Source organism: Ixodes scapularis, unplaced genomic scaffold (assembly GCF_016920785.2).
Source record: "Ixodes scapularis isolate PalLabHiFi unplaced genomic scaffold, ASM1692078v2 PGA_scaffold4__175_contigs__length_147842914, whole genome shotgun sequence".
NCBI lineage: Eukaryota > Metazoa > Arthropoda > Arachnida > Ixodida > Ixodidae > Ixodes > Ixodes scapularis.
Window position 1 is genome coordinate 63205038 of NW_024609879.1, and position 144179 is coordinate 63349216.

General features: G+C 45.9%; 1 protein-coding gene and 4 pseudogenes across 1 annotated transcript; 1 reads left to right on the forward strand and 4 right to left on the reverse strand.

Annotated features, from left to right (window-relative positions):
- Nucleotides 1–56: 56 nt before the first annotated feature.
- LOC115320834 lies at nt 57–923 on the reverse strand (annotated as a pseudogene).
- Nucleotides 924–12062: 11139 nt separating this feature from the next.
- On the reverse strand, nt 12063–13019 carry LOC121837774 (annotated as a pseudogene).
- Nucleotides 13020–53317: 40298 nt separating this feature from the next.
- Nucleotides 53318–54778, reverse strand: LOC115320839 (annotated as a pseudogene).
- A 14544-nt stretch (nt 54779–69322) lies between these two features.
- LOC120842381 lies at nt 69323–102979 on the reverse strand (annotated as a pseudogene).
- Nucleotides 86341–89868, forward strand: LOC115317135. Its single transcript, XM_042293752.1, has 2 exons — nt 86341–86795; nt 89479–89868. The coding sequence occupies exons 1-2, from the start codon at nt 86556–86558 to the stop codon at nt 89713–89715; spliced, it is 477 nt and encodes a 158-aa protein (XP_042149686.1). The 5' UTR covers nt 86341–86555; the 3' UTR covers nt 89716–89868.
- Nucleotides 102980–144179: the final 41200 nt, after the last annotated feature.

Genomic DNA, 144179 nt, shown 5'->3' on the forward strand with positions numbered 1-144179 from the left:
AAAAAATAAAATGCCCCTTCTTGCCACAACTCACACACTTGCAGTCCGCGAAGATTTTCATCAAAAAGCATAGCTTTGCTAAAGCAACGAAATGGAAGTCAATTCTAAAACCCATATTCGGGGCTAACCACAGGGTGGCATTAATTCCCTGAGAAACAGCTTTAAAGCATTAAAATTGACGAATGAAATCATAGATCACCAGTGATGTGTTTGAATAGGCATGGTAACGAAAGAGTTAAAGCAAAGTGCCCCGTGTTTTGCCATTCACTAGAGGCATACGGAAGTTGCTCAAAAAACAACAAACCTGGAACACAGGTTCGGCAAAATCAACCATGGAGATTGGGAAGGGTCGATAAAGCAGGTGAAATTGCTTCACCCTCCTTATCACGCGCTCAATGACTACCCTAGCGCGTGCCACGTGACGTGTGTGTGCCACATCATTCTCCGACATTTGTGGCTCATTTGTCTTTCGGAAAGGCGGAATGTGGACCTGCACTCCCAGTGGCAAATCATTAAATTTGAAACCTTTGTCGACCATGATCGCATCTCCTGGTTCTAACTGCCCCATTAGCCCACTCTCCTCAACGATCACCCCACAGTTCTGAAACATGGCAAATGTAGCCCTTGGGTGTACAGCCGACAACTGCCTTATACGTGTTATAATGCTTGTACGGTGAAAAGGTCTGCCTCCGAGCAAGCAAGGACGATGGCTTCTGAGTGCCCACCTCGGTTCCGTCAAGGACGACTCTCGTGTTAGGAAACCTGTGGAACGCGTCAGGGAGATTTTCCTAATTCTCAAGAACTGTCGGAAACGGAGTCAGCACCCTTAGCTCTTGCTGAAGAAAGTTAATCCACATTGAAAATACTTTACTGACTTGCCCTTCCGAAATATTGAAATTGTGGGTGATTTTTTTACCTACCATGCCTCTCCTCAGCCACACCAGGACCATGAAAAATTCGTCTGCCAGCTCTTCCCGCGTGCGGGATCTAGTCTCACCATGCCCGCTGTTCCAATAGTTAATTTTAGCTGCCCGAGGTTCCAGAAAATTAAACAATAACTTGAAGACAGAGAACTCGGGCAGCCCAGTGTAGAACATACCATTTTTGGGGTTCTCCTGGATCATGCGTAACCCCAGCTGTCTTTCCTGAAGACGTACAACCTTCGCATGGAGGCGCTTGTTGTCCGCCTCCAGGTCAAGGATTCTTTGCTGAAGTGCCGACAGCTTCTCATTGTTGAGGTGGTTTGTGGTCAGGGTGATGGCAGTGCCCTGCTCCGTTCCTGAGCAGAAATCAGTCATATTGCCACCTGCTCGGGTGCCTTATCAAGCGCCGAAGATAACATGGCTGTCTTATCAAGCGGCGGCCCGGCTGTGGGATCTTTTATTCTTTCTTTAGTTTGTTCCTCACTTCGTCATTTAGTTTCTCGAGGGTTCTAGCCAGAGCTCGTGGCTTCGCTTTCTTTTTCATTTGTAATTTGGTTTGTTCTAGTGCTTTCTAGTTACGGGATGTTATCTGGCAACACTATAAAAGGCGCGCTCGTGACGCAGCAGTCAGTCTTTCGCCAGTGCTCCGCTTCCCTGCTGCTCCGCCGAGATTCGACGCCCGCGACATACTGTAATTTTATTTGTTTTGGGCACAAGTTCGCCCCCATTACACGGTTATTTTATTCAGTTATTTCTTGACTCTTCTGCCTGTCATTCGTGACAATATGTCAATACTATGCAGCCTGATATATAAATAAAGGACATACTTTGCACACAGGTCAATGTTTGTTCTGATGACGGAGAGCTCGCTATGGCTTAACCTCCACGAAGATGGAAGGTTGTGGATTTCTGTAAGGCCTCATTCACATAGCCGTCGTTTCTCCCATCCCGTCACCGTCGCGAGGGGCGTTCCCGTCAGGGGAGAGGATTTTCGGCCCGGTTTTTGACGGAAAGCTGTGCCGCGCCGTTCGACGTAGGGAGCTGCTCTACGGCACCGGCGTCCAGGCGGATGACGGAGTCCCGCCCCCATCGAAGACCGACCAATCACAAGATAGAAAAGTTCCGTTAAGTTTGGAAGATTTTACATTGTTCGGTTGCCAACAGTGAGCCAACGCTTGTTGTGTTGTTTTTCTTGTTTCTTTTCGGCGGGAATTGCTAATAGCAGACGCAAATCCCTAATTTACAAAAAAAGAAACGTGCACACTAATGTTCAGGCACAATTATCTTTTTATTTTGTAATTTAAGTTGAATAAATAAGCAATCCGATCCAATCCAATCCTGCCGTCCCGGCCTCCGTCGCTTTGCTTGCGCGGCCTGTTCGGACACCCTACCGTTGCGTCCCTGCCTGGCGTGCTCCCGTGACGGTGACGAGATAGGAGAGGCGCCGGCTGTTTGAATGAGGCCTTATGCCTTCGTAAATCTCAGACTCAACATACAAGCCAAACAATTAAATTAATACCTTGGAGGTGTTGCTGTGTCCAGGGATCTCGAACCGAGACCTTGTCAGGTCCCTCAGACAGTGGGCTCAGGTCTGGACTGGCCCCAGTCTGAAGAGGGTCTGCGAGCGTCGAGTCCCCCTGTGGTGGCCTGGTCGGGACTGCAGCATTTGTCGGGGCTAGTTTGTGATTCAAAGCCAACAGACAATTTTAGCGATAAAGTTATCAAGCCAATTAACATCCCATGCTAACTTGAATGAGAGTTGTGGTTGAAATCGCTAACAATATAGAATAATTGGGACCATGTGCCGCTCGGTTGCTTCTAAGATCTTGCTCCCTGTAGCAGACGAAGCGGCAGTTTAAAATGAAGCCATAGCCAGCCGAGTCCGAATTTTCCCCTGATGCGATCTAAATGGCGAGTTGTATACGGTAATATCCCGAGTCATCGCCCATCCCCGAGCCATCGCCCACCCCATTTTTTGGGCCAATATCGATTTCCGAAAAAACACAGAGTCATCGCCCACCCCTTCAAATACCCCAGCACGGACTCTGCGATCCGCGAACACTCATCCTACCCGAATGACGCGGTCGCGGACCTTACAGTTGGAGGACGTCCGTGACAAAGTAAAACGAAGGAGGGAAAGACACTTCTTTTTGTTTACGCATTTCCTCCGTGAGCGACCCCAAAGTGGTCGTGTATCCGTGCGAAAAGAAAACGATGGAGATAACAAAATAAGAGTTTGTTAACGTAACCGCGGAGTGTTAGGTCAAAGTCTGTCTCCGCCGAAGGTCACCGCGAACCCGCTCCTTCTTCCCGCCCGTCGCGACCGCGGTTGTGCAATATTTTAGGCAAAGCCAAAGCGTAAATAAAGCTTTGCTGGAACGTCCTACATAGACGTTTGCAGAGCGTCCCAACCGTGCATTGATAGCCCGCCGTGCACGGACGCACGTATGTACGCACCAAACAAGTTGCGCAAGAGCTTGCAATTGACAAGGCGCCCGACTTGGCCCGACGCCAAAGTATTTGCCAACGCGACCGCCGGCTTTCCCGCTTTCCCAGCATTGCTCTTGGTCGCTTCTTTGGTCCGCTCGCTCGTTGCGCCTGGTCGGTTTTTCTATTTTCTTGTAGACTTTTCTTTCTTTTTTTTTTTACTAACTAGGAGAACATAATGGTGACATTCTTCCACGGAGCAAACGTTCGCGCTATATGCAGATCGGCGGTGTTTCTAGCGCGTATGCAAGCAACGGACTTCGCTATAGTAAAATATTCTTTCGTGAGCATTTTTTCTATAAAACAATGAAACTAAATCGAGTTTTGAGTTTGATGTATCTCTTGTGCATCAGCGCTAGATACGCAGAGAAAAATAGGCGGTTTTTTCCGCCTTTTTTCAAGTGTTTGTGCTCACCCACCGAGATATGGCCCACCCCACTTTTTTAACGAATTTCAGGCGGTAGGGCGGTGGGCGATGACTCGGGATACTACGGTAGTCAGTTTGCACCTTGGGTATGCTCCATCGAATCCTCGTCGGGTCCCAGTGGCCACAGGTCCGGAGTGATGGCCCCAGTCCGAAGGGGGCCAGCGAGAGCTGTAGGGGGCTGACCAGCAAGCTGCGAGTCCCCCCAGCTGTGGGCTGGTCAGCACTGCAGCATTTGTCGGGGCTGGTTTGTTTTTCAAAGACAGCATACAATTTTAGTTACAAAGTTATCAAGCCAATTAACACAGCAAGCTAACTTGAATTAGAGTTGCAATTGAAATTGCCAACATTGTGCAATAACAGGAATGTATACCTCACAGGTGTTTCTAATAGCCACCTCCCTGTGGCAGATGATGTACCAGGTTCAAATGCGGGCTTAGGGCTCCAGTACGAGGGTGCATTCCCCTCTCTGTCCGAACACAAAAGGAAACATAGTCAGTTCGCAACTTGGAGGTGTCGCTGCGCATAAGTGTGCTCCATGGAGACCTTGCATAGTGTCCCAGACACCGGGCACGGGCCTGCGAGCTGGGAGGCTCCGTGTTGCAGCCTGGGGGGGACTGCAGCTTTTGTTGGGGCTGGTTATTTCAAAGAGAACATACAATTTGAGTGAAAAAGAAAACAAATCATGCACACAATCACAGCCGCTCGCCAGCATCATCTGGCACGACTTGTTTCTAGCTTTCTGTTGTGTACAAGTTACCTGAATCTGTACACAATCAGGTTCTCAGCAGTTACTTCAGCCATGAGACACTTTTGGCTTGCTTTTTTACTAGATATTTGGAAAAACTCTGCACTATAGATATATATCTATAACAAAATACTGCGACTCCCATACAATATTTTAGTGTCCCATACAGAAAAACGTCTGCTCCCGAGATACCGTGTTTAAACCTGCCTTTTTTCCAATGTTCTCCGTTGCACTTCTCGGAAAGCAGTATGCACAAGGTATAAATCTATCAGCTTGCATAACCTGTGGTCGGTTTGCCTTGCTGCATACCCGACCCGGAGGAATAACACGGAGCCAACAGTTTCAACAACAAGAAACTACATTTAATGGGACATGGGCAAGACGATTAACATTGCTACCGGCGGTGCCGGAGTCCAGGCAGCGACTCCCTGTGCGCCGCCTCTGATCTGCCTTATCAAGGCGGCGCATCCGATGTGCGCGTGGCTGGCGTGACCTCACCGCCACGCGGGAAAAGTTCGGCACCTTTGCCTCACAGTCAGGCAACTGGGCTGGGAAGCTGCCAGGGTGCCCACAAGCCTCACGCTCAGAGATTTCGTGCTTCTTACCGCATTAGGTCGGTAAGAACCGCGAATGACCCAGCGTCGAGTAAAAGTCATAAGCACGAACACGATACTAACGAAGTAAGGCATGCATACAGGGACAAGCGCTAACTTTAGCCATCGTTACCTTCGGTTTTCGTGCAATTTTTACATCTCAGTAGCGAGCAAGGGATGACGTTTTCTTGACGTGCTCGAACAGAGTCGGCACGAGGTCAGGGGGATTGTTGTCCAGCGATGGTTTCCCTGTTCAAGAAAGCGGCAATGTTACGATCACGCAGCACTCTAGCGTGGTGTCTTTACAGTGATTAGGTGCGATTAAATCGACTTACCTGTGACGAAATGAGCCCCGCATAGCCGGGACTGCTTGCTTGGCTCCCACGGCTTTGAGGTGTCTGTCCCGTTAGCTCTTTTTACAGCGCGTACCCACGCTGCTCGTTGTTCAGGGCCATATTTCGCCGTGGGGAATCTGAAAAACCTCTTCCCATCCTCCGACCGGTGCGAGTTCCGGCAGCCAACTGCCACGCAGTGTGTTGGCATCGCCTTCACTTACGCAAAATGGCGGTGAAGCATGAAGCTTTCCCAAGCTTTCCTACCAAGTCATACACTTGGATTTGGATCCGGCTAATTGACACTTTAGTCATATCCAAATCCATATCCAAACTCTCGAACCGGGAACCCGGAAAGTGGTGGATTCAAATTGACGACACTCAATTTGGTCACAATATTTGAGTAATAAATTCAACAACATAGGCTTGCCGTCCTTATTAACTACATAAATATGACTGTACGACATGATATCAAACAAAGGCGGCGGGAAAATGCAGTCGGTAGCGCAAGAAATGCAGTATAAAAAGCAATACAAATATTAAATAAAAAAATTGTACTGAGGGACACTGACATCAGGAAAGTAAAAATAACACAAACATTTTTCTTAAACCAAACGTTTTCGTCACACAAAAAAAAACAGGCAAAACAAAAGGGACAGCCCATATTTGTGACGTCACTTGTGGTGACGTCGTGTCGCGTGATCTTGCATTATTCCTTCTCCGAGTCACTCGTGAACCGATCACCCTCTTGACCGCCATCTTTGATTTCCGCAGCTACCCCTATATGCTGGAACTTGTGAAGTAAATAATTCTCTATCACCATCTCACGTAAACACTCATGCCATTGATACCCACCGACTTAGCTCGCTAGGCGGCGCATGCCACCGCCCAGCTCGAAGGCTTCACTTGCATTGTTTGCTCTACATCCGGCTGCTCACAGAGTAGACAAGACGGCATCCGTATTGCATACATAGTGGCTTGCTGATGCATTCGAATTGCATTTGTAATACTCTCAGATCGTGGTTTGTATGTGAGTTTATGTTTGTACTGTGGTGCAGCATCATCACGGTTTATTCTTGGTCCGGACCCTTTTGAAATGATGACATGAGAAAGTACGAGGTTGCACACTTTTTTCTTCTCCCGCATTGTTTCGGTTGTGCTGTACAAGTGAGCTTGGGCTACATCTGCTTCCCCACACGAATGTTGGTAACAATGGCGGTGAACGTAAGCTTGTAGGTCTGAAAGGCATTTCCGCTGTATGAGTGTTCGCTGAATTGAGCTCATGCTTCTTGTAATCTTTGTCAGATGAATTCTTTTTTTTTTTTTTTTTACAATACCGTTTTATCATTGTTGAACGAGGCACCGCGGGCCTCCTTGGTCTGGGCGACTTGCCTTTCTGTAGCGCCGCGGCTCTCTTGAGCCGGAATACATATCGCTATCACTTTCACTTTGGTTCCTAAATATTTTCAGTGAAACAATAAAGTGCATCTTTTAAACTCCGCGCACTGATGCGCTCTGATTCACGGTTCGATAAGCCATCTGGACCGCCTGCTTTAGACGCTTTTAGTCCCCGCAACAGCGATTCAACTTCATGTCCACCGATTACAATGTCATCTATGTCGCTTATCGCTTCTCGGACCACCCGTTCATCTCCGTCATCATCTGGTATTACGGTAGTGAAAACAGACCAAAAGTACTGGTTAAAAATTTCCGCTTTAGCCGTTATCGTGATCGTCCTCACTGGAGGCAAGTGGCAATGGCTATGGCATCCTTTCCATTTTCTTTTTACATACCTGCAGCATTTTTTGGATTGTCTTTTAGCTATGACCCCACGAAATTATTATAAGTATCTTTGGTGGTGCGAATGTCCTTTTTTATTTTTGAGCAACTTTTTTAATTTTCCTCATTTTGCGAGTCTCGTTGTTAGGCAGTAAGTGTGACACTCGGGCCCTTTTGCACGAGATTGTGCAGTGCTCTTGAAAACCACGGCTTGCTTCGACCCCTTCTTTCTGTGAGTATCCTCGATGGAATGAAATGCTGTCTAAGCTCACAAATTTTATCTTAAAAGTCAAACCCGCAAAAACTGATCCTTCCGGGCAGAAGATTCCCTCGTTTCCTTATTTTCCCGCTCCCTTTTCCTTTTCTTTCTTTTATGTCCTTGTCCATTTGCAAAGCGTCCCAGGTCCTACAGGCACCCCATCCCCTTTGTTCCTACTGGGCATAATTCTTTTAACCCTTCGGATTTCTACTGGATACAGCGGCAGTCTCGAACGAAGCGATTTACAGCGCGCATCGCTGGTTTCGAGAGTGTACGTCAGTGTTGCTCGACTACGCTGAGCTGTGGAGTTTCTCGTCAGTGAGCAGTGGCAGCCTGTGTAGGCGCAATTCCGGACGCTGGTGGAGGCTAAATTGCCGCGTTTTTTATTTTGTGTTCTGTGGCGAACATAATTTATAGAGGTATTTAAGAAAGCAGTGCTCTATTTTTGGGAACAAAAACAAAGAAATGAAAGCTGTTTTGGTGAGTCCGTGTGCGACAGAACAAATGCAACTGGAATGTTTGTTTCATTTTATGTTCATCGTTTTACGGCACCGTACACTCAGCCATGTGTGTTCAAAATATTTGACCACACAGGATATCCGAACTGCATGGATATTCCTCGCCGCCCACAACATGAGATTCAATGAGTCTTATCAATCGAACAACATATATTGAACGTACCCCACGGTGCCGCGTTATCCGAACAGGATTTGAGAAAGGTCTCAAATAACACAGCATATCCAATATACAGTGTCGACGATAGTCACTTCACGGCAATCGGACGGAATCCGGCGCGTTTTGGGGAACATGTAGGAGAGAGCTCGTTTTTTGCACAGCTTCAAAGCAAATGAACGAACCTGTTTATTCTGTCCTCACACCCCGGACCCGACCATATCAGCTATTTTTCGCGAAGACCCGGAAGACAGCCGGGAAGGCTTTTTGGAGATTACCTCAACGGAAATAATCCTCCAAGAACGTCGAACTGCCTGCGTTGCGGGCTGCTTGACGTTCGCTCTCTTCGTTCCTTTCCTACGAACGCCGAGTGGGCTACGGGCCCTGGTATTCCCTGGTTCTCACAGTGGAAGATAACATACAAAGGGTGAGCATCCTAAACAGGCGAATAAAGTAAAAACTTCCAAGAAAAGCCGGCGAACTCCGAATGCAAAAAGCAGGTGGGGAGTCGCGCTGACCGGGTTTCCACAGCTCAGGCGGGTGCCGGAAATTGCTGGCTGATAGAGGTCGCTCGATTCGCAAAATGGCGGTGGCCAGAGCGCTCTTTTTGCAAAGGTCTATAGTCACTGGAGCATAAAACAAACAAACAAAACAAAAAAAAAACAACAAAAAAAATTTTTTTTTGCTGTTTTTTTTTTGTTTTTTTTTTTGTGGCTCGCTTTTTAGGTGACTGTGACGAGCTCACGAGTATCTTTTGGAAAAAGATTAGGGTCAAGGGCTCTGAGCAGCTAAAATGCTAATTGCATTTTATTTTTTACCGCGCGCCAAGGCAAGTTTTAATGATGCGTGTTCTTTGGCAGGACCGCTAGCCCGGATTTTCTAAGCCACATCTTCCGATTCTTCCCGAGAGAAATCCTGGATATATCGCTCGTTGCGAGAAATCACAGCAGTAGGTGAGTATATTCGCGTCTCCACCTTGTTGCTCGCCCGCTTGCGACGGAAACGAGAAGTGCTCTAGTGAGGGTCCGCCGGTTCTCTTGCTCAGCGGGCACGGCGAAACTGCTTCAATCATGGCTCGCGAAATGTCATTTCTGAACGCAAACAGCACTCGTCACTGTCCCAACGTAGTGCTGCAGTTGGTATGGGATTGTACCTTATTAGAGGGTTTTAGTATCGCGTACAAAAGGAAACGCAAGCACCGTGCATTTGCGCTGCGTGCTCCACGCTGCGCATATTCACTTTGTCGCCATGCTCTTATCAAAGGCCGCAATCTTGAGCTCCGCTCACATGCAGTGTGGAACACACATTGCTGATGCAAACACACAGTGCTTGTGTTCGCTCGTATGCACAATACTAAAACTCGCTACTGTTTCACCGGTTCCCAACCCCAACGAAACGTGCTGCAACAAGCAAACGTGCAAGCGAGTAGGCGTTCCTACTTGAAAAGGCTGTGATTGGCAAAACGACGGCGTGTTAATATTAAGAAACTAATGTTCTGGGAAGATTGGTAATTACAGGAAAAGAAGGAACAAAACCCTTTTTTGGGGAAGGGAGGGGGGGAAGGACTGGCGGCGACTTTGGAAGTTTCGCCGATTGTCAAAAGTCGCGATTTATATAGCACCATATGCTTTACCCACAATTAATGTAATTTTACATGGATTTCTCAGATTAGCTAGAATGTTTTAATTGATTTTAGACGGTTTTTGTTTTACAACTTGTTAATTAAAAATGCTGGATTTGACACCAGTGTTGATAATTTGCACACATTTAATTTCCATACTCGTTTGCACACTTGAAATTAGATCATAAGCAACAAACTATATTAGATCTTGAAATGCTACATATTATAATATCTTAATTGCATTATTTGTAATACAAATTATGGCATAGTAGGCCTCCATTAAACGTCAGGATCACAAAAATATTCCATTTACCCATACTAGTCTTTCCAGAAAGGTCTCAATTTTTATTTTAGCATATGAAAAAAAAAATTTGACACCGTTATCAAGACAAACAGTGAAACACTGGATGTAATACAAAGTCCTATCTGTCGCGCGTTGCTGACTTGGATTCCATCTTTGGATTTTTGTCGTGATAGCAGCGCTTCTTAATTTATATGTTTTGTGAACATATCTAAACTCATCACCCATGGCACTATTTGGTAATATTTGGATTGATTCTGTTAATATTGTGCTGTGAATATTGTTAAAGCAATTAATCATCTAAATACCTCAATACCCATTAGAAGGCCTGCAGTTCATTATTTCAGGTGAATATTTCTGAGCAAGAAAAGGCAGCAAGAACACACAAATATCAGCGCTGATTTTTTCAACATACTTTCGACGATTTTGTGACACGTATGTCACAAAGTAAAGTTTCTGCTAGCAACTTTTTTGGTTCAATAATTGTGCATCTTGAGTTATGAAAGAATCCAAAATGAACACATATATCATGAAATTAAATTCAAAATAGAGGTTAGTTTTGGTTCTGTTTCAGAATTAAAACGTGCCGTCTGGTGTAAATCTTATGCTAAGCACTGTTTTTGTTTACAGAATAAAAAGGTGACCTGTGCTCATAACACCCTAGTTTCCTCGTATAATCAGGAATAATTTGTGTCGCTCAGTGAAGCCAGCACACTATACAGGCTCAGCAACTGGTATACCGGCACGCATCTCCAACCCGGGGGCGATTTTCGGGACGTTGTAAGGGGATGGGCGTGGTTTAGTAACTCTCACGTGACCAATGACGTCAAGCAGAGTGCTCAGGGGTAGAGCACGCCGGTGGACGCGCTCTACCCCTGAACACCTTAGGTTTTTGAGAGCGTCTCGCAGGTCGCTAACCCTAAAAGAAGTTTTGTACTAAGTTCAACATGTGCGCGCATAGAGATACGTAACATGCGGAGGTATATGTATGTATGAAAACATTTGGATAGCATACGCGCGCTGTCTATACGCACGGAGTACGGCTTAGACAAATACAGGAAAGAACTTCGGTGGGTCACAGTTAGAATAAAGGAGGTGTCCCAGCAAGGGACTAACATGCGGATGGTTGCAGACCACATACTAACCAGGAAGGATTGGTACAACTTCTTTTGGTGTCAACAGTTAGAGACTAAAAAGGAATCAAGTTTGCTCCTCTCAGATCGACTCTTCTATTTGTAATTTTCTCGTAGAACGCAAACCCCTCTTATGGTTCCGCCACGTGACCAGCGGCGCGACGCCACTCACGAAAACGGAAAAACTCTGAAAATATGATTTAAAAACGACGCCTGCCGGGGCCCAGTCTGGCTAAACGCGTACTTCATTGAAGATGCTCCTCGGAAGCACTTTTTCTTTAATATTAGACCTAAGGTTATGAAACTTTGGTCATTGATTGAGTTTTTAATGCTAATTCCAAATAGGTTTTGTTTTTATGTAGCTTTGTTGGTTTTTGTGTAAGAGAGTCCACAAAAACACAATATGGGGCTTTTTGTGCGCACCTTTTTGTTAAATAAATATATCTTTAGTGCATCCTGCAATAGCTCATGTTGCTGCTAGGTAAGGTGGTATGTTAAAAACTACTTGAAATTGATATTATCCTATATTTGTAAAAAAAATTCAGGAATACCAAAAGTGTACATTTTAGGTACTATGAGTCAACATTTTAAATTTTTGCAATAAGTTTAGAAGGGATATTGAAAATTCAGATTGATATCAACATTCTACACACTTTGAAGAAGCTGTGTAAAATATTTCATCCAAATCTGACAATTGTAAGTATTTAAACTTTGTTGCACAAAGCGTGAAAAATGCTGAAAACTACAAACGGAGAAAAATGCAGTTGAAAGTTTCAAACCTCTGTATTTCTCAAAAGCATGACAAAAGCACATGAAATTTCTTGCTAAAATAAAGCAATATGTCCAAAATACAGTCAATTTCATTAGAACTCTCCTGGATTGGTCCCTCAAGGTCTTCCCCAGTGGAGTCCGCGAGACGTGCTCTCTTCACCACATTACGGCGATGTGCCCGGGCTTCAGCAGTTTGGTGGGCTAACAGTTTTTTCATTCTTCTCTGGTTATGGGAGCTGCCCAGGACAACAAGCTCTTCTGGTGGCAGTACATCAAGCTCCTGAAGCACTAGCTGAAAGCTTCCATGCCCCCTGTTGTACCACAAAACAGCAATGGCAGTTGCTGTTTCCACAACAGTCCTGGAAGCAAACTTTGTCTTGGGGCATAGCAGCCAGATTTTGCTGTTCAAAGACTCTGCTGCGTTTTGAGTTTTCCCTTGTAAGCAGCAGGTGAACAGCTTTTCTTCTGTGAGATGCCTGTATATAGGCAGCAGAGCCAGAGCCTGCGCCTTTGTCAGAAGCGGAGTGTGGTCCGGTGCAGGCTCTCCCAGTGCTTCGACCCGCCGGTGCTTGCACCACGATTCCACTCCTTTGAGGCAGAACTCATGGCTCTTAGCAGCATTTGTTGAACATAAGTGAAAATAGGACGCCCAAATGGCACAATACATTTTCTGAACGTTGCCTCAGTGCATGGTGATTGCTATCCGGTAGTAGTTTTACAACTTCTGTATCAGCCCATCCTTCAACTTCTCACCACGTGGAAGAGGTAACTTCAGTTTACTAAGTGCAGTGCCTAGGCGCTTTGCCGCATGGTTCGTATAGTCTTGCTTTTCAACGGATGTTTCGTCATACACTTTTGCCTCGGAGGCGGCACTAAAAGCTTTATTGTCCCCGTCACTTAGAAGTTTGGTGAAGTGCAATGCTGTCTTCTGTTAGGGGGTCCGCATCCCTATGCACACTGCTGCCTCCATTTCCATAGCGTGAAAGGAGCACTCAGTGCTCTTCTCACAAACAGGGCCATGAAATCCCTGCCACACTTCCTCTTCTTCACTCCCGAGGTCTTGGTGCTGACTGCACGCAAGACAGAAGTTAGAAAGCACCTTTAAATTGAGGCACAAGCCAGTGTTTACAGACAGTTGTGCCAACGCCGTTATGGCTTTTGTGGCCCTCCTTTTGCCACGTGACATTGAACATAACAGCAACATCGCTGTCACCCACCATCTCTTTCGTGATAACTCTGGCTTTCTCCATGTTTTCTGCTGCCGCTTTCATGACTGCAACATGAACTTTCTTGCCGATCGCTGCAAAGTTCTTATGATGTAACGGCACCGGCAAGCCAAGAACGGCACAAAAAGGCGACAGCTGTTCATGCCCAATGCCAATCGCGTGCGCTGCCCTGCTGCCTTGATGTTCACAACGAAGCTGTTGTGGGAGCTCCCACTCAGATAGTCTCGACTTCCGCTGGCACCATCCGCAAGTTCACCAGGCACAACATGACTCGAGGTGTGCACAGCAGAGAGTATCATTGCAGGGCATTCGCTATTTGCTTAATGCAGCTCAAGAAACGACGAAAGGCCCTTTAGCTTTTTGGCCGATTTGCATACCGCAAGGGCACAGGTGCAGCATATTGGGCAAGCAGCACCGCTTACCAGCACCGTAAGCGCGCTGATGTCGCATATCGCAGAACTTGTAGAGTTTCGACCGCTTGCTGCTCTATCTTTCTCGAACAGTCCCATCTTCACCTCTGAAGCGCTGACAAAGTTTTAGCGTCGATTTTGTTCGAGTTGCCGTTGCCCTGGTTAGGCCTAACTGGAGGTGTCAAGCGACTGCTTTCCACTGTCGTCTGTTGAAGTTTGCGACGGCGTCCTCAATACTGGTTCTTCGTCTGAGACTTCCGAGCTCGGAAATGACACATTGTCAGGTCGTTCATTGCGAATTCATTCAGCAAAAACAAAAAAGCCACAGAGCTTGATCAAGATGCAGTACAACGTGAAAGCAGGAGGTAGGATTTGCCACAGTAATGAATTAGTCTCGGCCAATGACGCCCTCGCTAGAGCTTTATGTGATTATAGGTCCAGTAGCAGTGCTCGAAACAAGTGCCAAAAAAGTGGCTTTTTCATTATTTTCAGCCAAATTGCGAAACTGCGGTAGGTGCTGCAAGAAAAAGGCTTACTCAACCTCCCCGACCAAACGGCAATGGCAGGTAGAGAGTATTGTGAGGTACCGCTGGTAGTATTTAGCCACGCAGTGGTTTGAACATATAATTTCTTTTATGCTATCAAGTGCATCTTCCTGGGCTGGACCCCAGGTCCATTCGCAACCTAGCTTCTTGCAGTAGTTGCTGCGAGGAAACACTCATTTTCGACAGATGGGGGAGAAGTCGTGCGAGGTGATTAGCCATGCCAAGGAACCTATGCACATCAGCTACTGTTTGGGGCGTTTCCAGGTTTTTGATAGTAATTACCTTGTCCGGATTGGGTTTTATTCCATCCTTGCTAACGAGGAAACCCAAAAACGAAATTTCCGTGACACCGAAACAACATTTGGATTTGTTCAAAGTTATGCCTGCCCGTGCAAGTGTTTCAAGCATCTGCTGGAGGCGCTTGTCATGCTTGGCCTTCGTGGCACCATAAGCCAAGATATCATCCATGAGATTAACAATGCTTGGTCGTGCCGCCGAGATTTCTGACATTCTTTTTTGAAAATATTAGGGTCTCTAAGTGATTCCGAAAGGTAGACGTTCGAAGCAGTGGTTAAGAGCTGGCAGTCTTTTGAAAGTTTTAACTTGATAGAACCCTGAGTTGGCATCTAGTTTTGAGAAAACTGCTGCCCCACTCAAAAGACCCAGAATGTCATCAACGGCGGGCAGTACGTAACGCTCCCTGAGGACACATTGATTCAGCTGAGTTAGATAGACACAATTGCGAACATCGCTTGGGGGTTTCAAAACTGGAACTATTTCAGCGCACCACTCAGCAGGCCCTTCTACCCTTCGTATCTCCCCCTGACGTTCCATGTTTTCGAGTTTGCGCTTGACCGCGCCCCTCATTGGAATGGGAACTCGACGTGCCACGTGGACCGAGTGCGGAACAGAGTTAGGCTTAAGGCGTATAGTGTACTGTCTGGTGAAAGTTACTAGCCCCTGGAACAGCTGAGGGTAGTGAGACTCATAAGCTTTGCTAGATCCCACTCCATTCACTAGTTTTACTACTCCTAGCCACCGCTGGAAGTCCCAAGAGTACTGAGCGCACTGACGTATAGCGTCTGCCTTATTGTTGCCTGTTTCCAGTGGATGTTTGCGGTGAACTTTCCCAGAATCTTTAGGCGCTTGTCACTAGGACCGGTCAAGACAACATCTGTTCTTTCTAGTCTTGACGGAATGCCAGGAAATGTAGATGGCACCACAGATACCTCTGCACCCGTGTCTATACTTTCGCAAAAACTGGAGTCCCATTAACGAAAACCTGAATGAACCTGGCTTTCGCAGATTCATTGTCAACAGACCCGAGGAAATGCACCCCATTATCCGTTCGAAGCAATGAAAATCCTACCTTCCTGCGAGTAATGGCTTTCTTGCGGCTGACCACGCTGAAGTGTCCTTTCACGTTGCAGTGGTGACACTTCGCTGACTTGGCTGGACAGGTCGACCTTGGACGCGACGCTTGCCCGCAGAACAAGCACCACTGGCCGCTGCCTTGTCGAGGCGCCGCGACGAGTAGAGTCTTGCATCTTGTATTGACCCTGTGTCAAGGTGGGCTTCTTGGCGATGAAGTTCACTTCCGTTTCCGCTGCCGAGATGACTGCATAGTCACCGGCCCTTGGTCAAAGTTCCTGCTGTTGCCGGGGGACAGTTTTCTTGAGTTTCGCTTTGGTGAGACGCGGTCGCCATGTGAGGTCTGCATCCATCTGAAGGTTTCGGAAAGTTTCGCGTCCCGAAGTCCGGCGACAAAGTGGTCGCAATTCATCCGCTTCTTGAAGTCTTGGAAGTCGCACCTCTCTGCCAGAGTGTGCAGAGTCATGACAAATTGGTGAACGGTCTCGCCTGGCTTCTGGTTGCGGCGGTGGAAGCAAGCACTTTCATACACAATGTTGCGGGCTGCGACGAAGTGACTGTCGAATCGTCCTTTAATGACCTGGTAGTCCTTCTCGTCAACGGCTGACAAGCCAAAGGTTTGGAAAATTGCCCTTGCCTGTCTCCCAATCATGTACAGCAAAGTTCTTACTTGGGCTTCCTCGCTGCGCTCGTTCAAGCCAGATGCAAACCGGTAATTGTCGAAAGCTTGCGATCATGGGGGACATTTCGCCGTCTTGTCAAAATTGAAGGCTGGCAACTGCTGGACGGCAAACATGATCGATGAACGTGGCTTCCGCTGGTCGCCTTCCATTCCTACTGAAGTGCGGAATAACTGGCCACTTCTCACACCATGTAGCATTGGGCCCCGGCATTAGCCAACAACGCCAACGACGCTAGACAAGACTCACGCTTAAAAGACCAACCAAAACCTCCCCCCCCCCCCCCCCCCCCCCCCATTTATTCGTCTTCCTTCCATATATACACCTGGGCACCCGGCAACAGGCTGCAATCTTTTTCGAACATCACGTCATCATTAGTCGATCCGACGAGGCCTTGAATTCTGACTCAGCGGCACCTCCTGCCGTCGGCTAACACAAAACACCTTGAGACTCGAGGCAGCTGCGTCTGCTCGGTAACTCGAGGCGGTCGCGTCTGCCGCTAACACCACAATAGTACCTTGCCATTTCTTCTTTACAGCAATTTACTCGCCTATCAAGTCCTTACCTCCCTCTTCAGGAAGCTTTCCCTTCATTGCGAAGCCAGTAAGGCAGCAGTTTGTCAGGGCCTCGGTTCCAAATTCCATCACCGCAAGTTCCTGGGCGTAGATGGATAACTGCTTCGTGTCGATGTGCTTCAACCGCTCTTCAGGAACCATGTCTCCAAAGGTTATCTGAAACAAAAACAGAACGAAATATGGTGATTACATCCATTTGAATGCCTTTTAGATGAGTGCATATGCATAAATGGCTGTGACATGCTGGTGGTAAAGAAGTGCTTGATGAACAGAGCTAGCTAACAGTTAAGTGGTTAATTGGGCTAGTTGGTTCATTGTATTAGAGGTTTAAAAGCGCCGAAAACAGCAAGGACTACGACGAAGGTAGACAACACAAGGTGTACTTGCAACTGTTGTTTATTTGGAAAGAACATTTACTATATAGGCCCCATTGGCCAGCCTTGTCATTATCACTTTGGTGCAAAGCATTTTTGTTGAATAGGGCGATTGATGCCTTGCACACTCTTTCCTTTTTCCCGAATTTCATATACCTCATGCAGTTTTCTGCTTCTCTTATCATTGTATCTAGCAAGAATCTTAACATCATGCAACACCGGGGAACTGGAGCATCTACTGCAGTGAATGATGAGATGGCCAGACGGGCTAACTTGCATGGCAGCTGCATGCTCACGGGCACAGTCATTCACGCACCTGCCTGTCTGACCAATATATACGCTGCACCTCACAATAGTGGTATCTGACACACAAAGCCCGCCACAATGAGGAGATTCGTATGTAGCGAGACCGTGACCAGGGGTCTGCTGCACAGTCCGACGCCGCATGCTCCTGCTATGGTTTCGGTGTGGTACGTTGCCGTGACTGCCTCCCGCTGTACTCTTTCGCAAGGAATTTGGCTCTCGCCGCCCTCCTACCCGCATGTAGTGTCGGCTCATGTTGCGTGGGATAGGGTTGACCTGGATCTTCTCGCAAATCTCCTCCAGGATGTGCGTCGTTTCCTGCATCTCTCTCGGGATGGCGAAGCTGAGGGTCCTCAGCACGTGTATGCCTGTTGACGTGGCGAAGAGTCATATCCGCTTGTTTCTGGTTTGCGCTTCTGCGAGTTCCATGTACGTGTTGTGGACCCTTAGACTAAGCAGTTTCTTAGTCGGTGTGTATATGGAAAGTCCCAGCACCAGCTTGTAGGCTTTCTTGATGATGATATCTAGTTGCTCAATGTCTTTCTTCGTGAGCTTGAGGTACAGTGCAGCATATGTGATGCGGCTGAGGATGAGGGCCTGGGTCATGCGTATGAGGTCGACCTCCTTAACTCTATGTTTGCGACTGGTGAGCCAGTTCATCATGCGCATGATTTGATCTGCAGAGTTTCGCAGGAGTCGCACCGTGTGGGTCGATTGGCCATCCTGTTGGAGGTGGAGGCTGAGGATTCAAACCTTTTTTACAACGGGAACTTTGTTGCTGTCCTTGAATTTGAGCTGCATTTCCGTCGAAGATTTTCGTTTTCTGCGTGAATTGATGGAGAGAAGCTCGAATTCCTCCGGTGTGCACTGGAGTCCTCCTTCCTTGAGGTACTTTTCGTCACTCTTATGGCTTCTGGTAGGGCGTCCTGCTTTCCTTCTGATCCGAAGGTCGTCTGCATAGAGTGAATGCTTGATGGGCGGGACGGCGTCGAGTTTCTCAACAAGTTTCCTCATTGCCAAGTTGAAGAGAGTGGGGGACAGTACCAATCCTTGTGGTGTGCCCTTGTCCGGGACTTGAATGATGTTGGAGCAGATCGATTCAATCCCAAAGGTGGCCGTGCAGTTGCAGAAGAAATCTTTGACGTAGTTGTACGTTTTCTCTCCGCAATTGGTGGATTCTAGCTTCTTGAGGACCAGTTTGTCGCTCAGATTGTCGAAGGCTCCTTTGATGTCGAGGGCCAGTACAGCGTGAGGGGTGGTTTGCGAGACTCGGTTGACAATGTCTGCGTGTAACTGGAGGAAGACGTCTTGAGTCGAGAGGTATGGCCTGAAGCCGAACATGGTGTTAGATTACGCTCCAGTGAATCTCGGTAATTTGAACCTGAGGGGGACAAAAACTTGGTTTGAATAATGCAGTTCCCATTACCTGGAGTTTCCTTCCTGGAAACACATAGGACTAGACCTGCATGTTAGTTTGAATTATCTGGGAGTTTGAATTAACAAGATTCCACTGTATTACAAAAATTTATAGTGCAATTTATTTCCAACAGGCACAATTATAAGAAAAACATCTGAAAAAATGTACATAAAAAGCAAACCTATTCTTAGCTGTAAGGTATATTTATTTGTGCACAACAGTTAGACCAGGCTGCCAGCAATCCATATCTGGAATCCCCCAAAAAATGAAATGTAAAAAAAAAAATTTATATAAAATGCAAACTTGTTCTTAGCTACACGGCGATTATGCATATTCGAACAAAGCATGACATGATTGAATGAGCACATATTTCTCTTGAGTCACGTTCAATTTCATTAGGTAGGGTGCCAACATAGCTAGCAGTTGGGTTTGAAAACATCATAAAAAGGCATGCTGCCTTTAAGCTGTAAGGCTCCAGGACATGCAGAGTAAAAACCATAGAGACAAAGCATTCCTTAATATACTGTGGAAATTCGCCGCTCTCCATCAGAAGTACTTTTTTGCAAAGCAAGAATGCTCTTCCACCGACAGAAATAATGTTGGCAATGACAAAATAGTCATTGTCCTCGATCTGGACGGCAGAAGAATCGGACTTGGTTGCACGCTTTTACGACTGGCTGTGGGATATCTGTCGTTCATAAGCAAGCCTCGAGTATTCCAAGCAGGACACCGGACAAGGCTCTCCCGCAAAAGCAGCCTTAGCCTCCTGAGGAGTTTCTAGTTGTTGAGGATGGCCCAACAAACAGACATCACCAGCATAGAGAAAGTTTTCCAGCTTTGCATAACCAAGCATCTCTCATCAAAGGCTTACAATCTGTTGAAAGGGCAGTGATGAGGAAAGAAAGTACTCCAGTTGTTGAGCAATCACTGCCCTCTGAACAATTTGCAGCGGTACCCCACTAGCACCAGTCACCTGCTTCACAAGCCACCCATTTCCACTTTCAAAAACAAATGCAGAATGAGCCCAAAGAGGTCCCAACTGGTGCGCAACCTCTGCCAGGTGCAAGGTAAAAGTCATGGCTGTCTCTCCCTACAGTTGCGTTTAAGTCACGAATAGTTTCAGCAGAGCCTCTGTAAACACAAATATCTAAAATGATTGATTTAGAAAGCACTGAAAACACTAAGGGTTTATAAAATACAGTCAACTGAAGTCATCACAGAACCATACAAACATAGTATCAACAGATGAAACATTTCACGCAGTCTTTTCTTATAAAAGGCAAGTCTGGGTGTTTACATGCCGAACCAATGAAAGGCATCTGGTACGCCCTGGCGAGGGGTTCGGGATTCCTTTTGATCACATGGTGATTTTTTGACGTGCACCCAAAACCTTGGTTATACACCCCGACCAGGATTAAAATCCGCCTAATAGGGATCCATAAGCCTAAGCTTTGCCTCAGAGCCACCAAGGCAGCCACTTCTTCAGGTGACCATAGATGCTTGTATTGGCAGCACACTATAAAATGACAAACAGGCTTTACTCAGTGGTCATAATAAATTTACTAGGCGTATAGTATGAAGCAAGCATCAAAACTGTTCACTCTGCAGCGCAAGTCAAAGGGATGGTTGGCTGTTTCAAGGGGCCGCATAAATAGATTTCTTAATGTATTGTGCTAGGATTTACCACAGCGGTGCATGAGGCATCTGCACCTTGGTTATAAAACTTTCACTGAACGAACTTGCCTGAGTAAAAAGTTAAGAATCATCAACTTGACATCAGTACCTACGGCTCCAGTTTACAGACGAGAGGCGTCTGAATGGGGCAACAGCCGACACATCAACAAACAACACATCTGTCGTCTTTTTTTCTGATTTTGTGTTTATTTTTTTTGTTTTCTTGTAAAAGTTGAAGTATAATGTATTGAAAATTGGGAGAGAAAAAGAGTGCATCACATTTGGGTCGGAGATGTCGCCTACCATTCTTGAGAGAATTTAGCGGGAGAGTGCGTGGACGAACAAATGGAAAACAAATTTCTGAGATTGGGGGGTTCTGTTGAAAAGCATTTCATGCTTTATAGATAATCATGGGATACTCACCCGCACAGTCGAGGAGAGCTGAGTGAGCTTAGTGCCGGGGAGAATGTTGACAGCTTCCACGAGCTGCTCGAGATGGTACTGCTATGGCAGCAGGTCCAGGGTGCAAGGCAGGCAGTAAAACAATAGCCAGTGACGCCATTAACTGGCTTTCCAGTCCCCCTGAGTGCCGAGTGGCCTTGGCAGCCTTGCAAATGAGTGGCCAGGTTTCATGGCTTTAAGGCGCCGATTGATCTCTTCAACTCGAGCAAGGCTTCCTCTAAGTGAAATCAAAGCACTGCATAAAAATTAATGCTTCTGGAAAGGGAGACAGGTGACTAAGTCTCTTGTGGACAGCAGCTCAAGGCATATGGAAGAAAAGCTCATGCTACAGAGCATCCTCGGCTCAATCTCCACCCTTGTTCGTTTTGACCTGGACGAGTCTCCTAACAGCATGCAATTGTGTACACTACTGTGTGATTCATGTTGGAAGACTCCAGGTTAGCTGCCATATTGAACTGGCTAAATTGCTAATCTGCAGCAGAGACAGACCCCAGATGCCCATGACCGCCTGTGGCAGACTCTTAGCCCCGAGAAGTTTGCGTGGCCCCCCCCTTACGGTGCACCGGGGTGACGTCACGGCGAGGACAGCATTTTTTTCCCGACTCGTCCCGTTCGCCCTGTGGAGGCTGTGACGACGTTAGCTGTCGGCGCGCTCGTTTCTATTCAATTTCTTTTTTTTTTGTGCGCATTTTTTGTAGGAAGTGTAAATTTTCATATGTGGCTTTATTGAGGCACGGCCTGTAGCTGCAGGCGAAACTTCAACCAACATTTCAAGCATGTTTGACAGAGCAGGCAACGCATGAATTGCTGCTGGTATATGAAAATGAAGAAATATGGCCGCAATTGCAGGAGCATCACTATAGATTTACATCTCACACAATCAATACTGCTGATGGTCTGAATGAATTGGCAGGTTATGTATACTATTTTGTTTCTTTATTATTTTTGTTTCTCAACAAAAACGCCGAAGCAGAAAAGCTGCATGCTGCTCGAGCAACATGTTAAATATAACAAGTGGGACAGCCGAAGTACAGGGGAAAAGTAAAGAAAGAAGGAATGTTTATTTATATACATGGCTCGCATTTTACCTTTGCTGGATTTGGATAGTATTTCAATGGAGTCCACCGGTGGTGTCTGTGGACTTGTCTATAACATCCCTCATGTAATGTACAACAAACGTAAGCGAAGGTGTCTAGCCGGTAATTAGTCCCTTATGCTTTAATAAAATTTAGATTTTATTTAAATAAAATTGTCTTGAACCTAAATTACCAGAAGCTTTTCTCACGCAAACTGTCACCCTTCACAGCTTCCACATTTTCTGGTACTAGTGCAGCATCTATCACTGGACAGCTGTTCGAATGCTTGCTGTTCCTCCTGTTTTCCTCTGTTGTTGGAGAGTCGAGCTGTAGGGAGTTTGGAGGCTGAGGAAGCTTTTAGGGACCTGCAGCAGTGTCTCTTTTACTTATAAAGACAATTGAAACTAAACAGTGTATTTTTCAAATGCACGAGGCTGGAATAAAGAATGTCAAGAAAAAGTATAAACATTCCAAAGTGCGGTAGTACTGCTGCGCATATTTTTGGTATTTCAATACATCTCATGCAAGCAACTGGGGGCAATTCGTCCGTTTTTCCTGCTGCCATACAAACTAATTTCCAGTAATTGTGCATCGTGTAATAAATAAAACATGTCCGTATACATGTACAAACTATATTATTAATTCACGAAGAAGCTATATTCATGTAAAACAACCCTGTTCCACGAGCACTTCAAAGGCCTTCAGGCCCAGGGCCTTTAAAGGGGCCATGAAACAAATTTGGGCTTGGATAAATGATTTTAAATTAGGACTTTACTAATCGCAAATCCTTTAGTTGGCCAAAAGAAAGAGGGTAGAAAGTCAATAGCCAGCTTTTCGGTACAAACATTTGAAAATATAGCTGACTATTTTGTACCTTCTTTCCTTCGAAAGCTCTCCGCCTTTTCACTATGATACATCCGCGGTTCCCAAAGCGTGTCAGCGGTGCCAACCTGACATCAGCCGAGCCCAGCTCACGCATTGGACACGAGAACTGCGTCACTCGGACGTATGCGCTTGTCAGCAATAAATCCGTCGATGAATATTCGGATTCGCGTTTGTGGCCAATGAGTGCCCTGACGGAACTTACCGTCACTGGGGGATGACAAGTTGTATGGTGTGCATAAAAAGTATGGTGGAAGCTAGGAGTCATCGCACCGGTGCCGAAGAATGTCACGACGACATGATTTCTCAATTCGCATTTGAGTTGAGGATTAAAGCTAAGAAGGAGGAAGAAGGCAAATCGTTTCATGACCCCTTTAAAGTATCTGCGAACCAGCGGATGCAGAGTAACACGCGCAGAGTCGGGGTCGCGAGCTAATTTGCCGACTGCCCAAAGGCCTTTGATATAAATGCCATTTCAAATGCCTGCAAAGCGGGATGTAATATTCTCCTAAATCATGAACATGCAAGGGACAGAACTCCAGCGTCTGAACCACTTACGCCGTCGCTTCACCGACCCCTCGCATGATTGCTTTGTGCCGTGTGGACCGACAGGGAGGTTCATAGGCAGAATTGCCTCCGCCGATAGCTTTCAGGATTTGTATCCCAATTATAAAGGTAAAAGTGACAAGCATGCTTATAAAAGGTACGGAAACACGTCGGTATCGGCGTAACCCAGCTTCTTGTACGCCGGGTATATCAGGTCCTGCTCCTCAAAGTGCTTGCAGCACACAACGGCCAAACCAAAAGACCGTGGCAGGGAAGCGAGCCGGATGCGAGATTGCGGAGTGGAGTCCTTCCCCCGACGTCACAGTACACCTCACCCAATCAGGGCGCGGCAACCGCAGCGACGCTTGTGTTCGCTCTCGGGGCTAATAACTTCCTGCTGTCTAAATGTTCATGCTACAAATATTACTTCTATTCGAAAAGCTATTAAAGGGCAAGAGTCCACACACTCTGAAGTGCATCGTGGCTGGTCCTGTTCCATAGCTCTCTAAGCACCCTTCCTTGCCATTGTCACCAGCTCTGGAGGGCTCAGTTTTGGCTCAAGGCTGAACTTTGGGCCAACTTCTAGAATCTTGGCATATTCGGCAGGGACGTTAGCATCGCCGAGATATGTAAAACGACCTACTGAGGGGGTCACTCTTTCCTTCTCACGAGTGAGCGTAGGCCACACCCGCCGCCACAGAAATTCCGCCACTTCCTTCAATGGGTTTGCAAAACTCCAAGTATGACCGTCACTGACGCTCCGCACTTCCACCCTGGTTAGTCACTGGAGTGCAGAAATGAGTGTCTAGCATGAGTCAAAGTAAGATTTCTGGAAATGCCAGACCTAAGTCACATAAACCTGAAATACCGCACATGAACCATATATGCCAAAATAAGATTTTTGGAATATCCCAGCCAAAGTTGGCGAAAGCGGCATTTCTGAAAATGACAGACTTTTGAAATGCCAAATCTATGTCAATTTAACAATTCTGTCTGCATCAACTGAATTGTTATTACATATATACCCTGTTTCACCTCAATAACTTAAAGTTGAGGGCTGCAAGCCATGGACTTCAACGCCATGTCATGCAATTCACAACCTTCTGGAGGGTTCAGCGACATGAGTTACGCATAATCATGCAATAACTTAACCATGCTGGTTTGCCTGGGATAGCTCACAGCATCTGCTGCAGTTCATTGTCAAGTTAAAAGGAGTACAGTGCAGTCCACTTATAACGATATTGAGAAAACCGCAAAATCCAATCGTTATAGCCGATTATCGTTATATCTGGACCGACAAAAAAAAAACACAAAGAGAAGTTACTTACGGGCGATGAGTGAATCAGGTCGTACAACGCGAGCCGAGGCAAAGAAAACCGAAGGCTTTATTAAAAGGTACGAAAATGACTATAAAATAATTTAAGCATGCTTAAAAAAAGTCGGAAATTTGCGCTTGCTTGAGCTGAAGTTTGACAATTGCCGTGTGCATTGCTTCCAGTTGTTGCGCGTACGCTGGCGGCAGTCCTTTTGCGTGCACAAAACCGACCAGCGACTGGATGGAGAGCAGGGCATTTTGTGAAGACATTGGAGGCGGGGTGTTCTCGTCGCCGCCGTCGTCGTCACTACTTTCGCAGTCGCTCGATGTGATTTTTCGTCGCGATTGCTGTTCCTCGGCAATGGCCTCATCAGTAGACTCCTCGCATGAAGCGGCAGCGTTGTCCGCGTTCAAAAAGTCTCCCAAGAGAGCTCCGCCGATGTTCTCCTCGGAAGCTGCTATGTGGTCCCAAAGTTCACCCACATCGGCAGGTTCGATGAGCAAGTCATTTGTCTCTTCCAAGACCGTGGCGTTGTGGCGCACGAAGCCGGCCAAGCAAGCTCTTTCTCTCCTCCCTTCAGCGATTGCGATGACGATAGCACTTAGTTCCGAAGGATGAGGCTGAACTTTTTAAATCGGGCGGCGCCTCGCGTCACCTAGCGGATCTTTCCACGCCGACCGGTTTTTGATATTTTTACTAGTTTTCATGTCGTTCGCTTCAAGTATTTTAATTTTTCTCAAATTTCCAGGCAAATTTTTCGTGATAAGCACCTTCCGGGCGGCCAGAATTCTATCGTTGTATCCGATATGTCGCCGATAATTCTATCGTTATATATGGTTTATTTTTACATAGGGGCGATGGGAGAATTGACAAATCTAAAAAATTTGATCGCTATAAGCGATATATCGTTATATCTGGTATCGTTATAAGTGGATTACACTGTATAGCTTTTATTCCCACATGAAATGATACGTCACCAATAGTCGAAACCCCTCGAAATAAAAGCTGATGCCGGTGGTGCCTAAAAAGGGCAAAAACAAAAGACTGTGGTCACGGGTTTAATTCTTGAAAATCCTCCTCACTCCAGCTGCCGGTTACGGCAACCTCGAACAGGTCCATAACATTGAGCGAGGCTGCAGCATCGTCCTAGGCTACAGTGTTCCAAGCAAAAGCGTCGTTCGAACCTCCAGCATTGTATGAAGCTGGAGCTCCGTCCAAAGCTGCAGGCTCTCCCAATGCTGCAATCCTTCTCGAAGCTGTAGCATCCACAGCCTCCAAAAAGCGAGAATGCCGCCCGCCTTCCCCGTCCTTCACGCCGTAGACATAGGTCCAGATGGCTGCCTCCACCTCCGTGTCAGCCACCTTAGTTTTTTTTTTGGACTGCAGCTAGAACACCAAATACAAAACACAGTAATGACACTAGTGAGACTAAAAGTGCTGTCTCCACAGTTAAGGGGGGACACTACCTTGAATTGCACCTTTTTTAAAAAAAAAATGCATATTCAGAACTGCAAAGTTTTGGCATGTATGGATAACAAAGAACACTCTCACAAAGTCTTGTCAATGTGCACTGACAAACAATGTCAAAAATAATTATTCTTTATATGTTGGTGAGGAGTGCTGCACTGCGTAGCACTTGTCATCCACAAGTGAAAACAGCTGAAAGCAATGTCAGTATATCAGAAGTTTGAAGAAGACATCACCTACGCTGGTGGAAAGAATTTTTGACATTTGAGACACAAAAATAAATTTTTACAACTTCATCATGAAACTTCAAGTGCATTTATCTCAGCTTCACTTTTTAGTGTCAAATATCAGTTCAGGGAAGCTATCATTTCATAATCAAATTATGCGTGCAGATATATTTTGGTTTCTCTATATTTAAATTTTCTGGAGAACACGACTGTGAACTTCCTTTCTGCATTTTTATGCTCTTTTGTTATGAAAAGTTTATATTTCTTTTAAATCAAATGTAAAAAAAAAAAAAAAATCTTTTTTCCATTTTTTTTTTGTGAATAAATTTTTATAATTTTTTAAATTTCTTTTCATAGTCGTCTGAAGCAAGTATTCTGGTTATGTTCCAGCAAAAAAACTGGCCATTTTCATTACACTTTCTAAACAATAGCTTTCCTCAGCAGATAACTTTTTTATTATGAACTTTTATGTAACTCATCGTGGGATGAATTTATAGGGTTGAAAATTTCCACAGCATCCTTTTCCAGTGCTATGAGTACACCCTGCAAATTTCATGCAAATAAGACAGACGGTTCAAAAGTTAGCCTTCCAGAGTAGTGTTCCCCCTTAAGTCATCCCATTAACAAAATACGCTCTATGTTATCTGATGAAATTGTGTAATAACGTGCTTGAAAATCTGAAAGATGGTTTAGTACAAAATATTTTTGTGCTCTTATTTTCTGTCTTAGCAATATTCACACAATTATGGACGCACTTAGTCTAAGGGTGTGCAATCACAAGGATTAAAGTAACAAAACAGAAGATGCTTATACACACTCTACTGCAGTGCTTTTGCTTGCTCCCTCACAAATGTTTGTGCTAGTAAAACAAAAAATTGCAGATTTTACCATAGCAAAATAAACACAAATTTATTAGCCATCTAATATACATGAACAAAAACATTATGGAATAAAAGCATAGAACAACATGCTTTCCTACCTTTACCAACCCACTTCTGCCCTTTTACCAATTTCAATCGATTAATGGGAAGTATAAAAAGTAACATTGTTGATACTGTAGCTTTTTTATTTGTTATGCCACTCAATTAAGATGTTAACTTACCATTTTACTCTACTAATTGCATATACAGCCGCTGACTGATTTTTCGGATGCTGATCATTCGGGCTTGTTCGGTATTTCGGAGCTAAATGAGGAACCGTGGCCTACCTTATAGAAATAGTGCATATTCACGACTGATGTCTTGGACAGCTTGAAGTTCGAAATTTCTATTTTTCAGGCACCATCGTTGCAAGTAGTGAGTGGGAAACACCACCAAGAGGTGGTGTTTCCCACTGATCTCCTAGAATACTCTTGTTTTTGGAGAAGTCTCATCTGGAGCAGAGACGAGTACTTCTTGATTGAGCTTTGGTAAGGTATTTCATTACCAATGAATATTAAGAGCTTGCCGATTTCTTCCTGGAGAGGGACTCCTTCAGTCAACTCATTGCTATACATATTTTGTCGTCTGAATTTGGTTGAGCCTCTGCATGCCTACCTCTATACTCTGCCGAATGTCGTCCAACAGAGACTGTGGCTCATCATTCAACATAAAGCCTGTTTCATCATGTGTTGTTGATGGCATTTCTTCATCTGGCTCAGTGTCGGCTTCCTCCACGGTCGTCGCGTGAAGCCCCAGGTAAGCTACTCCGTGAATGTGCTTGCACATTGAAGCTGAAATCAGGCTGTCATTGCAAGTGCACTTGTAACTGTCGGTACAGGTGTCACAGTCCTTGCAGCGAAGCACACTACTCTGGCAGGGGTCGCCCTTCTCAACATTGTAGCTTCTCGCCTGAGATTAAGACTTTACAAGCGAGCCATTGCCCTATTGCAGCTATTCTACATCTGATGCGGGGATTTTTATCTCCTCCTGGTGCCTCCAAAAAAGGCCTGCATCATGCTGATTTGTTTTTCCTCTTATGAGTGACTTGAGGCGCTTGTAGAGGCGGTCACGGGTAAGTTCGAAGAGGATCATCAACAGCTTGTCGAGCCTCTGATTGTGAATTCCATGCATGTAGTGTTACTTCGGGTCCTTGTGCATTGCCTCTAAGTGGTTGTTTGTATTAAAGAGAATGCCCTTTCTGAAGCACAGCGCCCACTGTTCAGCCCTGCCTCCATAGTAGAGCTCGAAGTACTGAAGAAACTCTTTAACTTGTTGAATTACTTTCGGATCATCCCCTTCACATAGTTTCTGACGGAGAAAGCCTCTGAGAGCTCGTTGAAATTGACCCTCATCTTTGCAATTTCTCAGTGCTCACAACTCGTAAAGCCTGTCACGGGTTTGCTTATCTTGGACTGACTGCAGTTTGAGAGTTCACTTGCGGTTTACATGCCAGGAGCAGAGCATCTGATGTTGGGCACAGTGCATCACTTCCCTCCATGCGTTACCATATGTGGCAACATCATCAGACATGACCGCCTCTCATTTGAGGTTGCCAATTTTTTCTTTATGGCCTAAAGAAGCGTTTCATAGTCTCGGTGTCTAGTTTCTTTGAGATCAAATATGCACATGGCATGCCTGATATCTTCTGCAATTGTCATTAGTCGTCAGTTGCAGATTGTGGCCATTTGTTCTAGGAGTGTTGGGCACAGTGCATCATTTCCTTCCATGCATTACCATATGCGGCGGCATCATCAGGCATGACCGCCTCTCATTTGAGGTTGCCAATTTTTTCTTTATGGCCTAAAGAAGCGTTTCATAGTCTCGGTGTCTAGTTTCTTTGAGATCAAATATGCACATGGCATGCCTGATATCTTCTGCAACTGTCATGAGTCGTCAGTTGCAGATTGTGGCCATTTGTTCTAGGGGTGTTGGGCACAGTGCATCACTTCCTTCCATGCATTACCATATGCGGCGGCATCATCAGACATGACCGCCTCTCATTTGAGGTTGCCAATTTTTTCTTTATGGCCTAAAGAAGCGTTTCATAGTCTCGGTGTCTAGTTTCTTTGAGATCAAATATGCACATGGCATGCCTGATATCTTCTGCAACTGTCATGAGTCGTCAGTTGCAGATTGTGGCCATTTGTTCTAGGAGTGTTGGGCACAGTGCATCATTTCCTTCCATGCATTACCATATGCGGCGGCATCATCAGGCATGACCGCCTCTCATTTGAGGTTGCCAATTTTTTCGTTATGGCCTAAAGAAGCGTTTCATAGTCTCGGTGTCTAGTTTCTTTGAGATCAAATATGCACATGGCATGCCTGATATCTTCTGCAACTGTCATGAGTCGTCAGTTGCAGATTGTGGCCATTTGTTCTAGGAGTGTTGGGCACAGTGCATCACTTCCTTCCATGCATTACCATATGCGGCGGCATCATCAGACATGACCGCCTCTCATTTGAGGTTGCCAATTTTTTCTTTATGGCCTAAAGAAGCGTTTCATGGTCTCGGTGTCTAGTTTCTTTGAGATCAAATATGCACATGGCATGCCTGATATCTTCTGCAACTGTCATGAGTCGTCAGTTGCAGATTGTGGCCATTTGTTTAGGGGTGTTGGGCACAGTGCATCACTTCCTTCCATGCATTACCATATGTGGCGGCATCATCAGACATGACCGCCTCTCATTTGAGGTTGCCAATTTTTTCTTTATGGCCTAAAGAAGCGTTTTATAGTCTCGGTGTCTAGTTTCTTTGAGATCAAATATGCACATGGCATGCCTGATATCTTCTGCAACTGTCATGAGTCGTCAGTTGCAGATTGTGGCCATTTGTTCTAGGAGTATTGGGCACAGTGCATCATTTCCTTCCATGCATTACCATATCCGGCGGCATCATCAGGCATGACCGCCTCTCATTTGAGGTTGCCAATTTTTTCTTTATGGCCTAAAGAAGCGTTTCATAGTCTCAGTGTCTAGTTTCTTTGAGATCAAATATGCACATGGCATGCCTGATATCTTCTGCAACTGTCATGAGTCGTCAGTTGCAGATTGTGGCCATTTGTTCTAGGAGTGTTGGGCACAGTGCATCATTTCCTTCCATGCATTACCATATGCGGCGGCATCATCAGACATGACCGCCTCTCATTTGAGGTTGCCAATTTTTTCTTTATGGCCTAAAGAAGCATTTCATAGTCTCGGTGTCTAGTTTCTTTGAGATCAAATATGCACATGGCATGCCTGATATCTTCTGCAACTGTCATGAGTCGTCAGTTGCAGATTGTGGCCATTTGTTCTAGGAGTGTTGGGCACAGTGCATCATTTCCTTCTATGCATTACCATATGCGGCGGCATCATCAGGCATGACCGCCTCTCATTTGAGGTTGCCAATTTTTTCTTTATGGCCTAAAGAAGCGTTTCATAGTCTCGGTGTCTAGTTTCTTTGAGATCAAATATGCACATGGCATGCCTGATATCTTCTGCAACTGTCATGAGTCGTCAGTTGCAGATTGTGGCCATTTGTTCTAGGAGTGTTGGGCACAGTGCATCACTTCCTTCCATGCATTACCATATGCGGCGGCATCATCAGACATGACCGCCTCTCGTTTGAGGTTGCCAATTTTTTCTTTATGGCCTAAAGAAGCGTTTCATAGTCTCGGTGTCTAGTTTCTTTGAGATCAAATATGCACATGGCATGCCTGATATCTTCTGCAACTGTCATGAGTCGTCAGTTGCAGATTGTGGCCATTTGTTTAGGGGTGTTGGGCACAGTGCATCACTTCCTTCCATGCATTACCATATGCGGCGGCATCATCAGACATGACCGCCTCTCGTTTGAGGTTGCCAATTTTTTCTTTATGGCCTAAAGAAGCGTTTCATAGTCCCGGTGTCTAGTTTCTTTGAGATCAAATATGCACATGGCATGCCTGATATCTTCTGCAACTGTCATGAGTCGTCAGTTGCAGAATGTGGCCATTTGTTTAGGGGTGTCGGGCACAGTGCATCACTTCCTTCCATGCATTACCATATGCGGCGGCATCATCAGACATGACCGCCTCTCATTTGAGGGTGCCAATTTTTTCTTTATGGCCTAATGAAGCGTCTCATAGTCTCGGTGTCTAGTTTCTTTGAGATCAAATATCCACATGGCATGCCTGATATCTTCTGCAACTGTCATGAGTCGTCAGTTGCAGATTGTGGCCATTTGTTTTAGGAGTGGAGTCAGTGCACAGGAATTTGGGGCCCGGTCTTGTGAGGGGTTCTATTTGAGGTGCAGTCATCAGGGCAAGCTCTGAGGTCTCTTTCTCTTTTCCTTCCTTCATGTCAAAGTACAGCACTGAGGAATCTGACTGTTTGTTCAGTTCCTCCACCCACATTGCGACGCTTTTAAACTGATTCTTATGCCGTCAATTTTTCATCAGAATTTCATGCTTGATGGAGATGTTGCCAATGTCTTTCATTGAGAGCAAATGAAGCCTGTACATCTCATTGCCAGCAGAAGAATGTGCATCTAGCAGAACTTTTCAGGCAGAAATGCCTTCTTTTAGTATCAGCTAAAGCCTCCTTCTCAGTCGTGGAGAGGCGCTCTTGCTTCAGTTCTTTCGGGTGGCCATAGTGTTCTGCCTGGTACTTTACCGTCACATTGCCATCTTTCTCTGTTGCTTGAATTGTGCTAAGTACTCCACATTAGTCTTACAAGTGCCCTGGGTTTTCAATTGTCGTTTACCTTGGCTCTCGCTCTGAAATGACCCAGAGCGGTGGTAGTAGTAATACCTTTTCAGGACATCCTTCTGCGATCTTTTGGGTCCGCTGTCGAGAACGAAGTGAACATGCTCTCTGCCTTCCTCAGCCTTTCTCCAGTCACTGAATTCTGGTAGGCAGAGAAGAAAGCTTAAAATGAAATGGCCTGAATGAACAGTGGTACATCATTCACATCATATACTTACCTGCTTCAAGACACGCTTCGTGTTTGTTTCACTAAATGTATGCCCTAATCAGACTTATCTATAACATATGTGGTCCATGGTTTTTTCATGCTCCCAATGCCCACATAGTAGGTGCATTCCAAAACACCACTCAGTATTTAAGAACAAGTCCCCTGCACCCCACATGTGTGGTGTTTGCAAGTGCACCTGCTATGTGGGTGATGGGAGGACAGAAAACCCACCAACCAAAATGTGTTCTCCATATTCATAAGTTCAATGCAAGTGCGCACTAGAATAGAGCGAGAGCACAGGTATCTTTGGCTCTGTAATGACTGCGCATCTTTCACAGAACATAATGAAGCTTCGGTTAACCTAACTAGAGGTTGCTGCAATTTTGCACGATGCCGAGACGGTGTTTTCTTTAAACATTTGACGTCCCGATACGTGCTAAGCCTATAGTTTTTCCACTACGGGTGGGGTTGTCTTTCGCATGGCAGGTCATTTCTGGAGGGTCTTCCCTCTCACCCGGGGCTGGAGCATCCAAGCACACAAATCTATGCGGGCACTCCAGGTCCCGGAGTCCAGCTGTCAACAGCTGGTGCACCATTTCATAATGTGGGCCTCGTCTCGAGCTCGAACGACTTCATCGAAAACCTCGGGTCAGGTTCCTGTGGTTCATGACGTTGGCTGGAGAGGCATTGAACGCAACTGCTGTATGCGTGCTGGCGTGGACCCAGCATTGTGGGATTCTCCACGAAACAGCTTCCCAGGACGTCCAAATGTGTCTTGCGTGCCTTTTGTTTATTTGAGGCCCCTGCCCGCGCTCTGTGGTGAGGGAACGTTTGCCGGTGAGGCATATTTTGACTATTCTCGCCGAAATCGAATATGAGTATATCTTCCCTAAAACATAAATATATCAAGAGCTTCTCAACCGTAAGGCATAATGTTAAAGGGCCCCTGAAAAGAAAAAAAGGTATTTTTCAACAGTCTGGTTGGGACACGCATATAAAAAAACTTAATTTACGCAAAAAAAGAAAAAAAAGTTTAGAGCAATATTGACGGCGCGAGACGCAATTTAGTTCGTAGCCACCTCCTTTCCAATTGCCTTCTCTCGGCATTTTGGGCACGTGGAGGAGAGGTGGATTGGCTTTGCCTTCACATTGACTTGGAAAGAGCGAATGGCCATCTTGTTGAGTGAATGACCATTCTGTGACGTCACTTTGTGCGCAGAATTTGAAATATATCTCGCCATCCATAATGCCCCCTTAGCAATGGCAATGACCTCTCGTTCGATTGGTTGAGAGTGTGTCGGGGCCTGTACCCAATGCAATTCTAACTAGGCCCTGATTGGATGGGACAGGTTTCGGCGCACTATCATAACCCCCGCCCAGACAGAAAATCGAGTTTGAACGGGCCCAAGCAGCCGACTAGTTCTCTCCTTCTGTTCGCTGCGCTACCTCTGTCGTGTGCGACAGCCCCTGCTCTGCGGATTAGCCGCCTTCCTCACCGTGTGCAGGAGGATACATGATGCTGAGGTGTCCGTTTTGGTAACTGCTTAACTATGTAAGCCTTGTGCAGCAGCCAGTTGCAGTGTGTCATTTTCTTTTGTGTAACAGTTTGTTTTGGTTGAAGGAAAGTTTATTTTTATCAGTTGTATTTATTACAACTTCTCCAAACCTATTGGCTCTGTTGTCGGCCACAACAAGAAGCAAGAAGTCTTTAACTCCAACCAGCATCTGGACCACATCTTCCACAATCTCCGCCTGGTTCTTGACGGTAGCTGCTCCATCGAGTTCCAGGACCAAAAACAACCTAATCTCTACTCTAACACTAAGAATTTTTTTCACAAATCGAATTATCTGAGAGCTTACTCTTTAACATCTCATTTATGGAAATTATTAGAACACATAATCTACAGACAGATCAGGGTGTTCCTTGAAGCTAACAACATTTTATATGATCTTCAACATGGGTTTTGACATGGTTACATCACAATTTCACAACTAACTGAATTTACTCACGACATTGGCAACCAAGTGGATGCAATATTCATAGACCTATGTAAAGTCTTCGATACCGTTCCTCACTCTAAACTTTTGCACGAACTTATTGTGATACTAAATAACCCTTCCCTCGTTAACTAGATATCAAGTTTTCTTTCCAATCGCTCACTGTCACAGTCGCCCCCGCCTGGAGGATAGAGGCGCGATTCCCCCTTGACGGTTCGCCCGCCGGCCGTCTACAACGACTGAGAACAATATTTATTTTTGCTGAGGCCGGTCAGCCCGCGCGGTTGGCGCGTGTGCTCAAGTTGGGGAAGAACGGAATGAGCTCAGGCGGACACATGGAGTTTGAACAATAAACAATATATTTGCTTGAAAAAAAAAATAGAAATATAAAATTCAAGGTTTGGCACATAGGCAAACAATGCACAACAAACAAAAAAAGAAAACCCCGAAGTTCCGCACGGAACTTCAATCAACATTAAAGCCAAAAGAAACAATAAAGTAAACGGTTGGCGAGCTACAGCAATACACAGGGCCGGAGCACAGACGACAATTAAACAAAGCAACCAAGCCACGGACGGAGAGCAAGTAAAAATAAAACGTCCGGAAGAGTAAAGTCCGAAGTGTACGGACGGGTCTCACTCAAATTTGGTGACGGAGGGGATCGTCGGGCTCTCGGCGGTGGTGAGCTGGCAGGAAGACGGCATTGGTGACGATGAAGAAGACTGAGAAGATATTGCGTTGTCGGGCTGCCATTCCCGCCGACTTCACCTTGCAACCACGAACGTCTTACCCCCTTGAAGACCCAAAAAGCTCTGCCCCGTAACTATCCGCTCCCCACGAAAGCCGTCTCAACCGTCCGCCTCCACGACGACGCCTTTGTCGGCGCCGAAGGCACCGCCGAGTACCGAGTTTCGTCTTGCCGTTTTCCGGTCGCCGCAACCCGAGCCGGCGCACCGGAAAGGCAAATCGGCCAAGAGGCACGGCGAGCAGCACGAAAACACAAAGAAAAAAACATCGCGGGAGAGTCGGCCGGCGCCAGAGTTTGTGACACTCACAATATGTATGTTTTAACTCGTCCAAGTCTTCTATTGCCAATGTGTCATCAGATGTTCCACAAGGCTCTGTTCTGGGTCCGCTTCTTTTCTTGCTCTACATTAATGATTACCACGTAACCTCACTAAAATATGTCTTTACGCTGGCAACTGCGTCCTGTACCACACGATTAACTCCTCTGAAGACCATAACTTCCTTAACAGTTTATTTGCAAGCTTCTGCACCTGGTGTAACACCTGGCAAATGACCATAAACTTTGCAAAACTATCTTAATGTCTTTTTCTAAGCATACTCTCACATCCATGTTCACATATTCATTGAATGGCTACACACTGGAAAGAGCTTCTGAATGCAAGTACCTTGGTCTTCTTTTTTCGCAAGACATGTCTTGGTCAATGCACATCGATTCGACTTGAAACAAAGCACTTAAAAATACTTGGCTATCTTCAACATACCCTACTTGTTGCCGCGCAAGAAACCAAACTTGTAACTTATAAAACACTAATATGTTCTGTCCTCAAGTACGGTTTAATAATTTTGAACCCCTGGAAACCATCTGATATTAACAAAATCGATTTAGTCCAAAAGAAAGCAGTATGCTTTATTTTCCGTTGCTATGACAGAGCTTTTTCCCGTCCTCTAACCTTCCTGCTCTAAGCTTAACTCTTCTCGCCGTGTCTCACCTCATTAGATACACATATAAGGTTTCACATAGCGTCATCAACAAGGAGCCACCATGACCGAAACATTTCACCGTTTTATAAACGTACTGACATGTTTAAATACAGTACCCGGTAGCATCCGTTTATTACCTCCAGACGAATTGCTGTGTGCGGTTGTCATGGGTTGATCTTATTTTACAATGTTTTATGTATGTTTTTTCTGTCTTATCCAATATTGAATTGTGATTTTCCCCCCCACTCCTGCGATAGCCTCGACGGGGCTGCAGTATGTAAGGATAAATCAAATAAAATTTGTATTCAGATAATTAAGTTGAAGTAACCAGAGGTCTCTTCAATTTATTTACAGCGGAGACTATTTACAATATGAAATACCTACATCCAATATACATCGCAGACCTGTCCCGTCGGTGTGTTCTGTCTCGAGCCGCCTGGCCCGCGTGTCGCTTCTTCTTTCTCTACCACCCCAGTTTGGTTGTCCGCTACAAAGTATTCATTCACCCCTAAAAAGAGTCAAGTACCATTATAGTGGCAGTCACAAGAGCAGCCGAAAAACCCCAGTGTGTTGGTGCCATGTAAACTGTAGACATGAGCTATATGGTTAACACTATAACTCCTCCGCTCCCCTTCCCAAATAGCCGTACTTCCACCATGCATACCTGTAGCAACGGCGAAAGCCGCTACAATCGGGTGTGCCAGGTTTGTGTTTAAGCTTGTGCACTGACCGCGAGCTTTAGCGTCTGTGCACGAGAACAAGCGTTAGGTCGAGGAATAAAAATTGCCATTCAATTTTGTTTTGGAAAAGGCTCAGACGTTCATTCAAATTTTTCTCGATTTACCATACCATAACGTAATGAGGAAGTATGTTGCCACACAAATGAGTTAGTGCTAAATCATTTGCATGTGGTAAAATCCTTCTCCAGGATGTTATAAGGTATGTATGGTGGAAGTATGTCTTTTTCCGTGCACAGTTGTGCATTAGGAGGCGATCCTGTTGACGTCGTGATGTGAAAGTTGCGTTCGTAAAGTAACATGACTAAAGCTGAAGCGGTTCCTAAAAAAATTGAGTTGGTGATTTCTCACGTGGTTTTACCCCATGAATCCAAAGATGATAATTATTTTGTGCGAAATTATTGGCAAACGGAAGAAATTCGTTTCCCATTCAATGCTTATGATGTCAAATATGGGCTTCCCGCTATGCAGCGCGTGCCACTCCAGAAGAACGCTGAGCATGCATAGCTTTGATCAGTGCAGTTGGTGCACGAGTTTATAGTGGACCGTGCACCTGAAGAACGAGAGAGCTCTATATACGACGTCATGAGCTACCACTTTGAAAGCACTTCTCAGAGGACAACTAAAGAATAAACTCGTACTGCACGGCAAGTTTTAAGCATCTCAAAAACAATTCGCACAAAAGGAGAGAGAGAGACAGGACAACCTCTACACCAAATCATGTTTACAAACAAACCGGAGCGCCCCTAGCGGACGCCACCGGCGCCGCGCACGCGTGTTGGGGTTGTGGGCAAGAAGCTCGCCGTCGCCCATTAACAAACCTTTGAAATGCGATGTCGTCGGCGTCGGTGTGAGTCCCCCTGCTCTTTCTCGCGTCGGCGTCGGTGTGAGTCCCCCTGCTCTTTTTCGCGTTCGAATTGTTGATTCTACGTCTTCCTGGCCGATGTCTGACTACTTGAGTGGCGTCAGCAAAATTACCGAGGCTCGTTACACCGCGAAACTTCGCGTGAATAATCTGACATGTGGCGATTCATTCCGCGTGGACGCCGCAGTATGTACGCTAAAACCTGATTCGCATGATGAGATTTCGCTTGCAATTTTCAGTCGCGACGCCGCTCGGCCTACAAACGTTTGAACCGTAGCTGAGATTGTCGACGGCGATACTGAAAATCGCAAGCAGAATCGGATCAAGTCAATTAGGCATAGCAAGTCAGCGATGGTCACTCGTAACAATGATCGACATCTTTTTGTATTTACTGTTTACATCGAGCCTGCTTACCAACCTTCAAACTTATGTCTTTTGAGGCCCACACTTACTTCGTATAGCAAGTACCGTGCCAACATTTAATCTGCGGGCCGGTGTCGTCTAAGAGAGCAGATGACAAGCAGAAACGTTTGAAAGAGCAGACGACAGTTCGAACGATCAGGCGGCCGTGTGAACTTGAAGACGCACTGAACGTAGTTCGCAGGTGGTCCGCACAACATGATGGTTTTCTGGCGTTCATGTTGGACTAAAACAAAAAAATCTGATGAACACAAGTATCTGTGAATTCAACTTCCTGCCCAAGCCATCGTTGTCCGACGGCATCTGCTTTTCCCTTTTCATGGCACATATCCAGATTCTCGGACGAACCGAGCACGTGAAAACTGACCTTCAAACCATTCTCGACTCTTTCGTACGGCCCCAGTCCCAACGTTTTGACGAGAAGGCAAGTTTTTGTCTGGTTCCCTTCAAAACAACGCAGGAATACGCGTCTGGCGTGGGGACTTCTGCCCACAGCCCCAGACCGGAAGTGCGACCGACGTGCCACCACCGCGCCGTGACGTCACAGAGATGAGTTGGTGTATACTATCGAAAAGAATGTGGAATTTTTGCGATTCAAAGAAAAAAAATGTTGTATTTCGACGCTCCAAAAAATGAACCAACCCTCTAAAAAAAAAAAAAAAGGAGTAAAAAGAAATTAACAAATCGACTTTCATCTTGTACTTGTCTAAACACGCATTAAACAGTCAGTCGATACTAAATAGTAATGCTTGTCGCGTCTCTGTTCTTGTCCTTTTCTTTTGCAATGTTTTCGAGATGTTCAAGCTGGCCCACCAATACACTTTTGATGAGTTTCCAATATGACAACATGTCGAGAAAAGCGAGCGCATTTACCTTCCATTGAATCGAACTGCAACTTCTCAAACCTTGCGACAAACCTGTGTTGCACTTTAAAGTTGCAAAGCAAGGCCCCAGAGAATGCAAGAGAAGCCATTGGACACAGATTGTATGCAAGGCTGCAACGGTCAGTGGGCATTGTGACTGACATCGGATTAGCGTCCCCGTGGACCCGCTCTAAGTGCCTCTTTAAGTTGTAGATTTTCTTGATGCACCTGTCACAAATCATGCTCTTGTACTTATCTGGGTCGGTTTTAGACGAAACACCATTGCTTCCTCCGGCTTCCGCAGGTTCGGCCATAGCGAGGGAAGACAAAAACGAAAATACCTAACTTTTTAAGATTTAAGTTATCACCCTCACGGCAGCGCACTGCAGCTGAATAAAGCCTTGTGCTGTGGTTATGCGGGCACAAGAAAAAATGAGGACGGCGGATGTACGAAGTGACAAGGCGTTATGCTGGTTATGCCACTAGCCAGACACAGCAGGGTGGTGCCAGTGGGGCGTCATACTATCATCATCATCACCATACATGGGTAAATTACTTTCAAGATGTAATTTAATTACAATTACAATTACTTAGCTCCCAAAGTAGTTTAACTACAATTACAATTACTACTACGCGAAAGTAGTTCATTGCAATTACAAATTACTTTTCAAAAGTAATGCAATTACTTTACAATCACTTATTTCTGAGAGTTACCCACCTTGGGCCATATAACTGTAGACGAGTTATATGGACGTATTGTATAAATAATGTATAAGTGTCACGCATTGCACTTTACTTTTATGAAATTTGTTAAAAGGATTATAGAACTTAATAGTTTGGAGTAATGAACTCTTGCGTTCTTATATTCTCAAAAAATAAAAATAAATGGCGACAGAATTCACTGGTGCGAGGTGAATCGCCTTAGAGCTTACTCAAATGGTATCCAAGTCTAACCAACAAAAAAATAAACTTAAAAATAATACAAGGAAACAAATATGCGACAGTACTGGTACCATAAAACTCGCGTAAAAATGACTAACAAGAGAAACTTGTAGACGACGTCAAACATTTAAGGAATACGACAACTTACGAAAACATTTCAGCCACGATGATTCGCTGCCTCTCCCTGTCTGTGGACTTGTAACAGGGTAACCGTAGCACGCGATTTGTGGTCGCTTCCACAAAACTAGTGTCACAATAGCAGCAACTCTATTGCCAGGGATTCTGGGTTAATTCAGTGCACGGTAACACCCAAAAAGCTCCTGATATAGATAATAAATTTATAATCGTCATGTAGCTAATCATTAGGATAGCAATGATTGTATCGATGTTATGCGTCTCATAAAGAAGACCGATTTGAATTTAGCATGGCAAGAACAACCTGGAAAAATTCATGATACACTGTAAACGACTATTTTTGATTTCGCGAATCGCCTACGATTCGTGAAAAATAAGCCCCGCGACTAATTCCGGTAAAATGTAAACACATTGGAATCTATATTGCGACCCCACCGCGTCGCGAAAATTAGAATCCGCGAATTATTGCAAAACTGCGGCCTCTTGGACGCCTCGATTTCATGATTTACTTGAGCGTGTTTCAGCTGGAAAATATAGACGAGCCATTATTATTTTTTTTTTTTATAACTGTAAGTAATGTTTTTGCAAATTGGAGGTCGCGTTTCGGTTTGTTGAATTTGTTTTCAGAGACGGTGCGGAGAGTTTGCACCTCACGATTATATTTTTACATTGCTGCTAATCTGTTTAAAGAATTTTTCGGAACAAGGCCCCGGCAGCCTTTCCTTTTCCATTGTAGATAAGACTGTTGCAGGTTCTCAATGCAAGACAGCACTGCGCGCCTCGGGACGGTTCCACAGGCCAGGACGAGAAGAGAACGCGTGGAGGGTCACGATAGAGGTGTAAAAACAAAGTGCAAGCCAAGCCCTCTATAAAAAAAAAGAAAAAAAAAAAGAAGCCTTTACCAAACAACAAATGTAAAAACAAGCTCCCTACAGTCTAAAGCCGTGGTTTGTAAGTTTTGGAATCTCGTCCAATCGGGCTGACAAACGGTTGAAAGGGTTAGGTAGAGCGAACACTAAATAATGAAGACTTGTACAAAAAGGTAGACGAGGATTGGGAGAAGGAAGAGCAGTGTAGCAACAACAGTTGGAAGTAAGGCAGGGTGAGTCGTGTTAATGAGACCTGCTGCTTCTTTGCTTCTTCGCCTCGATATTAGAGTAGCACGACTTACTGTTAGTGGTACCAACATACGAGATAGAGGAGAAGGACGTGAAACATTTATAAAGAAAAGAGAATAATTTCATGAACAAAAAAGTCCCCAAAGTTGACTGAAATATGTAAGCGAATATGCTAGCGGCGAAGACGTGTAAGGAGAACCTCGAACCTCCCCGCCTCGACCGGATGATATGATCGGAGCCAACCAGCTCGACTTTGACCCATGATGCCCCCGTGTGGGAATGAGAAATAAGAAAGACCCCTAGAAACAGGAGCAACAGGAAGCGAACGAGACGAAGAGTCAGATTCAACTACGACAGAAACGAAAACGGACGCGAATGTAGCCCTCATTTATCAAATTATTTCTCAAATTCTTCATTAAATCGTTTTACAGTCTACAAAATCCTTCATTCCGTTCTATCCCAGCCTCCCTTTCCCATCCCTCTTTTTTTCTTTTTTGAGCAGGGAGACACTCTCTCCCCTGTCGCTTTGGCTGTGCTGTCGTCTCCGTAGCCAGGGGGAAGAGCGCCGCCGCCACAAAATCTTGCAAAAGTAATTGTAATTGTGCCTGAAATTTAGCAATTACTGACACTAGAAAGTAATTAAATTACAATTACAATTCCTTTTAGCCAAAAGTAATTATTGCAATTACAAATTACCACGAAAAGTAATTAAATTACAGTAATTCAATTACTGTAATTGAATTACTACCCAAGTATGATCATCACCACCATGCGAACGGATTTTTTACAAGCGGTCTTCCCGACGCTGGCGTTGTCCCTAGAGCACTTTGGAGCAGAGTAGTGCAATCTAGAACGCCATCTCTCGGCGACTAGCGGCGAACACCCGGGGGTCCAACTTTGGTCACAAATGCATGGGGAACGTGAGAAAATCGCCGTTTCTTTGTTATTTTGGGGATGTACAGAACGACAATAGTTTTTGACATAATAAAGGAACAGTTTACAATAATTTGCGCTAAGTTGTGTGCCATTTAATAACGTAATTTGTTTTGAAAATTGCCTGAGGGGCGTTATGCTGCAGACGACGCGGCGACGTCACACCGTTCATGTGACCCACTCCGGCCAATCCATAAAGTCCACCTCCGCTGCACAAAACAATCGTCTGCTTCAAACGCCATTGCCTTGGAAATTACCTTCTCAAAATTTTCATACGGATCCAATATTATTAAAACTTTGATAAAGTGTTTAGTGCTTTACCAACTTCACGACAGACTGGTTTCGATAAGTGTGAACTTGGCGTTTATTTTTTAATCAGCCGTGTTGAGTCGATCTCCATGTATTCTCCCATAGGGCGGGCCGCCTCCTGGAACCATGAGTACCACGTGACTCGCGCCGAGCTGCTCTGTCCGCCATGTTATCGGCGAAACATGCGAAAGGATCGCGCTACTCTGCTCCGTAGGAGCTATATAGTGCTCTAGTTGTCCCCAGATCTAGCTAGGAGCTGCTTTTCTACTAGGCGCTCATGCAGAGTGCCGCTTCCGATGCCGATGTGCCGACGCGGGCAGGGAGCAGCAACAACCTTCCGACGCAGCGGACGCTGCCCGACTCCTGTCGGAATGGTGTGAAGGGAGCGATAGAGTCCGGAGGAGATCATTCGTTCGGGAGCCCCCGACGCGCTCGCCTGCGCCATACTACATGCACACATGGGTCATATGAAAGATTGGGAGTGTTTACCGTAAGTCGCTCGAGGTTGAGAAAAGTGGCAGACCCAAGTCCAAAACCACGAAAGAATTCAACATTCCGGCATTGGCTGTTTGACACTGTCCACCATTTTGCAGAACAAGCAAGGCAGATTGGACGGGTTCGAGAATTTTCTCACGGAGAAGAAAGTGCGCCCTTGACCCGAAGATGAAAGATTGGCAACTGCTTCGCTCACGTCAGATGTTCTCTCGCGAGCATGCTTGCCGAGCTGGAGCACGATTACCATAGTGGCAGCAACCTCTACAGGAGTGTGTGAAAACATGTTGGCAAAGCTACCGGAAAGAACTGATTTATTTGCGCTTGTCGATGCGGACGTTCCCGTTGTTGCTTCTGCCACGGATGCTGCGATCGTAGACCTTACGTGCGGCTAGGGTAAACACGAAACAATGTTGTAGAGGCACCTTGGTAAGGGTCAACGACTGCGGAGACGCGAAACATTTTATGGCTGCTTCGAAACAAAGTGAAGTGCAGTGGCGGTGACAGTGTTCTTCCGATGCCTGGAGCAATTCGTAGAGAACTGATGCCCGTATGAAATTATCGGCAAACTCCACTTCATTATATTTTTACTTGATAAAGCTGCCGCAGGATGTTCATAATCAAGGCTTGTTTGATTAAATATGCGATAAGAGTGCTCCCCAATGTTCCTGTTCATCTTCAAGGCTGCTGGAACTGTCTTTTTGGCTTTATCGCTTTTATCGAATTGCCGATTGCGTCAAAAGTTTTTGCCGTCCCGTTGACTTTGTGATAACGAGAGATTACTGTACTTGAAAATGTTCACCCATTGGTGTGCAAGAGGGCACACCAATAAGTGAACATTTTCAAGTACAGTAATCCCTCAAGCTTTGCGAGCTTGAATGAACTCAAATCATTGATGCATGTTCTTGGCACTCTCTTAATTTTCCTCTCTCTGCACACGGTTTGGGTTAATGCATCCGCTCTCTTCAACTATGACTGTATCTGTTCTTCGTCGAGCCTTGAGGCGTGTTGGACATTGTTGGCGTTTGGCATGTTTCTGTGGGGAATTTTCTTCCTCTGCCGGACTTATTTGATCCTGTGCAGTGATGTTTGCTATTTTGCGATGTGCAGAAATTGATGAGACTATGAAATGTATACCAATACAACTGTGGCTATGGTTTGCTGAAAGAACACGTCCAATAGCAGTGGGTTGCCTAATCACCCCGAATAGCAGCAGTCAGAGTGGTCAGGATGAGTGCGACGACAATCTCCAACTGCCACTTCCCCCAAACCCTTCTCAGTGGCTCTTTTTATACCCTCTTTCCAGTTCAGCTGCAAAGACACCTAAGTTATTCTGCTAGTAACTGTGACAACAGTCACATCTAAGCAGTCGCTTGGGCCGGCATGTCTGATACAGTGCTATGATCGAAGTTGTCAACCAAGTCGGAAACTGATTGTCATATCACTGATGGTCATTATGCTCAATCTTTGGCCACAGCAGAATAGTGTGGTCAAAAACAGCCACCCTTGTTAAGGGGGTATTCTGCTGTGGTCTGGATGGCAACACAATTTAAGGCTGCTCAGGTATTAGCAGCACATCACCCTATTGGGGTCTTGATTTCAGTTTGCATGTTTATAAGCATAGCACTAGATATTGCCGATTTCCAGACACAAGCTGTTGCATTTGTGATCCACTGTCCCTTTAATGCTCAAATTAAAAGATAATAACCAGAAAAATATGTTACTTAAACTTGTTTATTATGCAATTAGTTGAGCCTATATTTTAAAAACTAAAATCGGAAATTAATTTAAATGCCTGTAGTTTTGAAATTGGTGTGTCGCAAATTCAAGACATTGGGCGTTTTGTCTATTTTAGACCACGAGTTCAAGTTCTGAAAATTACTCTGGGCAATGAAAAAAATTATTGTTTTACTTGGACAACTTTTTGTTTTTGTGAAACTGAGCAGTTTCAACTCTGAGGGCCTTACTCCTGGTGGACTTGCTGCTCACGCTGCACTTGGAGCACATGACACTTTGTTCTTCGCAGTGTGGGCGCTTGCATCTTTCCGAGTTTCTTTTAAAAGTGGCCAGTGCCCTGTGCTGTTAGTCCTTGTGCTTGCAGTTGGAACTGGCTTCATTGGCTCCCTCTTTCTCTTTGCCACTAGGCTGCTTTCCATAGATGATGATGGCCTTCCCTTCCGCCTTGCAATGGTATCCTTCCCTTGCTTCAAAAGGCATGCTGCTGTGTCGATCCTAAATTTTAGGACATCAACCTGTGCTTTCGCAGGGACATCAAGGGACTTGCAGTCGTGTCAGTACTAGAGCAAGCAAACAAAAATCACAAAATTGATGAAGTAAAAAAAAAAAGCTGTATGTAGTTCAAACTTTTATTACTTGATCTAACTCTTGTAGTGTGCGATGATGCAATCATTCAGAAGCAAAAGAGTGAGCGATTCAGGCCCGGCTGAGTTACCTGTGAAAGCTTCAGAACTATGTTGCCGCTTGCCGCTATGTCTCCCAGTTAAAAATACCCATTGGGTCCAATTGGTTTTTCCAATTGGTACCAGTTAGCGTAACCATCTGTGTTTTCGGACTCCCAACTGGAAAAATACCAATTGGTATTTGTCCAATTGGAAATAAACCCATTGGCATTTTACCAACTGGAACCATTACCAGTTGGTACTATTCCAGTTGGAACCGTAACCATCTGTGTTTTCGGACTCCCAACTGGAAAATACCCATTGGCATTTTTTTCCATTGGAACCGTAACCAATTGGTACCATTCCAATTGGAGCCATAACCATCTGTTTTCGGACTCCCAATTATAAAAATACCAATTAGTATTTTCCCCATTGGAAGTGTAACAAGTTGTGTTTTGGGACTTTCAAACTCGATACTACAAAAAGAGCCCACTTGCTTGTTTCTTTAGCTACCATTCATTGCACAAATCTTGAAGCAAGAACAAGCAATTAGCTTAACTGGACGTTCATTATATGCACAGGATGCACAACAGTGAAGAGTATATGTCAAATGAAAGCTTTATTTTGACCAGCAGGATATCTAAATATTACAGATTGAACGTTGAGACCAATGTTTCGCGGAACTTGGATGCAGTTGATGACAGGATCGCCATCTCATTCATGCTCAGCTCTGCCTCCTGCATGTCGAACATGTGTACCAGTTAAGTTGCATATCTAAGAAGCATTATGAAAGAATGTAGCAAAGTCTAGACCTACAACAAATGGGTAAACACTTGGCTCACATGAGGTCAAAGTTGTATGATGCTCGACGCATCATTAAAGGGGCAGTACAACAAGCCTTGTAATTTCAGTAAATAGAGCTTTTGATTATTCATTGACATTCACAACCTATAAAACACAGATTTTCTATCCACGCATGGCAGTTGCAGAAGAAAAAAAAAACTACCAGCGTTTGCCTCCTAAACTCGCAGACAGAGCAAGTGACCACATGATCTGAAGCTGATTACATGCCACCAATGTTTATCATATCCACACGCTGTGATTGGCAAAGCACAGCACACACAATGAATTCCACAGATAGCTAAGGTTCGGCTACTCCTGTCGTCACAGTAACTGAGCACGAGCCACTACTTGATTGCATGTCGAGGTATTGTCGTAAGCTCAAATAGAATGCTCACGCTGTGCTCATGTCCATGTCCACTGTATGAGCCACACCTAAATACTGCCGCCGTGGGTATCACAAAGCTTTATGGCAAACTCCTGAGGATTGGTGTTGTTGACAATGACGACAACACTATCCCCACAACTAAAGGAGAGAATGAAAAGAGGTATTCGCTTTTATTCTTTAAATTATGGGGCAAAAAGGAAGCTCCTTGGTCAGTGGCATTGCGTGAGAGTATTTCGTGTCCCACTGGTGCCATTAAGCTTGTGTAGAGTGAGAAACATTCAACATAATACTGTTACATGGCCCCTTTAAGTACAGCGTTCCCCCCAGATGTAGTGCCAGCGGTCCGAAACCAGATGCCACAGTTTCAGAACTAATTTATCTCAATTAAAAGTTATAACTGATTTTCAAAAAATATTATGAGAATGGGGCCCATTTTTGGTATCTGGCACCATTCAGCTCCATGTATTCGAGAGCTGTTAGCCACCATTTTCCCACTCAAAGTTGACACCTGTACTTCATCTTCCCACTGAAATTGACACCTACTCCATCTTCCACTGAAAACTGAAACCTGTAATTCATTAACAATGCACTCAAGATTATAACTAGTAACTGCTCACACCACAATTACAACTTCTGAAAGCATGACACTTAATCTGTTCACTCTGTCTAATAATACAAAAAGTAAATTAAGACATAATCTCAAAAGTAAATTATGGCAATTATGGTAAACTGTGGCAAGTCAGTGCTTTCAGGAGGAATTCATAGTTCCTTTCTTAGATGCGCCTAAAACACTTTTTTTTTCACTGACATTTCATTACACTGGGTAACAGACTTTCAAGCTGACAGCTCAAAAGATTCTGTTTTGTAGAGCTTCATTCATTCGGGCTCCTACCCTGCACTGACCATATAGCTAGGAGTGTCTCAGGATATTTATTAATCAGAAATCGCCTATTTGCAATGCAGCAAGCATCAAGAAAAGAAACAAAGAAGTTTCCTTACCTTGCACCCTTAAACTGTTTGTTATCCATCCTTCGCGCTCCAACGAGGTGGCAGGCCAAATGAAGTAATTATAACCACACTACTCAGCACTCGCAGCAATAAAATATGACTTGTTGAATCTCTACTGTAACCATTGAACAGATGTTGTGTGTGCCATCGTTACGATTGGAGCCATGTGCGCATAACGATCATACGCGGACGCCATCTTTGTTTGCCCAGTGTGTACAGATGCTTCCAACGATTCCCGCCGATTTTAGCGGAACAAAAAAGTTTACACGCGATATTTAACAAATCGATTCAAAACAAAGAAAAAAATCCTTCCGCTTTCAATTTGCATGTACAAATTGTCCTCATTTTGAGATTTAAGAGTATGGGCAAGTGATCCGATCAGATCGGATAGCAATACCCGATATAATGCACGTGCAAAGGAGGTGTCAGAGTATCGGGTATCGTTATCGGAGGCATCTATATGATCAACTAAAACTCTTTAATAGAAATTTTAGAAGATTGTTTCAATGCCTCCGAATAAAAAAAAAAATATTTTAAAAAAGGCCATTTTTACATTCACCAACATCTCGAGAATATTCCCAGAAAGTTTCATTTCTTTTGACTGCATAGTTATTTTGTTATAAATTATTTTGGGTCCACCAATGCTAAAGAAAATGTAGAGGTTCAAGCATTTTGTACACATTTTCCTCCAGTCCACTTCTTGGCATAAACTTCACTTTCGGGAAACTATTGTTTTGCAATGGCACAAAAAGAAAGGCTCACTCACTGTTTTTGCTAATTGGAATTTAATGGGCAATGCAACGGTGACATTGTCTCTTTTGTTTTTTTACAAATACAAAAAAAAAAATCTATTTGATTTGTCAATGCGATGTTAGTATAAAATAAATTACTTCTAAAAATTTTTGTTTTTTCAATTGCACTGAAAAAAAGTTGCATATTACATTAGTTTAATTCCCAGTAATAGTTTTCCTAAACAATGTCAGTGCATTCCTGATAAATACGACTAATCTTTTGTACAATTTATGTATACACAGATAAAAATTTGCAAAGTTGACCCTTTTGAATAGTGTCCTCTCTTAATTGGAATGTCCAATGATTGGTTTAAATCCCAATAAGACTATTTACCATTTGGAAGTTTTTTATTTCAATTAATATTGGAATAATTTTAAATACTCAATTAAATGGCCAATTGGTGCATCACATACTAATTGGGCACTGCCAATCCAATTGGGATCTCGAAACAGATTCTAAAGGGAAACATTCCATTTGGGATAACCAATTAGAAAAATGTAACCCAATTGGTATCACTGGATACCAATTGGGAACAACTATCCCAACTGGGATGACCAGTTGGAAAAATGCATCCCAGTTGGAACGGCCAGTTGGTGGCTTAGGTTCCAATTGGAAATCTCAGTTCCAATTGAAGTCACCAATTGGAAAAATGTAACCCAATTGGTATCACTGGATACCAATTGGAAAGAACTATCCCAACTGGGATGACCAGTTGGAAAATGCATCCCAATTGGAATGGCCAGTTGGTGGATTAGGTTCCAGTTGGAAATCTCAATTCCAATTGGAGTCACCAATTGGTAATGCCAAAACCAATTGGATTTTGTGATTCCAACTGGGATCTCTCAGATTCCAATTGGTACCAATAGACTTTCCAATTGGAACCAATGGGTATTTTTAACTGGGCTGGCTCACCGGGTACTGGGTCGAGCTTTCCTGTGTAGATTCCAAATGAGTGCACGACGCCTTGTGAGTCGCACTGTCCAAAGATTTTCTATCCCCATTTATGGGGCTTGCTGTGGACATGCTGCTTTAGACTCGACCAACCTTTGAAGGGCACTATTTATTCATCTACACACAAAGCTTTATCTTAAGGTAGGTGTTCAAAGTTTGGTAACAAGAGATCGGTGAGAGGCCACACCTTGAAGAACCAATCTTTGTGATGGTTATTCGGGCGAGGCATGCCGTCATTGTTGTTGAGGTGGAGGTTGGCTTTGATCTCCCAGAGAATTCGCAACATAATGTCAGCGATGGCTGGTACTTTGCACTCTGCCGACCAGTATGGTGCATTGTTGCGCCCTACTGGTCGGCAGGGCGCATTGTTGCTTGGCTGTGTTCCTCCTACCCTGCAATGTAGCTCTAGACGCTGTCACATGTGATGCTGCAGGGCGAGACGTCGAACATCCATCTTGTAGTCCAAAACGGAAACGGTACACTATCCTCTTCGTTCATTTTCCAGCACCCGGAATGGGCAAAGAGGCTACATGGACAGCACTGCATAAACGCTTGGAGCATGCTGCATGCACGGGCTTTACGCCATACATGTATCAAGCCAAACCATGGATGGCAAAGCCTAGTTGTTTTTCAACCGCTTTCCAGCCTAGCACCCAAAGTGTCGGAAGTTTCCGGCGTTGCGCAATAGGCGGCGCGCACTATTTTACAAGTCGTGGATTGCCTTTGGCGCAAAATGGTGCAGGACTGGAATTGTTGAGAATGATTCATCCAATGGGTACTTGAATTCCGCATGCTTTCATCAATAAAGACCTGAACGGTCCAGTTTGAACAGATTTTGTGTGACAATTTTTCTTACTTAAAAGAGGTTTAGAATTTTTTTTCCCGTATTCTCAACACAACCCTCCTTCGACATGCACACGCAGATGGATAGAAAAGGTAGGATCCCATTCTCTGGCTGCTTTATGGTGAACCTTATACCCGTGCCACACGGGCGACTCGAATGCCATTTACAATGAATGACATTTAAGCGGACGGCCAATCAGCGTGCGACACTCCGGGCATGGCGCATTCTACGCGCGACAGATTGCGAGCTGATTCGCCGATCTCACAAATGGCATTCGTTGTAAATGGCATTCGAGTTGCCCATGTTGCACGGGTATTAGTTCTGGCACTGCTGTTCTCACCTATCTTCCCTAGGTCTGTGATTTGCTATTTCAAAATGAACAACTAAAATTATGCATACACTTATCATCTTACTAAGAAATCATTTGAGGTACTTTCATCTGGGCTGTCAGTTATTGTACTGCCTAATTCTTTACGATAAATTTCCCCTAGTATCGTAGCCACGGACCTTTCTGTACAAACTCCATCTTTCTGTATGTATTTCTGGCCGCTGTATTCTACTACTGTTGCTTGGAGGTATGTTTAAACTAGAAAGGGTCCCGTGCGAATCCCGTCTTAGAAGGAAAGTTAACCAAATCTAACTTGAATGCACGTCTAACTCTTTGCACTAAGTGATCCTTTTCCTACGAGTAGTAAATATATTTTATGTCCAGTGACATAACTAACACCATTTTCTGAAAAAGTCTCCCAGAACCTCGATTAGCTCTTCTGAATTTCGGAGCATGAGACTTTTTTCGAGATGCACTCCATTCAACCCACGTTGTAGAAACCTAGGCACTATGCATTGCCAGGTTCCGTTTTCATTAATTGGTTTCCACAGAGGCATTTTTGGCTTCAGATCCCACAGGAAGAATCTATTCGAAATGGAAGCCATGTCCTTTTCGAAGCCTGCAGTCTGTGCAGGAACGGGCTTGCATTACTATGGGATGATAGGAATCGGGCAAGGCCTTGGAAACTTCATTGTAGTGTTCCCAGAGTCGGTGGTTTGTGCACCTGCCAGTCTGGCCTATCTATTGCCTCCCGCAGCTGACCGGAATGGTGTAAACCTTCTCTTTACGTGGCACAAACTTCTTTTTTGTGTGTGATGGTGCAGCACCACGGAACGCGGTTATTGTGAGCTTGTTGGCAGAGTTGCTAGAGCCTCGTATGGCAAGACACCATGTTAGAATAGTGCCAGTTAATGAAAACAGGCCCCATCTTCCCAATCTAAAGGTACGAAAAAATCACTTATAACTGGAATCTGGTTCGGACCACAAGCACTCCTTTTGGGTGGAGAATGAGCGTTCGGCAATGCATAGCTTATTTTTGCATAGAAAGAACCTGCACCTTTCTTTTAGGGACACCTCGTGGATAAGGCTTTGACTCTTCTGATGAATAAATGCATTATCATTACAGCTAATATCTCTCGAACCACACATAATAAACACGCTAGAACATGGGAATACAAATTCGCAAAAGAAGGTTTTAAGAATTCTTACTTCCCGCAAACACTAAGGGATTGAAATGTTTTGCCAGAGAGCACTGTTTTAGAAGACACTGTATCAGAGCTTGAAAGGAGTCTTCAAATGTAAGAAACCGATTGATGTTATTCCTCTTATCACTGTTATATTCCCGAGCGGTATTTTGTGCCGCCTAGCTCTGGCATACATTGGAATGATCAGGGTGACTGTACATTTTTGTGGTATGTGAAGAACAATTTTTTTTTTGTGTTTTGCATCTGCATTTTAGTAATGAATGGTGATGTTGCTTTCTGTATTTTAGAAGTGCTCACTCCTATCATAGTTCCCACTGTGGGGCTAATAGTATTATCAAATAAATAAATACAAAAAGAACACAATAGAATCACTTTCCACTGTAGGCAATGTAAATTCAATGTTTCACTCTAGCGCCACCGAGTGGATGCGCCACGAAAAGGTGCCAGTCATCCTAAGAAGCTTGTCAACTGGCTTTGACCTATTAACGCTGGTGGAAGCTGCCCCAGCCTCAACTACGCAGTACAAATTAGTTGATGCTGAGATGGGCAAGAGGCTGCCGTAGGGCCTTGCGTAATGTAAGCAGAATGGACTGCATTTCTGTTCTTTAGGAGCGGCATGTATGGTTATTTCTGGGGAACGTCGTATTAGGCGAGAATTAACGAAAACAGGCAAGACTTGCGGCTTCTGAGCAGGTTCGGCTGGAATGCTAGGTACTTCCTGCCCGCCGAGCCGGTCATATGACCAGAAAGTCCCTCTTGCAGCTATTTTAGCCACCGGGAAAGACAGCCTCATTGATCGGCAAACTGCCCCTAGGGTATTTCAGAGTCATTCACAGGCTGTCACTATCCTGGGATTCCTCGTCGTCCTCCCCGGCAAACTTTCACTTCACGGGGGAGGTGGGCTTCTCGTTGTGGTGGCACATGGAGCAGATCCGGAGCCCCCCAGGATTTTTAAGAATCTCCTGCAGGGGCCCACGATGCAGGTTGGGAAAACTTCAAAGGGAGACTTCAGCCTAACATTTGCACAGCGCAGTATTGGTCACCCCAAACCATGCCTGATAAGCTAACCTTGATTGACGAGTAGGCTGATAGGAAGCTGAATAAACACATTTAGTAATGCATCACACTATGCCTCTTGTAGGGTCCTTTGGAGTACCGTAATATTTGGAATCGTTGCCCAACCTCGTTCTGCGAAAGGACACCTCAAAGCCACCACTGTCGACTTTGCACCCGAGGACATCAGGAACCCAAGGTGCCTGGAATGTGTCTCTAACTTGTGTGTTTACTGCATCCTAAAAAGTGGTCCCACGATATCCGCCCGATGACGATATACAACTGTTATGCCGTCACGGCCACAATGGTGGATATGACAGATGCCTGTCTTCCATCTTGAGACCAGAAAAGTTTCGGCAGCCAAGAGTTGAGAACATATAGACCAGGCATATTCTAACTTGGACTTTATAAGAGTATAGTATATGCTAACAAAAGGTTGGGATGCAAACGAGCTGGTTGTGGTTAAACATTTGACTCAAAACCCCGAGAGTGGGACGAGAAGGGACGGACAAACGCAAAGTCTCAAACACAGCTGAAATTTCTTCGACAACAAAAAGGCTTACATAAGCATCAAATCCTATACAAAATAGTGGAGACCAAAGAGAGATAGGAATGGGGAATCCCATGCCACAAGCAGTACAACGAAGCAACCTTTACAAGAGAACTGAAAAGCAGTGACCTCCTTTATACAATTAAAACAAAAGACAATTTTTTTCCCAACAATGTTCACACGGGCAGTGCCCTAAAAAAACACAAAAGAAAGACATTTCAAGGATCACTCAAAACACACTTTTCTGGCGAAAGCCGGAACACCAGAAACGAAAGGACGCAATGAACCAAACGGCCAGGAATCCAACACAAAGCAAACCGATTTTGATAAAACTTGAAATCGGACAAAGGCAACCAAAACCCACAACGAAACACTTGACCCAACACACCGTGTGCATTAAAAACGCTTGTTTCTGGATATATAATGAAACATATTTCGAGTGAACATATTTTGATTCTTGCCAACCTTAGCAGCAATCTGTAGAACAGAGTGAAACCAAGTTTCACTCTGTTCTGCAAAAAATAAACTATTTATTTTCGCATGTATTGATCTAACCAATCTGAAATGAACATGCTTGCTACCAAATGCCGGGGAAGTCGCATACACTTCGGCGACCGCGAACACTCTCGTGGTCCCATTGTAATCCTTAAAGGACACAATGTTTTTAACTTTTGCAGTGATGTTCCCAAGCCTCATGTCCGTGCAATCGATTCCCTCTGGCTTCTCTTACTGTTCACTGTGGAAGACTAGTCCAGAGATCCAGACTCTGTCGTGCTCCACAACAGTGCCAAGGGTTTGATTTCTGTTGTGACTTTTTACCAGGCCCAGGAGTGATTCATGCACTATGCGTGGCTTTCCCAGTAGGACTACTGGCTCCACATTAGTTGCGGTGCACTGCAATAACTTTCCCACTTGGGGACTACGAGCTGTCTTGCGTGCATTTACCTTGTGCCCAACCATCACTCGCGTCATCACTTGATGAGGCACACCATTTGCTGAGGTTACAAAGTTCTTCAGTCTACCCATACTCGCCTCAAAGCAAAAGCATGAGTGCACCCACAAAGGCCCTTGTAGCACCGTGCTCCTTGAGAGGTAAACCAGTTGGTGCACATTCAACGTCATTTCCCTTTCCGAGTACAAAAATTTAACGCCAACAGCCAACAACAAATCGGACCAGACAGTCTGTGCTAACAGCTACATAGGAAGGTGTAATCTTGTACTGCAGGAAGACAACCCTCACAAGCAAAGTGAAGTGATCCAAGAATCGCTGTGGCAGAATTCTCTTTAGACACAACGAGGCTAAAATACAGAAGCCATTGCTCCGACTCAACAGCCTGCCAGTATTTCCTCAACTGAACCGATCTTGGCAGACAAAAAAGGCACTGTGGTGGCTCGAGCTTTAACAGCCGCTCATCAATCTCTCTGAGGAGTAATAGCTTTCAACAACACTTGAAAGCCACAACTCCAACAGCTGCCGTGAGCAGCTGTTGGAGTTGTGTTGGAGTTGTGGCAAGCAGCACACAGTACATATAGTTTGGAGTAAGCTCCAGACTATATCAAATCCCGGAAAGTTGATGAGTGCCTAGGGTCCCTTCACATCACAAACGTGTTGGCCTGTCCGGGGCGCCTCCGCCATGTCGCCTTCAGTGTCCTCCTTTCTTCTGTCGGACGTGGTAGCTTCTCCAGCAAGGTACTTGACTGTCCCTGTTTCATATTTAAAGTGAAACATAAGCATTGACATAAACATCAGTGGTACTAAATATTGAAATATTTTACACAATGAAGCCTTCACCACCTTAGTAGTCAAAAATCTTGCAGTGTTCACCAAATCTGAATTTGGAGGTTCAAGTAGCATATAACTATGATCAGATCTGAAATGCTGTCTGGCAACTATGAATCTACAGGGCTAGATGGTATCTGTACTCGTGCATGAATCGGCAGAAATGCCATCCCGTGACTTCATTGGTGTCTTTGTTTCACATGACACAAGTGAACCTAATGACTTTTTGGTGCAAGACACTGAAGCCGGCACCCGAATATTTCCGTGTAGAACTTCCTGGTCTAGGACGTTTCGATGTGGACTTTGTTGCACGGATCTTTCAGTGCACAGATATTTTAGTGCTCTCACTTTTCGGTACAAGCATTTAAGGGTCCAAACTCTTGTGTCTTTGGTGAAGCAAATCTGTATCTGGGCATTACAGTATTTGGAGACATCAGGCTCAGTTATGAGATATTTTGCAAGATATATTTGTCATCGAGTGGTTGATACCTTTAGCAGATACTGACATTCTTAAAGATCCCAGGCAACATTATTTTGTTGGGATGTTTTTAACTTTGTACAGGCACACGGCACGAGTATGACCCGATTGTATGCTTGCAAGCAATGCCACTTGACCAGTATCTTTTTTGTCACAGTAAAATTGGAAGCATAAAAGCGGTCAGTTTCTCGTTTGCAAAGCTTGATGACGTCGCCTGGGTAAACGCTGTGTTCATATGGTCAGGGGGTTGTCCCCTAGGGACGACATTTGAATGGGTTCATCTTTGTAAATACAGTTGTGAGTAGCGCTCTTTTCTGTCCCTTCTCTCTTCCTCATATGTGTGCGCTAATGCCGTTAATATGTCTAACTACCAACTAGCCCAGTTGTCAACCCTTTTACTGGGAGAACTCCCACCTCAGTAATAATACAGCCAGTAAACTGTAAGTTGGAAAGTTTGCTGCCGATTTTCCTCCAGCAAAAGCACTCCCGGATTGAAGTCGAAGCACCGAGTTGAATATGCGTGCATATTCAACTCGTAGTACAAACTTCGCGCAGTGCTTGACGTTCGCGCGAGCGATGCTTCAGCCACGAGAAGGGAGCGACGGCTCGGCGACGTCTTCGTGCAAATCGGCTTGGAGGTTGGGCGTGTCGCACGGGATGAGTACCAATTCTTTTGATCAGGCCCCAATTTCTCTTTTAAGGGCAGACAGAATTCACCAGTACCGTGAACGACAGTTCAGAAGTAGAGGTCCCACGCCTGTCGTCTGCTGCCATCGCCGTCTCCGCGAGTCTCACGATACGCGAAACGACGCACGCACAGAATGCTTCCAATTCTCTGTGCAACTTTAAAAAAAAAAAAACGTATTTGCAGCTTTTTAGAAGCCACAAAAAATTGTTTTCATTTTTTTTTTTACTACTTTTAATATTAAGTGTGTGCCTTCAGTAACCAACGACTTTGATTAAATTTGGTGGTCGCATCAAAACTTTGGAAAACGGCCCATGACCACGGAAAAGAGAGTGAGCGAGATTGAACCGGGCAGTTCTTGATCGGCGGTTTTTAGGCGGAAAGGAACCAAATTTCGAGCCGCAAATTGTGTTCTGGGTAGTTGGGCTCTCATATGTCATGTACGATTAAAACCCTCGGCGAGTATAAATACCCTGTCAGTGCTCCTTTAAGGCAAGCAAGCCAGCAGATAAGAAAGCGCGTGCACTGCACAGTTCTGACATCACTTCCGTGATCAAGTTTTCGTGACGTTGACCTCCGGACTGGGCGGGCAGAGTTATGCATAGAAACCATGGTGTAATATGCCGCGTCCTGTCCAGTTCTCTCTTCTTTTTTGTCCGTGTTGTTTTGGCGTATTACACCATGATGCAAAACCAACTAGCCGAACTAGCCATCCTTATACAGAGAAAGAGTTTGGCCATTCATTGGAAAGTATAGGAAGCAAATGAGGAGGTGCCATTCGCCGAAAGCGGGCTGGGCGTGTCCCAGGGCGTCTTCACAGATTCTAACGTGGCCAGCCAGAAGCCGCAAATGTTACCCTGGCGGTGGTCGCGAGAAACAAAATTAATAAGTGCGTCGGAGTAACTCTCGGCGACTGAAAATAGGATGCATGTGATTACACAATCACGGTCATACAAAACCAATATCTAGGAGAACAATCGACACAATTTATACACCAGGCGCCGAGAATATGCTATCTGAGCCATATCCAAACGGTCAGACTTCGTCCGAACAAAACAGAGTTCGAGCAGCACATTCGATTCTTAGATCTCTTTGCACGATCATACTTGAAGCATCATGTGGACTATATTTTCAGCCATAAACAGTTACTCCATTTAACTCTTAGGCACTGATTAAAATGTTTCTCACTACCACCACTAGGAGTTTCTTTTCGGCTTCTGGTTGGCCAAGAGAGCGTGTCAAGCCTTCAATCTGCGCCTCGTACACGCCCTGGCTCTGCCCGCTCCTCCCATTGGGCGCGTTCAGTAGTGGCCCCGGAGTCAAGGAGTCACTGACTCCTTCCACTGGACGGCCAAAAGTCACTTCCGGTGCACGTAACTCCGGGGCTTCGGAGTCAAGCTCCGAAGCACCGAGTCCGGAGACGGTGCACGTAGAGTCAAAGGAGCTAAAATGACGTCATTTCCTGACTGGTGACAATTTCTGGCGCTAAAAGAGAAAAAAAAAAAAAAAAAAGGCGGGATAAGCTGCTTCAGTTCTGTCGCGGGCGTGCGGTTTGCTCGCTTTTGTTAATGAAAAGTGCTCAAGGTAAGACGAATAACGCGTTCGAATTTCTTTTTGAGGTAAGGTTCTTTCGGAAAATGCATTGGACCTCATTTTGTTTGGTTTGAATATGCTAATAAACAACGCAAACGTTCATTTGACGCCGTGTCTTGATCGCCGTTGCACGGAAACTCGGTAATATTGACGATAGTCCTGTCCGCGCTCAACAGAGCAAGGCAGGGTATGACCGCGACTTTGGAAGCCGGTTGGACAGTCACGCAGAGCATGATACCGAATAATGTTTTGTTCGCGTAGCTAAATCGGGGTGCACGTTGGCTGAGGCTCGCTTCGGCCGACAAAACCTTGATCGCTGAGCGCGGCCGAACTTCCCGTGTGTATACGAGTTCGTTACGAAGGGCAGAACAAACGTATGGCAGTATAAAAGTATCGCAACCGGCGGCGTAGATTCGCCGAGCTCTATATTTTGTGTGTGCTGACGACGTTTTTTGTTGGCTTTTATGACAGTAGCTGCCTTTGCACCGCCAAGCGAAGGGCTCAATCGCGTTGCATCGCTTCGAACAGCAGCGCTGATGTGTACAATCACCCGCTTTTTCTTCAACGACCCTGTAAAGACTTCAATACCAGCGTCAAATAAAAGCGATCGTGCTCGCCATCGTCTGCTTCCAGTTTATTCGGAGACCGTCTGGCACAGGGGAGGAAGCGGAAATTGCGTAGAAGCAAGTTTGGAGCCGCGGGTTTTTTTGCCGTTCAGTAGGCGCTCCGATGACTCCGACTCGAACCACTCCGTTCGGAGGCAAGGGAGGCGCTACTGAACGCGCCCATTGACCAAACTCTCGACGACAGCTTTACCACGCTCGCACGAACGGAGGAGGCCGACTCTCCCAAGCGCGGCTGCTCGTGGCTCGTGCGAAGGATAAGTTTGGCGTATCCTTCGCACGAAACCGTGTGCGAATGAAACGCAAGACGAAGCCACATTCTTCTCGCGGGAAGTGCGTGGTTCCAGTGCTGTGGAAGTCACGCTAACATTGATTGTTCGGCAGATCAGCGACATTTCACGGCGTGAAACAGCGGGTCAGCAAGCTAGCGTGTGCCTTCTGCCACACGCGAGTAGATCCACTGACCTGCTGTTTCACGCCGCGATAAAGCGCTGAGCTACGGGACGATCGACGTTCGCGCGATATTGTTGGGAAATCTGGAGGCTGTAGCACAAAACAACTGACGCCGAGTTTAAAACCCATGATAAGGGAGCACTAAAGTGGACGTCGCCCTTGTGCAAGATGAAACGAAATACAGCGGTTAGTTACGGCATACAGCACACACTGTCAGGATGTCACGACAAAGAATTTCGGGCGAGTGGTTGGGGGAGCCGGTTTTTCGGTGCAGCAACAAGAGCAAACCGAGCGCGGGTGGGCCTACCTTGTGATGTGAAAGCGTCGCCCTTCGGCCCTTGACTCGGAGTCGGGGCGTGTCGTAAAGCTGGTGTCTACTACGTGGAACTCGTCGCACGACTACGCAGGAACAATACAAAATAACTGCGACCGCGAAGTGCAAATTGTGCGATGCGTCGATTGCCGCGGGCACGGCGAAAGAGGAAAGACAGCTACGACACTGGATTGGATTGAAAGCCGAAAGTCTGATGGCTCAAAACAAACCATTGCTAGGGGTGTTGCTAAGGGCGAATACTTGGAACTGTATTTAATTCCAATAAAAAACATCGTTTGAAAATTCACGGTGAAATTTAAATATCTAAAAACAATAGACTACTTTCATAAAATTTCAGCATGCAGCGCTCCACGTTTTGCACTCATGAAACTAGTTGGCCAGGAACTATGATCTCTATGGCCAGGGAGGATTGTGGCATGGTTTCGGTTTCGGTCGAGACGTCGACAAGAGATCATACACAGAGCAGGCCGTCTACATCAGCATGACTCTTGTGGCTTGGCAGCGGGTCAGGTGCACCAACCGAGGGGCTGGCTGGCATCCGGACAGGAGCTGCGAGAGTTTCACAGAACAGCGTTTCTGCAATTATTGAAAGAAACAAATGTTACTTGCTGGCTTGATTCAAGATATGAGAAACCTAGGACAGCTGCGAGTCTTCAAATTTCTATCCCCTAATGCCATGCACAAAGGTCTTGCATGAACCATGTGCAAAACTTTCATTTGGTTTCTTGATTTCTTAATGGTTAAAATAAAATAGCAAATTGTGATGTTGAGCTACCCACAGCTAACTGAGCAGGCACAGGTCAACATATTGGCATGACACTGCAACTGTTCTTGCCCGCTATGTTGAATAAAACTAGAGCGCTATATATAGCTATAAGGAGCTATATAGTGCTCGAAATAGAACCTGGGACGGAGCTTGATGGTACTTATATCTCAACTAGGAAAGGGAAATATTAATTAGAAATGAGAAATTGAGAAAGACGCGAACAGCACAAAAGCGAAAGCAAGCACCGAGGTGGCGCCATTCTATCTGAAGTGGTCAGTTTCACATCATATCATTTACGAAGTTTGGAACATACGTTTGGTTTCGAAAACATAGAAGTGCCAGTAGTAAAGGCGGAGATTGAAATGTTTCAACAAGCCTAGCTTAGATATATCGTGTAAAGGAATTCATAATTAAAGAAAAATATCCTGCTCGCTTATTGACGTGCTCGGCGGGCCGTCGCTTGGAGGTGTTTTCCCGAAGAGTGCTCTATTATCTCACGGAAAACGTTTCAAACATCTACATGTTTGTTAATCTCAGATGACAACGTTAAGACAGTTTCCATTGCTGTAGAGTAAGCCGAATGAACTTGCCAAAGAACCCGGCCCTTGCCATAATATACTATGAATATACTATCTATGTATAAGTTTACCGAACTGTGTGTGGACTCGAAAATTAAAAAGAAATATGACCATGTTACAAAAATAACAAATATTTAAGTAAAAAATTTAATGACAAAAAGATGTGTCGTAGAATGGAGGTATGAATATGTATTATATTCAAACGCACTACTTAGTACGACGAAACCATATGCATCAAAGAAATTTTGTTGCATATGTAAGAACACATTGAAAGCTCTTCCTATCAACAAATTAAAACAAAAATAAAAAAAAAACTTTTTTTAAATTACGTTGAATTTTGTATTTTTTGCCTTTCTTCCCAAGTTTACAGTGTTGTCTCTTTTACATAAACTATACATAAATTAACACTATTATAATATTTAGGCTTAGATATAAGTTTTCATTTGATATGTTTTGTATGCCTTCAATAATTGTACATAGAAAGAGCTTGATTCAAACTTGGTCTATTATTGTCAAACGTGTTAGACTCAATCATTTTTATTTCATAAAATAAAATGTAAAAAATACTTCGAGAATCACCGTAAAAAAGTATAATTGTTGTGAAAAAAAATCTAAAAGTTGCAAAGTTTAAAAAATGTGTCACTCGTGAAATGCGAAAATCGCAAGACCTACCGTCTATCCTTTCGAAGCGCAAAGCTCAAATATGAAAATATTTCCGCAGTTTTACTTTGCAGTTTTGTTCTAGTCACAGATTTTTCATCAACATATATGTATTTTCACGATTTAGTCAGGACCCCACATTTTTTTCTTGCACGATGTGAGATGAAATCACTAAATAATAATAAGAATAATAATAGTATTATTATTATTACGTGTGATGATTTTCGCCACACCATAAAAAAACATCAAAGTAAAAAAAAAAAAATGCTCCACTCAAAACTTGAAAGGAATATTACGGGACGTTCACTTCTTCCAAAACCGACGCGCCCCATCGCGGCGAAATACCACGCAGTCTACTCTGGGAACTAGTTGGCCACGCAGTTTCGGTTTCGATTGAGCAGCTTATTCATCTCGTGCTATCACGCCGCAACCGAACGCGCTGCTTGCGTTTTCGATTATCTGACTTTTTACGAATGTACAGTACACTCATTCTAGAGCGATACAAAACGAAGACCGGGGCACTTTACTTGGTTCCCGAAACACCGGATATTGTGCGTGCGTATGCAAACGTAGTAAGACGTCGCCCAGTCACCTCACCCCACGAGTGCATCTTTGAGCTCGGCTTTCAATAATCCCGTCTAGTACCAGTGAACTACAACTGAAATTTGGTCACCTTGAGCCTTACACGTATTTTGTTTGCCACACGTCCGCATCTTGTTACTTCATTGGGCGAAAACCAAGCCGCATCCTCACAGGAGTATCGAAGCTGAGTCCAGCATTGACGCATAAACTTTTAATAAAACACAATAAATTCGACCTTACTACTGCACAAAAGTTACTATGATGTCTTCCTCGAGTCATCATATATCTCCGACTCCAATTTTATGCTGATACAAGATTAAGTGTTCGCAAACGCTGAGATCGGCTAGCTACGACGGATGCCATAGCAAGCGTCCCCTACTCCTCGCTAAGCCTTTTTGGACGAGCTTTTACTGACGCTCAAGATCTGTGCCTGAACGGTGTGTGTGAAATTATCTCGGCATACTCAGTCAGGAAGAAAGCAAACACATAACAAATAGTATGGCCATTAGCAACCGTCAAATGCGCTTTGAATAATTTCGTTCGTTTGGCGCACCGCATAGGGAGGGGTTCATGCCCGTCCGGCGCACTTCCAGCGAACGGTGCGAATTCTTCAAACAAGTGCTCGACTTTTTCTTTCTTAAAACGGTTTGTATGTGCGAATGGTGCCTATATGAGTGCAGGATAACTTTATGCGGATACACGATGTTGAATATTAGTGTAATGCAAGCGAGTGGGGACTTCACTTCGTGCAGTGCTGCGGGTCAGTACAGATAAGAGATAAGAAGTGTTAAAATTGAGGCGTATCAAGAAAAGCAGTAATTGCAAAAAGTTATATTTCGTCTATGAAGGCACGAAACAAACAAACTTCCTGATATACAGCACTAATGTAAAGGCGCGAGCTTATTGCATACTTATTGGTTGCTACAGCTTGTTGACTCATACACAAGCAAGATCCCCGAGCTTCGCAGCGTCGAGATTCCCAGCACTCGTTCACATACCTCGAGACGCCAACACAAAGGTTCAAGTACAAAAATACAACAAGCATATGTTAAGACAAGCTATAAGTCTCGGGCTTGTGCTAAAGTTTCGAGATCTGGCCATTTAGGTTAGTTTAGAGACAAGAAATGACGCTCTCGGGACCAGAAAACATGAGATAACGGCTGTTAAAAGTCCACGCTCTGTGTATAATCTCTTGTCGACGTGTCGATCGAAACCGAAACCATGTCACTCTCCTCCCTGGCCAACTAGTTCCCAGAGTGCAACGCGCGCCGTGTTGCATGCAGGGCTTTATGGAAGTAGTCTATTCTTTGGGAATGCATTAGCATGAGCCTTGGAAAACGCCACACACGCCCCCCCCCCCCCCCCCCCCCCCCTCATTTCATTTATTTGGCTTAGGAGAGTCGGGAGAAGAGCATGAATTGCTGTGGTGACGAAAATAGCCGAACTCTATCAATACGTGGAGCCCAGCACGTGCCCTGTGCTTTGCCAACCCCAGCACATGGCTGTGATGAACATCGGATGCATATTTCCGGTACTGGATCACATGGGCGCCACCGAGTTGAAGGGATGAACACTGCTCGTTTTTCGCTATTTTTTTCCTGTGATTGCTGTTGTGTGGAGATAAAAATAAATCCGGGCTTCATAGGTTATTAACGTCAAGGATTCAATAAAAGTAGTATTTAGTGAAGGTAAGAAAATCGTTGTACTGGTCACTAGAATTCCAGCTTAAGGACGTGAGTGCACTAATTCATGTTGAGTGTTTTTTCATTGCATTATGCTTCACTAGAATCTAAAAAAAATGCCTCAATGAGATTTTATCTAGAAAATCTGCATTCAAACTTATATATTAGTAGTTGAAAGGTCATTCTGCTCTGAAATAACAGCAAATGGGCTTTGCTAGTATTACAAAAATCGCTGGTCTGCAGAATATATGCCAGGAAAGTAAACCAACGAATGCTTGGTATAGTTATCTAAATGTTTGCACACTTCAACATCCTTACACCGAACAGCCCAGCACAAGAATGTCCCTGCACTGAAAAGTGCACTCCTATTGCTATGCCACTGGCAAACACCAGTGCTCATTTTAATTTCGCCCTTTCCATGAACGACCCAGGTAGCTCTCCATGTCGGCCGATACTGGAATTGCATCTGCCAGTACCGGGAGCTGTATGGCGGAGACTGGCCCTGGTTAATATCGGGGGCTTGTCTAAACTGGCCAGTACTAGCCAGAAAGTTCCCGATACCGGTCGACATTGTCTTCTTGCTGTAGTCACTGGCCAGTCTAGCCATGGTGTTTCCAGTGACTGGCCAACATTGTTTTCTTGTTGTAGTCACTGGCCAGTGCAGCCATGGAATTTCCATTGTCTAGCTGATATCGTTTTCTTGCTGTAGTCACCGGCCAGTCCAGCCAGGGAGTTTCCGGTGACTGGTCGACATTGTTTCCTTGCTGTAATTGCAGACAGTTTAGCCACATAATTCATGAACACTGGCCAGCTTGGTTTCCTTGCTGCTTTCACTGACCATTCCAGCCATGCAAGTTTTAATAAATAACCTACATGTCTTCTTTGCTCATATATAAACTATATGATGGTTACAAATGTCCATTATGTTGCAATTGTCTTCGATAACATGCTTTGGCAACATGCCACATATCGAACTGATGTGTGACGTCAGGGTGGTTCCCCCTCAGGGCAGCCTTGCCCTCGGAGTGCCGGTCAGTTACCAGTGTGTCGACCGACATGTCTTAGGCACGCAGGTAGTTTAGAGAATGCTCCATCCTCTCCGTCTCCATCCGGTTGCTTGAAGAAACCTTGGTGGACTGCAAAATATTTTCAACATGCAAAAGATCAACTTCGATCTCACTGCCACAAAATGGGCAGATGTAAGAGAGAATCTGACAGTGGTTGTGCACCTTATTTTGCACTGATATGTCTCTGTGTCCTGAAGGGCTCTCAAGTTTTCCAAATTAATTCCCAGTTCTTTGCCGGGTAAATCACCGTTGTCAGCTGTAGTTCCTCTGCGACTTCAACGCTAAAACTTTCCAGTTAGTTTTCTGACTTCGTCACAAGATGCCAAGTCCAGAAAACAATGTGGCAGTACTTATAACGTAATGCCTTACTTTCACAAGCTCAGTGTGCAGGACACGGTTGGTGGACGTCTCCAACAACGTGTATGTCCCAAAGTCCACGGAGTGGCCTGGCGTATCCGCCCTCCCGTCTCCAGCAAGACATAACCGTTTGCCTCGAAGATTATCGAGGAGTGTTGCCTGCTCGGAGTGCCAGACCTACGATAAATGAGAATGTACAGGTCAAGCACTATCTACTATCGCAAAAATTTAAAATTGCCAGACGTCAGTCATTACAGGCAACAGGTAGCAGTGCTGGTACTCGAAGTACTGCATCTTCTGTAACGACTGCATGGCCATAAAATAAAGCAATCACAACACCTTGGTCGGGCTGCTTCTTGAAAACAGAATTGCAGAGCACACTGGAATGTTGCCCATTGGTTTCCTGTTTAGTACAGGCCGGCTGCGCCAGGTCCGGGAGTGTGACAGGGGACATGTCACTTTGGCTCGAACCGTTGTGCCCACGAATTGCGGCTTCACTTAGCGTTCTGGTGCACCACAGACCCGGCACCTGTCCTGCAGCCCCATCGGGCACGAATCAAAGACAAGGAATTTCACCTTGTAGATCTGCTCTGGCTTCGGCGGCTGCCGCGGTGCATTGGTCCTAGAATAAGACGGAAACAAAACCCGATAAAGATATATACTATATCTAAGGGGCTTCTTAGTTGCATGTGGAGATTAGATGCATGCTTCGACTATTTTGGGTCAGAAATCGATTAAATAAAGCAGATATGATGTATTAGCTGTGAGTATTGCACACATTGAAGATCTTATAACTAAAAAGACAGCGTCTTTTGCTGTTCTTCTACCTCATTACTTCCATTTTTAATTACTAAATTGCCAAGTATTTTTACTCAGAAAGAATACAGAAGATTAAGGTGACAATTCTGTATCTAATCAGCAAGGTAAGCAAACTTGTTTAAAATTTAATGACTTTATTACCAACATTTAAATTCTTAAATACCACATTGAGAATGCTGTGAAGCTTACATCCTACTTTGTGTCATGCCAGATGCTTCCAGTTATTAATGCGAAAGTTTATATTGATAAAACAAAAAACCTAAAAGAAAGTGATTTTGTTTTAATGAATTAGGCCAAATTTATTAAAACTGCAAAGTGAAAAACATGACTGCCAGCCCAAAGAAGTAAACCAAAATCAGTGTCATGATTTCAGCACTAAGTTCTAGACAACAATAATGTGCAGGTTTTAGCACTTGAGCTCTAAAGTTTCTGAAAGAACCTCGGAAAAATGAAGGGTGTCACAAATCCACAAATTAGTGCACAAAGGAGTCAGCAGCCCAGTATTCGGGCACACCTGGGGACAGAACATGAAGAGACAAGATAACCCGCAATCTCGGATTCTCAGAGGTTAGCAGCCACTGGGAAGTCCACAGTCAAAGTGCATAAACGTGCACTTTGACTGTGAAAGTGCACGGTCAAAGTGCATAAACATATTTGTTTGATCAAGCTGAGCTCTCCTTCCTGTGCCCAAAAAGGTTTCGGCATCTCTGGGGACGTCATGGCCCAGCTTTCATAGTGAGACAGCAAAGGCGTAGTGAGACAGCAAAGGCGTAGTGAGACAGCAAAGGCGTAGTGAGACAGCAAAGGTTGAATCTTTACGCAAGGGTGGCCAGTTCCTCCGTGGCCGAAGGCGCTTCTTGCACGTAAGAGGCTTCATTGGTGTCCGAACAGGAGCTCTCTGTGTCCGGCATCATGTGCTCACCTTGCTGCTCGTCTCTGTACGTGGCCTGATAACTCTCGTCACTTTCAGTCGCACTGGTGTAGGGGGAACTTGGGCACCAGTCATTACCAGATACAAACACAGGATCACTTGGGGAGGAAGCAGCAATGATGTCCACGGATGGTGTGGCCACCGCGGCAGTACTGGCTGCGATGTCACGCTTAATGCTCCGGTACTGCTCTCGAGCAATCCGAGGCTTCTTCCATCATGAACTCATTGCCAGAGGCCGGGTAAACTGAGACGGCGCACGCAATTTAACAACAAGTGACAAAGAACATCTGGGATGCTTTGCGCCATACCAGCCAGACTCCCGTCACCATGCCTGTCACTGCTGTCTACCAAGACAGGTGAAGTCACAAGTGCACTTCGCTCGCGAGCGGCGACGCTCGTTTTCATCCTGCACTTTCAACAATATATCGATCGATTGATGGTCACAAAAGCTCGCGATCCTGATACCTTACTTTTGAGCATCAGCGTCTTTTACTAATGCAAATAAGAAATACTTAAGCATACAGCATGATTTATTTGCAGGCAGAGAAATGTGGAGATTTGTTTTCAAAATGAGCCAGCACAAACCATTTATGGCTAGACAAACTGTTGTACTAGACTTAAAGCTAATCACGCTTATCTTGGTTTTGCTTTCAAATATGAGTTGCAGGTTTCTAGAAAAAAAATTGAATGACATAACAGGACCAGAATGCATCGACAAATTAACGCCTCTTCTGTATCTTCAATTGTCCCTTTAAATACGTCAATGTCAATGTCTCGCACGAATTTTATGATCAGTGGAGAATTCTGTAGTGCATAAGTCAGGAACGACGGTATTGTAGAATAAAGTTTTCAACAATTTTCACTTACATTAAGGATCATTGCTCAGCACCATTTGATCTGTTTCAATGCATCACAATCAGATTCAAGTTTTATTTTTGTTTCGCCTCTCTTTTTGAGGCTATTTTTCTAAACTCTGCCAACACTTGAAATCATTTATGCTCGAATGAAGTATATTGCACAGCCTTACGCCCTGTTCCCATTCATTGGAACATGTTCTCTCATTTGCAGTGGTTGCAGGGCCACTGTGGTGCTCTTTTTGTGCCAGCACACTTCCAGTGAAACCACTTATGCTCACACTGGGGGTTGTCACAGAGCGCCATCTTGCTATGTTATGGTCCATCGCTATAGCAATATGTAGTCCTGTTTTCTTTGTGTTCTTCCTGAGGCTTTGAAAACACCTTGTAAAGCAGTTCTGGCAGAAGCACACACTTGAAGAAGTTTGTGCACTTTGAAAGCAAAGCCTTGGCAAACTCAACATCAAAGGGGATCCTCTCGATGTAGGTTTCTTTGGTGGTCCACACAACATAGTAGCATTACCTAAAATTACAAACATACATTTGCATCTGGACCTGGTAGAAACGTGCATGCTTCCTTTCAGCCGCAGGCTCTCTCCGTCGAGGAAGCCAGGCTACTATTCTCTAGGCCAGTGGTTCTCAGCCATCGATGCTTCGCGGACCCCTTGTGGATCGGCGGAGATGATGGAGGACCTTGTTCGTGGTGAGGTGAAAGGAAATGTATACGTTAAATGTAACAATTATGGAATAAATGGATATAACTAAGGGATGGTGTGAAGTAGATCTCTCTTATTGACATTCACATGAGAAAACTCGCAGGGCTTCGCGGACCCCTAGAATGCCTTCGCAGACCCAAAAGGGTCCGTGGACCCCCTTTTGGGAACCCCTGCTCTAGACAAATGTACTCTATGATATGGCACAGTCCCAACCACTGTAGGGGCATTTAACTTCAAGTATGCCTTCTCCACAGCACTCGCACCTAACAGCACCATCTTTTGACGCTCCAAGCCATGGATGCGTAAGACTTAAATGGAGTCTGGACTTGACACTGAAAGTTTACATGGCGACTGGATTGTGCATCCATGTACATATTCCTTACACCTTCTTTTTTCTCAATGCCCCGAGCCATGGCTTTTGTAGTAAATCTGTGATTGTCTGGGTAACGGACCCATTGAGTCAGACTTTCTGGCGGACTTTCTACCGATGTGGCACACACAACTTTGGCATTGGAAGCCATCACCCTGTTCGCACGAAAAATTAACCATTTCCTGCATGAAGTTTGTGGTCTCATCTCTTCGATCAGTTTCAGCACCTGCAATAAAAATAAGTAACTCAAGAAACAACATGCATAAACAAACAAGAAGGATGGGAAACATTGATACGACCATGACATAAATTAACCTGTCATAATAGACCTTCACCTAGCTGGATCAGTGGCTTCGAATCAGCAGGTTCAAATCCTGGCCAAGATGGCCACAGTATGATGGAAGTTTATTGCAGAGAAGGTGCATTGGGGGGGGGGGAGGGGGTACAAAAGATTTTGGTTGCACATCAAAAGATTCCCACATGGTCAAGATCAATCCTCAGTCGCTCACTTGGGCATGCTGGATGCCGTTCGTTGGTCTGGCATGTAAGCTCCTAAATTAGAATTTCTCCATCTTGCCTGCACCATTTTTTCATTATTAGACGCTAAACTCAAATGCTTACCTCGGGTTCAGTTGAATGCCACTGGCATTCACATGATGTCCCATGACAGCACCACTCCTTTCTTGTACATGTTGCACAGCACGGCAGTCTTGTAGTTCGATGCTGTGGGCTTGTACTGCTCGGCGTAGTCGTCCACGACGGATAGAAATGCTGGCTTTGTGCCGGCACCGCTGACATCGGCAAGAAACTGGACCCACTGTTGATCATCTGGCCGTGAGGCTGCTGGTTTGGGTGACCGCAGGGCTTGCAAGTGAGACAGCTGTGTTTCGTCAATTCGCTGCTTCTTGGCAGTGGCTGATGAAAAGTTCACTTTCGAAATGGACACACACTACAGGTTGTTACAGTAGGCTGGCAGCCACATGTCTTTTTTTATGCAGACCCTTGCGTCCCTGTGTTTGACAAGGACCTCTAGCTAGAACAGCGCTGCTCTAATATACGAACAGGCTTCACCAAGTCCAGCCATGCAATCGCAATGTGCTAGAATGACCTTGCCATCTGGTTTCACCAGCAACCAGGGCTGCTTGTCTACTTAGCAAAGGCTTTAACCCATACGAAGTTCAAAGGAGAAAGAGAATCAGTAGAAGTGATTAAAGGGAATGCAGAATTCGAAAAGTAGCTATGAAGCATTTACGATAATTTATTTAAACACAATGCAACAACACAGCAAGTATTGCAAGCAGGAAGCAAACTGACAAAAATATGAACATATCAAAAGTAAAAAAAGGCAACATAGTCTCACACAATTTCATGCATAACAGTTCCGACAAATCCACGGCTTATTTCGTGGCACGCTTGTAAGACGTGCACATTTAAAGTGCAGCCACTCTCGGCATGCGTCACATCCAATGGAATCATCATGGAGTTGTTTCTTGCACACACTAAAAGTCCATGAGCCAAAATTACACTTCTGGGTTATAGTCGCAGTGAGTGCAACCCAGCCATCATCAGTGAAAAATCTTCAGATTTCGTTGAGGTCGATTTTTTCATTGAGTGCTGGTGAAAGAATTTTCTCCAGGGTGACCTCAATCCCCGTTTCCTCAATCTTCAGTCCGGTGATGGCTTTCTGTGCAACATGCTCTTCCACAAACCACCGTAGCATCACTATGGCACGCTCCAGGGGTGCCTTCATTAAGAATGGTGTTGGTCGAAGGCACCTTCTTTTCTTTGGAAGGCAAACAACTGCCAACCCTCTCCCTTTTGATCAGCCACGGTGTTTTATTCTCGCTGGGAGAACACTTTCAAGCACACCTGAAGAAAAACTAATGCATGTACAAGGGCATGCAACTACTAATGAGGAAGCAAGGGTATGTGCAAATGGCATACCAACATTCAAATCTTAAGTCTCCACCCTGCAGAGGGGCTGTCATTTTTTTAATCTTTTAAGTACTACAGGGCACTTACAACTCTTGATCACCACTACCTGTGGTTAATTACAAGAAAAGTAAACGGGGTGGGAGCAACACCAGTGACCCAAATTATTTAAGTTAACTTAATGGCTCTGATTGCCCTAACTACTACTGTTATCAGTTTTCTTCTTGCGAAAACCAGCTAGCTACCGTAACATCCCAAGAGATGCCCCACCCCCGAAAGATAACCCGCCCCTATTTTTTGTATGATTTGTTATTTTTCCAAAAACACAGATAGCCCACTTCTAGTAATTGCAGGGCCCTGGCCAGTGGTGACCTTGGCAGAAATTGTGTTACTTAACCACGGCAAGAGATAGGCGAACGTTGCTGACTGAGGACAGTTGTCTTTGGTTTATCGACCCGCCCTGTGATTACAAGTTTCGCAGGTCACAAAATCTAAAACTAGCATGTTTTAAAACTTTTTTTGATTGTTTTACTTTCAATTTTAGGTTGACTATCTCTCGGGATATTACGGTACTGTCTTTTCAAAGAATCAAAAGAAAAAAAAAAAAAACTCCCCCCCAAAAAAAGAAAAACACCTGGTCTAAAAAAAAAAAAAAGAAATATAAGCCTTTAAACACCTGATTTTTATTAGGAGACCCCAAGGGCACAGGAGGTGTCAGGGGCACCTGTGGGCACTTTTCGGCCTTTTAAGGTCGATTCTTTTCACTTAAGAAGTTCGAAAGATGACAGTGGGCCTTGCCGATCCGGTCGTCATCGGGCACAGTGGTCTTGCGCTTCTTCACATAGTGAGATAAGCCAACTGCAAAAATAGAAGAGACAATCTCATCTAATATAGGAAATTTTAAATCTTTTTGGAATTATATTTTTGAACAACTGTCTCAAAAGGACAGAACGTTTTTTTCACTGAATAAAATAAGGGGAACAAAAAGAATGTCTAAAGATAGCAGAATATCTATGAGGGCTTGTCAAAATGATAGAGAGCTTCATTATTAGCCTAGTGATTATTTTCTGGATACAGGATTGTAGATTCTAGGCGACATGAAAATCTGCATTATATTGAATGCATTATGGGCAGGCTTTCACGTCCAGATAAGCCCCGATATTTCCCGATTTTCGAAACCCGCATGGGTTTTATTGAACTCAGGTTAATCCCAACTTTCTTCTGAAAGCTGCCTTAGCTGGGAGGTGAAAACCAGTTAAAGGAATTAAATTTATGATACATTGCGGATCCATTTCAGAAGTACCTTATGGTCCCCCCCAAAGAAAGAAAAAAAAAAAAGTGAAAGCCGTTTACAACTCCCTGTAACGCCGAATTAGAGCGCAGCTCTTGAGGAGGTGGAGGGAAGGGTACTGGGGGGTCACGTGACCCCCCAATGCCGATGATGTCATCACATACGTCACTGATGACGTCATCAATGACGATGACGATGCGGATACCGATGACGTCATTAGTGACATCACTGATGACTTCACCAGTGATGATGACGATGACGATGCGAATGTCGGTGACGTCATCAGTGATGATGACGATGCGGATGCCGGTGACGACATCAGTGGCGTCACTGATGACGTCATCAGTGATGATGACGATGACGATGCGGATGTCGGTAACGTCATCAGTGACGTCACTGATGATGTCATCAGTGATGATGACGATGTGGATGCCGGTGACGTCATCAGTGACGATGACGTCATCGGGGGGTCACGCGACATCGGCGGGGGTCACGTGACTTCGGGGGTCATGTGACTTCGGGGGGTCACGTGACCTCGGGGGGGGGGGGGGGGGGGGTCACGTGCCCCCCCCCCACGAGGTCACGTGACCCCGGTGGGGGGCTCGCGCGGTGCATTATGGGACATTTCCCATAATGCACCGCGCGGTTACGCCGTCGGCGACGCCGCTCAAGCCGGAAACGGGCGCCTAAGAGCTGCGCTCTAAAACAAGGAACCTAATTATGGTCATATTGGACTATTTTTTGAGCATCTGCTTTTCTTGCGTCAAGATTTGAGAGCGATAAAGTAAACAAATGGAGTTTGAAAAGTGGAAACAGCAAGATCAGCACCTAGTTGACGCGCCCCCCAAGGAGTGGCACAACCGTCCCACCGTTGGAGGGGGCCGTATTACGTAAGAAAAAATACTTATTTTTGCTTGAATTTGTCATTTTGTTTTTCTCATAACTTCCCAAGCAATGTGAATTTTGCGTGGAAAAAATGGTTTCTTCGTGTTACCATTTTGTCCGAGGTAAGCCTCGTCGCAAGTTTCAAACCAGGGATGGGCAAAATACATGCAAATATGTATCGAAATACAAATACAAAATACTTCGTCAAAAATGTATTTAATTACAAATCTAATTACATTTCCAGAAAAGCATTTAAATACAAGATACAAATACAACAAAATGTATTTGGTCTCCTACAAATTCTTTTCCAAATACATTCCTCAAATTTTGCGTCAGTGACTTCAAGGCACCTGCAACGGGTTTCTGGGTATCTCATTTTAATTTTGCGTCGCACAGTGGGGAGTTAGTGTGCGAGGCTCTAGTAACGTAATATAAATATAATCACAAAAATTGTACTCCGCTTGGACGTAATAGGTGAAAAAAGTAAAGAGCTTCAAGCAGCTTTTTTTGCCGATTACATTTTGGTATAGACCAACGAAGAACTGAGACGACCAAGACGCGCAGCACTAGTAGAGAATTTTTTATTGTTGCAACTCGCATCAGTTATAAAAATCTGGACGGCCCGCGCATTTAGAATGTTCCAGGCAAAAATATAGATGCAAGTCAGGCTGGAAAGCATTACAAGTTGTCACAGGTACTTATTTAGCCAGTCTGCCTGTGAACGTCGATTTCGTCACTTATTGCCCTGGACTTGCACCGTAATCACAAAGTGATCACACTAGCACCGTAATCACTAAACGCTTGTGCTTGATTGAGAGACACTGTATTCGGTGCAGAGCGCAGTTTTCTTACTACTCTGGACAGTGACAATAAATTTGAGGGATGTGTTTTTGTGCACAAAATTGTATTTAATTACAATTGTATTTGAAATACCCCCGTTTTAGTATTTAAATACACACGTTAAATACATTACCAAATTTGTAATTAAATACAAATACAAAATACACAAAGTATTATAAATACATATCTCAAATACCTGTATTTGAAATACTGCCCATCCCTGTTTCAAACTAATCAAAAAATCGTTGGAGAGGCCCTGTAAAGGGACGGGATATTGAACTAAAATGTTTATTTCGCCTAAAGGCCGTAGGACCGTTCACTGGGAAGCTGCAAACCGCACATCACTTTTACAAGAATATCCTGAACGAATGGCTGTATTTTTGGAAAAGAAAGATGCAATTGAGCGAGGCTGGCAGGCTGTCTGACGTCACGTCAGAGAGCTCCTTCGAAGCTTGCCTGAGCATGGAGGACAAAGCTGAGGAGCCTGGTAACATGATGTCAGCTTCACTTAATTGCGTTTTTCTTTTGCCAAGACTACAGCCATTCGTTCGACATATCAATCTATATTGTTATAAAAGTGGTGTCTTAGGGTTTGTAGCTTCTAATTAAGCGCTCCCACTGTCTTCTTAGCTGAAATTCAGATTTCGGTTCAGTATTCCTTTCAGCACACTACATAATGGGCTCTTTCATTATTGGGTACACTGTAGTATTTCAATTTTTTCATTTAGTTCTTTCTCGCCACACTAACCAGATGGCGCCACTAACTGCCACACCAATACCCGTGGCCAGACGGCGCTAGTGGACACCCATTGGGCCATGCCCCCGGGTTGTTTCCCCTAAACATAGTAGGGTGATTTCAGATAAGATCGACCAAAGGATGGCTAGTCGACATTTTCAAATCAACTGATGTTTTTATATGTTATTGTCTAGTGTCTGGTATGAACGAATCCAAACTTAGTTTTGACTAGAAAAAATACTTGGGGACAGGAAAAATCGTAAGGCATGAGGTGGTGGACAGTTGCATTAACGCGCACTGATGGAGGGGGCCCGTTTGAGAGTGAATAACTAAAGCGATAACATTAGGAGAACTCTAATACGTTTTAGGCGCAAACTATGGGTATAGCTTGCTTGTAATATAAATTAATCATATTTATTTAAAATTTATTTATTTTTCTAAAAATTGACAAACATGCCTGCTCGAACGACAAATGGCAAACTTTGGAGGTCTGTATCTCATGAAATAATTTAATCATTATGATATAATTTGCAGATATTATTCTACTGATATATAGCTAATATTTAAAAAATAACTAAGGTATCTGTGTGATACAATAGTTAGGATATATTTAGTCAAACATGGAAAAAAATCAAAGAAAAATTCCGATGCGAATAAAAAAAAAACACCACCCTCGATTTTTTTTAAATTTAGGTAACCTGTTATACTCTATTTCGGCATTCATTTCCATTAAAAACATGTTGCATCATTTTATTGAGAAAGAAGATACAACTCCCCAAAGTAGGGTCCTTTTTCAAAGCCTACACTTAGCAGTGTTTTATGCAAGAACTGGCTCTGAGTTCCAGTTTCATGAAACCAACACACATCTTTTATATATTTTTATTCAGATGAGGCCAATGATAACTAAAGAAATCGTTCACACACTTAAATTAAGGAGAAACTACTGTGTACAAAGAGGTATCATATTACGGACTAGTGATCCGAGAAAAGATCATGCAGCCTTCGGCCACTAGGAACTTTGTTTACTTTATTCTCCTGCGACACTATATGCTATTCCCTCTTCCGCTCTACCTTCATCTCTCTCTCTCTCTCTCTCATATATATCCCTGATATATATCCAGAACAAAAACATGTTCAAGCATTCCCTTTCTGCGTGGTAGTGTTCTGTGGCTAGCAAAAATCATTTCCTCGCTAAGCTCACGATTTTGGCAAAATAGTTGCCGGAAACCGCAGACGACACTCGTCGCTAGTTCTGGCAAAACGGCCGATACAATCTTTTTTCCCCGCTCGCTGTCAAGGACAAGGGGGTTCGCTTCAACCAGCAAAACATGGCCGCCGACGCCTGTTTACTGAGCAGTCATGCCTGTCGCCATCTCACTCGCTGGCGTCACGGGCGATAATATCGGGCACAAAGGGGCACACCAACCGGCAGCATTATCCCCAAATACTTGAGCCTCGCGTAAATACATAGAGTGTAAACGCTGTCGCCATGTTATCGTAGTAAGACCGCCCCCCCCCCTCCCCCAACGGGGGACTGCAGTACGCGACGGCGTACTAACACAACGGCGACGATATCGACATCGCGGGCTCCGAATTTTCCCATAGTTCTACTCCACGGGCATTTCTCGAAACGCTTGATATTGTGTACGCCCGCCTGGAAGGATTGCAGGCGCGTAGTTAAGATAAGGCGGTTCTCCGCGGCAAAAGAAAGCAATTTCACAAAAGCTTAAAAGTGGCGGCGACGCGTGTGCGGTGAACGCTTGTAGTTTTGGTGTAGACAGGGTGTGTGTGTTCTCGTTGTTGACACCAGCCGGCGATAAGGCACTGCAGGCGGTAGCTCAGTACAGCAAGGGCTAATCCGAGTGACCATCAACGTAACCCCACCGCCAACCTCTCGCGAACCGGTCGCCGACATGGCTCAGGCTGTGTCATGAACCACGTGGTAGAAGCTCGGGTGCTTTCATATCAGCGCGTGGAGGGACGACAGTGCGATTCCGGAAAGTCTTTTTCGAAGGCCGCTGACCACAATTTTTTGTCTGGAGACTTTCCCTCTTTCTTCCTTTGACGTGGATCAAGCTTTGCCGACAGCCTCAGTTGTGACCTCTCTTTTCAAATGTACGTTTGCAGTGAGTGAGCTCCTCAGCCTCGGACTTGTCACTTGTGCACCCAGTAGTTCTTTCACTTGGCAATTATATGCCATCAGTTGGGGTTTAATTTCTATTATTTATGTATACATTATGAAGACGTCCTGGAGCTCCGAACGAGTGTTTTGTGCAGATTACTTTTGCAAACACAAAAAGACTATACCAAAGCAGCGGAATTTTCGAAGTGTTGGCGAGTTGGACCGAAACTCGTTGAAGCAAATTCTTCCGCCTGACTGTTCCACCAAAGTGAGTGCGACGGACTAGCTGTGCTACCATTGCTTCATGCACATCACTAAGGAGATCTCGATGCGAAGCTCAGAGCAGTGCCCTGACATATTTGTGCCAGCTGAAGAAGCAATTGAAGATCTAAATCGCAGCATACTACCTACAGATGTGTCGCCGCTGAGACAACCAAGCGTCGTAAGAAGTCGGGACAGGCCTGCCTATGTCAAGAGAAAGCAGACAGAACTGGAGCAGGTTGCTGTCAAGAATATACGCTCAAGGCTACGTATTGCGTACGACAGGGACGCACCATCGGGGTCGTCCGAACCAACATGCTCCACATGCACTGAGTGGGTGGACAACTTTCGGCAGGCCTTTGAAACCGCCACCTCTCTCCGGGAACGTTGTCAACTGCTTACACTCCTGCCGTCAACACTGACGAAGAATGAGGTTCAAAAGATGATTCCACTGGCCTCAATGTACCTCATCAGTAAATCCCGAAAACTCAAGGAAAAGCATGGCGTGTGGTATGAGCCGGATCCTTACACGAGGTGCAAGGTGAGCCCTGAAAACCTGTCTGCTGCCCTAGAGTACTTCACGAAAGACGAGCTACAATGTTCGCGCCAAAGTCCCAACCAGAAGGACGTCATCTCTGTCATGCTCAACGGAGAGAAAACGTTCGTGCCAAAGTGCTTCATGACACGCTCAATACGAGAGGCCTTCCGTATATACAAAGACAAGCATCCCGATTCCGGCGTTGGGCTAACGAAATTTTATTCGTTGCGCCCTAGATGGGTCCAATGTATTCCACACCAGGAAGTGTGCGTTTGTGTGCGCTGCGCCAATTATTATCTTTGTACTGCCGCTCTAGAGAACGTTACAGGCTCAACATTCAACACTGGTGAAATGAACTCGGCATTTCTGTGCGACCCAGCAACAGAACTGTGCCTTCAAGGAGACTGTGATCACTGCCCAAAAGGCCAGTTTCTTACACTCCAGGAACTTGATATCCCGGAGGATGAAGAGATTGTGCTTGCAACATGGGAGTCCGGCGACCTTGTAAAAAAAACTTTGGAACCTGAGACTTTCCTAAAAGTCATCCAAGTGACGGTTGGAAGTTGGGTACTTCACAACCATATCCGGCAAACGCAAGGTAAAGCGATCTACGATGAAAAACAGTGCATGCAACGCGGGAGCATTGTCTTTCATTTTGACTTTGCTGAAAACTGGACCATCGTGCTTCCTGACGAAGTGCAAGCATATCACTGGAAAAAAAAACAAGTTTCGATATTTACATGTGTAGTGACGGCAAGAAAATCTACAAACAGCTTTGCCATCATCAGTGAGGACCTGGTCACGATGCCGCTCACGCTTGCTTGGCTCTAGAAAAAGTGAAGGAGTGGGTTGAAGACAACGTTGCGGTATACTCGTACGTGACGTACGTAAGTGACGGCGCCGCCAGTCATTTCAAGAATCGCTACCAGCTTCACCAATTTGCAAAGGACGATTGCCCACAAGCCCAGTGGTTATTTTCTGCATCTGGACATGGGAAAAATGCATGTGACGGAGTTGGCGGACTCGTGAAGCACCAGGCCACGCTGAACAACCTGAGAGAACGTTCAGTAAGCGCAATTCAGACGGCCAGGACAATGGTGAGCGTTCTATCAAAGAAACTGAAAGGCGTGCATCTTGTATATCTGGACGAAAATGAGGTTGTTCGGTATCGTGAACAAAAAAAAGAAGAGTGGCTGACGGTGCGCGCCTTCCCTGGCATTCAGTCTTGGCACGCGTGGCGGCTCAGCATGTCATCAACAGAAGGGACCTGTGACGTATATGTAGCACGGACAGTCGGATCTGCTTGGAAGCAACTTTATTAAATGGGTACAGCGAGGAAAACCTTAGCGTAAAGTGCCGAATTTGATTTCCCAAGGACTGCTCATTTTGAATGCAGGGACATCTTATTTATCACATTTTTCTTCACGGGGTATTTAACCTACTGTTTTTGTTGGTGGTTACTAATAATTTTTATCTGATCACTATAAAAAAAATCCCAAAATGTTATCCTCGAGCAGGATAAAATATATCGGCTTGCCACGATTCATTCATACACCGAGAACATCGAAGCTGCTCCAGTTAGGCACTATGGCATCCGTCACCTGAAATTGTTTGTAATCGTAAATACACAGCCAACCTAAATATCTTACTATCATATCTTTGTTTTTGTGTGTGGAAGTAAAGTTATTTATTTTACTCTAGATGTAAAATATACCGGAAGGTACAACTTCACACTGCATCATCTTTTCTCAAATCATTAGTCTCTAATATGATACGACTTTGTACGCTTATGTAAAATGCTGTATATAGTTTCTCCTCCCTTTTACTGTGTGACTGATCACTCTTTTTATCAATGACCTCATCTGAATAAATGTATATAAAAGATTTGTGCAAGTTTCATGAAACTGGAACTCAGAGTCACTTCTTGTATAGGACAGAGCTAAGTGTAGGCTTTGAAAAAGGACCCTACTTTGGGGAGTTGTTTCTTCTTTCACAGTGCAATGATGCAACATGTTTTTAATAGAAATGAATGCCGAAATAGAGTATAACAGGGTACCCAAATTTAAAAAAAATCGAAGGTGGTGTTTTTTTTTTATTCGCATTGGAATTTTTCTTTGTTTGATTTTTTTCCCATGTTTGCCTAAATATATTGTAACTATTGTGTCACTCAGATACCTTATTTATTTTTTCAATAATAGCCATATATTAGTAAAATAATTTCTGCAAGTTATGTAATAATGATTAAATTATTTCATGAGATACAGATTTCCAAAGTTTGCCATTTGTCGTTCGAGCAGGCATGTTTGGCAATTTTAAAAAACTAAATAAATTTTTAATAAATATTATTACTTTATATCACAAGCAAGTTGTACCCATAGTTTGTTTGTAAAAAGTTTTAAAATTCTCCTAATTTTATTGTTTTAATTATTCACTTTCAAACTTGCCCCCTCCATCAGTGCGCGTTATTGCAACTGTCCACCTCTCCCTGCCTTACGATTTTTCTTGTCTCCAAATTTTTTTTTCTGGTCAAAACTAAGTGTGGATTCGTTTATACCAGACACTAGACAATGTCATATAAAAACATCAGTTGATTTAAAAATGTCGACCAGCCACCCTTTGGTCGATCTTTTCTGAAATCACCCAGTACGTGTTTGGACCCAGAAGCTAGTGGACGTCTCCTTCCTCCGGGCGTTCCCGCCCTTGGGCCCCGCCGGCGCCCGCCGTATCGCCTCGCTTCAGCATGTGAGACTGCATCCCTTTTTAGCAGGCCGCCTCGGCCCTGCGTTTCCTTTGTATTTTCACGGGTGTCCGCATTTTCTTCTTTTATGGCGACGAGGATTTTCTTTAATACAACATTTTGGCGACGAGTTTTAATTACTACATTTTGGCGAACGAGCATGGGATTATTTTTTTTTGAATTTCGTAACCCACCGCGTCACAGCCGGTGCTGTTTTTTTCCCTTGGCGGGAGCTCTAGTATAACGGCGGCCCACCGCAGTGTTTTTTTTTTTCTCCGAAGCGTACTCTGCGTCTAGACGGGACGTGTATTTTTTTTTTTAACAAGGAACGGCGCCTTTGTCCGCTGTTTCCAATATGGCGGCTGCGCAGGGTCGCGTTCCCGCCGAATTTCTCCCCACGCCTGGCGAACCGTCAATGCCGTGGCAGACGTGAAAGCGAGGTTTCTTGAATCACCTCAAGGCGATCGACGCCGAGGATTTTCCGCCGAAGTGGAAAAGGGCGATTTTGTTGTCTTTTTTAGGAGAGGAAGGAAATCGCGTCGTTGATGCGTTTAACCTAGCGGGTCCAGCCGTTAACGCAGCACAAGTTGAGTTCCAGGTTTTGTTGTCCGCTTTGGACACCCACTTCGCTTCCGCTCAAAACGTCGTAGTTGAGCGTAGAAAGTTTGTCACGAGGGTCCAGGGTCCAGGAGAGACCGTCCTCGAGTATCTTGGGGCGCTCAGACGCCTAGCATCGTTTTGCGACTACGGAGAGTCCTTGGAGAGCCGCGTCGCGGATATGTTTATTTCGGGGATCCGTAACACGGAATGGGAAGTCCAAGATCGTTTAATCAGAGAGTCCGGCGGAGCTAACGCACCTAGCCTCGAGCGTGCTGTTCAGTTAGCGCAGCAGTTTGAGCGGACGTCTCATGATTGCGATCTCTTCCGACGCTTGTCGTTAGACTCGGAGTCTGAACACGCCGCACGTGGTCGATCGGATTCAAGATGGGCACGGTCGCGTCCATCTTCGCCGAGGCGTGAGCGTCTTCCTCCTCCCCCTTCTTTGTCGACATGCGAGCCATCTTGCTCCTCTCGTCCGAGGCGCAAGCCTCCCCCTCCTTCGTCGGGACGCGAGCGCCCCCTTCCTCCTTTTCCGCCGCGTCGAGAGCAAGACTGCCGGCAATCGCGAGCTCCCTCCCGACCGTTCTTCGGTGCGCGCCCACGCGATCCTCCACCCGGCGTGTGTTTCCTCGTTCGCGAGGACGGATGCTTTTTCTGTGGAAGGTGAAGCCACCCCCGAGATGAGTGCCCAGCATCCGGAGCCACATGTTTCTCGTGTGGCCGTGTGGAACACTTTTGCAAATGTGTGTCGAAGCCGTCCGAGGAGCGACCGGGATCAACGTCAACTGGCCCTTCCTTCTGGGCGGCAGGCTTCTGCCCGCGGCTACTACGACTGTCGCCAGCCTGGTCCGACAGGCACCTCCGTGCGAGGCGTCACCACCTTCTTGGATAACGACGACAACGACGAGCTGCGGCCAAGCGGCTACACGGTGGGGTCGCCCGGTGGTCGTCAGGAGCAACGACCCGGACTTCAGCGCCGGAGCTTCACAGCCGATGTGGAGGTGAACGGCTTTCCTCTCTCTATTCTCATTGACACCGGTGCTGAGGTTTCCCTTCTGTCGGACGCCACTTTTAACCGCATTAATCGAAGCGGCCGCATCAAGTTATCGAAGCCGCCGCGCACTTTGGTGCACTATCTAAAGGGTTCCATTCCCGTCTTGGGATGCTTCCACGCAAACGTCATGTTCAAAGATCGCTTCGCGACCATCCTTTTCTACGTTGTACGCAACGGTCGTTCCCTACTTGGAGTGTACGCGGTGCATGACCTCAAGATGATCTTGTCCGGCGTACCGTTAAAGTGTTTTCACATCGACGCCGCTGCTTCCGGTTTAGACGTCCCGGGACATTTAACCGAGGCTGAGGTCCCGCAGCCATTGTCCGCGACGGACTCCAGGCCGTCCACTCACTTTTCTGGTGCCTTTGGAACTTCGTCGTCAGCTGTTCCCACAGCCCAAGGTCCGTCGACCTCTTCAAGTGACCGCTCCCCGTCATCGATGACCGATTGTTCTAAGCTTCCTCCCGGTTTTGAGGAGTTCGAAGAACTTTTTTCGTCAGAGTTGGGTCTGGTCGTAAACCAGACACATACCATCACAGTCTGTCGTCATGTTCTGCCCGTTCAGGCAAAACTCCGTCGTTTACCGTTCACGCTGCGCGAGTCCGTAACGGTTGAGATCCAGAAGCTCGAACGTCAGGGCGTGATCGAGCGCATCAGCGCCTCCAAGTGGGTTTCGCCGATCGTCGTTGTAAAGAAGAAAGACGGCGGTATCCGCATGTGCGTTGATCTACGAGCTCCTAACCGCGCGGTCGTGATCGACTTTTTTCCACTACCGCATATCGATGAACTCCTAAACTCGCTCAAAGGAGCATCTTGCTTTTCCAAACTCGACCTCGCGTCGGCCAAGTGCGACTCGACCCCAAGAGTCGAGACCTCACATCATTTATTACGCATGAGGGTTCATTTCGCTTCAAGAGAGTGCTTCGGCCTGGCCTCCACGCCAGCCGCGTTCCAACAAGTAATGTGAAAGATCTTCAAGGACTGCCCCGGCGTACAGTTCTACTTAGACGACGTGATCGTCTACGGATCGACACCTGAAAAGCATGACGCGCACCTGCGCGAAGTTCTCCGACGGATCAAGTCCGCTGGCATGAAGCTGAACCGAAAGGCGGTTTTCCGCGTTCCGACCTTGTCTTTTCTCGGCCATAGTCTATCCGCGGAAGGCGTCGCGCCCCTTCCGAAGCCGTTCTAAACTTCCCTACACCGTCTGATCCGACGCAACTCAAGGCATTCCTCGGTCTAGTGGAGTATTATAGCAAATTTATTCCACACTGCGCGACAGTGGTCGAACCGATGCGTCGTTTGTTGCGCAAAGGCAACTCTTTTTCTTGGACTCCTGATGTCGAGAGCGCCTTCCAAGAAGTCAAGACAGCTCTCCAGAAAGCACCCATCTTAACGATGTTCGACCCGACGTTACCGGTCATCGTGTCAACCGATGCCTCGAACTACGGCCTTGGAGCAGTTCTGCAACAGCAGCACGGGCAGAAGCTCAAGACCGTGGCCTTTGCAAGCCGTTCCTTGACGGACACCGAGCGAAGGTACTCCGTGGGAGAAAAGGAGGCCCTGGCGATCTTGTGGTCGTGCGAGAGGTGGCATACCTACCTATGGAGAAGACAATTCACCATCCGCACCGACCATCGCGCACTCGTCACCCTCATGTCTACGCAGGGCACCGGAGTCCGACCGTTACGCATCAGCCGTTGGACAGCTCGTCTGTTCAACTACAACTTCATCATGGAGTACCGCAAGGGAGCCGACTACACTATCGCAGACACACTTTCCCGTCTGCCCGTCAAGGACATCGAAAACGGCACAGAGTTTCCTGAAGAAGTGGTTTCTATTGTCTGCGCCTCACTAAACCAGCGTGACTTCCAAGATGCGACAGCTCGTGACCCCATTCTACCGAAGGTCATGGAGTGCATCTCTTGAACGTGACCAGCTGAAGACAAGCTGCCTCCAGGGTTCAAGCCCTACTTCGCAGTCCGAGAACAGCTGTCCCAGGTGGATGGACTGCTGTTTAATGCCGAAAAGACAGTCGTGCCGACCAGTCTACGTGACCAGGTCATCGAGATAGTGCACGAGACGCATCAAGGGATCACGAGGACCACAGGCCTCATCAAAGAACTGTACTGGTGGCCTCAAGTATCTCTACACATCAAACAATATGTACAACATTGCACCATCTGTCAGTGTACGGACAAACCTGCAAAGACCTTCCAAGCACCTTTACAGCCAGTTGGTTTTCCATCTCGTCCTTGGACGAAGTTAGGTATGGACATCGTTGGTCCGTTCGAACGCGCTCCACGCAACAAACGTTTCTTTGTAACGCTTGTGGACTACCACAGCAAGTGGCCAGAGGTCATGAGTGTCCACAACGTCACGACTGCGTCTGTGATAGACTTTCTAAAGACTGTTTTCGCATGAGAGGGGCTGCCAGAAGAAATAGTCACTGACAACGGCCCCCAGTTCATATCCAGGGAATTTACAGAATTTTTCAAGAATCAGGGTATTCGTCATCTCAGGTCATCCCTGTACCATCCTCAAGCGAATGGACAAGTGGAACGCTTCAACCGCGTCTTGAAGTCTACCATTCAGTTGGCTGTCGTACAGCAACGCAACCTCCGAGACGCCGTCACGGAATACTTGGGAGTGTACCGTGCCACTCGTCATGCTGCGACAGGAGAGACTCCTGCGTTCTTGCTTCACAGCAGGAACCATCGCAACCGTCTTCATCTTTCGGGGTGTCCAGTCCCCGACCCACAAGTCCCAAGGTCCAAAGGCTTCCACAGACAATCAAGAAATATCAAGAACGAATGAAGATATACTCAGACAGAAGACGTGCTGTCAAGCGACCTACATTCATTCCTGGACAGACCGTTAAGGTCAACAAACCTTGTCACAGAGGAAAGTTACAGATGAAGCATGCTTCTCCCCAGAAGATCCAAGACCAAGTGGGTCCAGCTACACCTGGCATGCTTCGAAGTTAACGCACACAACTCTCCAACCTTCGTCAACAAGAACGTCTTGGTTCTGGGAAGATTTGTTCCCCCCGGACCCCCCCTTTTTTCCCTGCAGTTGTTCCGCCTGCAGTCCGGCCGGCTCCCCCAGAGCCGCCTGTTCCTGTTCTTGGTCCGGCCAGCCCGGACACCACCAATCCAGACCCTGAGGGTCAACGTCCTGACTCTGGCCTGAGCCCCGAGGTTCCTCCTCCTTTTCCTGAGGATCCTGTTCCAGCTGGGAGTCCCCTCCCCGAGGGTCTTGCAGAGGTGCAACCTGTGCCCGAGGAGAATGCTCAGTCCCCTGAGCAGAGCCTGACTCCTGGGACGTCGCCAGACAACAGTTGGTCAGAGGCCAGCTGGTCCTCCAGCCGCACAGAGACGGCCACTGAGGGTGCAGCTTCTGGCACCTCCTTCGAAGGTGCACCAGAACCGGTAGTAGCGCCGTCCCCAGTGAGAGTGCCATTGGCATCAGGCAGTGAGCCAACACCCCCGTTGGATCCTCCAGAAACCCAAGGCCAGGGTCTCGACACATCCACTACCCTACAAGAGAGTCACCCACGTCGAACTCGGCGACTGCCAGGACGCTTTAAAGCCTATGTGATGACTCTAAAGGACCTTTTAAGTTAATTTCAACAAGTGTATATGGGAATCAATGGACACTAACCAGAACCAACCTCAGTGAATTTTTTTGTTTTTTTTTTTGTGTGTGGTGACAGACATTTCAGAAGACAACTACTTCGAATGCTACTACATGTCCATGAACATTTTTTTTATGTGAAGTTTTCGCTTTTATTTCCTGCAGCATGTAGGAAGAATTGTATAACTGGCTACTCGCCCAGTGTCTTGCCTTAATTTTTGTTTCATTGCCAAATGTCTTTTGCCCAATTTTCATTTTGCCCTAAGATTCAGCCTTACTAGATGTCATGTGTTTTACACTGCATTTTGTCGCGTCACTTAAGGCTCGTTCACACTATTGCAACCGAGTACGACCGAAAGAGACCAGACCGGTTTTTTTAGGACCGGATGCGCTGCAGCGGGGCTGGTCCTAAGAGATCGCAAAAGGCTTAAAAACCGATCTTGTCTCTCTCGGTCGTACTCGGTTGCAAGAGTGTGAACGGGTCTTTAGGCGCCATTGTCGTAATTGTCAAACTATGCTTTGCATTTTTCATTTTTGTCTCCATTGAACACTTTAACTGATACTCTCAGTTCAGTCTTTTCTTTCCCCTGTGGTGTTTGCTTTGGAAGTGCTTCCTCCGACGGGCGTCGGAGGAGTGGGACCTGTGTGCAAATCGTTCCTCCGACGCCGGAAGTGACGTAGTCGCGTCGGAGGAGAGACGGCTGTGTGGAAATCACTCCTTCGACGCCGGAAGTAACGTATCATCCCCGGCCCCGGATGTTGCCTTTGTTATGACATCTGCTCGACCATGTGCGTCTGCCGCTGTAGTGCTGTAGTCTTCTGTGGTCGGGTCCTGCCCGCGCTGCTGTCGGCTCCGGTCACGCAAGCTATTTTGACTGATTTTTCGCACTCCTTGAAGCGTTTTGTTCAGCATTGTCTTGTTCTTTTTAGCAATACATTTTTCTGTATCTAGTGCTACTCTTTGTATTTTAGCTTTGATCGCACCCCCAACGTGCCTCGAGTTTTGGTAGCCGGCGATTCGATGGTGAAGTAACTTGCCCCAGTACTTGCCATTGAATAGTCGGTTGGCTGTTGAGGTTGCGCCGTTTAGTGGTATTAGAATCGAGCACTTGTTTTCCCAGGTGTCTGAGAGGCTACCCGATTTTGATGTTGTCATCCTGCACGTTGGCACTAATAATTCCCATATTAGTGCCAGCGTGAACATCGACAAGTATCGTCGTCTAGCTGCCCAGATCTGTGAACGCAATCCAATGATGCAGATCGCCTTTTCTGCCGTTCTTCCGAGACGGGAGAATAGGTTCTGCTCATTGGAATGGCAGCGTAGTCACGCTGCAGAGATCGAGGCTTTGAATGACCGTTACCGAGTGGTGAACTCGCTGCTGCGAGAGTTGTGTCGCAGGGAAGGGTTCACGTTCCTTGACGGGCTGGCTGACGAGTGGCACCAGGGGGTCGGCCGCGACGGCGTCCACCCAAGCCGGATCGGCAACAAGGTATGCACACGTGCGTTATGTCGCTGCACTAAAGAGCGCGAATATAGGGCGGCAACGATTGCAAGGCTCGCCGTAAAGAGGGGAACTGAAAATTGACCCGCTCATGTGGCGAGCTAAATTACTGGTTGGATTCAACTGGTTGACAGAACGGTGCCAACTCCAGCAACGAAACACGGCACAACTTGGAAGGTTGACCAGTCTTTATTGTCAAAAACCGAGAATGAAAATAAATAGGTTCGGTGACGTCCACGTTTCCGGGTTGAAGGAAGCACAGCGTAGCTCTAAGGACCGCTTCAGTTGCCTCGTTAGCTAATTGCGACGATTGAATCGCCCTTTCAGAGCTAGTATTTGTGCGAGGTGAAAGATTAGCCGCTGGCGTCTGTCAGCATCCGTGACGACGTCCCTAGCTTCTCTCCATCGCGTGGAGAAAGGTGCTCACCCGTATTTCCGCGTTGCGCAGGTGAAGTCCTGATAGGATGCGGTTGCGCTCCCACCTTACAATCAAACAATTCCAATTGCTTGTGTCACAACAGCTGCCAGTTCGGGTAGACTTTCCGCCATTTTTACCATTGTGCCCTCCGCGGCTGTTTTCTCTTCTGTCTGGTTTCTCCCTGGGTGCCCTCCGGTCGTTGAACTGCATCTTTCTGCCCTCGAAGTTCACCGTTGGGTCGCAAGAAGCGCAGATATGGTTTTGACATTTTCATAACGACACGTTTATCAATACACCAACTTCGGCGATGGTTTTTCTTCTCTACCGACCACTGGATGGACAGATGGATGAATCCGGCTGAGCCCTTTGGATCGGGCGGTAGCTTACGCCACCTAGCCATTCTGTTTTACCATTTAAGCTTAGAATATTTAAATGTGAAAGCTATATTCACTCCGCACTGCAAAGAAAGTGAGGCTATAAAACACCCTTGCCATCAGTTAATAAGAAAATACCTAGTTTTCTCTCGCTTTCTGCCACCATTCATTTAATATTTGCTTGGTAATCTCTACTGTCTTGAAATCCACTGTTCCTTCGCTGTTTCTAAAACCCAATGACTTTATTAAATCTATGTTCTCTTCGGTCGGCATAGGGTGAAGCCCTTTACAGCAGAGTATCAAGTGCTCAGCCGTCTCGTCTCTCCTCTCCACAAGCAGTGCACACTGTATCCATTTCCTGGTACTTCGCTCTGTGTGTTCTGGTTTGCAGTACACCCGTCCTCGCCTCAAACAACAATGAGCTTCCCCTAGAATGGTCATAAATGCTTTCTTTGGCAATAACTGTTTTCTTTAATTTATAGTTTTCCAGAGCCGTCTTTGTCTGCATTCTCTCTAGCCACCAATCTCTTTCTGTGGCCTTAACTGACACCTGCTCTTCCTAAGTCCACTATAGCCTTAAAAACTGTCCTCCTAACTCCCTAGTGCACTGTCTCCACTTTGTGTCTACACTCCTCATGTATAAATAGCTGAAAACCTTTTGTGCCCATTGCCACCCATCCATTTGCCTCAACCAATCCTCAAATTCTATCTTGCTCACCGCTTCCCTGCTCTCAAATGACGCCCATCCCATGTCTCCTTGTACTAGCTCCCTGGTTTGGTGTTTTGCAATGTGTCCCCAAAGCCAGCCTACCTACTCTGCACTGTTTTATTTCTAGTCTCGCGTGCACTTCGGATTTCACGCATAGCACTGCATTTCCAAAATTCAAGCCAGGCACCATGACCCCTTTCCAAATCTCTCTCACCACCTCATACCTGTTGTAATTTCAAAGTGCTCTATTTTTCATTACAGCTGCATTTCTGTTGCCCTTACCTATTATATACTTTTCATGCTCACTGAGATATTCTGCACCATCACATATGCATACTCCTAGATACTTGTATTTACTAGCTTTCTCAACTGTAATATTCTGTACCTTCAGCCTCTCAACTTCATCATCGTTAAAAATCATGATTGGTGATTTTTCACTACGTCACATGTGCCATCTGTCGACAATGCGTAAAACTAATCCACATGCGTGTCACAATGGCCTGCTGGGTCCGATTAAAAAAAAAAGAGTAGGTCTTTGCTTCAATGCTTAATACATTTTTATACATGTACATAAATGTTGATTTAAGTAAATATTTTTTATGCCACTAATTATATTGCAATTTATAAAAGGATATGTACATTGAAATTCGACATATTTTTTTAAATCCATAAATGTATACCTCGTAATTAAAGGTTTATTCATTTCTGTAAATCTATCTATTTAAGTTTTTTTTTCCTTCACTAGCAAAGATCAATACACCCCCATCTTGTCAAAATGGACACGGCATGTGAACCCCAACAGGGAATGGGAAAACAATTAAAACTTCCCCTGGGAATCCCTCCAACCAGTTAACTCCTTAACTGGTCCCAGTTACCCCTACCCGTTCCCCATCTGGGCATAGTCAAGCCAGTTGACCCCTCAGCTAGTCCCAGTTGCACTCCTATTGGTAACAGCCAATTCCAACTTGGGACCAGTTAGTTCCAGTTGTAACCAGTCGAGATGCCAACCGGTCCCAGTTAGACGTTTTGGCATAGGTGCCTTGTATGTAAAGCTAAAGGCGCAGCACCTTTTCTGTGAAATCTTCAAGGCAACATCTTTAATAATTTGAACGAGTGAGGTGACTGCAGCTGACAATCAGCTTTGGTGCTAATGTCAAGTACTGTGTGCAGGTCCTCGCTGGGTTCATGGGCCAGCAAGTACGGAGCATCCTGGAGAAGATGGCCAGGGCCAAGATCCAGCAGGACCACAAGGAGGCAATGCCAGGGACCCGCTCGTGGGACGGCTGGACCATCAAGGGTGCCCTATTGACCGTGCCATGTTGTCTCTTCAGAATTCTCCGACTTTTCCAGCAAAGTTTTGTTAATCTGACGACATATAGTCTTTCTAAGAGGCTGGGGATATTATAGCAAAAAGTTCGTGGGCCTCACATCTGGTAACAAGAAGGCTCCAAAAACAAGGCCCCTTGAAAACTGAGCAAGTTGCTACTTGTGTAAATTGGCTCTGAAGAAACCAACAACTAGGCGCTACAGTCCGATGATTCTTTCCGAGTCTGAAGTGCTTCGAGGAAATCAGAATTTTGTGTTATAATGTGAATAAACTGTTCTGCATTACAAATCGAGTTTGATGTTGTTTACTTACATTTGGTGGGGTGCCAATTTGTCTTATACCTTAGTAGTTACATCAACACACTGCGTTTGATATCAATCCTGCCCCAACAATAGCTAGCGCACATGGGCCCCTTTTTTCCTTTCTGATCACTCCACAAATAATGCCCGGTGTTTCTCTGCGTGCACCAGAGCAACGTAAGAAAGCTAACTGCGAGAGCACTGGCATTTCTCCGCAGCGTGGAGAAGGTTACCAAAAAAGAGCTGGTGCTTTTCACATGCACCAGTGCGATGTGGGAAAACTTACAGCGAGAGCATGAGTGCTTCTCCGCGTGTACTGGTGCAACAAGGAAAAGCTTAACACGAGAGCATTGTCGCAAAGTATTAAGCTTGATACTAGCATTGTATGAGAACACCACAGTTTGCAGAGACGTGGTTCATTACTCCGACAAGCTGGAAGTGCGCTTTGGAGGCATTTGTTTACAGCATTTTCAAAAAAATTTGTTTTACTGTTAAAGGATGTGTGGCCATATCAGTAGATTGTACAAAAACTTTCCAACACAAAGAATGTAAAGAAACTACAGTGGACTGCTTCCTTCAACCAGCAATGACAGTGATGAATTTTGTTGCTGGTTGAAATAAGTAGTTGTCGTCTGGAGTTAGTATTCTATTCCTTTTATGTCCAAAAGTTTGAAACCAACACTTTATTCTTATTTTCCTGCTAATCCTTAAATGAATGCTTTTCAGAGGCTGCTGGCCCAGATAGCTAACAATTTCTTTGTTTGCATTGTTCGGCCAAGCATCACAGCTACCAGACAACTGGGTTCTAGTTGCCTGGTAGAAAAGCTGTTTTTCTACCAGGCAACTGCACGTGCCGTCTCAATTTTCTTTCTTGAATGGCATGGGATTGGGCCTGGGTGCCATACTGCAGGAAACAAATGATCCGGAGCCCAGGTAGCACTTCCACAAGATGCAAGGAAATTCCTTTTATTGGGAGTGACAATAATAAGACATTAATATTTGGCTCACAAATTCATTGCCTTGGTCGACACCGGAGCCACAAATTCGTGCACATCACATGTAGAGTAATTACTACGGGCAACAAACACCTATTGCACATCGGTAATAGCAAATAGTTACAGCCTATGCGATGTGGAATGATGTTACTGCTTCTTGCAGGCATGTCCACCCTATTTAAAGAAGGAGTCTGTGAAGATGTCCCCCAATGCCTTTGTAAACAGCTACAGGCAAATTAGAGCAGAACTGTTTCATGTTCCTTCATGTGTAACCAGACATTTCGTATGCTTTTATGTGTGCTCACTGTGCAATACCTCGCGTCTCTCGGATTCAGTCATATGATGCCATCGCTCCATCTCACCGTTATATATCTGCATCTGTTGCAATGTACCGTCGCCATTTGGATAATCTTACATTTATTTGTTTGTTAACTTTATAAGTGTGTTTAGGATTTTTTTGTTTGTTGGTTTTATTGTTTGTTTTGGTGCACCACGGGGCATCCAAGATAAAGACTGATGGCACCCAAAATAAAGATGATTATTATTATAAACCTGTTGCTGACCCTCCTAATTCGAGGGCCACAAATGACAGCCCTTTTTTGCCAGCACTATCTACTATCGCTGTAGCGCTGCCGAATCGTTATTTGCAAAGAAAAGTGGTGTAACATAATTCCTCGTGTCTCTGCGGTACAAGACAGCGTTTGCCTTTGCCTGATTGACACCTACACAGAGTCGCAAATACTTTTCCAGAAGCTCGTCTCCACTATAATCAACTATATAAAGAACATGACACTGCCACTCTTTCTGAGCATTTGTGCTACCCACTTATCTATACACTTGAAGCATAAAAGCAGCAATATTACAATATTAGTAAGTTAGCTATAAAAAAATTAAACCGTTTGGTTCCTGCATGGGACATCCTGATTCAATCGACTTATAGATTCAGTGTCCATCCGATCGATTCCAGAAAAGCAGACCGTACCGAATTTCACCTGCAGAGTGCAAAGTTATCTAATAGTATATCAACAAAATGTTGGAAAAACATTGTTCAGCCCATCTTCATCCCTTGGCCATCCCCCTTTGCCCTCGTATAAAGAATTGAGGGCTCAATGTCGCATGCTGCAAATGAAATGGTTGGCAGTGGTCATGCACTGACGCACATATCGACAGGGTGGAGGATAAAAATCAAGTTGATTTAAATCGAAATCATGATTTAGACCACAACTTTAATCATACAGGTAAATTACTTCTAAAATGTAATTTAATTACAATTACTTTGCTCCAAAAGTAGTTTAACTACAGTTACAATTAGTACTACCTGAGAAATAATTCATTGCAATTACAAATTACTTTGCTGATGACATCATCAGTGATGATGACGATGCTGATGTCGGTGACGTCATCAGTAACGTCACTGATGTCGTCATCAGTGATGATGATGCAAGGATTTCCGGTTGGCACCGGAAATCCTTGCAAAAGTAATTGTAATTATGCCTCAAAGTTTGTAATTACTGATGCTAAAAAGCAAATAAAGTACAATTGCAGCTCCCTTTAGCAGGAAGTAATGAATTACAAATTACCAGAAAAGTAATTAAATTACAGTAATTTAATTAAATGACTACCCAAGTATGATTTGAATACCGATGTTTCAAATCAAACATTTTAAGATATTTAAAAAAAAACATTAATTTTACCTCTGGAACCTCAACTATTTTATTGTTTTCAGGTGTATTTATCTTTTCATTCCATGTAAAATAATTATCAAGTAATATTGATATGGGGATAACGAGCAAATATAAGACTTCTTCGAGGCACAAGTAAATTGTAGAATTGAACGCTCTCTCTACTTTTCAGCTCGTTCTTCAGGTATAGCAAAACAAGGGAAAGGGTAGAATCAACAAAAGAACTGCGTGCGTGAACAAGCATACAAACTCAAATACCAGCAGAGAGAGGTATAGAATCAGGCAGACAGACTGAAGTATATGCCTCTGGTTGATCTTGCATATTCTAGTGTATTTATTATTTCCAGAGAAGTTATATTTCTTTTAAAAAAATATTTTGAGAAAACAGTTTAAAGCTAATCAATGATTTTTTCTTTTTCTAATTTCGCCAGTGAGAAATCTGTAATTTGGTTAGTTATAAAGTCATGTTCAGTCAATCAATGTGGCCTATTGCCATAAGTGCTCTTCGGAGGATGAGATTCGCGCATGGATTTCTTGCAGTAAATGTAGATAATGAAGAATTATTTCTAGGTCGCTTTTACGCAGTACACAACTTCGTAAGGTGAAGTGCACTTGCGGGTTTTTTGCTTTCCTGCAAAACTCGGTGTTTCAGGGAGAAGCACGCTTATGGAACGTTAGGTCTACTGCTTTCCCATCTTACTGCAACTGACAAGTACATATGCTGGTTCTGCGCTTTCCCACAAGGAAAATATGTGCAAGGGGAATTGCACTTGCGAGTTACTTGGTCCGCCGCTTTCTCGCCGTACAGCAAATAGAAGGGGGAAACCCTCTTTCCAGGGTACAAACTCTTCTGAGTTTCAAACTGTTCTACAAGGCACATTCTCGTAGGAAGAACCGCTTTTGCGAGTTGCGCTATTCTGGATAGCGTGTGTTTTTAATTAGAAGCACGCTTGTGGGCTTTTTACTGCACAGATGTCATAGAAAAATGTCCTTCCAGGGGCAAGCAGACTTCCAAGTTAATTGTATTTGTTCCTTGAAACCTCTACTTCAGCAATGTTGCTATTGTGATGAAGCACATGTTTCCTCCCAATTATAAGGTTAGTACAAATAAATGGTGTACAAAACACGTCTTAGCTTCAGCCAAAACTCTGTACTCAGCATGCAATGTGTACGTAAAAGAAAACACATGGTGGTATAGATTTGAATGATTAAATCAATATAAAACAGTAATAATAATAAAACTTTGTGGTGGAGGAACACTTCAAATGTTAAAATGTAAAGTTGCATAAGTAACGATGTACTAGAATAATGTTTTCTTTTTATTTCTTGCCTGTTTAATAGTTCCTACACTTGGAGAGTTCATTTAATAATTAATAATCGCCACAATTCAGTACCATCTAACCTCTGAAACAATAATTACATTCAGGAAGTCATCTCCAGCTATCCCATACTCACCAGTTCAATCGATCATTCCCTTGCACAGACACATAAGCTACCCTAGCCTCGCATAGGACTCCAGCTCGACTGACGCAGGCTTTGCCCTTTCATACATAATTTTTTCTGAATAATTATACAAAATTTAAGGTTTCATCAGCAAATTTTAATGAGAAGGAGATGGTGGTCTTTGTGTGAAATATGATTAATAAATGAAAGATTGTGGAGGGAAAGTAAAAAGAAAGGATCAACCAATCTATGGGGGGATAGAGGTAAAAGAGATGGAAGAATAAGCAGAGAAGGTGCTTGGCCCCACAGCTTCATGAATTCTTTCAGAGGGGTCAAATGATGGTGTTCCCTTCGGTCATAATCTCAGACATAATCTCCTACACCCGCTGTAAATGGTTTGGCTCTTCGCCTATCATTTGTGTATTGCTTGCTGTGCTTCTGGTAATCAGCAATGCGTTGGCGGAGTTGCTGCATCTTGATGGGAACGGGCTTGTCAAAACTTGGGAAGCCCACGATGTCCATACGGGTACGCATTTTACGTCCGTGGATGAGCTCAGCGGGGGAGAGCTTCGTCGCTGCATGTGGTGTGCTTCAGTAGACACCCAGAAACTCCTCAAGGCCTGTACGAACGTTGGTTTGTTCCTGCAGGATAGTTTGGACGTACTGCTTAAGCACTCGGTTGAAGCACTCAACCTGACTATTGGCTTGTGGATGGTATGTCGGAGACCGATGGTGGTAAATCCCTCTGGACTTCAGGAACTCCTGGAATATGCGGGATTCAAACTATGGGCCATGATCAGAAACAATCACCTTCGGATATATTCCCGGTGGAAGATTCTAATGAGGAATTCATATACAGTTGAACCTCGATGTAACGAAGTCGGTAAAATTCGCAATTTACTTCGTTACATTGAAATTTCGCTAAATCGAAATTTAGCTTTAGCATGCGAAAAAAAAAAAAAAATTCCGAAACATTTTACGGGTATGAAAACTCACCGAAAATGACATTTATTTAGGGGCAAAGTAGTCTGCGAGTTTTGCTTGCGCCTTGTCCGACAGTAGCAGCGGCGTCGGCGGCGTCATACAGCGTTCGAGCGCCCAGAGCGCTTGCACGGCATCTTGCTGCCCATGCGACGCCGTGTACCTCCTCAGTACGTCCATTGCGTCGAGCACTTCCCGAGTGCTCGTGATCTCGGCAGTTTCTTCAGGATGGCGTCCAAAACGTTTGCTTTCTCGTCCAAAGAAAGAACTTTACCTTTCCTTATGGCAGCAAGCACGTCAGTGAACCGCCCGCCCGGTTGAAAAATAAAGCTGTTTAGTTTAGGCGGTGCCAATGTTTCCAACCTACACAGCACTCTTGACCGCACAGTTTACTTGCCCTCTTGCGCCCACAGTGTGCTTGCGCCTTTGCTTTACATCACGCTCGCAAGACGATAATTACTTTCGTCATTCTTGTCCAGCTCGCTTGCACCTTTGCATTTGATTGCATAATAATTATAACGATAATCGGTCTTTTCGGTCTTCGCCTAGATGGCACTGGTCGCGCGGTCGCGCCATCACGTCGCTCCCCCGCTGAAGTTGGCTCCCGCGCTACCCGCGGTACCCGCGGTACAGTGGACTATGATGATCAGTGAATGTCAGTGGTGATGCTGTTATGCTGTGTTAACTTTTTGCTCGGCATTTTCTGGCCAGCCTCGCGGAATCCGCTTTGCCGCATGCCTCGCCGGCGCTACCGGCGCCGCATCCTCGGGCAGCCTAGGAACGTTGGAAGGCCTGTCCCCGTGAAGTAACCTATCAAGCGCTCGCGTTTGCGCATAATTTTTTTTTTAAGCACAATTTTTTTGCGAAGTTGTTTTTTAGAGTCTATTTATTTATTGCCTTCTATGGCAATGGCGCTTCGTTATATTGAAATAGCAGCAAAATAGACTTCGTTATATAGGGACTAAAAATACATGGGGTCTATGGGCAAGTAATTATGAAAAATAAAATACTTCGTTAAATCGAGGATTTCGTTACATTGAAGTTCGTTATATCGAGGTTCGACTGTACAGCTTCAGCCGTAACTTCGTTACAAAGAGCCACCTCTGGCCACTTACTGAAGTAGTCGACTAGGGCGACTGCAAATCTGAATTGCGATGGAAGTTCGTAAAAAGGTCCGACAATGTCTATTCCTAGTTGTTTCCATGCACCCGATGGGAATGTAACTGGTTGTAGGGGTACCGCTGCCGTCACAGCTGTCTTGTCATTCGTCTGACAGGTGTTGCAGTCTCTAATGTAGGTGTCGACCTCGATGTCCACTCTGGGCCAACAGAAGTGCTGGTGTAGACGCTGCTTCGTCCGCACAATTCCAGGGCGCGACTCATGAGCTAGATAATGAGTCGATGCCGTAGCCAAATAGGTGGAACCAACACTTCACCACGTAGTAGTAAGCCATCCACGGAGGAAAGCTCTTCTCGCAACTTGTGGTATATAGATAGTACTTTATCACATTGTTCCTCGTGACCCCATCCAGTGCAGATACACTGGATTACTCGAGGCAAATTAGGGTCCTGCCTGGTTTCTTTCTTGATTTCTTCTTGATCGATTGTGCATAGATTGCATACCGGCAAGTGAATTCTTCCTCGTTGTCACTAAACTTGCTGCAATCCGAAGGATTCGGAGTAGGCAGGCGTGACAGTGCGTCTGCTACGACACTCTTGTTTCCTTTCTGGTAATGTACCTCATAGTCATACCTGAGGAGTCTCATAGCCCACCTGGTTATCCTCATTGGATGTCGACCGGATCCTCGTGTAGAAAGCTAAGTATTGAGAGCCTGATGATCTGTCTTGAGCGTGAAATGGCGCCCGAAGAGAAAAAAGCGCCATTTCTCGCAGGCCCAAAGGCACGCCAATGCCTCTTTCTCCCCTGCAGAGTAGTTGCATTCGACGCTTGAAAGTTTTCACAATGCGAACGACACCGTTCGAATTCCTTCCGGTTGTACTTGCTGCAGAACCGCGCTTAATCCGTAATTAGATGCATCCGTTGTGACGACGGTGGGCAGCACCATGTCAAAGTCAGTGGATTGCTGTTTCGTATCAGATCCTTCACAGCAGTGAATGCCTCTTTTTGTGCCTTTTTCCATTAAAAGGGAACATACTTCTGCAGGAGCACGTGCAGAGGCTCCACGATGGTCGCAAAGTTTGGTACAAACTTGAGGTAATATGTGAGCAGGCCGAGTAATGATCGTAGTGATGTTATGTTTGTGGAGGGTGAAGCCTGCATGATAGCCTCAATATTACCTTCGCATTGCTTGATTCCCTGCGGTGTCAGCTCGTGTCCTAGGAATTGAAGCTGCTGGACTGCAAAAAAAAACATTTGTGCTGGTTTAGTTTCAAGCCTGCATCTTGAAGGCGTGAAAGAACTTGCCTCAGGCGGGCATCATGCTCTTCTCTTGTGCGCCCGAAAATAAGTACATCATGCAGGTAGACGATGGTACCTGGAGTACCTCAGAGTATGTAGTCCATCATTTTTGAAAGGCAGGGGCGGCGGATGCCAGCCCGAAACATACTCTGGTGAACCTGAAGAGACATTCATGCGTCACAAACGCCGTTAGGTCTCTGCTTTCCTCTGCCAGGTCCAACTGGTGATATGCCAATGAGAGGTCTAGCTTGCTGAAGACGTGGGCACCGGAAAGCTGATGAAAAAGTTTGTCGGGGCACGGTAGAGGGTGGGAATCCAAAACTATTGCAGTGTTTGGCTTGCATAGGCCTTCACAGAGCCGGATCTGCCCATTCTTTTTGCGGGCCACTACGATGGGAGACACCCACTCCGAAGCATCGATGCGCTCGATAACCCCGGAGTGTTCCAGCTTCACCAGTTCCTCAGAAACTTTCTCCCGCACTGCGAAAAGTAGTCTTGGTAGCTTTTGTTGGAAAGGAGCGACGGAATCTTTTGTCTTTACCTTATGTACAAATCCTTTCGCATGACCTAATCCCTCAGAGAACAGATGGGGGAAGTCTTGTGTGATCTCTGGAAGGTTTCTCGCGGAGACCGTTGCCACCTGTCTTCCGGTGGGAGGAGCAAAGTTTAGTTGGATGTCCAATGCACGAAAGGCATATAGGCCCATGACAGCCGCGCCTGTTCATATGACGTGAAATGTGCAGGTGCCGCGTGTCTGAGCGAACTGCACCGGTGCGTCGAATTTCCCCAGAACGGGAATGTCTTTTCCAAAGTAGTCCAGAAGTGTTGTACTCGAACATTCCAACTTGTAAGAGTGGAAGTGTCTTCGGTAGACGTCTTTTGGCAGGATTGAAACGGATGAACCCGTGTCGACTAAACGTTTGGTGGGAACATGTGCCAGATGTATCTCACACGTAACCGATTGTTTGGTAAAGCTGGTAGTTAGCACCTGGACTTGGTCGTGCGCTTGTTCCACTCTTCGTACATGGGATTTTGCTTGTGAAACTCCCTGCTTGCAAACGGAGGCGAAGTGTCCCTTCTTGTTGCATTTTCTGCAAGCTTCATTCTTTGCCAGCACTTAGGATGGTCCGCCATGTGGTGCGGTGACCCACATCTGTAACAAGTGCCGGACGACTTGCTGGGACTTGCCCTCGAATTTTTGGCTTTTATTTTTGCAACTTGTGAACTGGATCCCTCTTCTGTCAAGAGCTTGGCCTCCTTCATCGCTTGCTCAACCTGAGAGGCGATGGCAAGAGCAGATTCTAGGGAAAGTTCAGACTCTAGGAGGAGTCCTAGAGTACTGTCGACTGCACCAATTGTGTTTTTAATACGAACGCCTATGTCAGACAGTACAGAAAAACCAGCTGCTCCACCTCGTGCTCCATTCGTATCCCCCTTCCTCTTCGTCCTCGTCTACCAGCAGCCAGGATCAGCTTGTAGACACAACAGAGAGTATACGCTGCTATTTAATAGAGTTGCAGGACGGTGAGGGCGACGCGCTCACTGAATGAGTCGAGTATCACATTCGTACATTCGTCCGCTTCTGTGTCCCTGAGTCTCGGGTTTTATTACCACGTATCACATTCTACTCTGATAACACTCTACGCATTCTACTGCAGTGACAGGGCCAGGCAACATATGTGACCGAGTGGTCCGGTCAGCTTCAACCGTGAGTGTGTCATATGGTGGGCACACCTTTTCAGTACTGCTCGGTTTGATCGAAGGCGGAAGTGTCAACACCTACACAAAAATCAGCCTCAGAAGAAAAAACAAAATCCGGTTCTATATAAAAACAAACACAAAGAACAAATGCATAATATATGTAAAATTAATATATGCATGATTACAAATTGAGTTAAATCCCAGTTACAATTCTTCGCTTCAAGTTGATTCCCAGTTAGGTCCCCATTGGTTCCCAACTGGAACCGGCATATCTCAGTAGTAGTGCCTCCAAGTGGACCCAGTTTCAAATCTAACTGGCGTACCCGCAACGACCCTCCCGGGGTTCCGCGGGGGGTCCCGGGGGTCGCTCCTATCCGTTCAACCTTCTTGCAGCTGGGTTACGCACACTTACCACCTGTAACTGAGAACCTTGACGTAACTCAGCTGTTGGCTCGTTGAAAACTACTAATTAGGTGCGATAATCAATGATTCTGGTCACGTTTAAGGTCTTTGCAACAGCGAACGCCCATCTAAGCGCGCGGGCGCACTCGGCCGGCCGTCACTACCGCCGGTCACGCTGGTGCAAGAAAGCATTGAGCGTCGTGCTATGTTCCGCTCGCTGGCAGTGTAACGAAGGCTACGGGCACGAGATCAGCTGCGAGACGTTTTTTTTTCACAGGACGAGCGCCCGGGCTGGAGGAGCGTGCAAGGGACAGCCGATTCGGAGCACACTACGACACGCGACGCACGCGCTAGGGCCGGCCACGGCAGCCACGCCCACAATAATAACGTCACGTGACACAAAGACAATAAAAATGTATTTATATACATTAATATTATTTTTTATAACTCACAACTTTTGTCAGGCTGCGTTTAAAAAGTTGTAAATAAACAAATGTTGTGACAAAAATGTTTGATGACGTGACCTTTTACTGTAAAGCTACATTAAAATCAAACGGGTTTATTTTTATTTGTACTTATTTTTAAAGGCACGTTATATTTTGTATGTAGTAATAATTTATATTAGCTATTAATAATTAACAGAGTGACGTCACTTCCGTTACGTCACTTCCGGCGCCGGAGGAGTGATTTGCACACAGATGTCACTCCTTCGACGGGCGTCGGAGGAAGTGCGGCCGTTTGCTTTTGTCTCAGACTATAGCTGCTTTTGTACAGACAGCCTTCCCATTTTTTGTCCTAAGAGAGGGAAGGATAGGTGTTTATTTTTTTTTTAAGGAAAGGAAAGTGTAGTATTTCAGTTTATTCATTTAGTTCTTTCTCGCCACACTAACCAGGTGGCGCCACTAACTGCCACACCAATACCCGTGGCCAGACGGCGCTAGTGGACACCCATCGGGCCATGCCCCCGGGTTGTTTCCCCCTAAATAAAGTAGTATGTGTTTGGACCCAGAAGCTAGTGGACGTCTCCTTCCTCCGGGCGTTCCCGCCCTTGGGCCCTGCCGGCGCCCGCCGCATCACCTCGCTTCGGCATGTGAGACTGCATCCCTTTTTAGCAGGCCGCCTCGGCCCTGCGTTTCCTTTTTATTTTCACGGGTGTGAAAATAAAAAGGAAACGCGGGGCGGAGGATTCTTCTTTTCTTCAATAAACTTTTCTTTTATGGCGACGAGGATTTTCTTTAATACAACATTTTGGCGACGAGTTTTAATTACTACATACACAGCATTACGCTTTTTCCCTGAATCACTCTCTGGGCGGCTTCAAGAAAGGAAAGAGTTCAAAATCAGCTGAGGTTGTCAGAATTCAAAAAAGAGTAATTTCTTTGGCAGCCCTGCTGCAAAGACTGAGGTATATACTGTAAACGACTTAATTTTTGCGAGGACCTATTTTCGCGAATTACCTAAAATTCGCGAAAATTAGGTCTCGCGAACAATTCCGGTAAAATGTAAACACATTTGAATCTATGTTAAGATCCCACCGCGTCGTGAAAATGAAAACTCGCGAATTATTCCAAAACTTCAACTTTGACCTAAATCCCGAAATATTGAGCCCGCGAAAAATAAGTCGTTTACAGTATACCCTCAGAGATGATTTCTGAAAATAATATTTGAATATTTATTGGCATTTTAATCACTGAAACAAAACTTCTTAAATGAAGAAAATAGAGAATGGAAAGTGTTTCTTTTTTAATGCGAAAGCATTAACAGGTCCCATGGAGTGGAGCCGGCATCGCTTGCAGCTGCGAAAAACGCCAAAGAAATTCCGAAGACGAATTTGCATTTGCAAATTTGCAAGCTTCACCCTTGTTGGTGTTAGACTGGTGGCAGCTGATAAAACCCGTTTGCTCTACTGACGTCTAACCCCTGCTTAGCTCAGTTGGTAGAGCGCTCCACCTGTAATGGAGAGGTCGCGGGTTCGATGCCCGGACCAAGCGGATTTTTTCAGACGCTCACCAGTCGCCTAGCTGTGTTTGGAGATTTATGTTTGTCCTTTGTCCCTCTTGTTCCCCTTCTCCAGGGATTATTTTCGTCATTCTTGTCCAGCTCGCTTGCACCTTTGCATTTAATTGCATTATAAAAATAAATAAAAAAAAATAAATTCCCTTTACTGAACGGCTCTTAGAATGGCTGCGACACGCGCAGCACACCGGAGAATTCTAAAGCCCCACTGAGCGGAGCTGCCGCCGCAGCAGCGCACAGCTACCGGTCCCCCGGCCAGCTGGTGTCTGCAGAGGCTGCGGCCTGTGCAGAGGGCCAGCCGAGCAGCCTCTGCGGATGGAACAAAAAGCCCTAACAATGGCACGTGATACCTCGGTGCTAGTGGAAACTGGGACGAAGCCCCAAGCAGGTTATGCTGTCCTATCTACATGAAAAAGAAAGCTGCGATGCCACCATTGCAACATTGTTATTCACTCGCATTCTTCACCTTTCATTGCAGTCAGGCACGTAGCCAGGATTTTGTTTTGGGGGGGGGGGGGGGGGCGCCCATGACAAAATGCTGTATGACGGGGAGGGGGGAGAAGAGGCCCCAGCAAAATAAGAGATTTTTTTTTTGGGGGGGGGGGGGGGGAGGGGGGCCGGGCCCCATGGGCCTCCCCCCTGGCTACGTGCCTGCTTGCATTCATCTTTTGTCTCTTCATAACATGAAAACAATGAGCCAACTGACATATAAAGCAATCCATTCCCCCAATACCGCTAAAAAAGGACAAATGCAGACTACAGTTTGTGTCACCTTAGCCTGGACTATTGTTGGCCGTGCCTGCTAAAAAGCGCGAGCTAAATGCTTTGGATCTCGTATCGTCAGCTCTACAAGTGCTCGTGCAGCGGCTGCTGCAGTCAAAGCTACCCGCTCACGCTTACACAACCTTTGCAGTTAGTTCATGCTGAGGCAAGACAAGGTATAGTGCCATTTACACATCCAAGATAGCAAAACCCTCAACATGTCAGCTCCGAATGGTCTATAAAACCTATATAATGATCGATGTCAAACCTGCCAATTGCTGCATAGTTTGGAGCTGGGAAGGGACATGCAGCAAGGCACGCACCTTTGATTGCATCCACTTTGGCTGGTGTGATGGGCTTTCTTTTCACGGTGCCATACTTAAGGTTGCGCCTGAAGGGCTGGCTTGTCATGCTGCTGTTGACCAGGTCCTGGTCTTTGTAGAGGCACCGGGCCAACACGATGCAGCAGCGAGAGTCCGACTTCGCTTTATCCATGACCCAGTCAAACTTTTCTTCAGGTAGAGAAACCCCACCTCCGAGGTAATGCTGCAAGTGTAAACATAATCTTACATAAACAGGTGCTCAAGCAAGTTTTAGTACAGGTCTAGTGCCTGGATGTATTCCCTACTCATGTGATTACCATCCTCTTCGTCCCATGCATTAAGAGTGGTCCCACGGTGGCAACAAAGGCTGTTGCAGAACCGTAGGTGTCATGCTGTCGGATGTTGAGATCCTGGCAGTTGGTCTTCAAACTTCTGGTGAATAAGGCAAGCAGGTACAAGTGCCGCTGTCGTCATGGCATCCTAACTTCTGACTGTGAAGCGACTGTGCACCAAAAGAATGATGCGGTAAGCAGTCCAGATGGAGACACATCCAGGCACCGTAATACAAGGCACTTTCAGAGGTCCTGCCAACCTAAAATGATTTGTTGGCCTGTAGACCAACAAATCAAAGCATGGCTCCTCATAACAGCTTTAAAGGGAATCTGCACTTCATTTTTATTTTTGAAAAACAATGCAGACCTTTTTCGTATCACCTAGGAAGACCACACATCAAATATTGCGACATAGTTCCGTCTAAATGCCTCTTAAACGGTCGGGCAAACTTTGCAACTCGCCAAGTTGTCGAAATTGGCTGACTCGAGCGGGCGAATTCCCTTTGTATATGATTCCACACTCTAGATCAGGTGAGCTGAGTCCGCGTTCCGCTCTAAGCATAATTTATTGCCCATTTTTTGCCCCTAAGTTCTTAAGTCTTTGCTCAGAGCACTCTATGGCATTTCCAGCTCATTTTCCCTGATTGGGCTCGCTTTTTGACAATATCCCTGACAATTCCCTGATTATTCCCGGCAATTAAAGTTTCCCTGAAAATTCACGGTTTTCCCGGTCGCTAGACACCCTGGATTTACTCCAAAATTAGGTGTGCACGTTATATGGCAGAAATAATACATGGGGTAAAAATTTGATTTTTTAAAGGCTGAGATACCTTCAAAAGATCACAAACAAGCTTCTGAAATTCTGAATTGAGTCGCATATTCAGAGCTTGCTGCGCTTGCGATGACCTTTGACAGGGGAGACCTACGTGCAAAGCAAGCTCGACACTGAAACCATGCGGTTGTCCCTCCAAATCCGTGTGCATAAATGGCAATGTTAACCATACCATTAGCCATTGGATGTGGAGATAAGTGCCGTCCGGATCTGCAAGGGTTTGAGAGAAATTATTATGGTCATGTTTTATATATATTTTACTGGTATTTGGGTGCCCTATCTTACCCACCATAGATAGCCAAGGATATGTGCAGCAGCACAACTTTGGAAACAAAAAAGAGTTGGCTTATTCGGCTATTATTAACGCTTAGAAGTTCCAGCTCACCAGGGCGGCCAGCATCTTCCTCAGGGCAGCCAGCAACTTCATCAGGGTGGCCAGGACCTTCATCAGAATGGCCAGCATCCTCATCGGGACGGCCAGCATCCTCGTCAGGATGGCCACCGTTTCCATCTGGACTGCCAGCATCCTGAGCAGGGCAGCCAGCATCCTCGGCAGCGTCTGTATAGTATGTAATACATAACTTTAAAGAGGCATGTGGGTTTAAAAGCATGCATGCAGGAGCAACAAAGCAAAGTGACCAAATAATGGGATTTATCATTTGGCAACGTGAAGAAGACATATATTATAAAAATTTTAATTAGCTTGCTTTCATGACAACGGCAACTTCTCCATTTCTTTTTTGACATGGCACTATTGCCGAATTTTAGAGGTAGCGATGCGATACAGAAACCTAGATTCTTACAACTTATTTTTCCTCTTACCCAATTACTTTTACTATGATTCCCTTCACTATGACCTCTGAATATCTTCAATAAATTTTAGTGGATTACTAAATAATACGAGGACAGGCCATACTTTTCCACTTTCTCTATCGTTATCTCAAGGTATGTTTCTCTGCCGCCCGGTTTTGTTGCGCAAACATATTAAACTACGAAATGGTTGTGGAATTTTCTGCGATTTGTTTCTAACCCAGGTGAGGAACAGGTAAGTTAAATCCTGAACACTGGTTGAACTATACATACCAGCTACCGCGCCAACTACTGCAGCAGCATCCCCAACCATGACCCTGGGCACAGCAGCCGCTTCCTCCCAGCTGCTTGCTTTGACGAGACCTGAATTTGAGATAAATGGTGATTTGTTAGCACTCGGGGAACACCTGCACCCCCAGTCCAGACGCAAAAGAGCCATGCGCTATATCTTAAAGGACCCATGAAACGAATTTTGGGCTGGGGTAAATCAATTTATATTGGGATTTTACTAATAGCACATCGTTCAGTGGGCCAAAGGAACAAAGGTAGGAAGTCAGAAGCCTGACTTTTGCTACGAAAATTTGCAAAACATAGCGGACTACTTCATACTTCCTTCCCTTCGTAAACTCTCCGCCTTTTCACTGTGATACATCCGCGGACCCCGCAGCGCGTCACCGGGCTACTAGCCACCATAACCGGGCCCCCGAAGCGCGTCACCAGGGCCCAAGCGCACGTCACACAACACCGGACCTCACTTAATCCCTTTACCCCTAAGCTGACATTGCGGTGGAAGCTACGCGCTTGCCGGACCAATCAGCCGTCTCCCTTTCATCACCTGACCTCATTCTCTGCGGGTCGCGGTATGCGCGAGAGAGCATGATCACGTGGAAAATGTGTGGCTGGCCCAACGAGCACGTAGCTTCCACAAGACTGTCAGCTTCGGGGTGAACGGGGTGGGGAAAACAACTATCGTTTCACCTTCCGTCCGAGCGCAGCCAAAGGCCGAGGGACGGTTCGCAACTTCGAGAAGGGCATTCCTACGCACCACAAAGTAGTCCGCAAGAGTAATCTTTCTAAAATAACTGTTTTGTGCGTAAACATTGCACAATATTGCAGATGTGTACTGCTGAGAATGATTTGCAACTAAAGGAATTAATATTTGAAGTTTATGTTTTTATTAATGTACGTGAATGCATGCGGTTTGGTGAAAACACGTACCTCCGCTGGCAACACGGCTGCTGCGCTCCTTTTTTTCAACGAGCTTGAGTAAACTTAGAGCGGTAAACCAGCGGTCAAAAATGGCACCCCCCCGGTTGCCGCCATCTTGCCTGTTTGCCACATTAGTGATCACGTGACGTTAAGATGGTTGCGCCCAGAGGTGGGCCAGATCAGATTGGCCAGATCGCGGTCAGCAGATGGGCACTTTGGGGCTGCGCTCGAATCTTACTCGAATGGCGCCGAGTTATTCCGGCGGAACAAGTCACGTGACAAGACAGATTTCAGCAACGCTGGACGCGGGTAGGTTTTCGAACGCAACGGGTATGAGAACCTCACCCAAGAGTGAGATAAAAGCTGCGTTCGATTTACTTGCACGTCCTGCGCCGGTGCAGAAAAGTGTAGGGCAGTCTACTTCCGGTATATGTATCGAGATACGACCGGAAGTACACCGCCCCACACTTTTCTGCACCGGTGCAGGAGGTGCAAGTAAATCGAACGCAGCTTCTATCCCACTCCTGGGTGAGCTTGTCGTATCCGTTGCGTCCGAAAACCTACCCGCGTCCAGCGTTGCTGCATCTGTCTTGTCACGTGACTTGATCCGCCGTAATAACTCGGCGCCATTCGAGTAAGATTCGAACGCAGCCCTAGAGTGCCCATCTGCCAAGGTGCTGACCGCGATCTGGCCAATCTGATCTGGCCACTGATCTCTATGACAATTGCTGGATCGCGTTTGCCCCACTGATCTCTATGACAATTGCTGGATCGCGCTTCCCCGCTTGCTCGCTGCAGCGCAAGTGAAGCCACCGGGCTTCACTCGCTTGGGATACGATTTGCCGTTTTTGCTAGCCTTTGCTGCGGTTTTCCAGCGTGCTGACAACACGTTTTCTACTCGTTCGTCGTCATTCGCCGAAGAAGTTTTTTGAAGACTCTGTGTATTGTTGAGACTTGCCGTTGTGAACACGTGGAAAATTTTACGAAAGTGCAGTGTCGCAGGAAAAAGGCACAACGCGTCGAAAGGAAGGGCTGGCGGCGTGTTCAAAGCTTCCTTGACACGCCGAAGTGCCATGTCTCTGTGCCTTCGCACGCTTGGATACCGACCAAGAACCGACGCCGTGTGTATGTGTTCAGCGAGTGCAATGTGCGTGAAGCTGTTCGTGCCTCTGGATCAGCGTCTTTTCCCCTCGCGGTTTAGGAACGAGCTTAATCCAGCGTCCACTAGCGACGGAAGATGGGGAGAAGGTACGTCTTTTTTTCGTCCTTAGACGATTTACACAATTCCGTGCACAACAGCTCCTCATCACTGATCAGTGCTGGCTTATTATCAACCTACTTAATTGCACTTGACGTTTGAGCGCGGCTCGCCTAATTGTAATTGGTCAACAGATTGCACACGACCATATCGGCCGCGCTTCAAAGATTTTCATTCTCGCCGTCTTGTACTTTTGCTTCCGAAAACCCTCCTGGCTCCACAACGTTGCCCTATTCGTGCTCCCACGGAATCTATTAGAGTAGATTTGGGACATAGCCATGGTTAATATAGTACATAAGAACACGTACAAATCTCCCCCTTTTATTGATAGCAACTCACCGGAACAGCTGGACGATCCAGAACTCCGTGGCCGATATATATATAAATGATCTAAAGGCATCTACGCGCGACACACGTTCAGAACTTTGGCGCGGCGTCAATTCTTGACCGGTATCCAAGCGTGCGAAGGCACAAAGATGCATCACTCGGCGTGCCAAGGAAGCTTTGATCACGCCGCGACACCGACGACACGTTTTCGACGAGTTGTACCTTTTGATACGGCTTCATGCACATTGCACTCGCTAAACACATTCACACGGCGTCGGTTCTTGGTCGGTATCCAAGCGCGCGAAGGCACAGAGACACGGCACTTCGGCGTGCCAAGGATGCTTTGAACACGCCGCTAGCCCTTCCTTTCGACGCGTTGTGCCTTTTTCCTGCGACACTGCACTTTCGTAAACTTTTCCACGTGTTCACAACGGCAAGTCTCAACAATACACAGAGTCTTCAAAAAACTTCTTCGGCGAATGACGACGAACGAGTAGAAAACGTGTCGTCAGTACGCTGGAAAACCGCAGCAAAGGCTAGCAAAAACGGCAAATCGTATCCCAAGCGAGTGAGGCCCGGTGGCTTCACTTGCGGGAGCGGCAAGCGCGATCCAGCAATTGTCATTGAGATCAGTGGTTTGCCCGCTCCGCGAATGCGGTCACTGGCGGCCATCTTTAGGTAGAGTTATATCACCTCTAGCCAATGTAAGCTGCTGCAGCCGCTATCATCCATCCATGGCAGATAGCGTTTTGGCAGGTGGGTTGGCAGGCTGCGGTCAAAATAGCGTGGGTGATATTGCGTGCTTGATTAAAATTATTTGACGAAACATATTTTTGAAACCCGTTGTGAACAGTAGTCCGGTTTTCGAGGACCTGGTAAAAGTTTCACGAAATCGCAGCACCGGGAGAAAAGCAGCACAGCACGTATCGAAAGTCGCATCGAAAGAAGCATTGAAAGAAGCATCGAAAGCAGACGACGGTACGGAGTCTGCTTTTGATGCGAGCTGCGCTGCTTTCCCCCGGTGCTGCGCTTTCGTAGAACTTTTGTCGGGTCCTGAAAGATGAGGCTACCGTTCGCGCCGGGTTTCAAGAATCTGCTTCGTCGAACAACTTCAATCAAGCACGAAATGTCACCCACGGTACAGTGTACTAGATCTACGGCTATTTTTATGGCAGCCTGCCGCCATTGCGCTGTCCGCCATATTACTATGATGGCTAGAGATGATATAACTCTACCTAAAGATGGCCGCCAGTGACCGCATTCCGCTCCATAGGAGGAGCTGGTCAAACGCGATCCAGCAAATAGACATAGAGATCAGTGGATCTGGCCCACCTTTGGGCGCAGCCATCTTAACGTCACGTGATCACTAATGTCGCAAACAGGCAACATGGCGGCAACCAAGGGGGTGCCATTTCCGCTGCAGGCAGTGGGTTCCGGTTTACCGCTCTAAGGTAAGACTCAAGCTCGTTGCTTTTTTTTCTGTGTGATTTCGTTCCCGTAATGGCCGAATCACGTGCTTCGCTGGTTTCCTCACCGAATCGCTTCAAAACGTCCTTTCGCAAAGGCACGTTTGGGCGTTAGAGGTCGTGATGAATGTCTACTTTCAAATTCGGCAGGAGACTCCGGTTGCGTCGTACTACAAATACGTTGTAAACACGAAAAGTGTCCGGTCCACTACAATTCACTGATACGCGGCGAAATCAGGGCACCCCTTTACCTGCCGATCACATTGAACGCCGAGAAGCTGGTTGAAAGGACTGCGCCTCGAGCCCTGGTATATCCAGACAACACAAGAAAACATTGCACCTGTGCATTAATTGCATCTTAATCACGGACGGGTCTTCGGGCACCTTGCAATGTGTACATCTCTAAACTATGCCGAACAGGTGGGAAGCTCGGGCACAGACGCCAGCGGCCAGCCTACGTACTGACATCCCCTGTGACTTCAGAGAGTGAAAGGGCACTTTTTAAACCTGTAGCAGGCGATACAGTTGATACACCCGTAGCAGACGAAATACTCGGCGAGCGCGGGAGGCGCGGACTACCAGCGGCGCAGCGGAGGGATACAAAAGTGCAGGCGAGATCGCGTGACCTATTGCCGGCGTGTGATTGGCTCCGGCCACACGTAGCTTTGGCTGCGCTCGGACGGAAGCTGAAACGATGTATAGTCGGAATTTTGAGCGACGGGCTAATCTTCTAGGGGGACAATGGCTGTGTCCGGCTACACAAGCGAGATTCCGAGCAAGAGGGGACTCCCCCCTTTCCGACTTCTTGAACTGTTTGGTACAATGCGCGATTTATGAGTTGAGGAGGAAAGCTAAACAGAAAAAAGTTGAAAAAGCGTTTCATGACTCCTTTAACAAATCCAGGTGATTCTTGAAACTGTGCCTAGAGCAATCACCCAGGCAGAGTCACGTTTACGACGTCCAGTCCAACCTTCGGTATATACCGTATATTCGCGTGTAACGGCCACACTGGTGTAATAGCCGTACCCCTAACTTTAAACAAAGAAAGCAAAAAAAAAATTTAAAATTACCTGTGCACGTACAATTTTCAAATCGTAGGTGCGGCCATTTTTTTTAAAGTACTGCCGGCAGATGGCGCCCACCCGGCTACGGCAGCCAACAACATTGAGGCACTCTATCCTGTCTGTTTGCACCTCTCACTTTATCTCGAACGATCTTGAACCAGATGCAGTGCATCTCTTTGTGTTTGCAAGTACCCCCGGTTTCCCGCTGTCACCCACTTGAGGCTTCTGGATGGGGAAGTACACGAGTTACACGGCCGGCTTTAAACTCAAAGTTATTGCCTTTGCTCAAGACAACAGCAAAAAGAGCAGCCGGGCGAAAGTTCGGTGTCGACGACGCCGGACGCCGAGACAAGTTCCGAAGATGAGCGATCTACTATGGACGACTGAAAAGAACTTTGCACGCCTGTCTATGCGGTACACATAAATGTTTTCTTGTTCTTCCAAGGCGTGTGAGTACTTCCATTTAATGCTATAAATTCCCAACCATCAAGGAGCGTGATCGACTAGTTACACGTACTGCCCGCGTTCGCCTTGTCAGTAGGAGATTCAAAATAAAATTTAAAATGTTTGTTCCAAAAATGTACTATCGCAGATGGAAGCAGGCGCATGGCGTGCTGGCCGCGCGTGCTGGCGTCTGCGGAGGTTATCCCTCCAACGAACATCCCTATAGGTCCTGTCCTATGATCTCCATCTCCCCAGAGCCGTATATGTAGAGAGTTTGTCAATGGGAGGCGCGGGCAGAGCCAGGGCGTGCACCAGACTCGGAAAGAGGGCTTGGCATGCTCTTTTGACCAACCAGAAGCCGAAAAGAATCCCCTAGCGGTGGTAGCGAGAAACAGTTCTGATCAAAGGTCTATGTTCGTAAATGGTTTTGATAAGCGTGTAAGAGTGAAGTGTAGTAACTCTTCATGGTTGAAAATAGGGTGCACGTGTTGTTTTGATCATGATCATGCAGAGAGATGTAAGAAACGAATGCGCCGCTCAAGTCTGTTTTGCTCGGACAGAGTGTGACTAGGGGTGTCGCGAACTTTTGTCGAACCAGATTTTTTGGTCGAACTTCCGGGGTTCGACTGAGTCGAACCGGTTCGACGAACCTTCGAACTTTTCACCAGATTCGACCGGTTCGACTTTATGGACAGTGTGGCCAGACCTTAATACAAGCACGTCTAAGTTTGGAGAATTTTTTTTTATGCAAGGGGTTATTTTATTTTTTGAACAGCTGCAATTAAAAGAAACTAATTCTAATCACTGAATAAGTTAATAACTTAATGTTTAGTACTGTATTGACTAAAATAGACAATCAGCGCTGCACTTAATTCATCTTTTAGCCATTACCATCCAATCCGAAGCCAACTGGCCAGCCTGTCGCGCATGCGCTCACGAGTCGAACCTCAATACAAGGTTCGTCGAACTTTCCACTAAAAGTTCGAAAAAGTCGAACCTGGTCGAACTCGAACCGCGGCCGGTTCGCGACACCCCTAAGTGTGACCGCTCGGACGGCAGATTCCCGGCCCTCGGCGCTTGGCGTACGGATTATGTCGATCGTTCTGCTACAGTGTTAGCGAAAATGTAATATTACGCCCGTTTACACCCCATTTTCACTCGCTAGCATATTTTTACACGCTCTGCTAGTGATAAATCGTCAAAAAATTACTTGGGGTAGTAAAAATTGGTGTTTCGATTTCGGTTTACACGACTAGGCGTGTAAGCAACACTGAAAACACCCCAGCCCAACACCCCAAAACGTCGAGCGCCATGTTGCTTCTGCCTCGAAGCGGTACGGCCGGTACGGCGGACGTAGCAGTCGAAGGTGAGTGTTTGATTTTTTTTATCAAGTTTGTATAGAATGCAGCACGTCTCAGATTTTTATTACGTGCCGTTCAAGAACGTTAGATTTGCTTTGAGCAAGCCGGCTCAGCCGTTAAGCCCGATTCACACAACCGGCGTTTAGCCACCCCGTCGATTGGAAACAACTCGACTGCTCGCCGGTTCTTTTGCGCGAGCTTTCGCTCGGGCGCTGTGAACCCTATGAACTGTCGTGCTTAAAGCTAGCACAATTAGGCACGGCTAGCGTCCCGGTGGAAGCTGCAGAGAGCGGAAACCGAAGACACCGTCGCATAAGAGTGGCGAAGCCGCGATCTTGCGCTGATCGTTGTCCCGCCGCTCTCTTCGGCAATATCGACACTTCGCTGCTGGGTGTCTCGTATTTCGACGTTGTAGAGAAAATTGGCAAGCGCGAGGAGTCTCTATATCGTTTTCTCCGTCGCCTGCGTGGAGGAAACACGGTGGCGATAGAAACATATGCTCATGCAGTCAGTCAGTCAACTTGGACAATCCCCCTGTTGTCCCTCAATCCTATCGCATTCTTTGACCGCGTTTGTGACAGCAACAACGTTTCCCCAGTGTGAAAGCTTTCAGACACAACGGGCTACAAACTGTGTTGTGCATTCCATGTAGCCCTGAGGGAATTCTTCGCCGGAGACACTAGCACATTAGTTTCATTGGTAAGGTGACCGGTCATTAACGTGTTTGGCAAATGAAGCGATCACGGGTAAGTAGAAATGCAAACAATGTTGAATGAATATTAAGGTGGTTGTAGCCAGAGCCTGCCAGTTGAAATTTATAAACAGCAACCTTTAACAGTATAGTCTGCGGTAACTTCTTTCACTTGGGATTGCAATTTTGAACACAAAGCCACTCCACATAGCTGTCGAAAATCGTGTAAACAACAGCAGTCATCGTGCCCAGTTCGCATCAGCGAAGCCTTAGCTTGATGAAAAGAATGGCGGTCTATACTTCTTGGTTGTTTCAATCACAACCTCGCACAGCTGAACACACAAACAAGTCAAGGAAATATATCCCGCGCTGGCTTGCAAATCACAGCACACAAGCAGGGTACATAGCAGAGCAGAAAACACTGGCAATGAGCACACGGAGGCATGCAGCTTCCTTTCTTTTTCCCTCGGCGAATGATTGGTTTGCTGCAGCATTCCGTAAGCACGTCGACATTCAAAAGTTGAGCCTGATCTGTCTTGCAGTGCCTTGCGGAACGGCAAGTATCACCCACCATTCCACAAGGCACTGCAGGGCTCGCAAATGTGTGAACAGTGCTTTGCAATAAAGGCCATGATCGGGCAGCAGGTGCCCATCTAAAGACATTTAATATTGATTGGCATTGAACTAAGCTTTGGGCTTCATCACGTAGCAAGCATGGGTGAGGTGTAATTCAAGAACATTTAATGTTCGACGAGTTTAATACTTTGTGGTGCTTCCCCATCTGTTTCGGTGTAAGGAGTGGGGTTCAAATTAATAAAAATAATTCAATGATCCGCTCTGAGGATAAACGAGAAATTACGGGAAAAGAACAAAAGAGCTAAGTTCGACCAGTGACTAGCGCGTGGTGTATAATCAGTAGAGAAAGACGATGACACAGGGATGATAAGCGAACAAAAGATTAGATTTAATAAAGTGAACAACTAAGCTGTACACGGCAATAGAGCACTCAACACAAACCATGCTCCGGCTCAAAGCTATGGAGCCCCGCGAGCCAGAAACTAATACTAAAAAGACTCGACGCTCATAAAACCGGAATAAGCCAACAAAACAGTGACGAAAACCCGACACTAACAACGAGAGCAAACCGAGATGGAACTCGAACGTTGCCGTTACACACATGGGATAATCCCCCAAAACAGTCGTGACAGAAAGTAGCACTGGGTAAAAATCTTCCCTATGTTGAACAGTTCATACTTAAGAGCCAGAGGATGAAGTAGACAAGTCGTAGAAAACCAGGCTTAGCTTTCCGGTAGGTGCTGAGTCCAGAGTAGTCCGTAGTCTGGAGTTGTCGGCCGAAGAACGACGTCTCGGAGTCCGGCGGTCCGGTTAGAAGCTTGATGAGGTCGACACCGCGCACCACACAGCCACGCGAGCTTCAGCACAACAAATTCGAACACTTGCCCGACAGACAGGGCAAAAGCCAAAAATTACACATTCCAAGACTCATCTGCAGGGAGTAACCGCGTCGAGCAGCGACCCGGCCAGCTCCGGGGTTCGACTACCTCCTTTGTTCCCGAACCCCCTTTTATAGGCTCGTCTACCGACCAACCTCCCGTTTCCCCGCCTTTCGGGTCAGTCAACTTCCCAGAAAAACAAAGCTGCCCGGCATCGACCCAAATGGCAAAACCTATTACATTTTTCCAACAACCAAACATACGTGCCCATCCATTCCCCCGTATGAGTCCAAAAACATCAATTATCGCCGATACGTAGAACACGACAACCACGACAGGTGACAGACCGGGCAAAGCCGCTGCCTTCAAAAAGCACGCTAGCCAGCGTAAACATCTTTGTATCCCAGCGGCACCCCCGCATGTCAAATCGGCACCATATGCGCGCCAGCATACACACCCCTCCGTTTGTGATGTCAAAGCCACAAACTATGCGCCGGGATGATCCGCATTGCCCGTCTACAAAAACCCATCCCACAAACGAGCAAACCTGTTAGGGACTTAGAAAGGAACTATGACGTGACGAACTGAGATTAAAAGTGGCAGCTGACCGTACCGACACTTAGAGTGGTCCAAAAAAAAAAGATCATAAAAGTATTTAAAAAAAAATAAAGAGAAGCCTGAATTTGTGACACCCGGTTTCTCCATCCTGTGTTTTTTTTGTGCTTTTTCTATTACGAAGCAAGACATTATTCCAGCCGTAGGCACCAGATGTAATTCCCGTCTGCGATCATAAGATTATAGGATCCTAACTGCCGGCAGCTAAGTGTCAATTACATCCGGCTTGTGCATACAGTGCAACATCTTTTGCTATTCAACCGATCATCACTTTACAGCCTAGGTATCTTTTCTTGTAAACGACAGTAGTGCTACATGTTAAACGGCTCTAAAGCGATAGAGTAAACTCACATCTCATTATCTTTTAGCTGAATAAACTGTTTGTTTGGTTATGCTTGTTATCCAATCTTTGTTTTAAATTTAATTTTCTCATATAAACACCTTACATTATAGAAAAAAAAAATTTGATAGTATGGAGGTGTCCATATTAAGAAGACGGGACTGTATCATCTTTGAAACTAGTTTGCCACAGCCAGTGTTATAATATGTATCGATTTTTTATGCAGTGCCTGCCTTTCCTTGCCCCTTGTGAAGACGACTGAGAAAGCGACTTTGCGCCACAACGAGGGATGGCAAGTATCCCAAGTGTCGTCACCTATAGTGGTCATGTGCTATGTGTTTGCAGCATTGTAGGCCGACCGTGGAGCACTTTCAAAAGGGAACTTTCGCCGTGTGCACAGTATGACCGTGTACAATACGGGGCACGTATAGTCAGAAGAATTATGAGAGGGAACATGCGGGCACGTGTCACTTGGTACAGGCAGAGCAGCCTAGCAAGTGTCATGCTTGTGCACTGAGGGGCCCCGGTTTGAAGAGCCGAGGCAGAAGTGTCAGCGGCGGTGTCACCGCCCTGGCGGCTTGTCGCCGAAGCAGAAACGGGGTTAGCTAGCTTTGCTCGTGGCTGGCTTGGTGTAGTGTGTGTAGACCGGGAACGAAGGCTTATGAACTTCGGCAACAAGAATACTATGCGGCTTTGGTGTTTTGGTTCGAGCAACAAACGTGACACTATCTGCTAGGACTAGCTACGACCACCCACCGCAGCGGTGAAGGCATCGAAGAAGCAGAACCTGTGTATTACGCCGTTGCCGTAACCCAACAGTGCTCATTTGTCATGGAGGGCTTTCCGCCCAGAGACTTTGCTCGTCACAGAGTGTTATTTCCCGTGTTTCTCTTTGTGTGCTCAGTGGCTGGACGGGCCTCATACAGCAGTTCTTCAGGCTCAAAGGTGACTAAAAGTTGAGGGTGGATGGACTTGCAGCAATCCCCTCGGTTGCTGCGTGTGACAGAACCTTTGTACGGCATCATCGGGAGGACACTGTTGTAAGTTAGCAAGTTGTCCAATTGTATGTTCATTATGCTAATATTTGAAGAAGCTTGTTTAAAAGGATGCTGGACCAAAATTTGGATTTCATAAAATAAGGCCGCGGAAGCTTTGAATGGGAGCTCTACAAACTCCGAAACATCACTCATACATTAATATCTCAAACGGATGGCCGTATTCTTGGAAAGGAAAGGGCACAATCAAACAAGAAATGTGACGTCATACTTCTCCTGGTACACTTTAGAATGAGGGGAAGCGGCCTCGCTTCTCTCATTCCCGCTTCAATTCACCTGCTTAAGGGGATGAAGCCTAGAAGAGAGGGAATGAGAATCGCGACATCACATGTCTCGTCGGCCTTGTTGAATCCCACATATTTCCAAAAAATACGGCCATCCGTTAGAAATAATGCTCTATGTGTGATGTTTTGGGAATTTTGCAGCGTCCCGCCTACCGCCCCAGTGTTGTTTTGCAAGCTTCGAATTTCGGTTAAGCATACCTTTTAATATGTATAATTGTGTCATCAGAATGTTAGAACATGTCAGTTCTACACAGCTACTCTCAAACATTTTCGAGTGGCCTTGCCTGCCAGATTCAAAGGGGGGGGGGGGGGGGGGGGGCAACATGTACATGTTTTTATGTCTACAGCACAAATAGTTCCTATCATGCACTGTAAATAGCTGTCAATTGACAGACTGGGTAAAAGAGTGAGCACAAACAAGTCCAACTACCAACAATGCCGTCCATGGCGAATCTTGGACACCATGTCTTACGTTATGTGGCCTCAGCGGTCTTTGTATAGTTCTTTTCATTGTTGCCGGTAGAGCAGCTACCGATAGGGGGGGTTGCGAGGACGTCAACTTTGAAATGCAGTTTCTTCACATAATGTTTGCATTTTGGGAAGTTTCTACACATATACCTTGAAGTCGCTATTGTACAGATGAAACAACTTTGTAAAAGTGTCTATGAAAACTTTGGCAGGGTTCTCTTTAACGTGCCTGACTTACAACAAGGCTGTCCAACTTGAGAAATTTCACTGGTGGGAAGCCTATTTTCATATAAGAATGGTGTGCTTCTTCACAGCGCTGTATGCATGCAACAGAAACTCCAAATGTGTTCAATAAAAGTAGCATTTGCTAATATTGTGTTTTCTGTGTATCTGATGCACTAGGTTGTATTTGTTTTGAACGCTTGCTACGTTTAGGCTATAAAAAATAGTCTAAATGTTATGAGCATTCAAAACCAGTTCAATTTAAATCCGACAAGCTTATTGAAAAAGAAGTGTTCGGTCTGAATAAAAGATTCCAGAAATTACTCTAAAATAAATTGCTATTTGGGGTAGCAAAAATGGTGTTTTACAGTCGACTCTCATTATTTCAAACTCCAGGGCCCGTTTGCTCGAAGTGCTAACCGCGGCTGAAGTTAGCCGCAGTACCTAAGAGAGGGATTTTCAAATCACGTGACTGGCTCGGTAGGGATGCGGGGAAGCGTGGTGGTGCCCCGGTGAGTGAGCGCCGCGCGCTTTGAAACTAATATGTCGTTTTAGCTGCAATATCGGGCGCGTTAGTCAGCAACGAATGGTGCAGGAGGCTTTCGCTTTTCCTTACCTCACTTCATCACAAAGCATGAGCAAGGCTCTCGCCGCATTTTTTAGTCTTTCGACTCTGGCCATTCCTAAGCCTAAATGAATGCGGTAATTGTCGGCTTGGCAACATCTTTGGAAAGCGGATTGTCTTGACTCAATCGGTAGGGTATTGATTGCACACAAAAGCAGACAGCATCCCTATAGACCTTTTTCTAAATTACCCAAGCATCGAGAAGAACGCTGGAAGTATAATTCTGCGGTCCGCGCGCACTGACCTTCCTCTTATAAAAGATTCGAAGTAAATAATCATAATAAAAATTTGACCAACGCACGTGCAAGACAAAATTTGTTTTAGACTTTTTGCTTTAAAACAGTTATTACTTCAAACGCCAGCACGTGCAACGCGTGTAACTAAACTTGTAGCATGCACCTCGGTGCTTGGGAAATTTAGAGAAAGGTCTATTATGGTCTATTGGGACGCTGTCTGCTTTTGTGTGCTATTAATACCCGGCCGATTGAGTCAAGGCAATCCACTTTCCAAATATGTTGCCATGCTAACATTTATCGCGTTCATTTAGGCTTAGGAATGGCCAGAATCGAAAGACTATCTAAAAAATGCGGCGAGGTCATATGCTCATGCTTTGCGATTTAAATAAGGTAAGGCAAAGCGAAAGCCTCTGGCACCATTCATTGCTGACTAACGCGCCCAATATTGCAGCTACAACGACATATTATTTTCAAAGCGAGCGGCGCTCACTCACTGGGGCACCGCCATGTTTCCCTGCATCCCTGCCGAACCAGTCACGTGATTTCAAAATCCCTCTCCTAGGTACTGCGGCTAACTTTAGCCGCGGTTAGCGCTTGAGCAAACGGGCCCTGGAAGCCACACACTTTAGTTTGAAATATCAGAAGATTGAATTATCAAAATTCATCTAAATATTGTCACGAATCAAAACATACTTATTTATTAAACTTAAAATCAGTGTGTAATGCGCCAAACTTTTGCTGAGAAACATAAATTAACAAAGACCTTTGATGGTGTCGGAAGGACAACTGCCTCAAGCAGCCATGCGAAGGTACTTTTGTAAGTGCGTGAGTATCTAGAAGTTTCTGAGCTCGAACAAAAAAAAATTTAGAGTCATCTCATCATTCCAGTCACGCAAACAAAAGAAAGAAGGACATGCGCTGGTGGGGTCAGCGGCATGACAGTCGATCACGCTGCTGACTCGGCTATTTGCACGTGGCATTACTCCCCTCTTGTGAAAGACTCATTGTCTCTATGCAACACAAAATTAAATTAACAGCTTAAACAAGACTAGGTCAAAATACAGAGTCACGTAAATAGCAGATTTTCACAGTCCTACCGAGCATACCTAGTTCAGTTGAGTCGGAAGACGTGAATCGCCTTCGGGTCGCAGAGGGCAGCGTGACAATGTTGATGTGCCATTGGCCAACGACTTACAACTAGAGCTCCGTGTTTTCGGATAAATCCGAAAAACTCCGAAAAACACCCGCCGGTAAATATTTCGTCAATTCGGATTTATCCGATAAACTCCGAATGTTTTTGTGCCAATGCCACCCCTCCCCCCCCCCCGATTCCACGTCAAAATGTCCAACGAGACGAAATGTCCAACGGGTCAGAATGTCCAATATTGGACATTTCGTCTCGGTGGACATTTCGTCTCGTTGGACATTTTGACCTGCTTGGACATTTCGTCTCGTTGGACATTTTGACTCTTTGGACATTTCGACCCGATTGGACATTTCGTCTCGTTGGACATTTTAACTCTTTGGACATTTTGACCCAATTGGACATTTCGAATCGGTGGACGTTTTTACCCGCTTATGGCCTGAATGTCCAACGAGACTGAATGTCCAACGAGCCTGAATGTCCAATCGGTCACGTGACAGGCGAGACGAAATGTACAACGAGACGAAAGATCCAATCGAGACGGAATGTCCATCGAGTCTGAATGTCCAACGAGACGAAAGGTCCAATCGAGACGGAATGTACAACGTGCCTGAATACCCAACGAGACGAAAGATCCAACCGAGACGGAATGTCCAACGAGCCTGAATGTCCAACGAGTCTGAATATCCAACGGATATAGAATGAACCTTGCAAAGAATTTAGAAGACATTTCTTTTTTTTAAGTGTAGGATTACTGATAGTTACGGCGGTAAAAATGCGTTCGATGAAATGGGGAACCGGACATTTTGGTGCGGAGGTATCGGTACGCGATCATTTCGGTATGTGGTCGCTTCGGCACCGGGCTTTTCAGTACCGGGATTTTTGATGCACGGCTATTTTGGTATGCCGCTGAGCTTGTCCTACTGACGTTGCCTCTGTGCAGTCCCCAAAATGAAATTAAAATTATGCTCGTATATTTTGTAGACTTCATAAAATCCCAAAAACAATTCATTTATTGTTCGTTTTATATATCTAGATATAAAGATGATATCTGTAATTAAAAAAATGATGATTAAAAGGTCACACATGCTACAAGATCAAAGACCGAGCTCGTTGACCATTGACAACCTGTCACGCGTTTGATGTTAGGAAGTCGTTCCTCTGGAGCGGAAACAAATGTGGGACCCACGGGAGTCCTTAGAATCGTTAATCTTGCTTATCCTCAGCCACAGTTTTTCCTTATTGTACGAGTTGCTGTATTTTTCTTATTCGCGTCCCTAGTCCCGCAAAGATGATGTCCCTCGCAGGGGAGAAAAGCGCCTGATGGAATTTTTAGTATTATAATTATTATTAGGTGAATTCGGTGTAGTATGTGTAATTACTCTAAATTTCGGTTTTTGTTTTCTTCTTTTTCACAGAACGAACGTGAAAAATTTAGACATTTCTGATTGAACTTCTCGGTCCCCAGAAACCAAAATTCGATCCTCATATCAAAATCAGTAATAGAAAACAACGTTCCTTCCATTAAGCCTTTGTGCAGCTAATTCTGTCCGGTGATTGTGCGTTGACGCTTATCGCGACGATTAGTTTCGCATGCTTCGGCCACCAAAGTGATATTGCTGTCGCAGTGAACCATGTATTAAGCAACAAGTAGGTAATATTAATAATTATTACAATAACTTTTTAGGGTTGGCTTCCGTCGTTTCTGCCTTTCCTGGTCACGTGGCATGCAGCAATCGCACCGATACGCGCCCAGGTAGCGTACCAGGCTCCGATCGGATTTCAACTGGTTCTAACTCCGTCACAGAGCCGCTGCGACAGCGAGACCGTTATTTATTCATATGCGTACGTTACAAGTGCAGATATGACCACGGAATCAGGAGGTAAGCCCCTCGCTCGGTCTTCCCAAATTCCATAATGCTAGAGTTGCGAGTGAACATACTCACGAAGAACCCGACTTTTATCATTTTGAATAACCTGGGTACGATTCACTATCGGACCCTTGCCAATTCTGAGAGCTGCATTTGTCATCCTCTCTTTTTTTAAAAGGTCTCACTGTTGACCCCCACTGTCACCGGCAATCTACAAACCCGACCCTAATCAACTCTTTTCGACAGTTCGACAAACGGGGACTTTTGCCCCATTCTTCATTTTGCGAATAGGGACGAATTTTCCTTCTTCCAGTTGTCCAGAGACCAATGGAATTTCGACGAAGTGACCGGATTCGTAGTGCAACACGCTTACCCTACAAGAATAGAAAGCCACGTGGAACGATCTATTGTTATATTCACACATGATGCAGGCTATTAGTACATCCGGGTGTGAACCTTCTGCTGCACGCTGAGATTGATGCGTTCGCTTCCTTTATCAGCAGTCAAGCTCCCACCTACCAAGACGTCGTGAACTACCTCGACAGAATGGCGATCTTTGGAGTGATTCCAGAAGCCAGTTAAATTACATGGGCTTCTGAAAACCACTATGCATGTGACATGCAAAAAAAGAAAAAAAGATGCGTACTCTGTGATACTAGTATTATCGCTTCACTGACATACAAACCTATTGGTAGGGAATGGATGCATATGTAAACTACTGACGACTGAAGTGTACAGTGAGTAGTTGTATGTTTCAAAGATAAACAAACATGTTCCGCATTTACTCAGGAATTGTCGGGTCACACCAGCCACCACCCCCATGCATTAACAGGCGCGTTAGATGTAGATTTTATTTAAAAAAAAAGATATCTATATTTTTTTTTAGTGGGAAATTACGCTTGTAGAAACTCTTGATGCCTCGCACCCACAGCTCCCAAAGCTCCTTTTAAAAAAAATAAGTATTGACTCTGCGCATAGTCAGTGGCGCTGGCGGGCGGTCATGTGTTTGCAATGCGGATGTCCGTATGTAGCTCATCTATAGATCGAAACGGTCAGGGATGAGGACTGAACTAGAAATTCCCGGGTTCTGAAGCGCGGCTTTTAGAGACGTTCCCCAATTGCGATCCACTAGAACACCCGTACATTGCATCCCTATTATATATTTCAAATCCGCTGACCTATGTCATCGGAATATTCCAAAACTTTGAACTGTTAATATCAAAGGAGCGTTTGGCTTCGTACAGTCGACACCTTTAACCGATTGGTACATAGCTGCGCATCGGCACTCAGCTAACTAACCATCAAGCATAGATGAAATTATAATATTTGCGTCTGCTCTGTTTCTTTGTCGGTCCGTCAACGTCGGCTTTTGTGGCACGACATTTTAGTATGATGTAATTACGGCAATGCCTGCAGGGACGCGGACTAAATATACACACAAGTCTGTACATTTAAGAGGGCAAATTATTCTAGCACGTGACAGGCGAGACGGAATGTCCAACGTTCCTGAATGTCCAACGAGACGAAAGATCCAACCGAGACGGAATGTACAACGAGCCTGAATGTCCATCGAGACGAAAGATCCAACCGAGACGGAATGTCCAACGAGCCTGAATGTCCAACGAGACGGAAGATCCAACCGAGACGGAATGTCCAACGAGCCTGAATGTCCAACGTGCCTGAATATCCATTATTGGATCTTTCGTCTCGTTGGACATTCAGGCTCGTTGGACATTCCGTCTCGTAATCGTTTTTACCCGATAGACATTTTGACCTCTTTGTATCGTTGGCCCAGACTCTGGCACTGCATAATGCTGAGACGGACGTGTTTAGAATTCCGAATACTTACAGGCGCCCCAGGTTTTCGCTAAAGCGGTAGTAGGGTGATGACTTGAAGAAATCTGACAAACTTTTTTTGGGGAAAACAAAATATTTCTAATCGCAAAAAAAAAAAAAAAAAAAAAAAAAAACTAATTTACGTTGCGGACGCTGGTAGTCCGCTAAAATGTAACCCTAGCGGTTGGAAGAAAATGTCAAATTTCAGATTTGTGCTCTGGTTAAAAGCTGTGGGGGGGGGGGGGGGGGGGGGGGGGGGGGTGAATTTTTTTTTTAATTAACAAATGGGGCACGTTCCCGGTGACGGACACTGTTCATCTTCATGTATTCCCGGCTATGTTGACCACCATTTAAGCACTGAAAATTTCTAAGCATTGCCTAAAATGAATCAGACTACGCTATGTTCCGAAAAATTGGCTTAAGTTGCTCCAGCTTATTTTTTCGATGCTTAAAAGAGGGTTTCCTTCCTTAACCTGCAAATTAGGAGACACCTAAGGCAATATAATTAAACATGATGAATAACGGCAGCAAATGCAATAATATATTTTGTAATTAGGATACGGTGATGGATTAGGTGATTGAAGCAAAGTTAAAATAGCGCTAACTAAAACTTTGGATTAGGTATTTGGTTCATGACTATAAGGAAAGAAAAACGCAAAAAGACACCAACAGAAAAAAAGAAAGGTTGTGTTTTATGTCTTCTTTTTCGTCTGTATCTTTTTGCCTCTACAATGTTATCTTATATTGCGCCAATTTTAATGTATAAAAACCAAGGAGGGTGCTTCGTGCCCAGGTCCACGAGGTTCACATACGGACGTTTGCAGCAGAAGCGTTTAAAACGAGACACAAGAGGAAATTACTCATTGCACGTGCATTCGTCATTACGTTATTTAAGTCGTCCACCCCAAATCTTTCCCCCGGATAGGGCCAGCACATGAATACGCAGTGTGTACGAAGAAACCCAGCATGTTTCAGATTCGGCATCGCATGCTTTGTTCGTTGCCATCCTAGCTTCCTTCCCTCAATAAAGGGGACAGATGACTGCACCCTTGTTATAATTAAAGTCACTGATAGTCGCATTAGTCAGAAAGCCTTGGACAGGGGTCGGCGCATTCTGTGCCTCCCGCAGTTTTTCGCGCGTTTCTATTCCATATCTGACTCGAGCATACTTGATATAAGCAACATTGAACAGGGTTGCAAGAACTTTCATAATAAGCATTCTTAACGCAAGCCACACAGCGTGTATACAGCATGGAACGGATAAAAAATGACGCGTGGACATTTCGTCTCGGACATTTCGACTCGATGGACATTTTGACCTGATTGGACATTTCGTCTCGATGGACATTTCGTCTCGATGGACATTCTGACCCGATTGGACATTTTGTCTCGATGGGCATTTCGTCTCGATGGACATTCTGACCCGATTGGACATTTCGTCTCGAAGGACATTTTGACACGGGTGTCACGTGGCCTATTGGACATTTTGACTCGATGGACATTTCGTCTCGTTGGACATTTTGACCAGAAGCCCCCCCCCCCCCCCCCCCCCCCCCCACCCCCCACCCCCCCAAACAAAAAAAAACTTTTTTTTTTCTTTTTTTAACAATTTGTTTAGCACAGAGTCAATGGTCCTGTGAAAATGGCACCATAATTATCTTCCAAATCTCGGACCGTTGTCAAAAGGGGTCTTGCCGCTTGTCTCGTCGAGGTTGATTCAGGGCAACAGGTCATTCATTGTACAATCGGGTCACGTCAAAAGCCACTCTTTTGGTTTCCAGTTGGAGCCATCCGATTTGTGATTTGAAGAAAGGAGAAGTTATGTTTTTGTAACAGTGAAAGCTAGGGACCATAGAGATTGTATAAAATAGGAAAGAGGGGCAGTTGAAACTTCTCTGTTACATCCTTAACCACTCCACCTCGCGCGGCTGCGGGATAGATTGGTGGGATGACTACGAGCTTCCTTGCGGCTACCTCCGGCAGTTTATTGATTTTAAGTTATCGAAGTTTATCGAAGCCACACTTGTGTGCGACTTTTGTCGTGGCACAAATTAATAGTGACACGAACGTCAAATTCAACTGAAGAAATTTTAATCGATACAAGCGCATGTTATTTTTTATTTGGCATACGTTTACATCCGGTTATTATTTACATATTTATTTTCAATAGGAAACACTGTGAAATTAAACTCCGAATTTCGGAGAATTGGCAATCAAACAAATGTAAACTCCGGTAAACTCCGAATCTTCGGCAAAAAATAAACTCCGAAAAACACCTTCCGATTTTGACGAAAAATAAACTCCGAAAACACGGAGCCCTACTTACAACTTAGGTCTCATGTAGCGAATAACCTTGAGGTCGAAGCACCACTTTAACAGTTTCTTGCTGCGACGATGAATTTGTGTTTAGAATCAAAGTGGGTAGCCAGGCTGAAACTGGGCGTCGTGGCGACAAAGATTGTAGCAGTCATCGTCGGGAAGTTGTGGCTTGCATCAAAATGCGACCAAGCTGGCAAACTTCCTCCGTTCGTTGAGTGACATACCAGGCGTCGTCGTCCTGTTCGTCTTCATGGCAGATACCACACTTGCCGTAGATATCGTCATCGGGTTCATCATCAAGGTCGCCGTCAAGTTTGTAGTCGTGGTTCTCGTTAAAGGGCAACTCCGGACCATACTTTCAATTTTGGGATTATGACTGTTTTTAGTGCTGTCAGCGTCCCTGAATTGCAAGCTGTAATTTTTTCCTCGTTATTGTGCGTAGTTTTAAAGATGTGGACGCCTCAAAGTTTTGTTTGGGGCACGGCCAACAAAACCGAAACTAGCCGCTCGAGGCCCTGGCAGCACTAGAAATCAGCCGCTATGTGAACGTGACGTCAGGATCGTTCTCGTTCAACAAGTACGCAGGCCGAGCAGCAGCTACTTCTGTTGCGCTAGCCGTCTAAATGTAGGAGGTAAGCTGATTTTATTTTAAATCTGTATACGTTGTAGTTATCCAGCATATGTAGGAAGAGTTAGTGCGTATACCCAAAAGCTAGCGACTGGAAAAGCCGTAAACTCATACAGTGCCGTACTCGGCGGCCGCTGCCTCCGTGCATGCGCCATGCCGTACTTGTCGCTAGTATACCCAAAAGGTAGCGACTGGAAAACGAGTGAACTCGTTCAGTACCGTACTCAGCGGCTGTCGTCGTGTGCGCGGTCTTCCGTACTCTGTCACTGGGCCTAAATTGTCATCGGGGCTCCGTGGATGGAGCGGCGTTGCTCTACGACGCGCTGCCAGTGAAGTACAGTACTGGGGGCCCTCTCGCTTTCGCGCTGCGGGTCACTAACAGACACAAAGCTTTGAGGCTTTCCGGCACGGGCTGCTGCGTTAGGGCTGTACATGTCTGTTTTTGCGTTCTTTTTTCCTTGGGCGCGTAAAAGCCAAAGTCCACTCGTCGAACAGCGTTTACCTCACCTTCTTCAATTCTGGTACGTTGGAAACTTGTGAAAAAGTACCTCCGGGTTGTGCAGCAGGTTGTTTGAGCAGCCCACAGCACTACAAGTTGTACTCGGCATCCTTCGAGGAACAGCTGGGCAGTCTTGGGCGCTACGAGTTGCTCGCTAAAACCAGTCTTTGAGTCCTCACAAGCAAATAAACAAAAGACTATGCCGAAGCTACACGGGCTACAGATAAAAGCAACGGCTAAACATGACAATCACAAGTCCAAGTAGTGGTGGTAGCGGCTCAAAGAAGCGCACTCTGCATAACGCTCGGACTGGAGGAAAAAAAGAGAACGATACTGACGTCACGGCCCAATGTTGCTTTAGTGATCGGCAACCCGCTAGCCGCCCGCTAAGGTGCAGCGGCTCGCGGCGGGTCACATTTTTATTATTGGCATTAGTTGAGAATGCGGCATCCCACGGACGTAATATTTTGGCTGGGGTCGTATTTTGTGTCACTACAGCGATACCAGTAATTTCTTTAATTTCGAGTTTTGGCCGGAGTTGCCCTTTAAAGTCATCGTCCGGATTATCCTTGGGTAACTGTCAAAGCCGTAGTCGAGATCGTCTTCCATGAAATTGTTTGAGTCTTCGCCTGGGTCATCATTAGTGTCGTCATCAGTCTCGTCATCACGGTTGAAGACTGTTTGTCATCGAGGCCGTTGTCAGGTTGGTTGTTGACATTGTAGCTGGGTTTGGTCTTTGGAGTTGTCGTCCGTTTCATGATCAGCGTAGAAGTCGTCATGATGTTTTCGTCTAAGTGTGGTAGCCAGGGGCTTTGTCAAGTTCATTGTCCGGGTCGCTTCCGAGGCCATAGTTGAAGTCGTCGTTGATGTCACAGTTGGAGTCGTCCTCGGATGATTTCAAGGACGTCGCCTTCACGATCGTCGTCTTCAGAGTTATCGTGTTCACAGATGGTACGCTTTATGGGCATAGACTGCGTTACCCTGCACATCCACCAACATGTCATGAACAAAAACAAACTTGATTAATAAAACTTCAGATCAATGTTAAATGCAGCGAACTTGTGCCGAGAAACATAAAGTAACAAAAACCGTACATACTTTGACAGCGACAAAAGGACGACTGACTCGAGCAGCCATGCGAAGCTCTTTTTGTAAACCCGTAGGCATCTAGAAAGTTCCGAGCTCGAACAAACAAGATTCTCGAGTCATCTCAAACATTCTAGGCATGCAAACAAACGAAAGATTCCCCATTCCACCCAACTCCATTCCAGAGAATTAGAATTTTCTAATACTAATTCCATTCCTTTGAACTCTTGGAAAGGAAAAACTGGGCCCATCCCCACTCCTGGAATGGCTGAACTGCTGCATTCCATTCCTCTCAATCCCTCCCCATTGTGAAAATGGCACTTGATAGCTAGTACTAAGTTACCGGAAAATAACGTCAGCGTAAAGCTGGCGTTGTGAAATGCGTAGACAACTGCAAAATTCAAAATCCTACCCGCAATCATTGATTTTACTAAGTTGAGCGTTGGTCGCACATAGCACTAGTGGCAATTGGTATGGGGGCACTGCAGATATCAATCACACTACCAGGCGTAAAAGCCTCATAACAGAGAGGAAAACTAAGTCACCCATCTTTTCCACAAAAGAACCGCATATGTCCTCCACTTTTACGAGATACATAATAAGTGAGGAGTCACGTGTATTAACGAAATGCGGGCGGTGTGACATTGTCCCTGCCTGGTGGCCTGCAACTGGTGCTGTAATCACACATGGTCCCAAAAGCCTTATGGTTGCATCTCGCAGCGCCAGGAACGACACTTTGGCTGTGTTCCAAATCTTACCCAAATGGATCCGAGTTACTCCGGTGGGTCGTGTCACGTGACAACACAGATTGAAAAGTGCTGGGCATGGGTAGGTTTTGGAACGCCGAGGTACAAAACCCTTACCCTGGAGTAAGATCGAGTAAATTGCCCTTGTCCCGCCTACAACTCTACAGTTTGGGTTGCTTCACTGTGATTGCCACTTTCATCCTCGAAGGAACATAAGCAGTCAGATAACCAAACCGTCAGTTACCTAAGTGCAATAATGCCGTTTCGAAAGCCCCTTTGTTGGCATCGACGCAGCTCGCATTAGAACAAAGCCTATTCCATTCCTACTCTATTCTGGGCAAAATGTAACTACTAATTTCATTCCCATTCCATTCCAGTGCTGCCACCATTTTATTTCCATTCGATTCCAGGGTTGTGGAAGTGCGGAATCGTTCCAACTCTGGTGTGGCAACTCCTCAACACTGGTGATAGTCACCAAGGCACCCAGTTCAGTGCGAATGCTGTCCTCACAGCCCATCCAAAGCTGTTATTACTGTAACAGACTCCAGTACGACGAAGTAGTTGAATTCGGAAGCCTGTTGTGCAGATTTGTACCTTGCATTGTTTCCGGTATTTTTTATTTCTTTTGTATTTTATAATGGACAACTCTTCTTTGTTAAGAGGGTAACAAGCGTTGTAATCTCGGTATTGTTGCCAAACCTGAAGGTTTTATCATCGGTGCACTTTTAAATAAATATATGCCACAGCCGCAGCACAGCGATGAGCTCTTACCCTGTGACTTAGGTGTTTCGTAAGTATTCATTTTGATTGCGCGATAATGATGTTTGTCTTCTGTTAGAATTAAAAAAAACCAAAACAATATTCAACATGATGGATAATTTTGGACACCCACAGCATGTGTGATCTGAGCATTTGTTCTTTTCATCTGAAGTGTGTCTCTTACTACCTATAGAGTATACGATGTTGTGGATAGAAAAGATGCTGCGACCGACTCCGAGCAATAAAAACATTCTGTTTATTCTCATGTCGTTGAGCTCGTGGCAACGAGTATGAGTAGCATTGCCATCTTTGGCGATGCCAAGGCTGAACCGATAGACTGCCGCAGAGCTATCGCCATCAGCTCTGCACTGTGAGGAATGGCACGATTTTGTTGAAGTGATTGCGGCTCCAGAGAGGTGTCGTTGCTGTTGACATGTACCGCAAGCAAGATGACATACTAGAGAGCAGGAAAGAGAGCGTTCGGAAGCCGTGCATGGTAGTCGACGCCGAGGTCAGGAAATGAGGCAGCAGACGGGGGAAATCGACCCTGTCGTGCTTTCAGTCCGGCTCGATCAGTTTGGAGTGTACAGCCTCGGGCTGAAAGGGGGATGCTGGCGGACTGCGGGGCCGATGCAACATCCCCTAAGATGAGGAACCGAACTGAGAGCGAATGCCTGACGTGGCAACGATGAGGAGACCCTGGTCGGCTAGCAACATACCTTGTGAACAGTGTGAAAATGTCGATGAATATTCACTTGCCGAGCCGGTGGGGCAAGCAAGGTGGTCGCAGCCCATTGCTGGGAGATGCCGGCGCTAGATGTGACTGAGCAGAGGCGGTTGCGGAGGCGCTGCAGATGTGGAGGCTGAGAAAGTTGAATATGTGCCTACTGCATTTTCGTCCGAAAAGGCAGAGCCGTTGCCGTGCCCTTGGCCACGAAGAACATTCCCCTGGATAGCAGGTGCTCGGAGTCAATCATCATGTGCAGGTCACCAATTTGTAGCACTTTCGATCTTGAGGATGGAAGAGACGGTGCAACAGACTCTGAGTTTAACTGTGAAAACATTCTCTTTATTCTCGTACCGTCAAGCTCGTTCCGACGAGTAGCTTGCTTTTATAGACTGCAGTCATTAGCATTATAGTTGATCCAAGTATTTTGCAACACTCTTAATACGGCAGATTGGGCGAGTTGGTACAGCATAATTACGAACCAGCGCACAGGTAGACAGTTACTCAAAATCCAAATACACAAAAATATACACTCGCACAATGCTGACGTGAGTTTTTTGTGTTTGGATTTTGGGTAACTGTCTACCTGTGCACTGGTTCGTAATATTGCAACACTGCCGTCTTTAGGCGGTGTGGAGGCTGAACCGATGGACCATTAGAGGCCCATATCTGTATCTGTTTCATGTACTGAATGCCTTTTGCACGGCTCTGTGTTTACCTTTGTCTTCCAGATTTTTACTGCTCACTTGTTTTTGTAATTTTATTTAGAGGATACTACAGGCCATTGAAGGCCCAAGTAGGAGTGGGGTACAACATATGCATTCAGACACCTACAACAACAAACAAATAACACGACATTAAGAGGTTTACAACAACTAACCAGCAAATATACAGGATATATATATTTAAAGGGGGGGGGGGGGCAGCACAGCACGCATCAAGCAATCATTTGTAATAATAGATGTGAAATTTAAAACTCATATTTAGGATTGAACATTATCAAACAAATGTGAATTTAATTAAGCTATAAATTTTATATAGACTGTTACTTTTTATACAATTTTGTCTAGATTTGTCAGGATACAATCTGCAAGTACACATAAAGTAACTGGAAAGTTGAAAGAAGCAAATTAGAGATTGCAAATCCTACTTCTCAATAGATATTTTTTCCCAAAGTATTTACGTGATAGTGCAGCTGAATTAAGGCTCCTTTTTCAGTTTTTTTATTTGAAACACCTTAAAAATACATTGTTTTCTAAGATTTTTTTTTATTATGTTTGGAAAATTAAGTTACCGATTGTGTTCAGTTTATTCTAAACTATTTATATGAAATGCCAGAGTGCTTTTGTGCATAACAGTGGCTAGATAAGGTTTTTATAATTTCTGATAAAACAAACTGACTAGTTTCTCTTTAGTGACCGTTTCGCCAAGGTGACAGCGGAACAAGTAACGGATCCCGACGTCAAACTGCAGGAATTTGAGATATATGTTTTCTTAGCGAATGCACGCCCACTGTTGTGACATATTTGAATATTCTTATCGCTTGCTTGGGCTCAGCGGGTAATGCAGGTAGGCACTAGCGTGAGTATAAAGGCTGAACTGCATAAAGCGATTTAGCGAGCGACGGCGACAGCGACGAGTCAGCGACGTATTACGAAGATTTCTTACTATCGCTCGTCGCGTCACTCGGTTTTTGGATTTCTAGAAAACATCTTTCCGCTTTCATGCGGCTTGCGTCGTCGCGCGAGTGACCGAGCGTCAGCGAAGCGGGTCGCCGTCGCTTTTCTCGTCGCTCGCAAAATCGTTTACATTCGGTTTATACTTCACGCTGTCAATAATATCGACTCGAGCGCGCATAATTTCATTTCCACGGGAGCGCGTGTAGATGAAACCCTAAACCAAGACGGGGGCTGCAGCCAGCAGTTTTGAGAGCGTCATACAATGGATTATAGTTTGACAGAAGCAAGCACACACTTCGCTAGCGCATTCCAGCCTTGAGCGCTCGCACTTCCGAAAACGAAACCAGATTTTGCTACATTTTGGCTAGCTCGAAACATTTTTTTTTAAATATAGGGTGTCTTTTAGCCATAATCTGGACTAAGAGAAATGTGTACTTTCCCAAATTATATTTATGTCACCCTACTATATAAATAATAATTGTGTAGTATCGTTACGTTCATGTAAAATACGGTGGGGGTCACCGGACCTTCGTCTGAAACAAAAAGTCTGCTATATATACCGAGCGGGTTACTAATGCGTTTGAGTAGGAGTGTCGGGTTGTTAGTGCCTCTGTTTGTTGTTCGTTCATGTATATGTGTTTGTATGTTGATCTTGTGGCATGTCTGTGATGTATGTGTTGGTATGCGCCGTCTGTGTTCCAGCGTGTCACTTCCGAAAATGGTCTTTCATTTTTGTAGTTTTCCGCATACTCACTAGATGGCGCAAGCAGCCGCCCAATTTTATTTTAGCTTTGTTCGTACGTAGTCCATTTAGTGTGTAAGGAACTACACCACTGTAGCTACAGTCTAGTAGAAAAGTAACCGGGTGTTTGAATGGCGCATAGCGCCGGCTTTAGTTCGTCTTCGTACGCTGGCCATTTCGGTAGCAGATTCGTACTCGGAAAGCCGCAAAATTTGCGTACACACGAGATATGAGTGGATACGTCGAAACGTCGCGTACAACTTTGCTCGCGGTAAAGAGGTGAGCGGGACGTCGGTAACGCCGGTCGGGTCGGTGTCGGAGCTATTCGTCGTCGCTCACGGCAAACGGGCTTTTTCAATAAAGTTCATGTCTGTGGTCGCGAAAAGATAACTCCTGTGGAAATTACCCGGCGTCGGTGACAATGCAACCGGCTTGAGACCTCGACGATCGGCTGAACCGGCTGAACCGCCACGCGAACGGGACCTGCTCGATGGGGAAACACGCTGCTGGATGCAGTCGATGGTCGCTCCCACTGTCGCGTAATCGCCGTAATGGATACGGCGTCGGCGCTTGGGGGTGAATGCCTGCGGTACTTCAACACGTATGGACGATTACGAACGAACACGTGCAAACTACGCTTTCGCTGCGGCGAAAAGCCGTGTAAAGCGCTGGGCCTCGCTCGTAGAACCCGTCTTACGTCAAACGGCCGCCATTGTGAAAAAACACCCCTAGACGTGTGACCGCAGAACGAAGTACACGTTCAAAGATGTTCATTTTACACGAGACCTCGGGTGCGAACGAAATACACCGAGCCTCGCGTGTAAAACGAACACCATTTGGGGAGTCCGCCCTGGGACAACGGTTTACACGTCCAGGGGTGTACTTTTTCGCTGTGTGTGTAGTCGCACTTTTCCACCATCATTTTGGACGAGCGTGATTGAAACATCACGTGTACCATATTTTCAGTCATCGAGAGTTACTCTAATGCAGTTATCAGGTTTGTTTTTTGCGACCACCGCCAGGGTATTATTTCCGGCTTCTGGTTGGTCACATTCGAATTTCTAAAGACGCCCTGGAACCCGCCCAGCCCGCTTTCAGCCAATGGCGCCTCCTCATTTGTCTCCTATACTTTCCAACGAATGGCCAAACACTACATATACGGCTCTGCATCTCCCCTACCCGCCTTCCTCGCTCTCTCCTATACACGTTTGCAAGTCCGGCTTCAGGGCGCTGCCATCTTGCCTGTCTGGGGTGCGCTTGGACCAGTCATAATCCGATTACGAAGCCTTGCTAAGGCGTCGTAATCGGATTATGGCCGCTCCCGAGAGCGCACCCCACTGAGGAAGATGGCGGCGCCCTGAACCCGGACTTGCAAACGTGTATAGACCTTTGCAAAAAGAGCGCTCTGGCCGCTGCCATTTTGCGAATCGAGCGATCTCTATCAGCCAGAAATTTCCGGCACCCGCCTGAGCTGTGAAAACCCGGTCAGCGTGACTCCCCACCTGCTTTTTGCATTCGGAGTTCGGCGGCTTTTCTTGGAAGTTTTTATTTTATTCGCCTGTTTAGAATGCTTACCGTTTGTATGTTATCTTCCATTGTGAGAACCAGCGAATACCAGGGCCCGTAGCCCACTCGGCCTTCGCAGGAAACGAACGAAGAGAGCGAACGTCAAGCAGCCCGCGACGCAAGCAGTTCGACGCTCTTGGAGGATTATTTCCGTAGAGATAATCTCCAAAAAGCCTTCCGGATGTGTTCCGGGGTCTTCGCGAAAAATAGCTGATAGGGTCGAGTCCGGGGAATGTGGGCAGAATAGACAAGTTCGTTAATTTGCTTGAAGCTGTGCAAAAAAGGAGCTCTCTTCTACATCTTCCCCAGAACACGCCGGATTCCGTCCGATCGTCATGAAGTGACCATCGTCGACACTGTATATTGAATATGCTGTGTTATTTGAGAGCTTTCTCAAATCCTGTTCAGATAACGCGGCACCGTGGGGTACGTACAATATATTTTTTGTTCGGTTGATGAGACTCATTGAATTTTATGTTGTGGGCGGGGAATATTTATGCAGTACGGATATCCTGTGTGGTCAAATATTTTGACCTTTATAGATTGACACGGCTGAGCGTACGGTGCCGTAAAACAATGAACATAAAATGAAACAAACATTCCAGTTGCATTTGTTCTGCCGCGCACGGACTCACCAAAACAGCTCTCATTTCTTTGTTTTTGTTCCCAAAAATAGAGCACTGCTTTCTGAAATATCTCTATAAATTATGTTCGCCACAGAACACAAAATAAAAAAAGAAAACGCGGCAGTTCAGCCGCTACCAGCGTCCGAAATTGCGCCTGCGCAGGCTGCCCCAGCATGCACTGACGAGAAACTCCTCAGCTCAGCGCAGTCGGGCAACATTGACGTACACTCTCAAAACCAGGGACAGGGACACGCGCTGTAAATCGCTTCGTTCGAGACTGCCGCTGGAAAGGTCTATAGCTTCCTCCGCTTTCATCCCACTGGGGCAAAGCGCGGAACGGCAAGTAGGCATGCCTATCTCTCCAGCTGCTGAGACTGGTCGGTTCTCTAAGCTATTGCACAAGCACAAGCCGCACTGTGCTTTCGTTCCTCTCTCTCCCCATGCAAACGTTGCAAAACCCTATGCAATCAAGGAAGAGCACTGCAAGTCCCACTTACGTCTCTGTGTCCATGGAGGGAGACTTGGGCGTTGCTTGGCTATGGCACACAGCGGGGCCGCTTAAACTTCAAGGCTGGAATTTCACACGCACAAAATGACGACTGGTCGTATTGATTGAGCACGACTACATCAAGAGTTTAGTCGGATGTTCCGCAAATTCGAAAACCTATTTATAACGGCTGTGGTATTTGCTGCACTAACCATTCAAGGCTTCTGTCGAGAAGGTGCTGGGATGAGGTTGTGGCCTCAAGAAAATCGAATGACCTGTCAAAGTAGAAATGCTTAGCGTGATAGTGGCGAGGCACAAGCACCTGAATCATATACAGTACGGTTGTAATACGTATTCAGGCTTGCTCTTCAGTGCCGTCGACGTCAAGCATAGTCGGCTCGGTACACACAGCTGTGCTGCATATGAAGCTTCGGAGCTGGCGAGAAGAAACAGAAGACGTATAACACAGCGGGGTTTTGTTTTTAGTTGCACCCAATTTTCAAAAAACGGCACTCTCATTAGGTAACTTTTCATATTAAAATTAGTTTGCCTGATTTTGGCGGACACTTTTGATTAACTTTTTAATTAGTAAATGGAGCCATATAGCTTCAATTAAAAACTTGTTGGGCGTGGTCGAAAACTACTCTAAAAAAAAATGGGTATCACCTTACACCCTTTTGTCCCATATAATACACCCCAAAACTTCATTTCGACTTCCAGCGCCCTATAGTCGAACAAACGGCCCCAAATTTTACCAGGGGCTTGATAACGGTGCGATATAACTTATTAAATTGCTAAAGTACGTATCAAAGAGCAAGGAAAGAAAACACGGAGCTTTTGCAGTACGGCCAAGAAAACTCCGATAATCTTTTTTGTAGTCAATAATACGTACATCAGCTATCTTAATAAGTTGTACCACACGGCTATCAAGCCCTTCGTAAACTTTGGGGCCGCCTGTTCGATTATGGGGCGCTGTACGTCGAATTGAAGATTTGGGGTGTATTATATGGGACAAGGGGTGTAATAATACACCTTTTTTTCTGAGAGTGCATATACTCAGTCGGTCAATTTCAGAATTATTTGGAGGACAGATGAAGCGTGTTGCTGCGCAATAAATTACCACTTGCGATTGAGGCGCGAGCCTCGTGGAGCCGGAAAAGTGGGTGATAAAAACGAACAATCGGGCCGGGCAAGCAACAAATGATTTCGTTTTTTAAACCCCCCCCCCCAAAAAAAAAAAAAACAACAACAAAAAAACAAACAAAAAAACGATGCTCGTGTTTACAATATTTTTAAAATTGACCGATATAGTGGTTTTCGATGATACCGATCGCGACTCCAACCACATGCTTTTAGGCCCTCAATCCTCAGCTTTATGCGTTGTCCCCCGCGCGCTCGAAGATTTTGATTCTGATGTGCGAGCTAGCGCGAGACCCTTGTAGATTCAAATAATGTTCTACTGAACTCGTTTTATTTTTCTGAGAGATTACACAAGAATAACGACATTAAAACTACGAGGAATGTTCCTGCGTCCTAACCGGGCGCTGCTCGCAAGGCGTCTGCCCTCCTCTCCTCTCTCCTCTCTTGCCGTGGGGGCGACTTGAGTTGTTTAGTCTACCCCCACGGAGGTCTGGCCGACTGGCCCGCAACCGGGCCCCCGAGCTGGTGTCGGGTATCCCCGGTGCGTGCCGGCCTCCTCCGCGGCTCGAGGGAGCGTGTTGCGGGGAAGACGATGCTGTCGCTGCAAGCCTCTACATCACTCCCCCCCTAGTGGCACAGAACGCAGAAAGGTGGCACGAGCAGGAGAACTTGAAGTTTATGGTTCACGCAGGGAGAGTTGAAGCCTGTCCGGGTAGTGAACTCGCCGTCCGGAGCGTGTGGTTCTTTCCGGCTTTTTCGAGATAGGGAGCGCTCCCTGGTCTTGCGCGGGTAGAGAAGCCGGTGAAGAACGAGGCGAAGAATTTGTAGCTGGTGGAAGGATGGGGAAAGGGAAATCGGCGTCGGAAGCGGTGTTTACAAAAGCGGGCTTCAGGCGGTCGGTGGCGATTACTTGGTTGTTTCCCCTGATTGTGACCGTGAATTGTTTGGGTCCCCGTTTTACGACCTTGTAGGGGCCATCGTACGGTTGTTGGAGGGGAGTCCGCACCGCGTCGTGTCGAACGAACACGTGCGTGCAGGTGTCGAGATGTGTGCTGACGTAATGGTCTCGACGAGCCGTTCGAGGTGGGGTCGCGCGTAGTCCTTCCATGACCTCTTTCAGGCGGGTCACGTAGCTTATTGGGTCGGACAAGTCTCTGTTGCTCGCTGGTGTGAAAAATTCGCCAGGTAATCGGAGTGTGGTGCCATAGACTAACTCTGCTGTTGTGCACGAGAGGTCTTCCTTGAGCGCTGTCCTGACACCAAGAAGGACGAAGGGCAGAACGTCAGTCCAGTCGGTGCGCTGGTGTGCTTTCAAGGCTGCTTTCATTTGCCGATGGAACCGCTCGATGATCCCATTGGCAATCGGATGATAGGCGGTTGTTTTCGCATGCTTTGATCCGAGCAGGCGCGTCAGTTGAGTGAAGAGTGACGATTCAAACTGGCGTCCGCGATCGGTCGTGATGATGGACGGTACTCCGAAACGTGAAATCCAAATTGACACAAAAGCGCGAGCGACGGTTTCGGCAGTAATGTCCGAGATGGGAATAGCTTCCGGCCAGCGTGTGAATCTATCTATGCAAGTGAGGATGTACCGCTGGCCTTGTGATGGTGGTAGCGGTCCGACAATGTCAACGTGGACGTGGTCGAACCTTGCATCGGGAGTCGCGAAGGTGGAGAGGGGCGTCATGGTATGTCGCTGGATCTTAGCTCGCTGACAGGATATGCACTCTCGAGCCCACTGACGAACATCGCGATTCATGCCGGGCCAAACGAAGCGAGAAGTAACGAGATGCTGTGTTCCCCGTATGCCGGGGTGCGATAGCGAGTGCAGTTTCTCGAACACCAGTTTACGGAAGTGTGCGGGAAGAAATGGACGAGGCGCTCCCGTCGACATGTCGCACCACAGTGTTGCGTCATGCATGGGCAGTGGTACCTCTCGCAGTTCCATCGAGTGCGTAGCTGTGTGCAGTTGGCCGAGCTCGGTGTCTCTTTTCTGAGCAGCAGCAAGGGCGGCGAAGTCCAGCACTGGGCGTTCAGCGGCGCCGATGCATAGGCGTGACAAGGCATCCGCCACCGGGTTGTCGCGGCCGCTCACGTGTCGCACGTCCGTCGTGAACTCCGAGATGTACGACATTTGGCGAAGTTCACGAGTTGTGTGGGCTTGGCTATCCGACTTCAGCGATCGTATTGCGAAGGTCAGTGGCTTGTGGTCGGTGAGAATGAAGAAGCTTCTTCCCTCCAAGAGATGGCGAAAGTGGCGAAGCGTCAGATATGCGGCGAGAAGCTCTCGTCCGAAGGTGCTGTATCTGCGCTCGGTGGGTGACAGTGTCTTGGAGAAAAAGGAGATGGGCTTCCAGATGTTGTTTTGCCATTGCTGAAGGACCGCTCCAATCGCAACTTCCGAAGCATCCGTCATGACGCACAGGGGAGCGTGATCCTCGGGGTACACCAAAAGGGTTGCGTCGGCGATGTCTGCCTTGATTTTGGTGAACATGCGCTCCGCTGTTGCATCCCAGGTCAAAGCGGCTGCCTCGCCGTGGCTCTTTTCGAGGAATTCTTGCAGCGGTTGGAGGGTTGTTGCGCAGTGGGGGACAAGACGCCGATAAAAATTGACGATTCCGAGGAACTCCCGCAGCTGGCGTCGTGTTGACGGTCGAGGAAAGTTCCGGATCACCTCAACCTTCGCGGGAAGTGGACGGATGCCCTGGTGGTCAATGTGGTGTCCCAAGAACTCCAGCTCACCTACACCGAACTGACACTTGGCGGTGTTAATGATGATGCCGTAGCCCCTGAGACGCTCGAACACAGCTTTGAGGTGTTGTTCGTGCTCGGCGGGTGATGAGCTTGCGATGAGAAGGTCGTCGACATAGGCACGGCAGAAGGTTAGTCCCCGGAGTACTTCGTCAATGAACCTCTGAAAGGTTTGGGCGGCGTTCCGAAGACCGAACGGCATCCGGACGAATTCGTATAGTCCGAATGGCGTGATGATCGCGGTCTTTGGCACGTCGTCCGGGGCGACGGGGATTTGGTGATAAGCGCGCACCAAATCAATCTTTGAAAAGATGCATGCTCCGTCGAGGCTGGATGTTATGTCTTGGATGTGGGGGATCGGATAACAGTCGGGAGCGGTGACGCGGTTTAATGCGCGGTAGTCGCCGCATGGTCTCCAGTCTCCGGCTGTTTTCTTTTGTACCATGTGCAGTGGTGAGGCCCATGAGCTCGACGACGGTCGCACGATGCCCAATTCAAGCATGTGCTGGAATTCCTGTTGAGCAATTCGCAGCTTGTCAGGGGCGAGACGACGCGGTCGAGCATGGACGGGAGCTCCGGTGGTTTCAATATGGTGAGAAACGCTGTGCTGCACAGGGCGTTCGTCACAGCCAGTGCGCGTCAACTCCGGGAACTCGCGCAAGATGGTTGTGAATTGTGTTGGGGCGTTAGGAATGACATGCGCCGGAGCTGGAGAAAGCACTGCGGATGATACGCCCGACACGGAGAGGTTAGTTATCGTGTCGAGGAGACGCCTTCGTCCTATGTCCACCAAAAGTCCGAAGTGTCGGAGGAAGTGCGCACCAATGATGGCATGTTGCACGTCCGCGACGACGAATACCCAGCGGAAGGTCCGTCGGAGACCGAGATTCAAGGTTAGCGAACGCTCACCGTAGGTGGGAATTGGCGTCCCGTTCACAGCTTGGAGCTGCGAGGTGCTGGACATCCGCTTGTCTTTAGGTGTTGCCGGTAGTATGCTGACCTCGGCACCGGTATCCACGAGGAAGCGGAGCCCGGTGTCGCGGTCGGGGACGTAAAAGAGGCGTTGGCGGCTGTCCGGAGTGGCCGAGGCACTTGCCGCCTCTAGTGCTCCGCCGTTCCGTTTCCCGTGTAGTGGCAGGGTGTGGTGCACTTAGTGGCATTATCGCCGAAGCGGCGGTGGTACCAACAGATGTCGGTTCGTGCTGGTGAAGAAGATGGACGGCGTCGTTGGGACCGCGACTGGCTACGTCCGCGATGTTGCTGCAGGGTCGCGACGGCGGTCGTCAAGCGGGAGATCTCCGCGCGGAGCTGTTGTATCTCGTCCGTAGGAGCTTGGACGGCCGATACAACCGGAGTCGAAATCTCCATCAGCTTGTCGGCGAGCTCTGCCAGGTGTTCAATACCGAGGTCTCCAACGGACGCCAAGATCATGCGCACGTTGTGGGGCAGACGCTGGACGAACAGGTTCCGCAGGAACGAAGCGTCGATTGTAGATGCCTTCTCACCCATCAGCTGCTGCATGCGGCGCAAGAACTGGGTAGGTCGGCGGTCACCAAGTTCCTCGGCGGTCAGGAGTTGTTGTAACCGCCTTTCCTCAGAAGCTGTTGTGCGGCGGATCAGCTGCCACTTGAGGGTGGCGTAGGCATCCGTGGCTGGTTGCTGGAGGAGCAGGTCGCGTACCTCGCTGGCGATGTCTGGTGGAAGGCTGGCCACGATGTGACGATACTTGGTGCGATCAGCGGTGATCTTCCGAGTCGCGAACTGCGCTTCCACTTGTAAAAACCACAGCTCGGGATCCGCAGGCCAGTACGGTGGGAGCTTGAGGGCGACGACGGAGACGCCTTCCGCAGGGGGCGCCGTGGTTAAGGAGTTGGCAGAAGCATTGTCTTCTTCTTGATTCATCGCAGCGCTTGAGGTCGGGTTTTTCGTTAGTCCGGGTCACCAATGTAGATTCAAATAATATTCTACTGAACTCGTTTTATTTTTCTGAGAGATTACACAAGAATAACGACATTAAAACTACGAGGAATGCTCCTGCGTCCTAACCGGGCGCTGCTCGCAAGGCGTCTGCCCTCCTCTCCTCTCTTGCCGTGGGGGCGACTTGAGTTGTTTAGTCTACCACCACGGAGGTCTGGCCGACTGGCCCGCAACCGGGCCCCCGAGCTGGTGTCGGGTATCCCCGGTGCGTGGCAGCTTCCTCCGCGGCTCGAGGGAGCGTGTTGCGGGGAAGACGATGCTGTCGCTGCAAGCCTCTACACCCTTATCGATCTGGTTAGAATTTAGAACGCTTGGTGCCGTTTAAGGGGTATTCACGCGAGGGAGAAATCCCCTTTACCGATCTGGTTATTTAAGAGATATCCGTGTATTTGTCGCCTAAATACACACGCAAGCTTGCCAAGCCGGTTAGGTAATTGTAAAATGAAAAGTTACCAAATAAAACTGTTTTACATTTTTTTAAATTTGGTTGAACTAAAATTAAACACCTGGTATGGGGAATCCGGTCGCATTCTAACTTCTGTCAGAGACTGCATGATCTCAGATATTTTACGTTTAGTGGAGCCATCTAGTTTGTCTCCTATTCGAAAAAAACGACTGTCAATGATCAGCACGAAGTACCTTTGTTGATCAGCTCTTCTTCGTTTCCATCGATCATGTGCAGCCTTCGAGAGTTTGTTTGTACTCGCTTTCCTTCGCCTACTGAGCGCAGGTTTTATCTTTGCCGTGTTGTTGTCTATCACTGAAATATAAAATTGAAGTCAATAAGTCAATGAAATCTTCTATAATCTTCAAAATCATACATTACTGTTATGTTATTCTGCCCCCTTTCAAGAATTGCTAAAATGCTTCCATGATAGGACGATCATCGATATTCTCGCACAATATTGTTAAATACACGTCAGCATGCACGTAGGCAGGAAAAGGAGGTTGGGGGGGAGGGGGGCAGTGCTAAGGCCTCATCGCCCAACACCGCCTAGAAGGAAGATCGCGGCCACTGACTGGGCTCGGTTGCGGCACCAGCGTTCGGCTGGGACTCGTGCCAACTGGGTGAGAGAGCTGCAGCCCGCATCTCCCACCACCACAACCGTGGTCAGACTTACTTCTAGGCGACAAAAAAGACCCCCATGAGCCCCCACCCAAAATTCTCCAGCCTGATCTGGCACCTCCCCTCCCCGATCAGCCACCCACGGCAATGTGAACAAGACCAACCCCACCTAGATAAGAAAGCCGTAGTGCTGATACCTTTTTGCACCGAATGTCGACCAGCGGGGGCAACAGGTAAAGGGTGCTTTAGACATCTGCGTTCCCTTGCACTAAACCCCAACCTGTGCGATTGAGACGGCACGAGCTACTATTGTAAAAGGATTATCCTAATCATTTTAGAAAAGACACAGCCGGACGCAGCGCAGTCAAACGCTGATATCTGAAGGGTGCGAGGACGGCGTCAGTAACGTCCCTGGATATTTTTTTCGTTCGAGGGACTTTAGGCGTCAGCGGTCGAATGGGAATCGTGTACGATTAGCAGGAATACGCGGCACTCGTATCCAGTCTGTGCCCCGCGCTGGCCGACATTAGGTGACGCAGAATATTCAGCACTTAGCCCTTCTTATCTAGGAGGCCACTGACATGGCGTCCCCCTCCTTCTTTTTGCTACGTTCTGCATGGAAGTTAAGTATGTCATTTCAGGACGCTTAGCTAGAAAGTTTGTTGACAAGACGTTCATCTACACGCTTCTCGCATAGGCCATTGGGAACAGGCCAGGACACAACAAGCAGATGTCTGCACAGAAAGATGGCTCATTTTTCAAAGCCGGAGATGACTGAATCTATTCAACGGCAATCTCACGCCTGTACGACGAGGCGACCGCGATGAAACATGCCCGCACCGAATATAAAAGAATATTTTCGGCGAAACTTCATTCGTTCAAAATATTGCTACTGACCGCTCACAGTCGACCATAGAAGAATAAAATCAGAGCAGCGGCACATTCCATAAACACAGAACCACAAACGATAGGGGATATACAGGGCATCTTTAGCTTCACTATATTTGCCTCCCAAAAATGGATCAGTATTGGGACACCCAATTTTGCCATCTGGCTGTCACTGGAACAATGTTCTCACCAGCAGATCGGCGAACGCGTGACACCGCCATAACTTTAGCTTGAAGAAAGAAGGCTACTGTGCACAAGGTTGTTCATGGCAGCTTATGCTCTGCTGGCGAACACCCGTAGCGGGGTAGTCGTACGTGCAGAAAGACTAAAGTTCCCCCCGTGCATTGCAGCGTAGCTAAGGCGCAGCTAAACTGGCTGCTAAGGTCGGTTAATAAATTTTATTGACTCTAAAGCGCCTAGCACTTTTACGAAATTGAAAGCAGACCCCCACCCATGCTCTAAGCACACGCTGAAATAAACACACAAGATTGCTATGGGCGCCACCTGCCAAGTTATTTCACTCCTACGAGCTGATCCAAACAAAAACTACTAATCGGGGAAAGAGCGACATTCACGTCAAATAATTTGACCTGTAGTACACGTAGCGACTTCTGATGCGTTTATTGCAGCGTAAGGTTGGAGAATATGAGGGCTGGGCTTCAATTTCGTAAATGCAATATTCCCTCTAAAGCTTTTGAATTATAAGCATTACAACGCCTACAAAAGGTAATTAAAATATATTCGTTGATATTTGAACCCAGGCAGCCGTGGCAGGCTGGAAGCAGCATGCGGTGCCAGCCAGTGCCAGCGCCGAGCGAGCGCCCGAACAAGAGAGAAAAGAGCGGCCGCGATATGACGTCAAGGAGTGAAGCTCCGCCAAGGAGCGCTCTCCGCTTCAATATACAAGCAAAAGGAGCTGGCTCAAAACCTCCCTGGACGCGTTGCGCCATCCGGTGGAGACTTCTGAACTAACACTTTATGCCCTGAATCTTCATAAGATAAGCGATAGTTAAGATATTTAACCTCACAATAAAAACTGAAAAAAAATGCCAGAAATATTTTTCTAGATCCCATTGAAAAGCAAATTTGGTTTTTGATATGTTAAACTATTTAAAAAAAATCATTTTCTGCCCACTGCATGTTAACCTATGGGCAAACGAGCCACACTTCTATCATTTTGAAAAATATATCTGTGAGGTAACGTGGACTAGAAGAGCTGGAAAACCTTCATAAATATTTCATGCACATTATCTAACAAGTTTGAAAGTTGTCACTGAGGTCATTATTGAAATTCTTTTGAAGTTATGTTTCCCCATTGGTCCTTGATATCAATCATGGGGCACTTTTGCGATTGCTAGGAGTGTCATGATGCAATATTTTAATTTTTGTGGCTGAGTAATTATTGCATAGTCTCTCAATTGTTTCCATTTCCCCATTCTGCAATAAAGAGGTGTGTTTATTAGGTATAATTTTCTTCTAAAAATGCTTTATAGAGATAAAAGTTTATTCACAGCAGACGTTTCTATCAGTGCCACATCAAGAATGAACACAATATATCGACAGAAAACAAATGCCCCTGAATTTGAATAAAAATTTTTCTCGAGAAGGGAAACCTAATTATGAGGTGTAAATAGGCAATGTTTAGCTTTCATTTGAACAGTATTTTTTATTTTCAATCTTTGTACAGCCATTGGCCTCGTGTGCTTATTTTTCATTTCATTTATTTTCACCTTAAGGGCCCGGTAGGGCATTACATAAGGGGAGGGCAGTAGAACGAAGAACGCAATAACAGACGCAGTAGTAGAATAATAACAGTAACTATAAAGAACATGAGAAATTATACATAATGGGCTAGTAGATTATCGTAAAACACTGTTCCATCAAGGTGCTGA

Coding starts and splice junctions, on each gene's coding strand:
- LOC115317135 (XM_042293752.1), top strand. CDS start 86,556: ATGATGCAGATCGCCTTTTCTGCCGTTCTTCCGAGACGGGAGAATAGG. Junction 86,796..89,478: donor CAAGCCGGATCGGCAACAAG/GTATGCACACGT, acceptor TACTGTGTGCAG/GTCCTCGCTGGGTTCATGGG.